This window comes from Perissodus microlepis, chromosome 3 (assembly GCF_051167445.1).
Source record: "Perissodus microlepis isolate ML-2025 ecotype Zambia chromosome 3, ASM5116744v1, whole genome shotgun sequence".
Classification (NCBI taxonomy): Eukaryota; Metazoa; Chordata; class Actinopteri; order Cichliformes; family Cichlidae; genus Perissodus; species Perissodus microlepis.
Genome location: NC_140463.1, coordinates 13,470,804 through 13,614,982, shown reverse-complemented (window position 1 = coordinate 13,614,982; position 144,179 = coordinate 13,470,804). Strand labels below are relative to the sequence as shown.

General features: G+C 39.1%; 3 protein-coding genes and 2 long non-coding RNA genes across 6 annotated transcripts; 2 read left to right on the top strand and 3 right to left on the bottom strand.

Annotated features, from left to right (window-relative positions):
- Nucleotides 1-62,090: 62,090 nt before the first annotated feature.
- Nucleotides 62,091-63,128, bottom strand: LOC146390036 (uncharacterized). Its single transcript, XR_014798990.1, has 3 exons — nucleotides 62,849-63,128; nucleotides 62,264-62,303; nucleotides 62,091-62,125 (listed from the first exon to the last, which is right to left on the bottom strand). It is a non-coding gene; the product is annotated as an uncharacterized LOC146390036 (long non-coding RNA).
- Nucleotides 63,129-81,639: 18,511 nt separating this feature from the next.
- LOC146390035 (protein NLRC3-like) lies at nucleotides 81,640-112,363 on the top strand. Of its 2 annotated transcripts, XM_084923100.1 has the most exons (16): nucleotides 81,640-81,913; nucleotides 87,735-87,815; nucleotides 91,329-91,466; nucleotides 91,551-91,649; nucleotides 91,752-91,859; nucleotides 91,974-92,120; nucleotides 99,853-99,931; nucleotides 100,094-100,313; nucleotides 100,448-102,215; nucleotides 102,946-103,119; nucleotides 104,354-104,527; nucleotides 105,225-105,398; nucleotides 105,990-106,163; nucleotides 106,675-106,848; nucleotides 110,630-110,676; nucleotides 110,852-112,363. In XM_084923100.1, exons 3-16 carry the CDS (start codon nucleotides 91,378-91,380, stop codon nucleotides 111,376-111,378), a joined length of 3,954 nt encoding a protein of 1,317 aa, XP_084779226.1. In that variant the 5' UTR covers nucleotides 81,640-81,913; nucleotides 87,735-87,815; nucleotides 91,329-91,377; the 3' UTR covers nucleotides 111,379-112,363. The 2 variants fall into 2 exon arrangements, with proteins under 2 accessions (XP_084779226.1, XP_084779227.1); XM_084923101.1 differs by lacking the exons at nucleotides 110,630-110,676; nucleotides 110,852-112,363 and having other exon boundaries at nucleotides 106,648-106,757.
- Nucleotides 112,364-117,260: 4,897 nt separating this feature from the next.
- On the bottom strand, nucleotides 117,261-123,394 carry LOC146390034 (uncharacterized). The gene is made up of 6 exons (XM_084923109.1): nucleotides 123,070-123,394; nucleotides 122,087-122,189; nucleotides 121,871-121,986; nucleotides 120,259-120,497; nucleotides 120,044-120,147; nucleotides 117,261-118,874 (listed from the first exon to the last, which is right to left on the bottom strand). Exons 1-6 carry the CDS (start codon nucleotides 123,290-123,292, stop codon nucleotides 117,554-117,556), a joined length of 2,106 nt encoding a protein of 701 aa, XP_084779235.1. The 5' UTR covers nucleotides 123,293-123,394; the 3' UTR covers nucleotides 117,261-117,553.
- Nucleotides 123,395-123,834: 440 nt separating this feature from the next.
- On the bottom strand, nucleotides 123,835-127,916 carry LOC146390033 (Fc receptor-like protein 5). The gene is made up of 6 exons (XM_084920290.1): nucleotides 127,889-127,916; nucleotides 127,560-127,595; nucleotides 126,779-127,042; nucleotides 124,849-125,094; nucleotides 124,615-124,773; nucleotides 123,835-124,467 (listed from the first exon to the last, which is right to left on the bottom strand). The coding sequence occupies exons 1-6, from the start codon at nucleotides 127,914-127,916 to the stop codon at nucleotides 124,373-124,375; spliced, it is 828 nt and encodes a 275-aa protein (XP_084776416.1). The 3' UTR covers nucleotides 123,835-124,372.
- A 4,208-nt stretch (nucleotides 127,917-132,124) lies between these two features.
- LOC146390032 (uncharacterized) lies at nucleotides 132,125-143,167 on the top strand. The gene is made up of 2 exons (XR_014799785.1): nucleotides 132,125-132,229; nucleotides 135,299-143,167. It is a non-coding gene; the product is annotated as an uncharacterized LOC146390032 (long non-coding RNA).
- The last annotated feature ends 1,012 nt before the right edge of the window (nucleotides 143,168-144,179 follow it).

Genomic DNA, 144,179 nt, shown 5'->3' with positions numbered 1-144,179 from the left:
AGTTAAACATAACATGACCGAAACAAAAATAACAAAAAAATCACGCAAATTATATGTTAACCTCGTTTATTTTTAGTTAAGTAAACTCTAAAAATTCTAACAGATACCTGGTGCTTAGAATAAAGTTGAATAACTATTTAACAACTGATGATGTAATATTTCTGTCCAGGTTGCAGTCTTCATGATGAACATGCTGTTGCAAACTCTGCTCCTCTCGTTGGAAATGCGCCTTCTCTTTCCTCTTTGTATAAAAACATTTTAAAAGTCAGTTTAATCCCAAAACTCACCAGACAAAGAAAAGCGAATTGGCTCAGTCTAACACATGTGCCAGTGAACACTTCAGTAAAACTATGCAGTTCTAAAATGTAACTTTCACCTCAGCTAAACCGATTTGCTCAGTTGTAAATGAAACAGCGAAGTAAACGTGACCCGACAAAAAAACCTGAGTGAATTAAGTCCAGCTTTTAACCACTGAGAGCTAAAACTCAGCTGAGGTTTCAAAGCTGTGTGCAGGTGATTGGACATCAGCCGCTGATAAAGTGAGTTCGCCTATAAAATGCTCTGTTGGGAAACAAGCTGCAGCAGCTCTGCGCTCAGGAAAAAAACTATATTTACTTATCTTGTGCAGAAAAATGCACCGACATTGCGTTATATTGAGCACCAGCTGCCCAGTTAAACTGTGACTATCACCAGGTAACGTGGGCGTGTTTCTTGAATTAGCAGCAGGTGTTAAACGGCTGACAGGCGAGGAGGAGGATGCATGCAGGTAAACTGAGGGCCTGTTGAGCTGATAGCTGGTGTCGTGAGAAAAATATCAGCTCGTTCTTTATGTTACAGAAGCACAGAGACACAAGACCAGGCGTAAAGAGATGATCGTTCTGTCAAAACGAGAATCTGCGAATGCAACATGTGGAACACGGAGAGTGGAATATGTAAACCGCTGCCTCCGTCTATGTGTTTGTTTACTTTATATGTTATGCAAGTGTTCTTGCTACAGTTTTGTCCGGTGTCATCTCCCTTCGGATTTATGATCGCCATGCGTTACTGGCGATCAAATCTGCTATGGATAACTTTCAGAGTCAACGATACGACGTTGTTTTCCCACCGCCGCTTGAGCGCGACGCAGCACCCGGTTCACCTCCACTCTTGCCGGTCAGCTCAATTTTGCTTCAGAGGCCTCGTCGGAGGAAGCGGGGGAAGAGAGCCGGCTTTCTTGTCCTGCTCCGCCGTCTTCGGAAAGAGGCAGATCTTCGGGGGCTTTATTCCTGGGCTGCTAGCGGTAAGATCCGCCTGAGACTTGTCGGAGCTGGATTAATCCCCACAACCCACTGTGTTTACCACCCAAGCTTCCACCTAAAAGCATGGAAAGCAATGCCTCATCGCGGCAGGAACCCTGTTTTGCTGCGCAGCTTACCGCATAGTACGAACTCTGTTCCTGGAAACTCTACCCCTGTCCCGGTGGGTCGCAGCGTTAAATGGATGTTAATTAATGCGCGCTCAATTGCCAACAAGTCTTATATCTTAAATGACTTGTTCTGTATGGAGAAGCTTGATTTTATGTTTATCTCTGAGACGTGGCAGCGTGAGAATGAAGTCTCACATCTTTTAGAGCTGTGTCCCGCTGACTGTTCATTTCTCTGTGCGCCTCGGATGACTGGACGAGGGGGTAGAACAGCGGTAATTTTCAAAAAGACATTCTTATGCCAGATGATCTCCTCAAGCTGTTACAACTCTTTTGAGATGATTATGATAAAAATTGGACGAGAACAGCCCATATACGGCATTTTAATTTACCGTCCACCTGGGTCTGCTGCAGCTTTTCTGTCAGACCTACAAGAATTTTTAACTTCCACGATTAAACTGGGCAAGGTCATCATTGTTGGTGACTTCAACATTCATGCAGAGGACTCATCAAATAGTACCACTAAGGAGTTCCTGAGCATTATGGACTCTTTCAACTTTGTTCAACATGTATCAGGTCCTACTCACACAGCTGGGCATACTCTGGACTTGGTCTTCACCTGTGGTGTTTCCCTTGACCACATGAACTTAAATGATGTTTCTTTTAGCGATCATAAGTCAGTCTTTTTTAATGTATTGTTCAATTCAGAGTCTCTTCCTCAAAGTTTTATTAGGCGCAGGTGCTTTATTGATGACTCTGTCATTTTAAAGTTTTCTTCTCTTTTTAATTAAGGTTGACATCCTTATTAATTCTTTTAATGAACACTGTCTTGCCATTCTTAATCAGGTTGCTCCTTTCAAAACTAGTCATTGCACTGTTAGTTCCTGCACACCATGGTTAAATAATCAAACCCGTGGTCTTCGACGCTCCTGTCGAAAAGCAGAGCGTCTCTGGAAGTCCACTGGGCTGGTTGTCCATCGGGAACACTTCAAAGAACTTCTTCACTTATATAATGAGTCAGTTAAAGAGGCCAGATCCTCTTACTTCAATAATCTCATAAATCGTCATAAAAATAACCCAAGAATTCTATTTGATACTATCAATAGTATTGTTTCTCCTCCAACTCAGCATGCTGTGTTACTTTCTGACGAAGACTGTAGCACTTTCCTCAATTACTTTGTAAATAAGGTGATGGACTTGAGATCCAAAATCTTTTCAAGTGCCTCCCCTTATGAAGATGCCCCTTGTTGTCCCGGGTCATTTACTTCTTTTTCTCCAATCACACTCAGTGACTTAATTGCAGTAATAGGTAAAATGAAATCCTCATCATGCTCCTTAGATATATTACCTTCCTCTGTCCTGTCTGGGACTCTCACCAGCATTGGTCCCACATTACTATCCATCATCAACAATTCACTGAGGCAAGGCTGTGTTCCGTCCTATTTTAAACATGCTGAGGTAACCCCTCTGTTAAAAAAACAGAATTTAGATCCTACCTCCCCTAGTAGTTATCGTCCTATTTCAAGATTGCCATTTATAAGTAAATTATTAGAAAAGATTGTAGAAAATCAGTTCAGGTCCTTACTATGCCGATTGCAGATTTTTGACCCTTTTCAGTCTGGCTTTCAAAAGCAGCACTCTACGGAGACTGCTCTCTTAAGGGTCTATAATGATCTACTAATGGCATCTGATGCAGGAAATTGTTCCGTGATCATTTTGCTTGATCTTAGCGCTGCCTTTGACACCATCGACCACAAAATCCTACTCAACAGGCTGAAGGTTCTGGCTGGTGTATCTGGAACTGCCTTAGACTGGTTTTCTTCCTACTTATCAGACAGGACTTTTTCTGTTAGGACTGATAGGTTCTCCTCTAACACTGCTGCCCTAACCTGCGGGGTTCCACAGGGTTCAGTATTGGGTCCATTATTATTTTCTTTTTATATGCTTCCTCTAGCTGGCATTATTCAGTCTTTTAGTGACCTGTCTTATCATTTCTATGCCGATGACATTCAGCTGTATATGTCCTTTAAGCCTCATCAGCTGGATAGGCTGTCCACCCTAGTCCAGTGCTTAACTCAGGTTTCTGACTGGCTTTCTAACAATTACCTTGTTTTAAACATGAACAAGACAGAGACCATGATCATAGCTCCTCCTGATCTATATTCTAAAATCAGTCAGGTTCTTGTCCCTTTCTGTTCTTCTGCTAAGCCAAATATTCGAAATCTTGGAGTAATACTTGACTCTTCTCTGGGCCTTGACTCACACGTAAAATCTCTGTCTCGTTCCTGTTTCTTTCATTTAAGGAATATTTCTAAATTGCGACATATGGTCTCCTTAGCTGAACTGGAAAAAATTGTCCATGCATTTGTGTCATCGCGTTTAGATTATTGTAATTCCCTGTTTACCAGCTTGGATAAATCATCTCTTTCTCGCCTCCAAGCTATACAAAACGCAGCAGCCAGACTACTAACTCGCTCTAGCAAGCGAGCTCACATCACTCCTATTTTATGTTCTTTACATTGGCTCCCAATAGATTTTAGAATTCGTTTTAAAATTATTGTTTTGACGTACAGAGCACTAAATGGCCAAGCCCCAGATTATTTATCCAAGCTTCTCACAAAATACACTACTGCTCGCTGTCTCCGCTCACAGACTCAGAGTTTGTTGGTTGCTCCCAGAACACGTCTGAAGAGCCTTTCAGTCTGTGGCACCAAGGCTGTGGAACAGTCTACCTCTACAACTACGTTTGGTTGACTCTGTGGAATCCTTTAAAAAACAGTTAAAAACTTTACTGTTTAAACAAGCTTTCTGTTGACCAATGCTTTTTACATTTTTATATTTTTAATTTACATTTAAACTCTATATTGTGTATATTGTGCATTTTGCTATTTATCGTACTGTTTATTTTAATCTCTGTGTGCAGCGCTTTGTGACTACCTGTCTATGAAAAGCGCTTAATAAATAAACTTACTTACTTACTTACTTACTAAACAAACCAGTTAACGTAACCCCCACACCCCTAAAAACAAACAAACTAATAAAAAAGTGGGAAGTGGGAGCCCACCATCACCTCCGTCATAAAGAAAGTCCAGCAGAGGATGTACTTCCTGAGGCAGCTGAAGAAATTCAACCTGCCAACACGGACGATGATGCAATTCTACACTGCAATCATCGAGTCCATCCTCACCTCCTCCATCACCGTGTGGTACGCTGGAGCCACTATCAGGGACAAACAGAGACTGCAGCGAGAAGGTGATTGGCTGCAGACTCCCATCTCTGCAGGACCTGTCCACCTCCAGGACACTGGGGCGTGCAGCTCGGATCACAGCTGATGTGACTAAATGCCATAGTACCCTGAAACATAAACTGCAATTGCAATGAAGAAATGATGGTCCTCTGAAAATACAAAAAACATCTCTGCACCTGTGTTGAGAAGTGTACATGATGTTAATGTATACTTTTGCATTTCTATGTAAAAGCATAACACATTTGTTTAATTTTTTTTAAAACTGCTCCAACTGTCAGTTATTGTTTCTTTTTTTAAAATTACATATTTAAAATGTAGCACAAGTTTTGTTGAAATTGCTAGAACATTTCCACAACAACATAACATCAATATAAAGCAACCAGAGAAACTTTGATAATGGAAACGTGATGTGTAGCAGCAGGCTGTCAATCTGCGAGACCAGCACCCCAACACAAGATGTCTGGATCGTCCTCCGCTTAAAAAGTCCTAGGCCCTTTCTCAATTCTCAAGTACGCAAGTCCGTACTCGCGTTCTCGGCGAGTACGATTTGTACAACTGGAACACCAGCGTACTTGATGATCTCACAGGTCCGGAATTTTTACGTCCCTTCTTAATTTAACATAATATGTTATGAAGCTTAACTTTAATCTCAGCCAAACTGATTTACTCAGGAACAAATAAAACACTGAAATAAACCAAACATTAATATTTAGAAGTGATCTAAGTGACTTATATATCATGTTTAACCTCAGTAGCGAAATCTCTATTAATAAAAGTAGTGTAAATATATGTCTTAATAAAAACGAGCAGGTGAGATGGTAGAACGCTTTTATTTTTATTGTAGTGGACACTCAAAATTAAAATAAACAGCTGCTGGGGTTTGGAAGAGAACTGAACAAATATTTAAATTATAATATGATCACTGTTGGAGCAGCCTTTAGAATCTCCACGTATTAACATGCTGGTTTTGTTCCCGGTGAAAATGTTTCCTCCCGAATTTAAATATATCTCAGCCAAAACGAGTTACTCAGGAACAAATAAAAAACTGAAATAAACCAAACATTAACATTTTGAAGTTACCTAAGAGACTTAGAAAACTTACAAAAAGTTGTAATAAAATGCAAACAATATGATTAAATAATTATTCAAAGACAGAGTTTATAGTCTACTCAATGATAAGAAAAGCTGCTTTAGTGCTCCCACCAATGAAATAGCAACTTCAAATTAATAATACACACCAGCAGTCATTTCTAAGTAGCAAACAGTAATATTAAAACACCTACAACAAGTCAGACCATAGAGAATACTATAGATAACTCTATTTCTTTTTCCAATAAATCATTGGTTCTCAAACTGTGATCTGGCATTCCTTGGTGGAGCATAAACTGAATGGCATGGTGGTTTGGACAAATTATGTCGAATGAAAACAATTTATACGGGAGAAAAACGGAGTTTGCGGATGCTTCTCACTTGACCTTTGGATCACTAATATTAAACTTGGTTCTTTTTCTATTGTTAATAACTGATAAAAATCTAGTTTTGGTCTTGCCTTTTTTATGCAGGTGTGCATGCCAGAAAAAAGTCTAAACGCCAAACAGCTATGAAATTCTGATATAACAAAAGGTCTTCAAGTCAATTTTCCAGTGAATGGTGCTTTCAAAATAAAATCCAGCTATCTTTACCCACTGTTTTAATGACATGGCAGATTTCCTGTCCTCCGCAGGTACAGCAGAGGTAACACCAAACAACTGGGAATATTCAACCAGTACCCAGCAACAACTGCTACACATTTGAAACTAATGCTTACCAGTGTTGACTGGGTCAGAGAGCTGGTAATAATGGACCCTAGAAACAACAAGCACAGTGCTCCCAATATGGCCATAATAGTAAAGAACGCCCTTTGCTTTGACTGGTCAACCTGTTCCCGGTCTCTGCTACCTTCCCAGAGAGCATAGAGAACACAAAGGCAGCAGTAAGAGGTGACAGCTAAAGACGAGACCAAAATGCAGAACAATGGGATTATAGGTGTAGCAGGATAATGGGCAAGTGCTAAAGAGCTCCACACAAAGCAGAACATCCAAACGAAAGCAATGCAGATGTTTCTGATTTTGATACCTCTGGTGTTTTTTAGCACTCTGTATGTGATGGGGTGAACAACAGCCAAGTAGCACTCCACACAGGTCAGGATATGAAAATTGCTCTCACCACAGAAAATCATAGTAGAAAGAAAATACCCCACTGCCACAATATTTGGGAACTTTAAGTAGGAGCCACAATAGACTAAAGCTGTCCCCAAAATCCAGATAAGCTCCATGGCAGCCAGGTGGTATGCGAAGATGTCACTGTGGCTTACTGCTTGGAAGGAGCGATGTTGTTGCCATTGTTGGTAGCCCTGGTAGAGGATGAAGATGGAAAGGGGAAGGAGTAAGAAGAGTCTGCTGACACTGAAGAAGGCGGTATTTAATGAAATAACTGAGGAGTCCTTGCATATATTGTCTTCTGAATGATGGGAATAGTTGGAGTGGGAAGAAGTCATGACTAATTTGCTTGTTGTATGTAGTGCAGCTCGATGTCATGTCTGAAAATGAAAAAGAAGTAAGATGCCAAACAAGTGCAAAAAGGTATTTCAATTTGTGAAGGTTAGTTTTCACTTTGGGACCTTTTTAAATGTTAATCAACTAAACTGAAGGCAGTTGCCACAATAGGGAGATCCACCTGCAAAATCAAAATCTTCACAAATGCAAACTAAACTGAAATCAGAAGAAAATGAGGAGACATTGCCTGTTGTCAAGAAAGTACCCGAAATCATAATTATTAAATTATTTATCCAGGAAACATTCCCCTAAACAATTCTGGAGACAGGGAAGTCTTCTCAGATGAGTGTTATCCAAGAAAATGCAAAAAAGTCTAAAATATACTTTTTCATTAATATACTTTAAACAAGATGGTCCACCCACCTTGTTTAAACTCTTAGTATGCAATCTACTTTTTCCTGCGTTGCCGATCTCTCTGACTGATCTTCATCAGTGTCGGATCCACGTTTACGTGAATCTGTAATGGGTAGTAAAACCATCTGTGTGTCAGGATGAGAGATGAAAGACGTTTTGCATGTTACGACCATTAATCCAAACACATTTAGGAGAATTCTGTGCTATTAATCACTGCAAGCAGACCTAATGTACTTTTAACATCATCCACCCACATCTAGGCCTTAAATTAAATGTTTGCAAAGGTTCACTCATGGTGTTAAAGGAACACTGGAAATAGTTATCATATAATACATGAAATCTATATGTCTCTGTTTGTCTGGCTGTCTGTGAACTACTCCTTTATTATGAGCAGTTGAGCACCCTAACATGGCACACAGGAGCGGGCAGCATTTATTTTTAAAACATTGTAATAAAGCTTTGTGTCATTTTAGTATCACAGTAGCATCTAAATAAGAAAATATTAAATATTTATTTTTGATACCTCCAGGTTATGATGTTTACAGTATCCGTGTTACATCATTTGACACATTAAAGACATGTTCATTTAGGGATACATGATTGTATTTAAGGCAGTGTGATTTTTAATAATGTTGTTGAAATGCAAGGGTAAACCATAAAGAATATAAATGTTTAACTGTAATGAAAGTTAACCTATGAAGTCCTATCATAAGGGTTTATATTCAATTCAACAAATTCTTGCATGGTTTCTGGCTGATGATTATAATAGTATACTTATTTTCTTGGATGATGAACTGGTCTCCTTTTCATCCATATATGTAAATACATTTTGCACTATATAAATATGCAGTGAGTTTTGATATTTATCCTCTGTTTACTGAAACACTGTCTGTTGTTTTGGATGGTTGATCTCAAGTATTTCAACTCATCTGCCTTCACTACCTGTCCTCCTTGGATGTTCACCTTTCCGCCTGTTACCCTCTTATTCACATTAATATTTCCTGTTTTGCTCCTACTGACTCGCATTCGTCTTCTCTCCAATGCATACCTTCATCTCGCCAGAGTCTCTCTCACCTGCTCTCTTATCTCACTAGTGATCACAATATTGTTTGTGGGACTCAGTCAGGACTGATGGGTTTAAGGTGGAGGCTACATTTTGGGGGTCTAAGTTTCCTCCATCTGTCTCCCTTTCTCTCATGTTCATAAATCATCATAGGGATGTACCAGTTTAATTTAACATGTAACAGTTTAATTTAACTCCTTTATTGAGTCAACACATCAATAAACATGTTTAAAAAAATCCACATTACATATCTAAATTAAGGATTTATACAATAGCCACAGCCAAAGTCTAGAGTTGGACTAGTGTAGTTTGAAGCAGCTGACGTTTAATCAGTCCACCAAAATTGATGGTTTATAGGCTCTAAATGACCTGTCAGCTATTCAGATTAGATGGTATCGTGTGACATGACTTCCCTCAGTCTGCTGATGAAAAAAAGAAAATCCAGTCAAGGTAGCAACTTCAGCGTTTTATAAGGTTTATATGAAACACAGAAAAGTACAGGTATTCAGTGAACCACACATTAATTTATTATTTCCGTCTGTGAAAGATTAGAGATATATTTCTGAGAGCAATGTCTTCTATAGATGAGAATTGAAAATATAAAGTTGAAAAAGTAATGGGTGATGTTAAAGTGCAGTCTACCAATCAACTCAAACTACAAAATATAACATATGAACTGCCCCAAAACAAGCACACAACAGCCTGAGATCAGAAAAACCCCACTAGTGACCAACAAACAAAAGTAAAAAAACAAAAGAAAAACATGAAATCTAACAAAAAAATATATGGTTCATATATAATAACCTAATTATCTTGGTCACATTACAAGATAACTATTGGTTATGCTTCCCCCATAACCCTGAACTGGATTAGATCAACTTAAAAAATAAATAAAATAAAAGGCACCTAATATGGAGGACAAAAAGTCATGGCAGGTATCTTATGGAATGATATATGTTATGACATGATGTGTTGTATTATTGTAGGACTTTATCTTACAGTTTAATGCGCCTTGAGGTGACTGTTGATGTGATTTGGTGCTTTATTGATTGCCTGAATGGCAACTTTATCAAGGAATTACTAATCAGAACATTACTCCTGAAGACCGTCCAGAAATGATAAGAAAGTGTGTCTAATAAATTCGGGCTCCATAAAATAATTTACTTTGTAAATATTCAGTTATTATCTTTGCCCATTATCACTATGCCAGCATGAGAGTTTTCCTATCTTGCGTAGATACAACAGAGGTAACACCAAAGTAACACACTCGACACTTCGGCTCAGCTGTAGTAATTGGAATATAGCACATGTCACAAGATTCCCGAGAAACCATAAACACAATGTTGCAAAAATAGCCATAATAGTAAAGAATGCAGTTTGCTTTAATTTATCAGTCAGTTCCCTGTCTCTGCCTTCTTCCCTCGGTCCTGGATAAGTGAGAGAGCAGAGCACACAGAGGCTGCAGTAGGAGACAATAGCTAAGGAAAAGGCCAAAAGACAAAAAAATGGGATATTAAGTATGCTAAAATTATACAGATTTGTTACTGTGGTCCACATGAAGCATAACAGCCAAACACAACCAATGCAGATGTTCCTAATTTTGATGCCTCTTGTGTGTCTTAGAGCCCGGTATATGAGGGGGTGAACAACAGCCAAGTAGCGATCCACACAGGCTAGAAGATGAAAACACGTCTGTCCACTGAAATTGATACCTGTAAACCAATACCCCACTGTCATTACATGTGGTGCCTTTAAGAAGTAGCCACAGTAGTACACGACTGTTCCCAAACACCAAAGCAGCTCCACCATTGTGATGTGGTAGGTGAAGATGTCGGAGTGACTCATCATTCGGAAGGAGCGCTGAATTCGCCATTGTTGGTAGCCCAGGTAGAGGATGAAGATGGAGAGAGGGACGTGAGTACAGACTCTGGTGATACAGATGGTTGCAGAAGAAACTGGGGAGCAGTCAGAGTTTACTGCATTGAGCGCGGAGTTGGAGGGTGAAGATGAATTTACTGACATACCTGCTGTGTGGAGCACTGAGAGAAGCCTGAGGAGGAGAAGATAAAAAGTAAGTGTGCTGTTGAAATACATCTAAAATATTACTGTGTACCAAAGTAAGACTAAAAAAAGGTTCAAACCCTGCAACATCCACGTGGTTCCACGTAACTGTGTGTAACTGTAAGTAGCTTCTAACAAACATGTCAACTGTGTTAGTTTAATAAATTACTGCATTTTGCCTGGTTAATAAAGTTGCTTTTGTTGTGTAATTTCAAAACTTTAGAGTAAACAACTGTCAGTTTCTTTGGTATTACTAAACCCAGTGGGTGCAAATATTTTTCTTTAATTGGATTTACAGATTTTTTTTTTTAAATTTAGAGGAATCTTTGTTTTTTCAGCAAAACACTGTGAACTCAGAAAAGTGTTTTTAGATTTACTTACTAAAGTTGCTCCCAACTGCGTTCTGTATGACATTTGTGCAACATTAATTCCATCATTTTACAAAGAAATTAAAAAGAGACTGAAAATTATGAAATTATAAAGCTGTCTGAGAACCTACCTCGTCCCTTGTGTTTGTGATTGTCCGCCCTCTGCATCACTGAACTCACTTAATAGAACTATATATGAATTATTCATTTTTGCAACAGTAGTTATTTGATATAATTAGCATTTGTTGTGACAAGAGATGGAAGCAGGAGTTGCTTTAATGTTATATAAACATATGATTGTTCTTAACCACGGTGATCAAATGTTTAAAAATCACGAGACAGATTCAATTGTCTGATCAGGGAACACCGTGCATTTTGAAAAATCAAATTGCGTGATTTGTTCATTGCTTAAAAACAACACAATCTTTTCAAAAATAGAAATATTAAAAACTGTTTGTGGCAATACAAAATAGTGCACGAGCCTGTGTAGCAGCCAATCCAGTTCATCAGTCCACGGGATTTAAAGGACCTGCCAACTACTCAAATCAGATGGTTTCATGTGACCCAAAACACCTGTGACTTCCTTTGGTCTGATGTTTTGAGCATGCTCATGTTGTTTTAGCTTCTGTTTTGTCATCTTGTCTTTTAGCCCAAATGTATGACTAACATTACTAGAAAATTACAAAGACAATCCCTTTTTCCAACATCCATTTTTTAAGTAAGTTTTTTTTTGAGAATAGGGAGCAGATGGGAACATTTCCCATCCTATACACTCAAAAATATGAACTGCCAATAAAGTTGGTACATTTTTTTGTTGGATTTACTGAACAGCTTTTGTTTTTCTTAAATGTCCTTGAGTAATTTGTAATATTTAATCAAAAACAACAAAATAACTTAAGCAAACTGTAGTAAACTTTTTCTTTGCAGTTACTTCACACAGCTGGAATCATTCGATACTCATTTTTTAAGTAAGTTAAAAACACCTTTTTTGTCGACCATTAATCCAAGGCTTTTCTCTCATTGTCCTAAAACATTCAAAGAAAAAGAACTCAAAAACAAGTGCATGCTGTACAGTAAAAGCCTCTAGAAGCTCTGAAACATTTTCCAAGCTGGTTATCATTTCTTAAATAGTGTGGCTCCAATAGCGTAGTGGTGAACATATTAACTCGATATGTGAAAGGCCACTGGTTTAATTCTAGCCAGAGACACAGATCTTTTGTAGGGTTGCATCAGAAAGCATATCTGATGTGAAACTCTGCCCAAACAATGATATTATGTTAGTCACTGTGGGAAATCTTTGTGACAGAGGAGCTCATAAAAGTAGCTTTTAATTATTACCTAAAAGTTTCTCCAACTACACCCAATTTATTCTTCTCCAGCAAAGCAATAATAAAAATGGAGAATGCTGAGAATGAAACACTGACGATACTAAATTTAAAGGGTTCCGGCACTGAAAAGAAAATCAACCAAACACAGTGGAAATGGGTGGCTTGTTTACATACCCAGGTACTTAATACAGTGGACCACACCCAGGTAGCACAAGATGTACACAAGATGTACACCCCCACATTCTTTAAATGTTGTTGAGTAGTATGACTGCCAAAACAACAAAAGCAAGTACCCATGATTCTAATCAATAGGTGAACATGTCTGTGTGGCTCATCATCAGCCATCATCACACAGGAGAACCGCCAGCACTGATAACCCACACAAAGGACAAGGATGAAGAAGGAAAGCAGAAAGGTGTAGGCGACAAAAAGGCCTGTTACGGTGAATCTTCTTTTGTGGATGAAGCATTCCTGAAAGTAATGCTTGGATGGAGCATGGAAAGGAAATTCATCAGTTGATGGCAGTCAGCTGCTCACACACACACAATAAAAGAAAAACACTCACTTTGAAAAAAAGAGAATAAATGAAAAAATGAGTTAATATAATATAAAGACACCTAAGCTCAGTTTGAGTGTCTTGACAAAAGGTGTGTATAATTATGCCCATGTAATATCTATCTATTTATCATGTACACATGATGTTAGTAGACTATCACATATCATGCTCTTTAAGATATCAGGTATAGAGCCTATCATGTAAACTAGTCTGAAGAATGGTGCGATCTCCAAACTAAAACAAAGTAAGTAAGTAAAGTAAGTAAAACTTTATTTATATAGCACCTTTCAAGATAAAAATCACAAAGTGCTTCACAGAAGCTAAAACCTAAAAATAAAAACAAACAAACAAACAAAAAAAACACCTGTTCAACTGTGTGATCTCAAAACTCTGTAGAGTGTTTTACCAAGAATTTGAGACCAGGCAGAAAGAGTCCAGTATTATGGATTGAAGATTTTTTAATTTTATTTCACTTTTTGTTTAAGGGTTAAAGGTAGATCTAAGCAATAAAACTATATAATAAAAAATTATTAAATATATTTTATATCTGGTCAATCTAACTGCATTGCAGAAATAATGTATGCTTAATCAGATCTTAGCTAAAGATATTTGCCTGAGAAAAGATTTAAGAGAGGAGGTAGAAATCATTACTATTAAATTGCTCTGTGTTTAACCCTTAACAAATGTAACACTAGATTTCTTTTTCAAGAGTGTAATGATGGGTTGTTGTCACAATTTTTATCTTCTAAAACTCAAACATGAATAAAAAGGTTGATGACTGATCATGTCTACACGCACAAAATTTAGACAGAATAGACATTTTCACTACTTAGATGTATATTAACATATTGATTAGACTTTTATCTTTGATTTAGCTTTACTTAAGAATTAACATGATATACTTAACTAGCAGACAAGGGAAAGCCCTGTTTTAGCACTCTGGCAATTTTCTACATATTTTTAGCACATAAGCTGTAGTACTATTCACCATATGAATAGTACTTGATTGAGCTGCCTTCTGGCTTTAAAGTTAAAATATCAGTAGTGACCAAGGGTGGGCAAAATTCTATTAAGTCCAGAAATAAGCACCTGAATGTTACGGCCAGGCGGTCGGTGTGTTTTTGCAAAGCAGACCCAAAAGCAGAATAAGGAAAGCTAAGTGTAACACTAAGGGAGCTGTTTATTAGGCTGAATACAAGAACACAAATCAAGGCAAGGCAAACGGGGGCATAACCAAAACTAAACTAAACTGGGGACAGCTAAACCAAACATGAAAACTAGAAACTGAAAACGAGAACATGAAACTGAGCAGGTACCTGCAAAACTTTAGCGTGAAGGAATCTAAACATGAACCTGAACAGAAGCTTTGAAAATCCTGAGACCTGGAATGAAGTGAGTTGGACAGATGAACCGACACTCAACAGAGGGCGACAGAGGACTTAAATACACAGGAGGGTAATGAGGGAAGTGGAAACGCCTGGGGAAACACAGCTGACACAAACGAACCTGAACACCACAGGGAAAGTAAAACTAAACATGGACACACCAGAGTGTTCAAAATAAAACAGGAACATAATGGGACGTAGACAAGACAACACAAGCTTGACGACATGGATCACACAGACATGAAACACATGACAGACTGGGGAGACACATGAGAACAGATATGGGAGATGCAAGCACGAGTAAAACTAAAAGTTAAACACAGACGTCAGGAAAAGACTCATGAACAAGAAGACAGATAAAACACAAACTAGACTAAAACTCAACTAAACTCCAACTAATAATAATAACACACAGACCACACCCCCTGACACTGTGAAGAAGAGAAAGGGGGAGAGGGGACAAAATTCAACACAAATCTCTTGTGCATAAATAAGAATAAGAATACAAATTCTAAACTATTCTAAATAAAAACTAGAACGCAAGTAGAGCATGTTTATAAGTGTGAAATCACTCTAGACTCAACAAGCCATCCATCGCTTTTGGCCAAATGGCTGGTGTATAATTGTATTATTTACTTTTGTGCTCAAAAGACCTGAGTGTGTAATTGTCTTTTCAATGGGCTGTGACATCCTGTGTTAGATACTGTTTTTGTACAGCACTAGGTAGGCAAATAAATAAGCATGAATTCAGCCTCATGACAAAGTATGTGTCACACTGCTTTGTGAGATGTGATGGAAAAAACAAAGCTATGCAAACGCAGGCTGCAGCAGCCTTTCATTTGAATGAACAGCAGCCTGCGGTCAGCAGTCTTTTGAATCCTGTCAAATGTAATGGACAAAGCTTGGCTCCTGGTTTGGACCTCTACTGGATGCATACACTTTGGTTTTTTTTCTTAATCCTGTCCTGTTGGCAGCATTTGCATTTCAGAATTATGATCTGAACGCACTGTTGTGGCAAGCACATTTTGCTTTTCAAAGATGAACTTTATTAATTCTCTACAGGCTCCTCTTGTTCATGTGTTTCTTTTTTCTGTTTATTTATTAATTTCTATGTGTGGTATGACAGTGACTATGCTGACAGGTAGGGAAAGAAAGGGGAAATAAAGTAAATACAAGAAGCTATAATGAAAGGATAGAGCATAAATTGAAAAGCATGATATATCACCATCTGTTGCACCTATAAAAACAAAGGAAAAAACAAACATACCCACATACTTGCAGCACCTGGAACACAAAAGTATGACCAGATACACAAATCAATCTTCTTGATGTTTGTGTGTGTGTGTGTGTGTGTGTGTGTGTGTGTGAGAAAGAGAGAGAGAGAGAGAGGGAGTCTGTATATGTGCCTCTGTCATGAAATATACTTGATAATGAGGGTGGGAAACCACAGATATAATTTTAGACATGAACAGAATATTTATTGTAATAAACTAAACTTTGTAACTGCTTTAAAAAAAATTTTTAATTCCACTTGAGATTTCTGTTATTTCATTTGCTGAAATAACAGAAATCTGCTGAATTTCCATTACAAACCATATTGGGTAATTTAATAGTTTCATATCTTATTAAGACATTTTAAAATAGTTTATAAATAATTATAATCATATCTTAATAATTATTTTACTATTGTTTTTAAGTTCGATGTTATTATTATTATTATTATTATCATTGTCGTTGGTGTTCTTGTTATTAGTGGTGCTTCTGAGCATGTGACTCTGCACTCAGTGAAAGAAGAAGCTGAGAAGAGAATTTGCATGCTGCAGCTTACAGTATAGTCATACAATTATTTGTTTATTTTGCAAATTGGAAAAAGAAAACCTCCACACTCCTCCGTCACTGATACATGAGCAACATAACCTATATATTTAGCTCAGTGAACACTGATCAGCAACATCTCACAAGAGACAGAAGAAAGAATCTAACATAAATAATCAGGTGGGTATCTCTTAACCCTTTAAAGCCGGTCGGAGTGGCCACGCTCTGTTTTGCTTAACTATTTTTAAATCCCTGTAGAACCAGAACCACGTAAGCTATAATTTTTATAAGATTTTTTTTGCATATGAAACCGGAGGAGTTGTACGTACATCTTATGCCATCAGCTTGTCCTAGGTCACGGTTTCCTTCCACATATAGCTTTGCAAAGATTGCTTAAAAAGCGCTTGCAGGAACAAAAACATAATATTCCAGAAACACACTTTGCTGATCCAATCAGCTGTTCATAACACTTCCCACATTGAAACAGACATCAGCACGAACGATTGCATGTCCGCCATTACCTGTCCAAAACCGGAAGTGACGTCATTTTCGTGGAAAAATGTAGTTTTTTACTTGTAGGCCTTGAAAGCCTATACTGGTGTTTTTATAAGTCATGTTTGACTTTATGCTTTTCTGAATATAGTTTCTGGGATGCTTAGAACTCAAATTGCACAGCTGGAAATAGTTTATTTTGATGCATATGCTGTTTTTTTTGCAAATTTTCATTATAGGATTGTTTTTTGTTTGTTTGTTTTGCAACTTTTTTGTATTTAAAGTTTTGAGGGATAAACCTCTTAAATTTATCTAATTAGAAATATATGTAAAAAAAAACCAAAAACGATTTTCAATTTTTCTGTAGTTTATTGCACTTTTTTGCAATTGATGTGGTTACTATGGATTTAATGCATAAATATTATTAAAATTTGGGCTATAACAGTTGTATTGATGTATAGCAACTTGAAATTCTCCCAAAAATGGCACTACAGCATGTAAAAATATAAAGTAAGCTCTGGCGGACTTGGTTCTATGGTAGGTCTTAAAGGGTTAATACTTGGGTCAGCATTTTAATATGAAATCATGTTGCGTGTAATGTTGTAGTAATAGTTCTATAAAACATTTTAGAAAAATCAAGATTCTGAAAGAATTTTCATAAAAAATTTGATTTTGAGCTTAAATTAAGTTTGTTCCAATAAAGGTAATTTAATATTTCCATTAACATTGTGGTGATTTTCTTGTATTAAAATCCATAATTACAAAACTTCAAAATGACTTCATGATCTGGCTGCCTGCCATATTGCTCATATCATATATTTGTTTTGGTGGAGATTATGTTCCCACATGTATAACTTATTAATCATTGCATTGAATGAAAAAAAAATTTCTCTAAATATTTTTCTGTCTCTGCTGTATACAGAAATGGAAAAGCTTACAACAGAAAACCAGGAAAAGGGTAATTACATCACAGCTCATCTTTTAAATGTGGGACTTTTCACAGATTTCTTTGAAAATGTTTGCAGGGGAAAAATTTACATCCTAGTGTCAGTACCTGACTGTCATTTGTTTAAAGGAAAGCATTTTTTTTCCTAATGTGCTTTTTACAGAGGCCTTTTGTTGATACATATCCAAAGTTGATCATACCAGAAATTTTGATACCTGGAATGAGTGTAAAATTGATTTGGTTGCAGCTTTTAAGAGTGCTTAAATGTATTTTCAGCCCAGAAAATGTCACGTACTTATCTCCTGCTTATTAAATTATGAAGGCTTAGGAGAAAGTTATGAGAAAAAAGAATCTACAATCTACTTCAGAGGCTTTTAAGTTGGAGATTTTTATAGTGTTAAATCTTTCAGTCCTTCATTAACCTTACTAAATTAAAATTAATTATACCTAAAGGTAATTATCTAAAAATGTAACATTATTTCCAAAGGGGTTTCCACAATTCATGTGGTGGTTGGTTGCATCAGCAAGTGTGATGAGAGAGAGTATCGGGCTGTGGTTGACTCCTTTGTCACGTGGTGTGAGCAGAATCATCTGCAGCTCAACGTGGCAAAGACCAAGGAACTGATCGTGGACTTCAGGAAGACCAGGAAACACTTGACCCCTGTTCCAATCCAGGGGGTAAACATGGACATTGTGGAGGACTATAAATACCTTGGAGTACACATAGACAACTGGACTGGGTTAAAAACACTACTGCACTTTACAGGAAGGGCCAGAGCCATATCAATTTCTGAGGCAGCTGAGGTCTTTCAACATCTGTCGGACAATGCTCAGGATTTTCTATGAGCCTGTTGTGGTCAGTGCGATCCTCTATGCTGATGCATGCTCGGCAGCAGGTTGAGGGTCACAGATGCCAACAGACTTAATAAACTGATCAGTAAGGCCAGTAATGTTGTGGGGATGGAACTGGACTCAGCTGGTGTCTGAGAGGCAGATGTTCTCCAAGATAAAGACAATGTTGGATAACACCTCCCACCCACTCCATGACATGCTGGCTAGTCACAGGAGCTCGTTCAGTGAGAGACTGAGATTACCAAAAAGCACCACTGAACGACACAGGAAATCATTCCTGCCCGTGGCCATATCCATGTTTTCGTAATTTTCTTGATATTTATTTATAATCACCACTGTTGATTCTTGATATTTATACTCGAGTGATCTGTGTATATTAGTGTTATTTCTTAAATCTGTAAAATCTGTAACATAATGTATTGATTAAATAGTTTAGTCTGTTACTAGTGATGGTAAATTTGATTCTTTTTACTGAATCGAGTTTTAATGAGTCACTCACCAAAGTGAATCGGGTTTTTTGAGTCATTTGATTCACTGAGTCAGTTGACCAGAGAGTGCAAAAAAATTTACATTTTCACTCAAACTTAATTTGTTTCTCTTTTCATGTAAATCCCACTGCTAAGATGAATGATTCTAAAAAAACCCAACTATTTTATAGAGCAAAAAAGAGCAAAAACATTTCTAAAATTAAGCAATTTCCTATCAAAATTGCTTAATAAACATTTATTTTGTTTATTTTTATTTTATTAGTATTTTCCTTAAATGTGTTAAATATATATTTTCTCATCTAAATGTCCACTGAGCAGTGAGCCAGGGGGCGGTAATGCGCCTTAACATTGGTTGCCAACCAAGAAGAAGAAGAAGCTGTGAGCCAGGAGGGAGGGGGTTAGTGAGTCCTGAGTGATTCGCTTACGATCAGTGTTGGGACTAACGCGTTATTAAGTAACGCGTTACAGTAACTACGTTATTATTGTGGTAACGAGCACGGTAACTAGTTATTATGCCAAAACCAGGAACGCGTTACTCGTTACTGGGATTTAGATAGGCTCGTTATTCGTTACTTCGTGTAGTGGCTATCGCGGAGCTTCCACAGATTCAATAACATTAGCAAGTGGTTGAGGCCAGCAGGTGGATGAAGGAAAAGGGAGGCAAGAGGAGAGACCCGAAGCAGCCGCTGGTCCGAGAGTGTCAGGTGAACTGAACTTCAGGTAAGAAGTTATGACCTGCAGTCCATCTGGGTCAGATATGAACCAAGTTTAGGTGGAGTTTATTTTCGTTATGCTGACTTTTTCGTACTGCGTGCTAGCTAGCATGACGGAGTTTCTATACAGCTGGGTGGGTGCTATGTTACTGATGTTGAACTTTATTTTGTTCATAAGGTTAATTATTAGAGTTGCCAACCGTCCCGTAAAAAACGGAATCGTCTCGTATTCAGAGAAAATATTACGGGTTTCGTATTGAGGTGAAAAGGAACACAGTTTGTCCCGGACTTCAGCTACAATGAAAAAGACACAAAGCTGGAGTTATTCTGTGTTTACGCTGCACAGCTGCCTCTTCTTCTCTCATCCTCTCACCCTCCCTCTCCTGTTTCTACTTCAATCATGAAACTGATCAATGATCAGCTGATCGGCTTTTCTCTCTTGTTTATTTATCGCCCACTTTGCGCCAGAAAGACGAAACCAGCGGATGTCGCGGTAAATAACAGCAGCACGTTTAAGCTTGATCAGCTGTTGTTAGAATTTATTTAATATTAATTTCTAGTATCAGCTGATGTTTGCTGGAGCCACAGCTGTAAAGCTGCTGGTCATGATGTCGGTTTGGTTATGTGATGAGAGGGAAACATGAAGATGAAACCAGGAGATGTCCTTACTGAATCATCAGAGCTGTGATGGAGAAACAGGTTTACCTTTTAGTTAACATGAATGAGTTGAAGAGAAGTTATGAACTGTTTCTGAGAGACAAATAACACCAGGATCCTTTTCTAAGTAGCTGACAGCTGGTAACTGTGCAGGGGCGGGTCTAGCAAAGTGTTGCCAGGGGTCCATGTAGGGCATTAAAAGGGAAAGGCGGGCACAAGGAAATACTTTCTTATTCTCATTTAAAATGTCTCACTTTTAAAAAAATAATTATCTGAGTCTTACAACAAACAATTGATAGATTGATACATATATACCATCAGAACAGTGTACATCACTGTCACAACAGTGTTTATTTTCATTCAAAGGCTTTATGATTTTTCCTATAATGGTCTAGTCAAAATGCCCGGGACGATTTTTTTGTCCCAGTCCAGCTCTGTATGCAGCTCATCTGCAGTCTGGTGTTACCTACATCTTCCTATTCAGAAGGCAGAATTTCCGAGTTCTGAGTACAATCGAAAGCACCACGACTGCAGTTTTTGTGTTGGATGTAAAAAGCAGGCTAGGATAGAATCAGGCGTGGGATTTCTCTCGTGGAAATGTGCACATTATTTTTTCCTTTCTATTGGTAGGTGGCACAGTGCACTTGTGGCAAGTAAGCAAGCTAGAAGACTGGCAATCTTGCTGGGTATCCAGTTACGGAAGCAACACATTAACAAGAGAATTCTGAGTAAAACCAAAGTTACTTTCCCTAGTAACTAGTTACTCTGAAAGTAACGAGTAACATGAAGTAACTGAGTTACTTTTGATAGAAGTAACTAGTAATGTAACTAAGTTACTAATTTAAAGTAACTTACCCAACACTGCTTACGATTCAGCACAGGAGGGAGGGGGTTAGTGAGTGAGTGAGTGAGTGAGTGATTCGTTCGCTCTATGATTCAGCACAGGAGGGAGGGGGTGAGTGAGTCCTGAGTGATTTGCTTACGCTTACGATTCAACACAGGAAGGGAGGGGGTGAGTAGCTCAAATGTGCTGTTAGCATGTTAGCAGAGCGATGCTACTGTGAACCGAGGAGCTATTTTCTTGATGTGAGCTTCTACTCAGGGTTTTTTCTTCCAGTACAGAGCAGAAATGCTTTTCTTAAGAAGCTGGCTGTTGTTTCCCCCCCCCACACACAATTTTAATTATAAGCTAGATATATTTCTACTAAGCGAATTAGTTTGCTAACAAAAACAGGGATGAGTCAGTGAGTCAGCTGGGCTTGTGAATCATGATTCACGAGTCAGTAAAGTGATTCTCGAGTATTGAACGATTCGTTCACGAATCGAACATCACTATCTGTTACTGTAACTGTCTTGGAGCAACTGTAAACCACATAATTTCCTTAGGGATTGATGAAGTATTTTGATTCTGATTTACCAAGCTTAGGACTGGCATTAGCAGTACACAAACTTGTGGTACCTTGGGGCTGAGTTTGTATTTCCTCTGGGAGTAGAACTCTTTCAATTTAAGCTGAAAATGTTAATAACTACACCACGGAACCACCTATAAATGGATTGTTACTGATTAGTAGTTTTGCTATTGATTTTGAAGTGTCATGTTTGTACCAATCAGGGGCGATTCTAGAATCAGAGCTTTGGGGGTGCTGAGCACCCAGAGAGCTGCCCAGCCAGGCAAGATAAACCTGTCTCTGTCAGTCCCTGCATCCTTAAATGTTGTCCCGAGTTCTCTCTGACTGTCACTTTGGTGCATTTAAACCCCTGTTCCTCCCTGTCCTCATCGTCTCTTGTCTTCATCTCCGTTATCAGTCATCATAATTTTACCATCTCTGTGCAAGTCTGCAAATTTCTTTATTAAATCATAAGATTCTTAAATTCATCAAGTCTCTCTGTGCCTGGGTCCTCGTCATAAAACATGACATCACTGTTTTGTACATTTTGACACAATTTAATCCCCACATTTGTGAAAGAAAAGCAAAACACTTTTTTGAAAAGTCTGTAACAAAACCATCAAATCTGATAAAGGTTATTTAATACTGCAAAAGAAGAATGGATTGGAATAGAAAAATACATATCCTAACCTTAATTACTGGGGGAGAATAATGAATGATGCTCATAGTGAGTAAAAAGTAAACTGAGTGCATTTTTTGGACAGAGATTCACTTTTAATGTGTATGTATAATATAATACAGATACATAAAAAAACACTCCCAAAACAGAATAAATTATTACAAATAAATTATTACATAATATTAATAAAAACTATAAAAATGGAGGCAACTTTGCCTGTGGTAGAATGTATACAATGCATGAAAACATCTTTACTGCGGATACTAATTTTACTAATTTAATAATAATAATTTTGTGTTGTAAGATTTATGAGTTTCATGCTTTCATAGTGGTACTTGGGAGAGCTTGACCTTTTTATCAGGTGGTACACACTGTAAAAAGTTTGAGAAACACTGATAAGTGTATGTGTGTTTTTGGAAAACATTTAAAGCTGCTGTACAGAATCTTTGAAACAAGCTTAAAACATTTGTAGAATATAAACAGAGTATCTGCTTCTCTTTACAGCTCCTCACTCCACCAGGGCTGTTTGGCACTTTCTGATGTGCAAATGTGATGTATGTACTGCGGCAGTCATACAGGCAACTGGACGGTCCAAAAGTTGGCCTACCTATTACTGGCTGAGGTTTTAGTAGAGTTGTGGCTGAACCACATAAAAATATATCATTAATTTTAATCTCCCCAATCAATGATAATGTTATGTTGGAATGTTGTTAAAGAGGGTCAAAAATGTTTCAACCCACTTTGTTTAGCAGATTCTGTATAGCAGCTTTAATATTGGGAGAACTCAACTTCCAGATTGTGTGAGTAAAATCAGGTTTTTTTTCCTCTTTGTCAGTTTAACAGTTTCTGTTGTGCCTGTCACTGTTCCCTGTCTGTTTTCTTACCTGGTTCTTCCTGACCTTGTACTTTCTCCTCACGTTCCCCTCTTTCCTCTCTCCCTCTTTGGACTGACAATTATACACAAATAGATTGTATTTTTTTTATATTTTGATGAAAAATTACATTAATATGAAAAAAATTCTATTAAGATTGCTCACTAACTAATTGATCACTAACAAAAAGTCCTCTCTCAGTGTACTTTCAACCATAAGGCAAATAACCAAACCGCATGAACATCTAATAAAAGATAAACATTGAAACACTGATCCAACATTATTCTTGATTGACGGATCATTTGATTTTACACTTTTACCTGAATGTGGCTCCTTTTTTTGAAAAAACTTCCTTATATCCATTATGAACCTGGCTGTCTCTCTGTACACAAACAAACACACACACACACACCAGGAGTTATAAGGTTAATGGGCATCCAGTCAGTTAGCTAGTTAGTATCCATTTCAAACAGGACAGTGGTAACAACAGTAGGCTGCGGACAATTTTAAGTTTTAGATTTTAAATAGGCTGTATACATTTCAATGTGAGCAACAGGACGGTCAAATGTCGCTGATTTTACTACAGAGCAGGACGGATTGTAGGGTAGCAAACATCGTCGGAAAACACGTTTTCAACACTGCAGGTTACCTGGTGTAATGTTTTTCAGCTAAAAAGAAACATGGTCTGACTCCTACCTAACTATATAAAGAGTAACTGAAGGTTAAATGCAGCTAATATGTCCTGTTTTAAGCCAGGCACTTACACCTCCACTCTGCTGCGTCTCAGTCACCATCGCTCTGGCAGCAAGGGTGCTAGAGCCAGAGCAGGGGAGAGGCGAGCTGGAACAAACCATTTTGGGAGGGGGGGTTATCTATACTTTTGTTGTTAAAATGTTACGTCTCAAACAAGTACAGTACTGTATGCTTTTTATATTTTTAGTAGTGTGTCACACAAACAGCAAATATTGTCAAAAAAAAGTAAGAAATCTTTGGGGGTGCTTTGCTGAAGCACCCCCAAAAATGGGCTAAAATCGCCCCTGGTACCAATCCATACCTGCATTTCTATCAAGTACATTAAGGATGTCTTACAACACCTCATTACAGAAGTTTAGCACAGTGAGTGGTGTGCCATAACTAACCTAACCTCCAAACAAAATTATTGAACAAAATAATCTAATAGTCAGTTTATGAAATTTAAGGAACAATTAATTTTATAACAATTAAAGCTATAGCCTATATAAGCTCTCCAAGGTCAAAACAACAAATGAAAACTTTGTCTTTTGTAAAAGAGATTAAATATTAAGCTATGTGTTAAAAAAACAACCCAAAAAACAAAAAAGAAAGGAAACAATACTGAAACTCTCTGGCTGGCCATGAAACAGGAGAAATATATTTTTAAAAAGAACAGTGAACCCATATACACATCAACTTGTGGGATCATAGAAAATCATAAAATGTTTGTGAAGAGTTTTTTTCTCATTTTACAAAAGTGCTGTCTGAATGCTTTAGATACCAACTCACAACCTCTCACACTCACACTTTTAACACAGCCTCATATATGATTCTATGTTTGGTTCCTAGCTGCATAGGCCTCTTGTGCCTTGCCAACCAGCTTGCCCCCCAGAAAATGGGAGGTCACATCCATGGGCCAGTGCAAGGCAACTGCATTGTACATGCTTTGCAAAAGCATTAAAAGCATCATATCTCCATTTTAGTAAGCCAAAATAAAGGAACCTGGCTTTATTGAGATGGCACAGAAAAGGGCTCAGTGGATTTTAACTCCAGCTGGTGAAACCTATAAGCAGTCAAGCTCATCCTTAACACCTCTCTCTTTTCCTTAATTTCAAACTTGGCTAGGTGCATCTTTAAATGTGCATCAACATCATTCAAATAGGAAAAATGATGAGAAAATGGCTCAACCCATGGCAGAGAAAAGTGTTTTGTCTTTACTCGGTTCAATGCAGGGTACTCAACATATCCCCTTAAGAGGGTTCAGGATGAGGAGCTTCAGAAACATCAGCGGTGACCTCCCTCGGCTCATCCTTACCCAAGGGAGGAAAAAATGAACTTAAAACAGACAATAAGCTGTTCTTCCTCTAGTCTCCTGCGATGGAGACTAGAGGAACATTACTTGTTGTTCCTAGATGTCTGTGAAGGTTCTCAGTCATCCAGGTCATCGTAGTCTAAGGAGCTTGGAAAGAAAAGCTTCTGGACTTCTTTAAGTTGCTTGAAGATGTTTCACCTCTCATCCGAGAAGCTTCTTCAGTTCTAGGGTCCAATGGTGGAGAGTCCCAGATTTAAACCCTGTGGGAGTATCCCACCAAGGAGGGACAAAAGAACCCCCTGATGATCCTCTACCTAATCACATGGGCCAAGGTGTGAAAATAGGTGTAGGTCACAATCAGCCAAGGTTTCGGGTGAGCTCATTGTGAAACTTTGCCCCACCTTGTCATGTGATTTCCTGAGGTCAGATGGCCCAGGACGTGAGTGGGCGTTAAGGCGTCTGGGAAGGGATCTCAAAACTGGATTACAGATGGCAGACAGTTGGTGTCGTAAGCCTCCGCCTCTGTTCAAAGATGGTCGCTCACAGTGGACATAAAAGAGACATACCCTAAAAGACTGGCAGCTGTAATTGCAGCAGAAGGTGGTTCTACAAAGTATTGACTCAGGGGGCTGAATAATCACGCACACCCCACTATTCAGTTATTTATTTGTAAAAAATGTTTGGAATCATGTATGATTTTCGTTCCACTTCTCACGTGTACACCGCTTTGTATTGGTCTTTCACATGGAATTCCAATAAAATAGATTCATGTTTGTGGCTGTAATGTGACAAAATGTGGAAAAGTTCAAGGGGGCCAAATACTTTTGCAAGCCACTGTAACGTTTTCAGTGGGAGAAACATTTTGTTACTTATCCAAGTGACTCCTTCAGTCTCAGCTGACTGCAGGTTTCCCCAACCTTATAAACAGTACATTTGCTCAATAACTGAAACCAGCCCACCGAATGAACAATGAGCTGCGAGGTCAGTTCCGTGATCATTAATATGAAAATTGTCATGACCATTGGTCAACAACCTCTGTTCATAGCCCACTGTGAATGGTACTCAGGGCCCTTGATCAGAGAGTTTTGGAATGGCTGCAATCACAGCATTGTAATTATGTTTTATCCTTTACTGCACACAGGACTCAACCTGTCCTCTAATTTGTGCCTTTCTATTGTGTGTCTTCCTTGTTTTTCTATATATCCCTCCTTGTTTGTATACATATTATGTATGTTATTTACAGAGATGGGCAGTAACGCGTAATCTGATTACTTTTTTCAAGTAACGAGTAAAGTAAGGGATTACTATTGCAAAAATGGTAATTAGATTACTGTTACTTTCCCGTAAGCACGCTGCGTTACTGCGTTACTAAAACCGTGATTTTTTTGCGAGAGTCTCTCATGACAATGACGTAAGCGAGTGCGACGTACGTGGCAACAGCTGTGTGCAGATCAACAATGGATAATATATCGAGGGCGGGAGAGAGTATGACCGTGCAGCGTTTAAAGTGTGGAAGTACTGACCTTTGAGTTTGATTCCATAAAAAGTGACAAAAACATTAGCGTCAGCTGCTCACTGCGTCGGAAGAAAACTTCTTTTTTCAGCGAAAAAAACCCTTAGCTTCGACAGTACGCTACCAGGGAATGGGAAATTCACAGACAAACTCGCGGATTCTTCCACTGACCGCTGCGGCACACCTGCACCAGGGCAAACATCCGCCTGCTATACAGGTGAAAATAGAGCAACAGGACCGCTGAGTCTTTGATTTTATTTATTTTCTGCTGTGTTTCACTTGCATTTATTTGAAAGACTGAGTGTAAACACAAAAAGATATTTTATTTTATGTGCTGGAATGTGCAGAAAATAGGTTTAAATGTTAACTTTCTTCCAGACAGAGAATGTTGCATATAATTTAATTTTTGCTTGATGCATAAAGTTAAAAGATTAAAACTAATAAAACAAGTTTTAAAAAGAGACTTTTCCATTTGATTACATTTTGTATGATGGATTATGCAGAAAAAGTAGAATTGGGCTGAAAGATCTATCGCTTTATTACCTATTCAGGTTGTAAATCGTGTTTGTAAAAAGTAACTAAGTACTTAATTACTTTTGAAAATAAGTAATCAGTAAAGTAATGGGATTACTTTTTGGGGAAATAATCAGTAATTAGTTACTGATTACTTTTTTCAAGTAACTTGACCAACACTGGTTATTTATTCCTGCACAGTCGATGTGAAGAACCACAATTTCAATGTACATGTACAATGGCAATAAAGGGCTACTCTATTGTATTCTGCTCTCATAATTCATGTGCATTTGGCATTTGAAGAGACATCCTTCCTCAAAATTCTAACAAACTGATTTATCACACAAACACTCTGACACCAGAAAACTGTGCACATTATTAAGTAAGTAAAACTAGTTCCAACTTGACTAAATGTAACATAAAATGACTTCTTAAAGACAGATTCCTTAATATTCATGCTAATGCACTATATTAGTTGTGCATTACCTATTACATTTTATAGTACAAGTACTGCTATTTTTTCCCCTTTGAATACATTATTAAAGATACTTGTGGACTTTTTCCAAGTAGCATTTTGAGTACTCATAGTGGGGGATTAAAAAGTGTGGTATTATAGAGTATTTCTTGAAAAGATCTGAATGCCTTCTCCCCTCTGGCTCTTGTGTTCCATTTGTCTGGATACCTCTCAGTTAAGAAGACAGTACCTATTGTTTTATCATTATTATTATTATTATTATTATTATCTCAGGGACCTGCCTCATAGGCAAATGTCCAATTATAAAAGGAGAGCTAAGGTAATTTGCCTGATGAAATTTATCTCATAATGTACAATAAAGTCTGCATTGTTTTTATTAGAAACATGCAAAACATCACGGCCCTGCCCTGAAAGCTGCCAAAAGCAAACATGATAAGTTACATGTAGTTTATTTGGCCACCATATCTGTGAACTGCAGTCAGTCAGGGTTCAGACGCTTCAGAATAAGGATCAAAAACAACCTTCTCAGGTAAGTATTTAATAAGATGCAGGATTTCAGTTAAGACTCATTTGTGTCACCTTGAAAACTGAATGATTTACTTATTTATTTACTTCTTTTTTATGTGGTTTATGTTTATACCAGAAAGAGGAAAATTTGGGAAAAGGAATGTGCACTGAATGTATTAAGATAGACTGGAGAAGTCTATCTTAATGCGTCATTTTAACAGGTTGATTGTGTTATTTATATTTTATAGTGAGAAATTAATATCAGGTTTCAACATTTTTATATATAGTTATTAATTTGATATTAAAAGGTCCTATCTGTACCAAGACTAATACATAGAGACAGACAACCAGTCACACTCACATTAATGGCAGTTTAGAATCACCGATTATCTCCAGAGTGTTGGGGATGTTTTCCTTATTTGGTAAACATAATTTTGTCTGCCTCTGTGGTCAAAAAGGGTTGCCACAGCTGCCACTGATGGGTTTTTATGCCAGATGGCCTTCCTGACATGATGATGATGAATGATGTGCATGAAAAAAAATTTGCAACCTCAAATTATCAACAAGGCCGCAACTACAAGTACAAGTTGCAAGTACTAATTTAACATTTTAGTAGACTTCCATTTTCAGTTGTTACCAGGAGAATTAGATGTGAGACCATAGATCTTCCTTATTAAAGCTATGCATATGCTTAATTTATATTCACTTACCATGACTTAGTCGCCTGACTCACAGTCACTGAATTCATTGTGCAGGAACTTTATTGATTATCTTGTTATTTTCAATAATAGCATATATTTTAACAATTAAATAATTTGTAATAATTAACATATTCTTTGGTGCCATTTCTTATCTATGCCAACGATTTTCAGCTTTATGTCTTTTAAGTCTCACAAGCTGGGTAGGTTGTCCACCCTAGTCCACTGTTTGTCATGATCCTGGGCCATGTTGGCCCAGCAGTCTTAGTATTCATGTCTTTTTGTATTTTGTTCCTTATTTGATTTCCCCTTGTGACTTTTATCCCCTGTGTGCCCCTCTATGTATCTGTGAGCCCTCGTCTCCCCTCCTTGTGTTTCATTCCATGTTTCCCCAGCCCACTATGCCCGTGCTCTCTCTCTCCTCCTGTCTGCACCTCTGTGTACTTCCTGTTTTACTTTGACAGTCTCCCGTCAGTGTTGTTTACTCCTGCCATGTCTCGTTATGTTTATCTGTGTCAGCTGTGTTCCCCGTGTGCTTCCACTTCCCTCGTTAACCCTCTGTGTATTTATGTGTATGTCTCCCTCAGTTCGGTGTCGTGTCGTCAATGTCTCCTCACCGAACCTGTGTGTCTTTCTGTGTTCCCTCGGTCTTCTGTTAACATTCCCAGTTTAGTTCTGTTTCTTTGTGAAGCCTGCAATAAAGCAGTGATTTTGAGTTCAGCTTTTTGTGTCCGTGAGTTTTGCGTTTGGGTCCTCTTCTGCCTCCACACAGCCAGTTCATGACACTGTTGAACCCAGTATACTAATTGGCATCCTAGTAATTACTTGTTTTAAATACCAACAAAATTCAGGTCATGATCACAGCGCAGACTTTTGCTTCCTTTTGATCAGCTGCTTTGTCCAGTGTTCAAAATCTTGGCATAAATGTCCTTTAATTTCTAAAAAATTGTGATTGATGAAAGTCTTTCATACTTTCGTGTCATTGCACTTCGATTCGTGTACCGCCCTGTGTAAATGCTTGGATAAATAATTTCTTTCACAACTCCAAACTATGAAAAATGCTGCAAACCAGACTGTTAACACATTCTAGCAAGCTCACATCACAGTCATTTACTACCTTTTACACTGTTTTCTAGTAGATTTTAGCATATCTTTCAAAACTCTTGTCTTCACATGCAGAGCACAACACAGCCAGATTCCAGATTATTTATCACAGCTTCCTACAAATTACACAGTTGCTTGTAGCCACTGAAGTAATGCAATATCAGGGATTGTAACATCCTTTTATTGAATTATTTAGTTAACTATGGATGTTTTAAAAATCAGTTAACAACATTTTATTAAACATGATTTCTATTCAAAATTTAGATTTTATTTAAACCATCAGTCTTATTTATTTTATTATTTTCTCTTGTACAGAATAAAATTAATAAGTGCTGTACTGACCAATAGTACTGTTTGTCTGTGAAAAACACTTAATAAATAAACTTACTTTACTTTAGCACAGATTTTAAACTGGATGGACGTGCCTGACACAACCCTCCCATTTAAGTAAGCTTGGGAAGGGCACTAGGAGTACATAATCTAGCTGAGTTTTTGTCTTCGCCACCAATCAAACTGTGATTTTTTTGTAAAGTGAATACGTTAACCACTACACAATGGAGCCACTGTTAAATATTCAGTGGGCAAAATAACTATTGAACACATCACTAGTTTTCTAACTAACAGCATCTAGAACAAGAATAGATTCATATAACCAACAAAAGATAACAGTACAGTAACAGCAAAGCAAAGCAACCCTGGGATGCAGAGCCTTGTGCAAATGTACAAGCAGCAGACAAAGACAGACAAATCCCAAACAATAGATTTAAGTAAAACACAGCAGAAAACAAATAAAATCAAAGACTCAGCGGCACTAAGTCCTGTTGCTTTTAAATCTATTTTCCCCTGTTTAGCAGGAGTGGAGCAGTGGGAGATTTGCCCGGTGACGCAGCGGTCATGTCAGTGGGGGGATCGCTCTGTGAATTTCACATTCCCGTGTCAGCGTACTCGGTGCTTGCTCAGATCTGAAGTTCAATTTTTTTGCTGCAGAACGAGGCTTTCTTCCGATGTGGGGAACAGCAGACGCTAATGTTTTTGTCACTTTTTCGGAGTCAAACTCAAATCAAATGTCACAGGCTCATACATCATTGTCATGAGACACTCTCACAAAGAGAGACTTTACTTGTTAAATGGAAAAGTAATCAGATTACAAAACAGAATAAAACTTTAAAAAACATAAAATGACTGAATTTCAATCATAGAGACAAGTTTGCTCAAACATGACTGAACAGGAAAGGTCTGCAGTTCACATTCTAGGAAGGCTTTAAGTTAAACTGAACAGCATTAATACATAAACTCCACATCTTAGAGCCCAGTAGCCAAATGGCAAGGGGCATTCATTATCAACATGTAGTTTCACAAATAAGCAGAATGATCTTGAGGCAATCAGGTGTAACAGACCTGGAACACACTTTGAAATTGCACGTGTTGCTTTGGTAGAAAATCATGAGATATGTATTCTGTATATCCATTGTCCTGAAAATTGTCATGTATGATATTTGTTGCCTAACCATAGAACAATTTACTGTTTAGAAGTATAAGCAAATACAAAAATGATGATAATGACACTAAGCTCCTTCTCAGGTCCTCTTCTTTCTCCTCCCCAGGCTTCACCTTCTTCAGGTTGTCCACCAACATACAACATGTCTCTTAACTCATCTTCCTCCTCCAATTTCTCCTTTGAGCCAGCGTTTTACCATTGTTCCAACTGCAATGCTGACAACATTTTATTTGCTTTTATTGTCACAAAAGGTATCCTATTAATCCCTCTTGCTGTCCTGATCATTTACTTGGGATATCAGCAATGGCGTCAACAGCACTCATTCAAAGCCATGAGCCACTCTGACATCTTCACTTACCACCTGACTGTCATGCAGCTGGTTGGGATTTCTGGTGCTTCCTTCTACATGTTTGGATTTGCTCTTCGTTATATGGTTACAGTGGGAGCGTCTATTTCAGGAGCCTCTTTATTTGGGGAGGTCATGTTTCACCTGCTAACCTGTGTGGAGCGCTACTTGGCTATTCTTCATCCCATTACTTACTTGAAGCTAAAAGAAACAGGTGGTGTGAGAATAAGAAATAAATGCATTGGGTGTGTTTGGCTCTTTTACTTGGCGTGGATTGGTGTAATGTTTTACTATAGCCCTAATATTCCCATTATCGAATATTTCTGCTTTATATCTATCTCCTTTTTTGTTGCCTCTTTCTGCAGCATCTCTGTTCTCCATGCTTTACTTCGTCCAGGGCCAGGGGAGGTTAGTGGGGACAGGGGGCAGGTTGACCAGTCAAAAAAGAGGGCTTTCCTCACCATCATGGCTATAACGGGAGTGCTATGGTTAATGTTTGTTGGCGAAGTTATTTGTCTTGCCCTGGGCTCTTCAAACCTGCTGAGCTACAGTAGTGGATGTTTCCTGTTTGTATGTGGAATATGGGTCACTTTGCCTAGCAGTTTTGTGTTACCCCTGCTCTTCCTGCACAGAGGAGGAAGACTAAAATGCAGTAGCTCCAAAAATTTTGCTATACTCTGATTATTCTTATTATTAAAAGCTACTAGCTACACCCTGAATGAATACCACTTAAAGTCAGGCAAAATTAGATTTTCAGCTGGTGTTACATAGGAATTAATATGAGGTTCGTTTAATATAACATATATAAACACATTAAACATTGCAAAATATTTAAAACAGATAAAGGTAGCTTGTGGCGTTTGCTTTTATAGCAATAGTAGCTTATGGTGTGGGTGTAATTCTTTGTAATTACTTTATGATAATGTAGTGAAGTAGATTCTGGGGTAGGATTTTACATGATGTCCACAAACGCACCACTAACATCCACACCTTCCCAGTTGATAATTAGCAGGCTTATAAGAAACAGCTGCGCTTCACTACCAGAAGGAGGCATTTGGCAGTCTTGTCCATCCAAGGTGGCTGAGAGCATTAGGCAGTTAAGCGCTGCAGATCTCTCCAGGAAAGCTACTCAGTTTAGTATTGCCCTTTAGAGTGGTAAGTGGGACTCTTGTGTTCATCATAACGTGGCATATAGTAGGGTGGACTTTGACAACTGTTTCCCTCTTTTGTTGCAGGTTTGCACTATACTGCTGCTGTCTTGTCATATGCTGTTTTATTTGTTATGTGATGCTTTTATAACGAACAGTACTTTGGGGTGTATTTGTTTTATGTAGATCTTTTATTAATGTGTGTAACATTTTATGCTTTGTTTTATTGCTTTAGTGGAGGTGCGGCCGCTTGCTGAGGGGCTAGGCACGTGAGGTGGAATCCCCTTCCCGATGCATGCGAGTGTACACACTGGGCATAGGTAGATTGCACCATTTAGAGTTTAGTGTGAGTGACAGTGAGGTCTGCAGTGAGGTTACACGGGGGAGTAATTGGTGGCACCCTTGGGCACTCCTCCCTGTAGGTTGCCTCAGCAAGTGGCCGGTCTCCACTATTTTGTTTGGTTATTCTTTTATCATGCTGTGATTGTTTTAGGGTAGCATCGTGGTAGGGAGTCTGGTCATTTTAACCCTTTAAAGCCGGTCAGAGCGGGCACGCTCTGTTTTGCGTAACTATTTTTAAATCCCGGTAGCTCTGCAACCACGTAAGCTAGCGCAATAATTTTTTTTGCATATGAAACCGGAGGAGTTGTACTTACATCTTATGTCATCAGCTTGTCCTAGCTCACAGTTTCCTTCCACATATAGCTTTGCAAAAACTGCATAAAAAGCACTTGTAGCAACAAAAACATAATATTCCAGAAACACGCTTTGCCGATCCGATCAGCTGTTCATAACACTTCCTAAGTTGGAATAGAAGTCAGCACGAACTTTTGCATGTCCGCCATTACCTGCCCGAAACCGGAAGTGACGTCATTTTCACAGAAATGTAGTTTTTTTTTTTTTTTTACCATCAGGGCCTCATGAGCCTATACTGGTGTTTTTAAAAGTTATCTTTGACTTTATGACTTTCTGTGTCGTTTCTGGGATGCTTAGGACTCATATTGCACTGCTGGAAATGGTTTATTTTGATGCATATGCTGCTTTTTTGCAAATTTGCCTTATAATATTTATTTTCGTTTTTCCTGCAGTATATAAAAATTGGTGTATTTCAAAAATAAAACTATGAAGACACTCAAAATAAATTTCCCGTGGTAGAAAACTATTTTGTGCAACTTTTTTGTATTTACAGTTTTGAGGCATAAGCCTCTTAAATTTCACTAACTAGAAATATATGTTAAAAAAGCAAAAACGATTTTCAATTATTTTGTAGTTTATTGCACTTTTTTGCAATTTATGTAATTAATATGCACTTAATGCATACATATTATTAAAATCTGGGCTATAATGGTTGTATAGCAACTTGAAATGCTCCCAAAAATGGCACTACAACATGTAAAAATATAATATAAGCTCTGGCGGACTTGGTTCTATGGTAGGTCTTAAAGGGTTAATCATCGTTTGTTAATAAAGTGTTTTTAATTAACTATTTTGCCGTCTCAACCCTGCTACCCTAGGTGCCTTCCTGATTTTATAGTTATGTTTTTAGTAGTTCCTCTTAATAAATTTTGATTTGTAAACTTCCTTTGTCTCACCTCTGCCGTTAATAACGAGTCTGTGGGCTTTGGTAGCCAGTGCAATACGTACATTGGCTAGAGAAATCTTTCCTGGGGTGTAACGCCCTCCCCCAGGTGGCGTTGTCAATATCTTAGTTACCGTCCCCGGTTATTCCTCATCACGACACCACAATAAGCTTTTGTGGATGACTATTTATGAGCCTCTGGGATTGCTGAAATGTTTGCTCACGATTCCATGAAAATTTCTTTCAGTTTCAAGCTCTTGCAGAGACTACTTGTTTCAAATTCATAAATAACATTTGAATCCATTCAAGTCAATGCTTTAACTCAGCATGCCAGTGCTAGTGTCTTTTCTATCCTGTTTTCTTCTTTTTATCTTACTGGCTGTAAAGATTACCTATTCATTACCTACAGTGCATTCAATTCAATTCAGTTTAATTCAATTCAATTCAATTTATATAGCGCCAAATCACAACAACAGTTGCCTCAGTGCTTTATATTAAAAGGTAGACCCTACAATAATACATTCAGAGAAAAAACCCAACAATCATATGACCCCCCTATGGGAAAGCACATCGGCGACAGTGGGAAGGAAAAACTCCCTTTTAACAGGAAGAAACCTTTGGCAGAACCAGGCTCAGGGAGGGGCGGGGCCATCTGCTGCGACCGGTTGAGGTGAGAGAAGGAAAACAGGATAAAGACAGAGATTAATAACAAGTATAATTCAATGCAGAAAGGTTTTCCAAAAGGAAAGTTTTAATCCTAATCTTAAAAGCAGAGATAGTGTCTGTCTCCCGAATCCAAACTGCAAGCTGGTTCCATAGAAGAGGGGCCTGAAGATATTCACAGCACTTCACTTGTTCCAAATGTTACAGCATTATTCCAAAATGACAGTTACAGCTTCAACAACACCTATTTTTGGGCAGTTTCTCCTTTCTTTGCAGAACCTCTCAAGCTCATAAGGTTAGATGGAAAGTGTTGGTGCACAGACAATTTAGGTCTTTCTAGAGATCGTCAATTCAAGTCTCAGCTCCAGCTGGGCCACTGAAGGACATTCACAGAGTGGTCCTGAAGCCACTGCTTTGTTACTTTGGCTGTTTGCTAAGGGTTGTTGTCCTGTTGGAAGATAAACCTTCACCCCAGTCCAAGGTCCAGATCTCTCTGGGCCAGGTTATCATCAAGGATGTCTCTGTACATTGCTGCACTTATCTTTCCCTCTACCCCCGACTACTCTCCCGGTTCCTGCTGCTGAAAAACGTCCCCACAGTGTGATGCTGCCACCACCATGCTTGATTATAGGGTCGGTATTGACCAGGTGATGAGGGTTGCCTGGTTTCCTCCAGACATAATGGCCAGCATCATGTCTGGAGGAAAAAGTAAATCTTTCATTCATCATAGGAGAGAATATTCTCATTATCTCAGTGTCCTTCAGGTGCCTTTTGGCAAATGCCAGGCAGACTGTCATATGCCTGTTACTGAGGAGTGGCTTTCATTTGGCCGCTCCACATACAGGCCTCGTTGGTGGAGTGCTGCAGAAATGGTATTCCTTCTAGAAGGTTCTCCCGTCTCCAAAAACAAAACGTATTAGGTTCTTGGTCATCTCCTGGACTAAGGTCCTTCTGTCCTGATAACTGAGTAGTGGTGGTTCCAAACAGAGGCCTCTTCGCTCATTGGGACTCATACTGTACCCTTCCACAGATCTGTCCCTCAATACAATTCTGTCTTAAAGGTCTACAGACAATTTCTTGGGCTTCATGGCTTGGTTGTACTCTGACATGTCACATATCACCTATAGGACCTCATACAGACAGATGTGTGCCTTTTCCAAATTATCTTTAACCGCAGGTGGACTCAAATCAAGTTGTAGAGACACCTGAAAGACGATCAGTGGCAACTGAATAGGCCCAAACTTAATTTTGAGTGTAATGGCAAAGCCTATGAATATTTATGTTTACGTTATATTTTTGTTTCTTATTTTAATATATTTGCAAGAATTTCAAGCAAAGCTTTTGTTTCACTGCCTCACTGTATATAGAATTTTGAGTAAAAAAGAGAAAGATTATGGCTAAGGCTGCAATAAGATGAAATGAAGACCAAGTGAATGCTTTTTCTTAACTAATTTCTGAATAGTTTTTTTGTGGTATTGAAGGAGGTGTTGACAAGTGTTGTTACCACTGGAGGGTTTGCTTGGTGTCCACCAATGTTTAGCATCTCCAGCTTAAAAAAACAAAACAAAACAGCAAAATCATAATTTTATCAACTGATTTTTTTTTTTTTTCAAGAATAAACAGTTGCTGTCATATTAAATATGTGTCTGTGTTTTGGGCATTTGTAAAACTTTAACTCAAAAGAATCAAAGAATGCAAAATGATCATAACATTGCTCCCTCAGCTGGTTTGACCTGAATCAGGTACTTAGTATTCATGTTAATGCATTAAATTTTATAACAACTATCTGTGCCACTTTAAATACATCAGTCCAAGGATACTTTTGGAGTTTTAAAAGTAGGATTTGAATTGGAGACTTGCTATGGGGAATTTTAAATTGTAGTACTATCATTCATATTTCTAAACGAGACAACAATATTTCCTTTCCATGGAGTGAAGTGCATTTTAGTTCAGTATACAATACTTAATAAGGTGTTTGTTTTGTTTTATCTCAAGGACCTCCCTCATATGCAAATGTCTATTTAGGTGATTTGCCTGATGAAATCGATCTCATAATGTACGAGGTCTTGTGTGTATGAGGTCTTCATTGTTTTTACAAGAAACATGCAAAACATTACAGCCCTGCCTTTACAACTTTAACACGCAAATGTTAACAATTATGTGTCATGTATTTGGCCACCTTACCTTTGAACTGCAGTTAACAAACAGATGCTGTAGAATAAGGATCGAACCCCAGTTCCACAGGTAGGAGTTTAATGATTAGATTCCAAATTTAATACTGAACAATTTATAGTAAGAGCTTTTTTAGGTGACCTTGTAAGTGAATGGTAATTATTTTTATTACCAATGTTATTTTCATGTGGTTGATGTCTATAGACAGGAATAAAGTTAGGAAAAGGAGCGCAGGCTACATATGCAGTACATATGTTTCTTTTGAGATCAGCTGGTTCAATGAGATGGATTCAAGGTTCGGGATGTTTGAAGCCCACCATGAAAACTGCACAAACTGTAGAATAAATTAACACTGAGGCTGCATGCATCTTATATATTATTTGCTATAAGCATATTGAGGAAACATGTAGTTATAAAAGTTACATAATATTACATGTGACTGTTTTTCTTTGTTTTTTGGGGTGTTTGTTAACCAAAGTCCCTTCCTTCACCTGGGGACTTATTTGACACTTGCATCTAGTCCCAATTTGCATGATCAATCTTAGTGTTATTTTTATGTCTTACCAATTGCTTTGTTTCCATAATACTTATATTTTGAGAATATTTCTCTTATGTGGTAAAGGTAGTTTAGGCTGCTTCTTATTTCCCAAGATGGATCAATGTGATTTGCCACAGACTTTACACAACTCTTCTTTACATCTAGGCTCGGGATGAGCACAATAACTCTGTTTTGTTCCTCCCAGTGTTCAATCTTTCATGTGTGAGAATTATTTGTTAATGACACCACATATTTACTATTTTATTATTATAAGCCGCTATATAAAATATCTTATTTTATACAGCCAATTCAAAACCAGAAAACAAGAATGAAACAAACTGGTCACTGGAACAGATCTTAACCTGAAACAAAGAGTTCTTAACAAAATTTCAAAATGGTGATATACATCTGATTCACATGTCCCTTATTTTCCCTCTCTTTTATCCTCCTCAGCTGTTATCCTCTACAGGCTTCCACTAGCATACAGAAGACATGTCCATCAACTCATCATCTTCCTCCATCTTATCCACCAATCCTGTATTCCACCATTGCCCCACTTTCAAAGCTAACATTACTTTCTCTGCCTTCATCATTACTAAATCTGTCACAGTTTTTCTTCTTACTGCATTGGTCCTTCATCTGGGACACCAACAATGGCGGCAGCATCACTCATTCAAACACATGAGCCACTCTGATATCTTCACCTATCACCTGGCTGTAATGGAGCTCATTGGGACCTTTTCGTGTCCTCTGTATCTTTGTGGATTTGCTGTCCCTTATTTGTTTACATTGGGTGCCTGTGTTATACCGTCCTTCCTCTGTGGAGAGATTATGTTTCACCTGCTAACATGTGTGGAGCTCTACCTAGCGGTTGTTCATCCCTTAATCTACCTGGGATTAAAAAAGGAGAGTGGGGTTAGGATCAGAAAAATCTGTATTGGATGTGTTTGGCCAATTACTTCTGGATGGATTGGTTTGATGGTTTGGTACAGTCCTGATTTTCCCTTTATCCATTTTTTCTGTTTTTTGGCATTCTCCTTTGTTGTTGTCTCATCCTGCAGCATCTCTGTTTCATATATTCTGCTTCGTCCAGGGCCAGGGGAAGGGAATGTTGACAGGGTTGACCAGTCAAAAAAGAGGGCTTTCCACACCATCATGGCCATAACACTAGTCTTATTGTTAATGTTTGTTGGAGAACTGATTTTTGTTACCCTGTATGCTTTAAATCTACTGGACTACGAAAGTATGTGTTTGCTGATGCCATTTGGAATGTGGCTCAGTCTTCCCAGTAGTTTGATGTTACCCTTGCTTTTTCTACAGAGAGCAGGAAAGCTACAACTTTGTTAAATAAAAAAAAAAAAAACACGCTCACCTCTTATTGTTAAAAAGGTGACCCTCTGACCACTCCTATCAATGATGCTAGGGTGCACTGATGATACCCTGAGGACATTTCCATATCACACCAAGAACTTCACTAAACTGAGCTAAAGGCTGGCAAAAACAACAACAATTTCCAGTTGTTGTTGTTGTTGTGGCTCAGTTACACTAAAGCCAATGTAGGATGGCAACTTCCTTGTTACTAGAAAAAAAATAACATAGATGAATGTGCAGCACAGTTAACTCTAGCTGACCACTTGTAATGGTAATGGTTTCCTAGGAGGAAATATTTCTGCAAAGAAATCGAGGTTCAACTCCCAGTTTAGCGAAAGTATGTTAAACTACTGTTTAATTCCCCAAACAATTATAATCAGTCTGTACTTATGAGCATCAATCGTCTGCAACACGTCACTTTGCAAAAGAAGTCAGTTAAGCCTCTGGTACTTATACATGCGGTCACAAAAAGTTTGGTCATGCCATGATCTCCAAATACTATTTTCCCTGGTGTGACTGTAGCATTAAAGAAAAATAAATATTTTGAAATACTTTGAAAAAGACCTTAGACATGAATGTGGCATACTGAAACAACACTGCAGTTAATTTAATCAAGTAAATATATTAATATATAACCTTCAGAAATAACTTTCTGTAGATTTAATGAAAGTAAATCAAAACTAATGAAAGGAGAAAAAATTGATAGAGAAAAATCTTCAGACGCATCTCAGACCTCAGGGTGGACTGAGCTAAATGCAAGTCAAAATTAAGGTCAAGGGCAAAAGACCATCTTTGAAGATAAACACACAACAAATGAACTGTAGTACACAGAATCCAGATGCTGAATTTGACCTAGTCATCCTTTACTGTCCTGAAATCTAAAATAATTAATAATAACTATATTTCAAGAGTGGTATGGCCAGAAAAAACATCAGGAAGATCAGATGGACGTTAGATTAAAAGGTAGTTATGAATGAATAAAACTGAAAAATGTATATGCTACATTGAATCCGTTTATAAACATGGAATGCATGATTTGTCTTCTAGCATCAACATTCTGGAATTACACCAAATTTTCTCTGTATATTTACTGTACAATTTATTTGAAACCAAATAATAAAGATGTCAATGATTTACAGACGTTCTCGCTTTATTGAAATCACAATGGGGACCTCATTGCTTTGGCTGGATGTTGAACTAACCCAACTGGATGACTGATCTCATGAGCTGTCAAACTGCTTGATGTGATGGGTAAATAAAATGCAAGATAATACAAGATTTCTATCACAGTGGTATAAATACACTGAAGGTTGAGAAGGTGTGGATTCACTGACTGCATACAGACTCTTCGACCAGTGAACCTAAACAATGGCAAGGCTCTTAGCTTAGTCCAAGAAGACTGACTCGTGAAAAATTGCCATTTAGAGCCTGTGGCCTTGAGAAAACCAAATGAGCTGTTGACTACCGCTTAGAGCTCAGACGGTCTTTGAGTTTAGATTTGGTGCTAACAGTTAATATCTACAATGAGCATCAGTTATTAATCCCTAAGGAAATTTTGTGGTTACAGTTGCTCCAAGATAATAAGAATAGTAACAGACTAAACTCAATTATATAACATAATATTTCCATCCCCTCAACATCAATGGCCTGGCGGATCAGTTTACTGAGTCTGTTGGCTTCTGTGACCCCCAACCTGCTGCTGCAGCACGCAACAGCACAGAGGATAGCACTGGCCACAACAGACTTGTAAAAAATCCTGAGCATTAATAGATGTTAAGAGAACACAACAGGATAAACTGAACTAAGAGCTGAAGTCAAAACAAAACACACCTCGAACATGATGAACTAACCATGAACCTAAGAATCACGATTAATATTCAAAAACAAACAGCATAATGTCCAGAACCAGACAACTGAGAGGATGAGTGCGTCAAATCCTTAATTTAAAGTTTTTCTTATATGTTGTGTTTCAAAATATGTTTTCACACTTTTAGTCACTGTATCAATGTCCCAGACCCTTTGGGAGTTCTGTTTTTTTCAACAATATTGTGCACAGGTCACTTTATTTCACATTTGTATGAGTTGTGAACATTTTTTTTGTAACATTGGGAAGATGCACCTTTGATCCCGTCTTTCAACTTTACCATATGATCCAGATTATTCTGTAGTATCCAGACCAACTGGAACAGAATAAGCACCCAACTGAATACTTTATGGAGTAGATAGAACTAGTTTCAGCTTGACTAGCTGCAGTATTAGATCAATGTATGCACGTGGATCAAACATATTACATACTGTAGTAATGCTTTTCTCTCCCAGAGACCTTCTACCAGAGACAAAAACAGCAATTCGTCTGCTGCAATTTACCACAAAAAGCAACACATCTTTTTTTTTTTACAGGAAGCATCCAACTCTCAACACAGTCCTGCTCTCACAAGTTCATTATGCAAACATTATAAATGGCACGTATTGTATTTGATCACTTTATCTGCGAGCAGTGAGGGTTCAGGTGCTCCAGAAGAACAAGAAAAAAACAACTTCTCAGGTGGGTGTTAATAAAACAATGATGAATTCATTTATTTTTTGGGTCAAAGCTTGAATGTTTTTCTAACTAAATGACAATTAGGTTATGATTCTTTTCATGCCAAGCATAACATTAAAAGCATATACATTTGTAGCTTATTTGTTTTTATTATTATCTACACAAATAAGTGAATTCTGTATTATTTCACAGGCCTTTATCTAGAGAGATTAAAATCTTTAAAGCAATTAGAAAGAATGTAGGCTTGAGGCACTCACACAGGCTTCACTTTTCACACCTTACAAGCTGAGAGTTTTTTCTATTGATGGCACACATCCTCAGATACCAAAGAACAAAATATGTTGTTTTGTAATGACTTCCAAGACAATACACATGTAATGAGTTTTTTCATGTTTGCACTTCTAGCACCTCTAAAGACAAAATTCACATTTGGACTACTAGACGGCAAGCTTAAAGGGATGCAGACCGCCCATACTTGAAATACAAATGTAATATTCTGGCATTAAATGTATGCATGCTATTTTATGTAATATAGCATATTTGCAGTGTCTGGATTTGGGAAGTTTATCTGCTAATATGATTTAAAAGATAAGTATTTGTTGAAAAAATACATTAATGATGAAGCACATCTGATTCTAATGGCCCTCTTCTTCCATCCTGTTCAGGCTTCCAAAGTCAGACAAACGATGCTGACCAACTACTCTTCTTTCTCCAACTTATCCGTCAATTCTGAGTCCTACCAATGTCCTGCCGTCAAATTTATCATTCTTATCTCTGCTTTCATTATCACCAAATCAGTCCTTATTTTTCCTTTTGCTGTATTGGTCCTTTATCAGGGATATCAGCGATGGCAGCAGCGCTCCATCAAAAACGTGAGCAATGCTGACATCTTCACCTACCACCTGACTCTAATGGAACTCATTGGGACCTTTTGGTGTCCCTTGTATCTTTGTGGATTTGCTGTCCCTTATTTGTTTACAGTGGGTATCTATGTTGTATCATCCTTTGTGTGTGGAGAGGTTGTATTTTACCTACTAACTTGTGTGGAGTGCTACATAGCTGTTGTCCATCCCATAACCTACTTGGCAATAAAAACTACAGGTTGGACAAGGATCAGAAATATTTGCATTGGGTGTGTTTGGCTATTTAGCTTTGGGTGGGTTGGTTTAATGTTTTTATATGCCCCAGATACTCCCACAATCCATTTCTTCTGCTTTTTGACGTTCTGTTTTATTGTTGTCTCTTTCTGCAGCATCTCTGTTCTCTGTGTTTTGATTCGTCCAGGTCCAGGAGAGGTGGGTGGGGATAGGAAACGGGTTGACCAGTCAAAAAGAAAGTCTTTCCATACTGTGATGGCCATAACAGCAGTGCTGTGGTTTATTTTTGTTGGGGACATTATTTGTGCTGCCCTGAAATCTTCTGCACCACAAGGCTACTATAAGTGCCTGCTACTGCCCATTGGATTGTGGCTGACTCTGCCAAGTAGTTTTGTGTTACCCCTGCTGTTTTTGTACAGGGCAGGAAAACTAACTTGTTGATGACTTTTTCATTTTTATTTTTTTTTTTGTTTTTGTTTTACAGAATTTCATCAAAATCCATTTAAATATTACTGACATTTATAAAGACCAATTAGCCATAATGGAATAATTATCATAACCATTATTGAATATGCAAGTAAAAAAGAAAGAAAGAAAGACTTTTTAATCTGATTAAAGCATTATGACAAATATACTGCCAATTCTGGTATTCCACCAATGCCTATCAGGCATTTGCCATGGATTCATTTATTCTTCTATTTTTTTTCCCTATTTAGATTGTCAGGGTTCCTGGGTCGTTGACCCAGTGTTTTCAGTTTGTTCATGTTCACTGTTTATTTTCCATATGTTTCCTGTCATAGTGTGTTAGCCATGTGTCTATATGCATTGTACCTAGTTCTACTTCCTGTGTTATTAGTTAGATTAAGTTTATCTGTGTACTTACCAGTCTATTATCATCATCATTAGCCCATGTATTTAAGTCCTCAGTTTCCCTCAGTTCCTTGTCTTGTCATCATCAGTCCCGCGTGTGCGTTTTCCAGTTCAGTTAGTCAGCCATTCAGTCTTTCAGTCAGTTTAAGTCCATCTGTTATGTTCTGTTAATCCTGCCTTTACAATAAAACTGTCCACATCCTTCACCAACCTGTGAGTCCTGCATTTGGGTCCTCTCTTCCTTCTCTCCACACCGCGACACCCTGACATAGATCTGTTGTGTTCTCAGTGTGTTCTTTAAATATTTCTTAAGCGGTAATATATATATATGGTATCTTTTGAAAGGAAAGGAAATGTTTGGATCGAATTTTATTTTTCTGTTATATTTCTGATTTGCTGTGATTTGCTTATGAAAATATTTTATCCACAAGTAGAGTTACAAATGAAAACACATGACGTGTGCACAAGCCGGGAGGTGACCTACATGTAGGGTTTAATTTGAATGCATGCCTCTGTGCCTATGAGTTTTTGAATGCTTTCAAATGTTCATCTTAATGGGTTAACTAAATGATCCTTAACACTGCTATGATAGTGTCAGCAATGCAAATTGTTGAGTGAATGAGTCATGCAAATAGGAAATTTATTTTGTGTGAAATTAAAATAAGATATTCAAAATTATGTGTGTATTATGTAATAGCATAATATATGTTATGATACAATCGCTATAATTATGCCATAAATGTTCTGATAATTTACTGTTTGTGTTTTCTTTTACAACTTGAGAGATGATTTATTCTGGTTTATTCAAACGCCCATGCTCCCTTAAATGCAATCTAACCTCCAACCTTAAAATGTGTCCTCCCCCCAATATATAGCCACAATTTATATAAAAATAAAATAGATATAAATATATCTATTTTATTTTATATATATATAAAATACATGACAAATACCTGGCTTGATCACCCCAAAACCAACATCCTGAGACTTTATGCTAAGTGGTGGAAAGATGGCTGAGGACTCGTGAGTGTCAGAACCACTGTCCAAGATGAAAAAACAAAGATCCATGAATACATAAGGAAGATAGCCACAACTGATCATGTGGTTAGCAAATACCTGGGCAGCAGAAACCTGTGCAAGAAGAGGATCCATCATGGAAGGACAGGCCCCTGCATGGTATGTACCTCCGGAAGATAGAGGAAGTGGCTGACATCTAGAAATCCTACCAATGCCTGGACAAAGCTGGACTGAAAGACAAAGGCACTAATCATGGCAGCAGAGGAACAAGCTCTAAGTACAAGATCCATAGAGGCTGGAGTCTATCAGACCAGACAAGACCCCAGGTGCAGGCTGTGTAAAGATGCTCCTGAGACAATGGATTGTCGGAGCAGTACGGCTACCGTATTCAGAAGCCTCGCGGAGTAATCCAGGTCCAAAACTCCACTTCAGGTCCCAAAGTCAAACAAACACTACGGCATTACTGAGTGTTAAAAACTGTCTAAATTCCTTCATCTTTAATAAAATGATCAGTGTTGCTGCTTTATCAGGTGTAACAATTAAGTTTAACATTCAGGCATCCATGAAAACAGAAGCTGGAGGATGAATACTAACTTTTTTCCACTTGATAAAAGTTAACGTGAGGGTTCCCGATGGTTAGGGACAAATGCAATGGCATGGCAGGATGCTGTAAACGGACCAAACTTGAGTCAGGTCAACTGAGATAATCCATCCACAATACGAGGTTAGTCATTAATATACTGCAACAACATGGGAATAGAGCAGCTGCGAGACATTAATGAATCAATGGTAAGGAAGTGGAGGAAGCAAGAAGAATGAGTTGAGTAAAGTTTGACTTATCTGACTGTTTTGTTTTGCTTAACGCGCCTTATAACCCGAAAAATACGGTCTATAAAAATCAAAATCTTGGGCCCATAAAAGAGGTTGAAGTAAGAGAACTCTATTCAAAGACTGGCAACAAATCAACTCTAACTCAAATAAACAGACTTACCTAAATAAGGCAGAAATGAAAATAGTTGCTGATCAGCCTACAGTGACACAAAAACATGTGGCAAAGATATTGAGTAATATCTCATTTATTCTGTTTAAAAATTGTTCTATCAACTCAAATTCTTACTCTCAGGAGTTAAACACAGTCATTCCAATTGACACATATCAAAAACTATTCACATTATCAATAATGATAAATGTAACTGTTAAACTGATTGTAAAAAAAAAAGTCATCCGTGCTTTGAATGTAAATTTGTAGTAGGAAAGCAGCCACACCTGTGTGCTGGCCAATGTGATAGGAGTTAATTTTAATACATTCATCTTTACCCTTGTTCATTTGAATCCTTTTATATATCCTGTCAGTCATTGGAGCGACTTAATGAACCATGCAATTTCTACATTATTATTTACAGTGTAAAATCTAAAAGCTGGTTATAAATCAGTTAGATCAGAGTTACTGAAATACTGCATTTTTTCATGAAAGTTTAAGCTGTTTAAAATTATTTTAAAAAGTTGCAAGATTGTGTATTAAAGTGTCAACAGGGGTGATTGCGGTTTTATTCAAAACACAATCGCACTCCACAATCAAAGCACATTTCTCAGCTGTACTTTAAACACACATGCACACACACACACACACACACAGCTAAACCACAGATTCACATTGAGGTATATCTAGATCGGATATCCATAAACAACATTCAGACACTTCAGAGACGCGGGACAAGAACAATTTCTGCTGAGGTACCTTTTTAAAAAAAACAAACATTTTAACGTTTTCTTTGGGGAACGCTGTAGATTAAAGATCATGTTAATCCTTGTGCTAATTAACTATGTTTAATACTGTTGGAATTTCATGCTTCGCAAAGACATAATAGTGTTAGTATGAAAAAAAAATGTTGCTACATGGGTTTTTCAAATGTTATCATATTTAAAGGAAAATCATGCACACAAAGCATACTAAATTATACTAAAGCAACATAGATGGATTAAAAGCAGTACATAAAAAGTGCCCAAATTTGATTTTGGGGATAAAGATTTTTTTCAGCCTCCTATGTCTTTTTCTTAATGGAAGAAGATGTGGATGGAACACTTTGTTCTATAAACTTCAACAAAGTGTTTAAGTTTATAGAACAGGCGACTGTTGTGTTTTGGTGCTGTATAAATAAATTTGAATTGAATTGAATGTTAGCAACATATTTGCATTACCTCTCTTGTGACATTAATTTGTACAAGACTCTCTAAATTTCATTAGGGATTCCACTTTGAGATCCGTGGTTACAAAAATAACCTTTAATTCCACTACTTCCAGTGATTCAGCTACCTCAGCAGCAGCATGAGAGAGAATATATATCACAGCTATTTTCTGTTGTATGTTGCCATTTTAGCTGCACCCCTGGTGAAAAACTGAAAACTGCTGTTGAGGTACTTTTATGTATTTCAGTTAGAATCATTATTTTCTTGGTTATCCGATTCCAAGACTTGGGCAACCAGTTTACAAATTAGCTAAATTATATGAGTCCAAAGGTAATTAAACTATTTTCTCTTTTTAACATCCTAATTGTTTTCTGTACTTCCTTTTCCCCTTCAGCCCGACATGTATTTAGATATGACCATCAATTCTTCATCGTTCGCTGCAGTCCCCTTCATTCCTACAAAGCTCACAAACTCCAATTCCACCGTGATTCAGTGTTACCGATCCAAAGTGACCATTTTAGTCTTCATTGCATCTTACATCGCCTTCTTCCTCCTCCTTCCTCTATGCGTCCTTGTTCTCTTTCTGGGATACCAACAATGGAAAAAACAGCACTCTACTTCCAGGGCTGCAGTCAGTCACTCTGATGCCTTCCTCCATCACTCCTTAGCCATGGAGTTGGCTTCATTCCTGGCAGTCACTCTTTCATTTTGTGGTGGCTATTTAAACTTTGAAGAGATGAGGTTTCTGGGGCTCAATGTTTGGTATGTCACTTGGCTAGGACAGGCTCTGTTCCAATTCCTCACATGTGTGGACAGATACCTTGCTGTTGTTAAACCCATCACCTATCGAAGACTGAAGCAGGCAGATTGTGTCAGGATGAGAAATATGATCATTGGCTGTGTCTGGTTACTGAGCTTTGGATGGCTGTCTGTGTTTTATCTAACTGTCTTTAGTGTCCGATTAATTTTGCACTTCTGTGTTATGACTTTCTTTATAATTAGCTTTTCTTTTTGTAGCATTTCTGTTCTCTATGCCCTCAAGCGCCCAGGCCCAGGGGAAGTAGGCGGGAGCAGAGAGCGAGTTGACCAGTCAAAGCTGAAGGCTTGGTACACCATCATAGCTATAATGGGGACACTACTGTTCAGGATCGGAGGCAATCTGATAAGCACTATCATCTACAATTTAAGGCTGTTGGGGCCAAGTGAAAATTGTGTGATGTATATGTGCGATATCTGGTTTTCAGTGCCCAGCAATCTGGTGCTACCTTTGCTGTTTTTGCACCGAACAGGAAAGCTGCAATGCTATAAAAAAACAACTAAATCAAAGTAAGAAGAAAACGAAATTCAAAAATGTAAAAACAAGTAGAGGAATCTTTGGCAGTAAACTGAAGAGTTAAGATGGACACATATAAAACGGAATGATCTGCATACAAATACACCACAACAGCCTGCATGCCACTGAGTGGCCAATCAATGGTGTCAGTTGAAGAGTCATGCGAATTACTTCTTTCCAAAAAAACAAAACAAAAAAACAAACCATTTTTGGAAACTGGCAATGAGGGCAATGGGTACACAAAAACCAAGACCATGGTTTCTGAGTCTGACAAAGAGCCATAGAGCAGGGGTCTCAAACCTAAACAGCTGTGGGCCACTGCGGGCACTGTCAACTCACTGGGGAGTGTTCAAGTAGTACAGAAAAAAAAACAACCAAACATGAAAACACCCACAAATATTTCTGCAAATGTAGTGTTTTTTTTTTTTGTTTTGTTTTTTTTAATATTTCAAGTATTTTGTAATAAGACAAAACTGCAAATGGCAGTGCTAATCTTTTTTTCCTCACTCTTTACTAACTGAAGCCTTTCAGTGAACTAACAAATAAACAAATTGGTACTGTCTCCCTGGCCAGACACCTGGCAGCACTTCAGGGATTAATAATTCATAGGATTAATTCATTTTAACTTGGAAGTATGTGTATTTAAATTTATTTATGGAGTAGTTTAGACATACCTGGTCTGTAAAATATGTTCATCTGGAAGGAAAATCTTTGCAGAAATTTAGTCTAAAACTTTAATCTCAACTGTGCTGGTTGACATATCAGGAATACATTTTAATACAAACTTCTTAGATTATGGATGAACTGAAATATTCACTGAGTGGCAAGCAGTCTGCTGTGGTGTATTTGTAATTGCTAAACAGGTAACAATATTGTAAATTCTTAATGAGTGGTTTCATCAGACTTATTTAAATAGTGGTTAAATATTTAAATAGATTCAGTTTGAAGAAAAGGCATTTGAAATTATGTGCTACGTGAAGATCTATTATAATGTATATTGTAAGATACTGTAATTCAACAAAACAAATTTCTGGTAAAATGATTGGATTTCAATAAAGTAAAACACGTGTGATCATTCATTTTATGTGTTTTTCCTTTCTTTCTATTTCTTTGAATCCCAACAGAGCTAATTGGTGATTTGTTCAAACATTCTCCATTTTTTGGTGCACCTTACACTGTTCAAACTCTACTGAGGGACTCATGGAGTGGTTCTTATGTAGCGCTTTTCTACTCTACCTGAGCACTCAACTTGCCTCATTCACACAAGAACTTTTTTCTGTGCTCTTTCTATGTAAGTGCTTTCTCTCTAACATTCGCACATATTCAGACTCTGTTGGATGCATCGGAGAGCAACCTCCCCAAGGATACTTGGCATGCAGACTGGATCAGACCACCAACTTTCTGATTAGTAGGTGACCTGCTCTACTTCCTGAGCAATAGCCACCCCATTAATTATTAATGTATTTTCTCTCTTAAACAGACTTGTTATAATTCTGAAAGTAATAATATTAATTAATTTGGCATTTTCAAAGTGATAAAGTATGTTTTGACAAAAGTATTAAAGACTTAGACCTAAATGCTTTTACAGATTCAAATGCATGGAGTCTTTTATGCTGATATTTGTTATTTGGTGAACTGATAAGCCATAATCTAAGAAGAAAAGAAAAGGAAAATTTTAGTTGAACATGTGGATACTGTTTTTAAACACAATGTCTTTTCTGGTGTTGTGGTAACACTACATTTCTTTATGAGTCCTATATATGCATTTAAGCACTTTGAGGTGACGGTTGTTGTGATTTGGTGCTATAGAAATGAAATGAAATAACTTCTCCAAGTTAGTGCTACTTCAGTCAGAGCTGAAGGCACTATTGTGGATGGCAAGGTGATGCACTGGTTAGCACTGCTGACTAACTGCAAATGGATGCTGGGATCCTGTCGGGTGATGCCTTCTTGTGTGGAGTTTTCAGGTTCTCCACTTGCCAGCATGGATTTTCTCTGGGTATTCCAGCTTCCGATGGAGAGTCTCTGGCACCCGCATCTGATGATGTTCTTCTTTTTAGTAGCATTTTCAATCTCCCAGTCATGATGTTGGTTTTTTGAATTTTGCCTCCTGTGGACAAGCTTTGCTTCACCTCCTCACCTGTGTGGACCTTAATGTTGTTAAACCAATAACGTGCCTTAGATTTAAACAGGCAGGGGGGGCAGGATCAGAAATTTCAGCATTGGATGTCTCTGGTTAGTGACACATCACTCTATGATTAACAAATTAGATTTTTTTGTAATAGTTTGGCTTTATGGAGAAAATGCACACCTGCAAACGGAGAACCTGAAAACTCCTCACAGGAGGACATCAGCTGGCAGGATCCCAGCATCCACTTTCTGTACTATTTAATGTCAGCCTCTAGTTTGGATCAAAACTTTAACTCAGTCTGTAAAATCTTGCCATCTTTTAGAAAAGACTGCAATTTGGTAAACCTGTCCATGGCCACAGAGCATATAACACCTGATGACTTTGCTAATCTCCTGACTTCTCCTCTAGCACCATGCAGGAATAAACTAAGGAAGTGATGTAAAAAATTATCAAAGTAAAATGTTTTCTTTTCTTTTTCTTTGTAATTAACAAGTGTTGCAGTTAAGATTTGCATAAACTGCTAAATATTTAACAAACTGGGGCAGAGGTTCACAACCTTGTACCTGGTTGATGTTGGACTGTAGCAGGGCTGCCCTTTGTTGCCAGTTTTATTCACCTTTTTTGGACACAATGGAATGATTCATATTTCCACCCTCACCTGTTGTCCTGAGCTGTGGGTACAAGGTTGTGAACCTTCAAAGATGCAAGGAGAAAGTCAACCTCTCAACTTTTAATGTGAGGCTTAAAGCTTTCCTTTTTGATAAAGCATCTTCAATATTTACGGCTGGATCAGGTGACCCTGAGTCATTCCTTTGTTTTGCTGTAATAGGCCTAGGCTGCTGAAGGCTTCACATGATGCATTGTGAAAATGTGAAAAGTGTTTTTACATTTTCTTTGTACAATGCCAGTGGAGGTAATTGCTGTTTCATTCAAATATTAGTGCTCCTGGAAATGTAACCTGACCTCCTTCAATAACCCCTGCAATAATTTGAAGATTTGCCTGTTGTAATATGACCAGCGTAGACAAGAGTCATGCACATACAAATATAATGAGCAACACATACCTAAATCAGTGATTTACATGGAGATGTATTTGGATCACATCCAAGTGATCAGCAGTCAAAGAGTCGACAATCAGAGAGAAGCCTACTGCGGTATTTCTAATTTTGTTGTTAATGTTTTTCTTTGTTTATTAAAATGTTGATAATTTATATGTTTTTAATTTATAGGAAAAAATATGCAACATTTTTCCCGTATATTTGCTGCATTATTTGGTAATAATGTGAAACCCCCCCTTGTAAGATAAATATTGTTTCAGAAACCTGTTGTTTCTGTTTTGTTTTTTTAACTGTTATAGATCTTTCTCACCACTGCACTGTTCTACGAGTGTCACTTGCTTATCGATTATTTTGTTAACTTGACACTAAAATCCTCAAATTCAGTGAAAAACAGTTCTACAGTTCTTTACATGAAAATAACAGTCAGATCAAGATTTCAAAACTTCTGCATTTTTGGCGCCAATAAGAGAAAAAGTAATTTCAGTACAACCAGGAGGTTAAACTGGACCGGAGCTTTACAAACCAGGTTTCTAGACCCAATAAATAAGTGACTTTACTTTTCATTTCTCTCATACCTTATCATGCGTACATATGTGCAAAGGTGCAACTGGCATATTTATTTTTAGCATTCAGCCATCTGATACTGTAAGGCACAGTTACTCCAAGAAAAACATCAAAAACAAAAAAGTAAGAGACCCTGAAAGAAAGATGAGAAATTGTTTTTAAAGTTAAAGACTGTACGTCAAGTAAAAGTTGATTAACCAAAAATGTAAAGCTTATTGTTTTTATGTTTAGTGAATCCAACAACAAAAACAGGTGCTGTCGAAGTGTTTTTTCCACTTCCTTTTCTTTTCTTAATTTTTTTACAAACTGATCAAAACATTTTTTGTGTAATTGAAAAAGTTACACTGAACACAGATACACCTGAAACTAGTCAGTTTTGCACTATTGTTGTACAGTTCAATGGATGCAGAGCAGTATGTCACATTTTATAGTCACAAGTAGTTAGTTGTTAATTTAAATGCTTATATATCGCAAAAAACAGTTGGCTAAATCTCCAAAAGCTCGCGTGATCACAGCTTGTCGTGCATACATGAAAATCTACTAAAAATCCTAATACAAATAATTGTGTGACTTGATGCTTCTGCATCACTACAGTGAATCTACCAACCCACACTTTAAACCCAACTTATTGCAATTAGTCAGACTCTGGTGCCATCAAAGCTGTTCTAAAAATACTCAACCAAACTGAGACTAAACCAAATATACAAAAAGAAACACTGAAGAATCCATTTTATTCACTGTGGTACCACCAAGAGAATCTAAAATGATCTAAACATCAAACTCACTGTGTATAACTTTAAACAACAGTGAGTTGTCTCAGATTGATGGCATGGTCATTTAACATAATAGATATACATAACCTGTGAGTCTGACAAGTCAGGCTAACGGAAAATAATCTAAACCTTTTCTTTCTTTCTTTCTTTCTTTCTTTTTTTATTAGACAGCAGAGGGGCAACCTCTCAGTTCAAATGTATGTGATATCAGATTCTCAACTCTCTTCATCAACAATCTAAACAAATATTTTTCTTACGAGTTTATAAGATTTGTTTACTCATATCAAATGCAACGAAAAATTAAACACAAGCAGATCGGCTGACAGAGACCGTCTGACCATGACAACAGGATGTGAATTATGGTGTCTGTTAAAGTCCAAAAGGACATTGAAGAAGTTAAGTTTTTACTAATGACTGAACTGGCTGTCTCCTCTCCTGTCACATTTGTTATAAAGCATCAGAAAGCATCCAGACTGCAGTTTCTCAATGTTATTTCACTGATCAGTAAGAAACGTTGTTGGCTATCTACAATCTTTACCATTGATGTCTAAAATAAAAACTAATTGGCTCAGTGGGTTACTGTGATTATTATTAGTTTTAGTGGTTTAAAATATTCTTTCCAAGACCTACCATAATATTTGTTTACCCTCCTTCCCATCTCTTCACAGGTCTCTGTGAATTTGAATATGTCATCCAACTCCTCATCTTTTCCCCGCATCTCCATTCCTCATCATCTCACATCCATTAACACCTCAATCAATCCTATTGTGACTCCATGTTTCACATCCAAAGAAAGTATTGCTGTTTTTGTTGCTGTCTCCATCACCTACCTCCTCCTCTTCCTTCCCCTCTTCATCCTTGTTCTCTACTTTGGATATCAACAATTCAGGCAACAACACTCCACTTCCACATCAACGACCCAGTCTGACGCCTTCCTCTATAACTCATTTGCCATGGACCTGATTACATGTGTGGGGTACAACATCTTATTTTTTGGCAGCTATTTCAATCTCCCAGACATGATGTTGGTGGGGTCATGCTTTGAGACTGTTGCCTCCTGCGGACAGGATTTCTTCCACCTCCTTAGCTGTGTGGAGCGCTACCTTGCTGTTGTTAAACCCATCACCTACCGGAGACTGAGACATGCAAGAGGGGTCAATATCAAATATATCAGCATTGGATGTGTTTGGTTTCTGAGTTTTCTTTATCTCACTCAGACTTTTCTGGGCAACGAAAAACTCAATATGATATTGTATTTCTGTTTTGTGGGTTTCTTTTTAATTGCCACCTTTTTTTTTGCAGCATTTCTGTTCTGTGTGTTCTCAAACACCCAAGCCCAGGGGAACTGGGTGGGAAGAGAGAGCAGGCTAACCAATCAAAGCAGAGGTCTTTTTACACCATTATGGCAATAATGGGGACACTACTGTTCAGGTTTGGAGGTCATCTGATAACCTATATCATACAGACTGTGATAATCATTGGGGCCACTGAAGCATGTGTGATAATGTTTTCTGAGTCCTTGTTTAATCTGCCCAGCACTCTGGTGTTACCTCTGTTGTTTTTACACCGAGTAGGAAATCTGCAATAGGGTAATACAAATAGTAAGGTGATTAGACCATAAACATGGATGTAAAAACTGTATCATCTGCACAAAAACTGATTTGAATATTGCACATTTCAATGTAAAACCACAGAATTTTCATTCATTTCATTATCAACTGCTTCTTAGATATATTAAAAAAGATCATCCGAGTCATCAAAATGCTGACTAAAAAGGTTCTAACTGTAAAATAAGTCTTTAGAGTGCTTCACGTCTATAAACATGACTACACAAGACAAATAGAGTGCTGTTTTTCCTAAACAGGTTACATGGACCAGTTATTTGTTGTTTATACAGATTAGAAAGTAAAAAGCATTTGCTGTGTGCCTAATGTAAATGACTGATCCACTCTTGAGTTATCTTGTCACGACCTGCGGGATCGGCAAGGCGCTGATCAGCATCTCTCCACTCCTAGCCCCCCTTCTCTTCTCTTTTTCCTCTCTCTCTCCCTCTCCCCTGTTTTGCCGGGGCGGAACTCATGGCGGGTTCACGCCCTCGGTCCACGCCTTCCCGGATCGTGCACACCTGGGCATCATCAGACCAGCTGGTATATTAGAAGGAGGAGATCAGCTGTTCAACGCTGGATTGTTGTGAAGGCTCTTGTCAGTACACACCTAGCTCAAGTTGTCTCAGAGACTTAACGTGTTCCTTTGTTCCTAGATTCCCCGGACCCGTCCCCGTGTTTCCCCGTGTTTCCCCGTGTGGAGTGTGGAAGGAGTGACAGGTCGCTAGCGGAGTGGAGAGAGGCTGTTCTGAGCGCGTGTGTGATTTCCCCGTTTTCCCTGGAGCCCTGGACCCCTGCCCCTCACGTCTTGTATACAGCACTAACCTCGCACTGTCTGTACATACACTTGGTGAAGATCTGTAATAAACAATCTCTGTTTGAACGCTACCCAGGAGTCCTGCGAGTGGATCCTCTAAGCAACCCGTGACATATCTTCTCATACTCTAGACTCTCTGCTTGTTTCAACTATATTTTCTCCTTGTTTTGCACTGCATTGAACCGAGCCAAATATCCAGACAATGATATATCTAGGCTCAATATGACATTTTCTTGTCCTATTCACTAACATGAATCTTTCAGCTCAAAGCTACTTCTGGTTCATGGTATAGCAGCCAGCTTATCAATCTATGTATAAACAAAGAGCACTGCTAAGCACCCAGATGTGCTGTAAGTGTTGAATGGGATTTTTTATGTGATCATACTCATACTCATAATCATCTCACAGATGTAACATTATGCATAGCTACTTTCAATACCATTGATATTTATTTAGACTCTTTTTTTCAATTCATTTTTTGAGTTAACTTCAGTACTTCCTCTAAACCATTTAGTTTCTTTTAGACCCCATTCTTACAAAACGTCTCAAAGAAGTCCTACCATCATATGTGCTAACCCTAACTCTACCATGGACTTTGGGAGACCAACACCAAACACTGCCAGCAAATGACATGTTGCAATATCGAATTAAAACAAATAACTGAACCCCAAATGTCCATTTAGTTTATGTATTGTATGTATTATTTTACACAGATTAACAGTATCATTATCACATCAGCAAACATCTACAAAGCTTCTGTGGTATTTCAATTAAGATGTGTTATTTTGTTGGCTTCAATGTATTTTGTGGTTTAGGACTGCATGGAACTGTCAATAAAACCCACATAACTGCATATAACACCTGTTTTCACTCAGTGTGTTTTTATACAACAATCTGCATTTAACCACGTGTTATTACTAATCTCTGGCTTTTTTCCACAACATGTCTTTGTCATGTCTCCATCCCATCAACTGAAACCAGTCATGGTAGATGCCTGCACCTCCCTGAGTTTGGTTCTGCTGATGGTTTCTTCATGTAAATGGAGGTTTTCCTTCCCACTCTTGCCAAGTGCTCATAGGGGGTTATTGGGTTTTAGGAGTTTTCTCTGTATTATTGTAGGGTCTATATCTTACAATATAAAACATCTTGAGGTGAGTTTTAATGATGCTTATGGAATACGGGAAGCAGTGCTTTATCCTCTTGAGCATATTTGACTGCGCATGTGTAACTGTAGTAGGAGCTTGGTCCATATAACTCAGACTCTTGGCTGGTGTTTGCCTTTGTAACTGATGGTGGTGTTCTGGTTCCTTCCACGAGGTAGACCCAGCCGAGAGATTGTGTCTCTCGGCTGAGAGATTGTTTCTCTCGGCTGGCCAAAAAAAAGAGGTCCACCTCTGTCTTTCCCTGGATGAGCTAGGGAAAGCGGATTATTAGGGGGAAGCCTGGACTTCAAAGGCTGTTGCACTATGATAGATGGATGACTGGATACTGGTTGTTTTGTACTATTCTTGAATACTTTAGAGTAAAAAAGACATGGGCTAAGTGGTAGGGAGCTGGAAGTAGGTTGACCAATCAAAGCACAGGGTTTTCTGTACCATTGTAGTTTTAATGACAACACGATCTTTTAACTTTTTAGTATTTACTTAAATATTGGTTACACAGAGTTATTATATTTTTATACTATATTATCAGAGTTATTATATTTTCTAAATTGTCCAATTAGTTATAATTTTTTATTTCATTTGGATATTTTTAATTCAAATCACCAGTTTAGCTTTTGTCTAAAAATATTACATTTAGTCCAATTCTTAATTTTCAGTGTTGATTGTCATTTTCATTTGTAATTGTTTGGACGGTATGTCAGAGATTCAAGATTTAAGGAAATAATTACAGGTATTACAATAAAATCACATAACTTTTTAAAAAATAGTCGACTAACATTTTTCTCTCAATATAAACATCCATCAATGCCTCATGAGCCAAGCTGTTATAAGGTTTTTACCAAACTAACACATATTAAACTAAGCATATTTTGTCTTAGTTTTTCTATTTTAGTTTCTTAAATTACAAAAAAATATTAGTGAGTTTTGTTTTTCGAAAGTCCATTTTTTTTTTATTTTAGAAAGAATGTTTTTCACATTAACAATTATAACTTCATCCAATGGAACGCCTTTGTTATCGTTTGTCTCCATCCTGGTTTGATCTGCTTTGGTGTTACCTTTGTTGTTTGTTCACCATGCAGAAAAACAAGACACGTTGATGAAGACTTTTGAATGTTTTTTTTTAAGTACCTCTAAGTCATAATGAAAATTTCAAACAGTGAAACATTTGTATATATTTTTGCATAAAAACTCCTAACACTGCATCTCCGGACATGCTAGGCAGTAATGCAAAGGTATTGTAAGAGTAGTGAAACAGATGACTTAATTCAAGAAGAAATTTAGTAGTATATTAGCCCATGTCCAGTATAGCTTTTACTTTTTATGACTTATTTTACCTACATATTTTGTTTAAAAACATAATTTCTGGTGGAAAATCTTGGTGGATGGTGGAAATGTAGTACAAATCATCAGTCGCATGGAAAAATACAGCCATGGGCACATGTGCGCTGGGCTGTGACTACATCCACACCTTTTCACTTATGAGCCATTTGAATACTTTCAAATTTTCAGAATAATCGACTGACCAAATGATCCACACAAATTCAGCATTATTCACAATGATGGAAATTGTTAATGACTGATGATGTGAGACTTATTCAATAATTTTGGGAAATTATTTTATTGATACAAGTCCTGATATGCATGTTTTATTCATACATTCAACATTCTTATTATAGTTTACACCGTGTGTTTGTAATTCACTTTCATGATGCTTTGTTTTTGTAAATGCTCAGTAGAGGTGATTGATGTTTTATTCAAACAGTGGTTCTCCTGACCCTGCAATTTGAATCCGTAGGCATGAAAGAATACATCTGACTGTCTGATCTGCCAAAAAAAACAACAAATACCAGCCAAAAAAGGAACCAAAAAGCAACACACACCTATCTTAGAGATTAATATTTGATCAGACATCAGTGAACAGGCATCTGGTTGTTTGCAGACACTGAAACAGGATGACTGGGAAGACATTTTGGTGAGGTACTTGATTAGGTAGATGATTTATTTAGTTCTTAATTAAGTTTTTTAATTGAGTTGTGCACTTAATTTAGGTTGTTTCTTATATGGTTGAGCTTTATGTTAAGTTTTATTCTACAGTAGATTTACTATTTAGATTTAATATTTAATATTTAGAAACCGTTAATCTTGCAAAAAAATTCTATCTTCTGGGTTAAAACTTTCTAAACTGTCTAGTTCTATAAACTGGGTTGTTATACATTAGGACTATGTAGGATGTAGTCTTAACACATTGGATAATATTTTATAAGACAGGCAAATGGGATCAGGATCAGAAACATCAGCACTGGAAACGTTTGCATCCTATACTTACTTAATTTTATTGTATATTATCTGGTTAGCTCTGAAATGATTATGTTCTTCTGTATTATAGGCTTCACCCTAACTGTCATGTCTTTCTACAGCATTTCAGTTCTCTGTGCCCTCCCAGGGCCAGAGGAATTGAGTAGAAACAGGGAGCGGGTTGACCAATCAAAACAGAGGGCTTTTTACCCCATATGGTAAAAAAATATATTTTAAAATACATTTTGAAATATATTTCAAAATATACAAAAAATGGCCAAAAAATATATGTGCTAAAATACATTTTAAAATATATTTATATATTTTGAAATATTTATAATATTTATTTTTATTTATAATATTTATTTATTTATTTATATATTTTAAAAAATATATAAATTTAACCTTTCATATATTTCTAAGAAAACACATTCACATGTAACAGCTGAAAGAAATCTTTATTTGATGTTTAAAACATACATATAGCACATCAATCAAGCAAGGAATATTCATTTTATAATTTTATTCTCATTACATACTTAAACATTCTAAAAGAAACACACACACACATATGTGTGTGTGTGTGTGTATATATATATATATATATATATATATATATATATATATATATACACATACACACACATATGTGTATATATATATATATATATATATATACACACACACACACACACATATGTGTGTGTATGTGTATATGTGTGTATGATTGTATGATTGTATGAACATAAGTCAACATACTTAAAATGTAATTTCTTTTCCTTTTCCAGCAGTCTCAGTTCCCCCAGCTTTCACTGCAATCCTCAAAGCCCTTCTGGACACATTGGGAAACCTCTTCCTTACTGCCACTGTAACAAACAAAAGTCACAGTTCTATTACTTTTATAAGTTAAAAGTTAAAATAAAAATATGATTTTTGTTAGCTGGCTTCATTTAGCAAACAGATATTTCTGTTTATATAGATACAGATATTAATACAGATATATTTTATGCATAATTTTACCTCTTTTTTTTTCCTAGATGGAAAGTCTATCCAGTTCACATTACAGTAATGCTAACACCCCTTTTGGTCGTCTCTCCTTACCCTCCAGCATTCATAAATCTGTTGACCTTCTTTGTCTGAGACCAACCACTACAATGCATCATCACCTATTTGTATTGGTAACTTACTTTACAACCTATTTTAATGGTTGCAAAGTAAGTTACTTGTGCTGTATGCAATTTTAGATACACAGAAAGTCTTCACTTACTATATGTGGCTGTCATAGTGTCCTTATCAAGGGCAGTTCTTCACTCTGCGCCGATGTCCGTTTTGCTCTGTCATCCTATAGAAAGCATGAACATTTGAGTATTTGACTAGTTTTAGATTTCCAAAAATCTGATATTTGTACAACTAAACATTTGAACTACAATGATATGCTATTGAGAGATACTTTTATGGGTACTTTTTGGTAAAGAAACTGGTGACAGAGTTGTAGGCTTTTTAGAGTACTATTAGCTAACCATTTGAACTGACTTTCAAAGCTGTTTACCTTTTAAATTGCTGTGGATCAAAACCTCCAGTGGGAAGGCGGCCATTAGAAGAACACGCACCATTGAACCTGAAAATAACAAAAACAAACAAAAAACAGAACAATATATAAGAGTCAGGTAGGGTAATAAATCTCTTCTGAAGCAATATAGTTCATTTTGGGTGAAAAACAAAACATTCCTCTAAAATATATATACTGACATCAGCAATCAACATCATGATTGTAATTATTTCCTTTTTAGTACATCTACTGCTGTGTGCATGTGTCAAGCACTACGACTGTATCTATGCATATAAATTCACCATATATATCCTGCAAAAATGTTTTGTTATAGTCAAAAAAGGAGAACAAACAAAGGCATTCAATCATTATTTATTATAAATAATAATAAAAATAACATGATGTAATTAAAATGCACAACTTACATTAAGGAAATCTGCATTTGTATCCACAGGCTAAAAGTAAAACAGTAAATGTGTTAGTAATAGTCCAGGTATTTGTAAAAAAATAAATAAATAAAAAAAAAAGAGGCAGTAACTGTGACTCTTCTAGTAGGATGCTAAATGCAGAGATTTATATTTACAGTATAATACTGCATGTACAGGTAGCTGTGTTGTGAACTGTAACTGAATATTAGAGAATCTCAGAGAAATTAAATGTATTTATTTTTTGAATTTATCAATCATAAAACCGTCTGTTTTGAAGGCCTGTTACAATAACGACTTTTTGTTGGTCGGTATATTACCCCATAAACAATTGCGACAAGTTATGTCATTGTCATTTTAAGACCATTTTATGTCTTTGAATGTATAATCATAATATAACACCATAATAATGCAAGATCTACACACTTTCAATTGACAAACCAACATCTAATTCTTAAAGTATTTAGATCATTGAAATTAGGAATCAAAATATTAGATACCTTAAAAACTTGAATAAATAGTAAATTTTCTAACAAATAGAAAACAATGTTATTTAATGTTATTGTTTTGTTATCATTATATTTTATTTTTGTAAATATAATGGCAGATAAATTACATCATTAACAATTATTGAGGTCATGTACATGTATTGTGTGTTAAGTCGATATATCGATTATTGTGATAGGCCTACTGTTTTGGTATCATAACGAGCTTGTCAAACATGCATGACCACTAAGCAATGTCTAAGCAGTAGTATTGGTCTGAATGACAACAAACATAACTAGTGTTTTGGAAAATCTGTTAGAAAACAGTTATTTCAATAATTATGATTAGCATGTGACACAGACACTGCATAAAAAACTACAACAACAAATACTTACTTTAGGAGGATGGGGGAGGGCAGCATGAGGTTGAGACTTTGACATCTGTAAGAAACAAATTCATGTATTACAAACAAGTCACTTAAAAATACATTAATGTGGCAGACTGTTCCCTGTTCAGATGCAGTGTATAAGTACAATCAGGGCTGTCACAACAATGGGGTGGGGCCAAGTGGCTGCAACCCTAGGTACAATGTGCAGGTATATATAATTACATATAATATATGTGAATAACGCAAGAATCTGTTTAGGTTAGTCACTGTGCTGACTGATGCTTGCTAGGTTTATATGATTGCAAACTGCACAAAAACAACAACAGCAACAACATTAATGACAATGACAAACAAAATTACTTCTCACATCAGGAAGATCTGCATTCGATTTCGTGGGCTGAAATAAATAGGCAGAAACATTACTGCTAAAAAAACAAAAACTCTAAAAAGCCTAAAAATGACTTAAAAAGCAAGGAAATGTGGAACATTGTAATTAGCGAACATTAATAAAGCATAACTGTGCTTTGTTTCTAACCTTGGTAAGTACTCTGTAGCCAGAAGGAGAGGTGGGATTTCTGTGAAAGCCAAATTAAATGTGAATAGGTTTTGATAGTTATTGTATATAACAAGTGTAAACAGTTTTATTTGTATTTTTTCCCTTTCTGAGAAGGCAGAATAATAAGAAAAGGCAAAAGTACGTCACAATATAATTAATTAAGTTACATATTTTGATTACCAAATTATGGAAGCGTGGAGCTGCCACCCAGGCAAAAGAAAAATAGAGCTATATCACGTTATAACGTGAAATATTTATTGTTCTAACATTATGCTTTTCATGTTTGTATAATATAATATCACGTTATTACAATATACATAATTATCACGTTCGCACAATATTGTACGGACGTGATAATTATGTACATTTTTCGTACAATGTTGTTCAAAACATGTTGTTCAAACATGAAAAGTATATTGTATAAACATGATAGTATATTGTTAGAACGATAAACTTTTCACGTTATAACGTGATATACTTATATTTCTCTTTTGCCTGGGTGGCAGCTCTACGCTTCCGTGCCAAATAAGCGAGAATAAAGTAATATTATATGAGAAAAGGCACCTGCTAGCTTGATGATGGAGGCTTCTTAGACTGGCCACCCGCCTTTTGGCTTCTTGTCGCCACTCCACCAAATAAAGGTCCGTTTCCTCCATGCCGGCTAATTATTCATCCTCATTAAAATCTCGTATATGTTCAGTTGGCAGAATTGAGAATTTTACATCTTCCAACCACTTAATTAACGCGAACATAATCGGCTTGTTTCTTCCCGTCTCCTGTATCCGGCCGTTCCTCTCACTGTCGGAATTCGCGCCTCAGAGACGTCGTTATTTTTCAAAAAAAAAAGAAAGAAAGAAAGAAAGAGCAACAACTACTAAAGAGAGTTTTTGCACGTTCATTGCACATTTGTGGGAATGTTTAAATATTAAATTTTTATTAATTACTTTTCATTATATCTTTATTTTTTAAACCACCGTGGCAATGCGCATGCGCATACTCTCCTGCACGCAAAGGGCTTTGGAGTTGACGTAATGTCGCAATGCATTGTGGGAGCGCAGCACCATCTTGGCAGGCCACGAATCAAAACAAGATTGCTACGAACCATTCTGAAACGTAGCTCAAAAGAAAATGACGGTATAGAGACAGATTGTGTCCAGATGCAAAGAGACGGTACTTGATTGTTGAAATGTGGACCCGTATGAAATATAGCCGTGGAGTAGAAACCCTGAAGACCAAACCGCTATTGACTTAGCATGATCTACTCTCATACCTTGTCTGTGGAGTCAGAGCATACACGGCGCACCAATTTCGCAATTATAAATCTCTGGAGGCGCACATCCAATTCACCAAGGACTGGGTACAAGATTTTGCTATTTTTAAGCCTCCACGTTGTGAGTACGCCGTCATTCAAGCAAAGGTAAGTCAGCTTGAGTACTGCGAGTAAAATGCGTTTGATTCCCCCCAAACATTCAAATTAGTGCTAGCAAAAATTCATTCATGAGGGGGAAATTACAGTGAGAACATGTAGAGGCTCTGTTAGAGGGATAACATAGTGAGTTCAGTGCATTGATGTGACATTGTCCTGAAGGATTTAGTTATTCTTTATGGTTAAAGAAATTGCCCTAATTAATTCATATTTATTATAAATAATCCTACTTACACATCTTGCTTCCTTGTTTGTGTCCTGTGTCACTAAAAATACATTCTGTTTTAGTTTTATACATTGATTAATGACCTGCAGAATCTCCTTATCATATTAGGTGTCCATAATTGTCACTTAAAGTCGAACTTTATGTTTTCTCCCTCTTGAAAGTGATTACATCCTTGCATTACATATTTTAGGTTCATTTTTTGCTGATAGGTTTCTAAAAAGAAACATGCAGATTTAGAATATAACATGCAGCGTTCTATAGATGGATACATAAAAACACTTTATTTGTTACATTTATGATAAATGGATTTGAAAGTAAAAAAAAAAAAGATATTTGTGTCGGCCTTGGCTTATTAAAGTTCTTGTCTTTAAATGAACTTTGTCTGTGTGTGTTTTAGGTCCTGCACTGTTAAAGACTGAATTGCAGAATTGCAGCCACAGGTCATTGTGAGCATCACAGGGAAGGTTGAAGCCGCCACCGGCAGCTGTATGGCCGGAGTCGTGGAGACCTGCAGCCATGTCACTGCTCTTCTGTTTAATGTAGAAGCAACAGTGAGGATCTGTGGCACAAGGACTGTTACAGATGAACCTGCATACTGGGTTTTGCCTGGTAATATGACCAAGATACAGCCAGAGGTTGGCCATAAGATAGACTTCTCCTCTTCAGCTGCCCAAAAAAAGGTTCTTGATCAAAACATAAACAGACCATTCGTTGTGACAGGTAAAAGAAGCCATCCTCAAAAAGAAAAGTTCCACCTGCTACTGTGGAGGAGTTGGATCAACTGATGGGACAATATTTTTCCAAGCATAGTTCTGTTCTGAATAACCCATAATGTTTTAATTTAGGGGGCCATGTAAATGCTTTGCATTTACTGAATATGTACTTACTAATTACCACTGTTCAAAAGTTGAATAAAGAAACAAAGAAATGTTTGCCTCTTTTTAATTAAAAGCACTTTGTAGAACATCACATCAGTTACAATGTAGAATCAATGTTATGTATAGTTTACAAATGACAAAATGTTCACATAAAATCATGACAGCATTTAAATAATATCACCCACTGCTAGCATTCTGTAATTTACTGTCTCTTTTGAAAACTTATCACTACATAAACAGCACAAGACTTAAGAGTATTTAACAAGAGCATTTTTCCCCTGGTTTTACTAACACACTGGGGCACATGTTCACCAAAACGCAGCAAACCTTTGCCATCTTATCCAGGAGGGTCACCTTTTTACCCACACATGGAAGAAGTAATCTGATTGGCATGGTGGTATGTAGCATGTAGTTTGAAGCAGGGATTTCGTAGTGCCCCATGTGTAGTGTTGGAACCCAGTCAGGATTTGTTTCATTCATTTCATAGGCTGGTTTGTTGCAATAATGCCAAATAATTAGCAACTCTATAAATAGAAGGTAGTTCTGCATGTTTGTTCTAAGTTTGTGCTATGATCTCAGAGCGCATTGAAAATAAAATTAACAGGCTATAAAGAATAATATGAACTTATTTAGAACTTACCTGAATGAAAATACTGGAGCACACCAACAGATATCTGTGGCTGGTAGAGAACTGAATATCAGCTCGTCTCGCAGCTGCTATCCAGGCTAGACGCCTTCTTTTGGTAACATCCAACACATAAGCTCCCTCGTGATGCTTCCAGGTGAGGAAACAATGAAAAGAGAGCCTGTTTTCAAGCTTATTCCTTTGCCGGTAGTGCAATCTAACATTACAACCGACCACACAGCAAGCATTTGTTTGGCCTGCTAATATGGCGCCTCGACCAAAAATCCTGGCTACGCCCCATCCCGTAAGATCACGCTCCAGAGTCCTATTAACGTACGGATCTAGAAAGAAGACGCTGCATTTTTAACTCTGAGGGAGATGGAGAATGAGCCTATTTCCAAAAAAGTGGAGTGGCTTCCTTTAAGTACTAAATTGTATATATTGTCAAAAACTAAAGTGTACATAGCAGTTGTTGTATCTTGTTTACTGTATCACTGACAGATAATTTCAAAGTCAATGAACACTACATTATAGTGAGATATTGTGTAATGTGAAATACTGTAAGCAAATGAATAAACAACCTAATTCGTGATAGACCTTTGACTCTGTTTTGTTTGAATCCAACTGTTTTTTGCAGATGTGCATAAAACATGTTACTTTTAGTATTATTATCATTATCATCATTATTGCACTAAATATATTTTAAATAAAGGATACTTTGATATACATTCTACTGTAAAGTTGGAAATGTATTTTCTTCACCCTAAAATATGTTTTGAAATGTATTTTGGTTTGAAAGAAATATATTTTCAATTTCAAAAATATATTTTTTTGGAGCATCACAAATACAAAATATATTTACCATATATTTGAAATATATTTTAGCCAGGAAAAATGTATTTTTTTACCGTATGGGACACCATCATCGCTATATCGGCAGTGCTGTTGATAAGGTTTGGGTGCTATATGATTGGCACTTTTACATATAATTCAGTTGTAGGTGACCCCTACAGTGCTGACCCCAACTAAAGCGTGTGTGGTGATGGTCGAATGGTTCGATCTGCCCAGCAGTCTTTTCTTAGCTGTGTAATTTCTTCACTGAGCTGTATTGTTGAACTATATTGTTGTAAACAAAGCCGAAAAAAGAACCACTTTTGGAGAACCACCTTATTATCCTTATAATAGGAAAACAAAATAACCCACATGGTAAGAGGTCATAGTTTATTTTCTTATTTTAAAAAAGAAGTGTCATTACATTGAGAATTGTTTTATGCAGCCTGAGTTTAATACTGGGCATTTGACTCTAGGGAATTTTGTTAAGAGGGAAACTGGTTGCTTATATTTTGCACTGTTCTAAACACTCTGTAAACACCTCGTTGAATTGCATTGTGTTGTGTTGCTTGCTGTTATTTTGTGCACTGTAAACTTTGTTTGTAGGGTCTGGTTTTAGGCTCGGTTCTTTGTATAGTGGCTGGCAAAACACCATTTTTTTTGATCATTTGGGCGTGTAATATGTGGGACAGAGATTTTGCACTATAAAAGGCAAATCAATACAATGTAGACAACTTTTTGGTATCTGTATATAAAGTAAGAGGGATAATACATATCTGGAGACTAAAGCATAGTGGAAGGTGGAAGCAGGTAAAACGTTGTGTAATCCACATTTTGAACACAATAGAGTTTCCCGTCTACAAACATGTAGAGATAATTCAGATGCAAAACAGAAGTAATGTTGCATTTCACAGAGCATTAAGTTTTCCATGTGCAAGCTACTGTCTATTCAAATTAGAAAATAAAATACATTGTGTGTGTTTAATGCAAATGTGTGTCCATGATGTAAGATATGATGGGCTCATATCTGCAGACTTAATTTAAGATGTTGGACAGTTCTGAACAAAAACTTCAGATTTGAGCCAGGCGTGAATAATGTACAGTGCCAACGGTACAATATATCCACAATCATTCTTTAAAAACCTCTTAGCTTTAGCAATCACAATCTTGATAAATGAATCGTTGTGACAAACATATTAGCTTTTCCAAGAACAGCTCAATAAACACTCTAAAGCAGGGGTCAGCAACCCTTTTTTTGTAACGGTATAAACAATGAAAGGTGGTGGATTGGCCAGATGCTGGCTGGTGTGTAAAAATAACTCAGTTGTTTGGTGGTGGCTATGGCGCAGCATCCACAGATTCTGTAACATTATCAAGTGGTGGAGGCCAGCAGGTGGATGAGAGAAAGGGGAGGCAGGAGGAGCAGAGACCCGAGGCATCACTGGTCCGAGTGTCAGGTGAAATGAACTTCAGGTAAGAAGTTATGACCTGCAGTCTATCTGGGTCAGATATAAACAAAGTTTAGGTGTAGTTTATTTTTGTTGTGCTGACTTTTTACAGTCAGTTACAATAACTTGTACTGCGTACTAGCTAGCATGACTGAGTTTTCATCAGCATTGTTGTAGCTAACTTTATTTTATTTATAAAGTTAGTTAGTAGAGTTGCCAACTGTGCCGTAAAAGACGGAATCGTATTGAGAGAAACTATTACGTGTTTCGTATTGAGGTGAAAAGGAACACAGTTTGTCCCGGACTTAAGCTACAATGAAAAAGACACAAAGCTGGAGTTATTCTGTCGTTACGCTGCAGCTGCCTCTTCTTCTCTCATTCTCTCCCCCTCCCTCTCCCGTTGCTACACTGTAAAAAAAAAAAAAAAGTAATATAAAAGTATCTTACTGTATATTTTACAGTTTTGTACTGTTTTTCCAAAATATCATTAAATTTACATAAATAGACTGTGATTTTACATGTCAAATGTAAAACAACATAACATCACTGTAAATGTAATAAAGCACAATTTTCTTGTTTTTTGAATATATTTTTTGAATATATAAAAAAAAAAAAAACACCCATCTCGCCCCTGCGGGCGGTTTATCCTTCAAGCTCGGGTCCTCTACCAGAGGCCTGGGAGCTTGAGGGTCCTGCGCAGTATCTTAGCTGTTCCTAGGACTGCGCTCTTCTGGACAGAGATCTCCGATGTTGTTCCCGGGATCTGCTGGAGCCACTCGCCTAGCTTGGGAGTCACCGCACCTAGTGCTCCGATTACCACGGGGACCACCGTCACCTTCACCCTCCACATCCTCTCGAGCTCTTCTCTGAGCCCTTGGTATTTCTCCAGCTTCTCGTGTTCCTTCTTCCTGATATTGCTGTCATTGGGAACCGCTACGTCGATCACTACGGCCGTCTTCTTCTGTTTGTCTACCACCACTATGTCCGGTTGGTTAGCCACCACCATTTTGTCCGTCTGTATCTGGAAGTCCCACAGGATCTTAGCTCGGTCATTCTCCACCACCCTTGGGGGCATCTCCCATTTTGACCTCGGGACTTCCAGGTTATACTCGGCACAGATGTTCCTGTACACTATGCCGGCCACTTGGTTATGGCGTTCCATGTATGCCTTGCCTGCTAGCATCTTGCACCCTGCTGTTATGTGCTGGATTGTCTCTGGAGCATCTTTACACAGCCTGCACCTGGGGTCTTGCCTGGTGTGATAGACCCCAGCCTCTATGGATCTTGTACTCAGAGCTTGTTCTTGTGCTGCCATGATTAGTGCCTCTGTGCTGTCTTTCAGTCCAGCTTTGTCCAGCCACTGGTAGGATTTCTGGATGTCAGCCACCTCCTCTATCTGCCGGTGGTACATACCGTGCAGGGCCCTGTCCTTCCATGATGGTTCCTCGTCTCCCTCCTCTTTCTTGGGTTTCTGCTGCCTGAGGTATTCACTGAGCACTTGGTCAGTTGAGGCCATCTTCCCAATGTATTCTTGGATGTTCGTTGTCTCATCCTGGACTGTGGTGCTGACACTCACCAGTCCCCGGCCCCCTTCCTTCCGCTTAGCGTACAGCCTCAGGGTGCTGGACTTGGGGTGAAACCCTCCATGCATGGTAAGGAGCTTTCTTGTCTTTATGTCAGTGGCTTCTATCTCCTCCTTTGGCCAGCCTATTACCCCAGCAGGGTACCTGATCACGGGCAGGGCGTAGGTGTTGATGGCCCGGATCTTGTTCTTACCGTTCAGCTGACTCCTCAGGACTTGCCTGACCCTCTGCAGGTACTTGGTGGTTGCAGCCTTTCTAGCGGCCTCTTCATGGTTCCCATTCGCCTGCGGGATCCCCAGGTACTTGTAACTGTCCTCTATGTCTGCAATGTTGCCTTCTGGTAGTTCAATCCCCTCAGTTCTGACTACCTTTCCTCTCTTCGTTACCATTCGACTACACTTCTCCAGTCCGAACGACATTCCAATGTCATTGCTGTATAGCCTGGTAGTGTGGATCAGTGAATCGATGTCTCGTTCACTCTTGGCATACAGCTTGATGTCATCCATGTACAGGAGGTGGCTGACAACTGCTCCGTTCCGTAGTCGGTATCCGTAGCCAGTCTTGTTAATGATCTCACTGAGGGGGTTCAGGCCTATGCAGAACAGCAGTGGGGACAGAGCATCTCCTTGGTAGATCCCGCACTTGATGGTGACTTGTGCTATGGGCTTGGAGTTGGCCTCTAGTGTTGTACGCCACATCCCCATTGAGTTCCTGATGAAGGCTCTTAGGGTCCTGTTGATCTTGTACAATTCTAAGCATTCCAGGATCCAGCTGTGGGGCATTGAGTCATAGGCCTTCTTGTAATCAATCCAGGCAGTGCACAGGTTGGTCAGTCTGGTCTTGCAGTCTCGGCTGACTGTTCTGTCTACCAGTAGCTGGTGTTTTGCACCTCTGGTATTCTTGCCAATCCCTTTCTGTGCCCCACTCATGTATTGACCCATGTGCCTGTTCATCTTAGCCGATATGATGCCTGACAGGAGCTTCCATGTAGTACTGAGGCAGGTTATTGGTCGGTAGTTGGATGGGACTGGTCCCTTCTTGGGGTCCTTGGGGATCAGGACCGTTCGACCTTCGGTTAGCCATTCCGGGTGTCTCTCGTTAACTAGCAGCTGGTTCATTTGTGCTGCCAGACGCTCGTGGAGTGCAGTCAGCTTCTTCAGCCAGTAGGCGTGAACCATGTCGGGCCCTGGTGCTGTCCAACTCTTCATACTGGAGACCCTTTCTTGGATATCTGCCACTGTGATGGTTACTGGTCCCTGTTCAGGGAGGTCGCTATGGTCTGCCCTCAGATCCACTAGCCACTGAGCATTGCCGTTATGGGTTGCGTCCTTCTCCCATATGCTCTTCCAGTATTGCTCCGTCTCCAGCCTTGGTGGTGCTGTTCTCTTATTGTTCCCTTGCCACTGAGAGTACACCTTTGCTGGTTCTGTGGAGAACAGCTGGTTTATTCTCCTGCCTTCTATCTCTCTGGTGTACCTCCTCAAGCGGCTGGCCAAGGCTGTGAGTCTTTGCTTGGCAGTTTCCAAGGCCTCAGGTATGGACAGTTTTCTGTATTTCTTATGCACCTTCTTTGCCGCATCTTTCTGCAACTCCGTTAGTTGGCTAACCTCCCTCCGTGCTGCTTTGATCTTGCTCTCTAGCCTCCTTCTCCATGGAGGGTACTGCCCCTTGTGGCTGTTCAACTTGTAGCCAAGCATCTCACTGATCACTGCTGCCGTATTGTAGATCAGTTTGTTAGTGTCGGTAATCGTGGTTGTAGGTATCGTCCATAGTGCTGCATTAACATCATCTAGCAGACCTTCTGAGTGTACTTCACGTAATCTTGGTAACCGGCTACGGGGGATCCAGGTTTCAAGCTTGGCCATGATCCTATTTCTCAGGTCAGTTCCTCTCGCACTCAACGATCCTTCCCCTATCGCACTTGGGGCTATGTACCCAATCTCGGGTGGGGGTGATGATATCTCCCCCCTGACCTGGCGTCCTGACTCCTACTTGCCGTAGCATTTATGTTGTACCTCGTCAATCTCTAGCTGTGATAGCAGTCCCTTCTTTCGAATGTTGGAACACTGAGCTACTAGTTGTTTCGCCGTCATTGTGGATGTTGGGTATCGAAGAATCCATAGGTCCCTCATCCTATTCATGTAGCCCCTTCCGCCAGGGTTACTTGTGTAGTAGCATTCCAACAACGCCCTGTTTTCGTCTCTTGCCCACCGATGCCTTCTTGTTCCAGTAGCCCACTTGTCGTCAGGGTGCCCTGGTTCCTCAACACCTGACGCGGACCTTGTTGATCCGGGCGACGTCCGAGCCAGCATATATATATATATAAGTCATGAACAACATGTAGAGGCAGTAAACAGGAGCTGAAGCATCACTTTCACCCCTGTTATGACGCTATCTCGTCAATATTTCTGCCTTTGGATTTGATGAGGACCCTAAAGTCCCCAAGAGACGCTCTTCGTTCAGGCTGAGCAAAAATCAGCCTGGAACTGAAACTAAAGCTTTTATCCTTTTATTTTATTTTAATGTTATTTGATCACTGTGTTTTTACTTATTTACACTGTTTTGCACATGCGAACACACGCATATATATATTTATATATATATATACGTGGTAATCTCAGTTTCTCACTGAACATGCTCCTGTGACTAGCCAGCATATTATGGAGTGGATGGGAGGTATTATCCAACATTTTCTGTATCTTGGACAACATCCGCCTCTCCAACACCACCTCAAGGGAGTCCAGCTCCATCCCCACAGCATTACTGGTCTTATGGATCAGTTTATTGAGTCTGTTGGCATCTGCCACCCTCAGCCTGCTCCCCCAGCATGCAATGGCGTAGAGGATAGCACTGGCCACAACAGACTAATAGAAAATCCTGAGCATTGTCCGGCAGATGTTGAAGGACCTCAGTCACCTCAGAAAATAGTGGCAACTCTGGCCCTTTCTGTAAAGTGCTGTGGTGTTTGTAGCCCAGTCCAGTTTATTGCCAATGTATAATGTATTTATAGTCATTATTAATCTCTCTGTTTCAGTTTCAATTTTATTTTTATAGCACATTTAAAAGTCCCAGGTACATCAAAGGCCTTCACAGATGAGCCGCATTTACAGGGTTACAGCAGTAAAGGAGCAGGAAAATCCAATTATCAGCAAAAGAAAATACAGTTATAAGATGGTGACGTGGCTACAAGCATGAACCGGGGAAAAGTTAAAAACTAAGTTGTTTAGAAGGCAAGCTTAAACAGGTGGGTTTTTAAACGTGATTTAAAGGATTGGATGGATTCCGACGCACGGACATCAATCGGCAAGCTGTTCCAGAGTTTTGGTGCGGCCAAAGCAAAAGCACGATCCCCCCTAGTCTTCCGTTGAGACATTGGTTGCATTAGGAGCCCCTGGTTAGAGGATCTGAGTGCTCTTGTGGGGATGTATAGGTCAAGGAGGTCGATTAAGTAGCTGGGTGCCAGGTTATTTAAAATTTTAAAAGTGTATAAAAGGATTTTAAAAACGGTATTTGACGGGGAGCCAATGAAGGATGGAGAGGGTGGGTGAGGCCTAAATAAAGAGAATTACAGTAGTCAAATCTCGAAGTAACAAGAGCATGATTGAGCTTTTCAAGGTCATTATGTCGTAAGTAGGGCATTGCCTTAGAAATTTGGCGTAGTTGGTAGAAGCTAGTTTTCACCACTGCAGCCACTTGCTTGTCTAATTTGAGAGAACTATCCAGCACTACTCCAAGGCTTCTGACAGTAAACGAAAGATGACTGGCATAGGATCCAAAGGTATCCAGTAGCTGTTTCAAGGGCATGTGACTGTCAAGATGATAATTTCTGTTTTATTTTCGGGAATGTAGTTTGTTACCGTCAGGGCCCCATCAGCCTATACTGGTGTTTTTAAGTTATGTTTGACTTTATGACTTTCTGTATTGTTTCTGGGATGCATATGCTGTTTTTTTTGCAAATTTGCATTATAATATTTATTTTTGTTTTTCCTGTAGTAAATAAAAATTGGTGTATTTCAAAAATAAAACTATGAAGACACTCAAAATAAATTTCCTGTGGTGGGAAACTATTTTGTGCAACTTTTTTGTATTTACAGTTTTGAGGCATAAGCCTCTTAAATTTCTCTAACTAGATATATTTAAAAAAAAAAAAAAAAAACGATTTTCAATTTTTTTGTAGTTTATTGCACTTTGTTGCAATTTATGTAATTACTATGCACTTAGAAGGCAGAGTTGGTCAGGGCCATAGAGAACTGGGCAATAGTCTCCGAATTGATCATACGCACATTTTGCACAGGACTAGGGCTGCCACGATTAGTCGACTAGTCACGATTACGTCGACTATTAAAATCGTCGATGACTAATTTAATAGTCGACGCGTCGTTTGAAGCTTTGTAAGATCACAAAAGACGCAGGAATAAGTAGTAGTATTTAAGAGTGTAATAACGGACTGAAACAGAAGATGGCAGCACTGCATGTACAAGGATGCCAGCTGCCGTTAAACCCCAAAAAAGAAGAAGCTATGTCCCAGAATTCATAGCACGGCCCAGCGCAGTTGCCAACAATGGCGGCAGCTAGTTAGTTTTAATATTACTCTTATTATTCTTTTTGGGTCACAAAATAAACGTTTAACATGTTTTCAGGCGAGAATGTAGCTGTGTAAACCTCAAATATCTGCTCAGTTTATCAAGACACTACATATTCTCAAAAGTGCTCCGACGTTTTCGGAGATGTCTGTTATCCACTAGCTCAATAGTTAGCCGGGGTTCAAGGCTCATTAGAGCCGGTGAGAACACCGGACTCCCGGCAAATCGTTTTCAAAGCCACCGCTGTCTTTCGCTACTCAGGTTAAACATGTAATATAAGTCACTTAGATAAAAATTTTATTGTTTGGCTTTTTTTAGTATTTTATTTGTTCCTGAGTAAATCGGTTCGGCTGAGAAATAAAGTTATAGTTTTTACACAGCTGAATAAACGTCAAGCAGACAACTAATTATCAGAAGTGTGAGATGCTCAAGTGTCCTGTTATATTTTAGATAGCAAGGAGCAGATGAGACTGAGTTTATTAAACTCCACCGAAACAATCTGCAGATTTCATTAAACTTTAATAAACTATGATCTTGTCTTTATTTTTAGTTAGCACATACCTTAAACACTTCAAGCTGTAAGCTAATGATATTTATATAAAAGCAGATGCATGCTGGTGCAATAAGCTGTTCGTTTTACGTCCAATAGATGCATGATCTGATTAGTCGACTAATTGCAAAAATAATCGGTGACTAGTCGACTATCAAAATAATCGTTTGTGGCAGCCCTACACAGGACCCTCACATTTCAGCTCCATATTACACGTTTTGACATTGAACGAAACTGGAAATGGTCAGAAATCCCAGGGTTGTAAATGTCCGTGATGCAAATGTCCAGGCCGTAGGACAGTACCAAGTCAAGCGTGTGGCCCTTAATATGAGTTGGTTTGCTGACCCACTGAGTAAGGTTAAAAGAGTCTATAAAGGCAAGAAAGTCCTTGACCAGTGGGTCCAACTCACAACAAACATGGATATTAAAATCACCAGTGATGAGAATACAGTCAGTTGATTACTCCATGTAATTTTAAGTAGGCTTTGATGCGAGTCCGGACGCCGCTCCGTTTTCCCTGTTGTCTAGGGCGTTTCTTAGCGGGGAGGAAAAAAGGCAAGCGGCGTAGGCACGCAGTCGTGTCTGTGGGAAACGGGGTGTAATTTCCCGGTTTCCAGTACGGGTTTGCTGATTGATGTTTCAGAGTTCGGAGATCGAACAGCGTTTGACGATCATAAACGATTAGTGTGGTAACATCCAGGAAACATATAGAAAATAAAATAGCCAACAACAGAAAGAACTCGGAACTCGGATAGGAAGCGGAGACGGCTTGCCGTGCACACTGGCGTCATCTTGTCTTAGCAAAGAAAGTTGAGCCCCTCCCTGAGCCTGGTTCTGCCACGGGTTTCTTCCTGTTAAAAGGGAGTTTTTCCTTCCCACTAAACATCTTCTGCAGTGTCCTCAACCACATAGTGGACCAGGTTAAACACAGATGCTAAAAAGGCTGCTGTGGTAGCACATGTGGGGGCTTTAAAACAGAAGTTGGAAACTGATAGAGAAGAAGCCGTACTTAAGGCATCCGATAATAATAAAAACCTACATCAAAAGAAGCTGATCTTTAGACATCATGGATGTTTCTTCTGTTTAACACTTAAAGCCATCTCCAGTCCATTTTTTCAAAGCACCCTGCTGTTCCCCACTTGTCCTGTAGGTGGCCTCAGTGTGTTTCCCATTGCTCCCAGTCAGCTGATGTCCTCCTCCAGCAGAGTGGCCGTTGCAATCTTTCATGGCTTCCTGTGAAGTTTGTAAAGTGTCCATAAAAAGCAGACAAAGCAGTGATTTGCAGTCAGTTGTGTTCATATTAAAGGTAAAATCCTACAGAGATGACAGATCAAACTCTGAAACTGGAAACTTTCCAGCTTTTAAACAAACGTTTGAAGTTTGATGTCAGTGAGACATTTGAAACGAGCAGGGAAGCTGGTGCAGATGCTGAAGTGTCACAAACAGCTCACAGCCAGTGAGCTCTTCTCTTTCTAGCCTCCTTCAGGCAGTCTTCCCGATCAGTGATTGGACGGATGATTTCAGCTCTGGGCAGAATTAAAGAGCTTTTTATACTTTTCACTTTTCATCTGATCTGTCAAATCAAAAAGTTCACAAAGTCAAATTTCTTTTTTCAAAACAAAGAAATCCCAAATTTACATCTTAATACAGTCTTTAATACAGTCAATCAGCTGTTTTCTGCTTTAATGTCTTACTTGTTGTGTTAAAGGGTGTAGCTTAATCTCTCTGACGGATGCCTCCGTTTTCATGGAGAACCACGAGACCAGGCTCTGCCCAGCGACAGCATGGACGGCATCCTCGCAGCCCGATGTAGAGACGTTTCTTCATTCAATTTTGATACATTTTAAAAGATTTAGAAAAAAAGTAAATAAAAGTGTTTTTATAGAAATACAGATAATGAACTTTATTAAACCAACAACAAAGGAAGCATTTAACATTCATTTAATAACATTACATCACTGGCTGTGATTTTCAAAATAAAACAAGAAATTAAAGTTATTTTAAAACTTTATAGAAAAAGTAGTAAAAATTTAAAAATTTGAGATGAAAAAGTGTCAGTGAAATAAATTTACTAAACACACGTGAATCTAATATTTTATGTACACAATAAACATTATAAATGGGCTCATCTCATCGAGGAAGACTCTGAGGAAGGAGGGAAGGACAAGGGAGGAGGAGACAAGGGACTGATGGAAGAAAGCAGGATTGAAGGAGGAGGTGAGATAGAGGGAGTGAGGAAAGGAGAGAAAAGGAAGTAAAAAGGAAAAAGGGAGGACAGAGGAGAGATGATGAAGGAGTAAAGGAAAGAGGAGAAAGTAAAGGTGTAAGGAGGTAGGAAGCCCTCACCATGAAAGCATGGTGAGGGCTTTCACACGTTCCTGTCCTGCATCTCACACGAACCTCTGATTCTCTTTAAGGTGGAGAAACACCTCTGAGCTTCAGTCGCTCTCATGGGAGTGATGATGAGGATGTTCAACAGTCCCAGTCTCAGAGGAAGTCTCCTGGAGGTGCCAGTTCAAGGGCTGCTCGCAGCAGCCCTTGAACTGGCAACTCTCATAGAGGAGCACTGGCTGAACATGATCCTCAGCCTTCCTCAGCTACTACACTGCTGTCAGACAGGAAACCCGATGTTGCTGATATCTGACTTTTTTAGGAGAACTGATTGATCTAGATTAGATTAGATTAGATTAGATTAGATTAGATTAGATGAAAGTTTATTAATCCCTTGAGTGGGTTCCTCTGGGAAATTCAGTTTCCAGTAGCACAGCACCGACAGAAGTTGCATGTTACAGATACAATAAGAGGAATGAGAGTAAGGATATAAGCATAAATACACCATATATACACATATACACATATATAAATATAGAATATATAATATGGATAAATAGGATTTCTCATTTGAGTGAGTAGGAAGGAACTGCAGGAAAAGTTACTGTGGCAATATCCCAGTTAAGAAGTGATCAAAACTTCACAGCGTAGAAAAGCCAGATTATTCCTGAATTCATCTGGATAACATGAAGTCCTGCATCATTACAACACCTGGTCAGAATCCTTTAACGCTGACATTCTATGGATGGTAAACATGGTGTAAAACCCTTTATTTATTTGCAGTCTGAGTCTCTGTGCTCTATGTTTCTTTGTGTTTGCTATAAGGCAGAAAATATGAAGAACTTTTCTATCGTCAGGGACTCAAAAATCACTTCACTTTCAGGAGGAGAGGAGTTAAATGATTCACACAAATGTAAACTACACACTGCAGAAGTATATGACACACAATTTACTGCATACTGTATGAAATCTGAACATGAAGAAATCAGTCTTCTTCCTGTTGTGGTCGTGATAGAAAGAGGAACAGAAAAACTGATTATGGCCTCACTTCTCATTTCAGCACCAACACAGACATTTGTCATGGTCCTGTGTCATGCGACCCAGTATTTCTGAGTTCGTGTTATCCTGTTATTTCATCTATATTCTAGTTTTTTCTTCAATCTAGATAAATTCGGTCATGCCTAGTTTACAGTTTTAGTTCATGGTTTATCAGGTTCCCCTTGTGTGATCACGCCTGTGTCAAAGTTCCCCTGGTTGTTACGTGTGTCTTATCTGTCATGTTTTAGGTCTGTGTGATTCTCATTGTCAAGTTTGTGTCATGTTTACATCTCCATGTTTCCTGTTTTACTTTGAAAGAGTCCGGTGTTTTTTGGTTCATCATATTTAGTTTCATTTCCCCTATCCTGTCATTATGTTCATTGTTGTCAGGTGTTTTCCCATGTGATTGCACTTCCCTTGATCACTCCTTATGTGTATTTAGTCTGTGTGTTTCCGTTCAGTTAGTGTCAGGTTATCATCATCATTGTTACAGTCATTGTGTTTTACAGTTTACTCAGTGTTCATAGTTTCTTCATGGTGTTTTCACTAAGTGTCGTAGTCTTTTACTCAGTCTGAGTGTTTTCAGTCTTCTTCGTTTTCTTAGGTTCATTTTTGCTATTGCTTACAGCCAAATAAAGGTTCACCTTTTGTTAACACCTGCAAGCCCTCTCTCTGCGTCTGCTTCTGGGTCATATAAACGAACACACTTGCGCACCACGCCGTGACAACATTTACACTTGGTTTGTCTGGTAAGGGAAACTCACTGCGCCTTGTGTTTTATCTATATGCAACTTTTAAAGTGGAATATTTTCTCCATGTTACATGGCGAACAATTTAAATGTCAGTGTGACCATCAGTATATTTTCACTGGCTTAAAAAACTGCTTGAGTTTTCCTGATCTTCAACAAAGTGAACTCATTTAAGATTTGAGAACAACAGTGCAGCGAAAACAAATCAAACTACATCAAATGCCTCTAACATTTTATAGATATCTCTAAAGATAAAATAGAAAATACTCTCCTAATCGACCAGTTCCTGATTAGCTGATTCTGAAATTTCTCAAAAACATGTCTGGGAGTGTTTCACTTCTCTTTCCTGAAATCGGTGTCAGATGATCGTCTCCGTGTGAAGCTGCATGTGAAGGTAATGTTTTTCAGTCTGTAATATTTTCATGGTTAACATCAGCTGTGTGCAACGTAGTTCGAGCACAAACAGCATAAATATTCCCCTCTATAGTTCACGCTAACAAACTCACAGCTGGACCAACGAGTGTTAAACCTTCTTCCATCTGTTAGTGTGTGAGTATAATTCTGGAATCAGCAGAGCTGTTTTTGAATTCATGTTTTCATGAAATGTTAGAAACAGGTTGTTTTGAAAGGTTTGACCTGCTTTTGTAACTTAAAGCACTAAAAGTTGCTTTTCTTCTCTGCTCTCTTGAAGCACGTCTGCTTTATTGAAATATTTCCCTTTTTCCTTACACACTCGAAGTATTGCATCACATATTTATGAGCTGAACATGACAGTAAACCAGAAACAGCTGACGTTATTAATGAAGAGCATTTTTATTTTTATATTTTATTAATATTTTATTAATTAATGAGATGATCACATGCTCTATTGTTTTGTGTTGTTTTCTATATGTACTCTCATGAAACAGTGATTGCTAAGATGTTAGTATCTGAAGAGGAACTTAATCAAGGGACTTTCTGGTCATCTGATATCCATAACACTATTTATTACATATTTTCTTCTTCTTCTTCTTCTTCTTCTTCTTCTTCTTCTTCTTCTTCTTCTTCTTCTTCTTCTTTTTTTTTTTTTTTTTTTTTTTTTTTTTTTTACACCAGTTTGTATATTTGTACATTTTATATATTGTTCTCTGTTAATGCTGTTCATATGTATATTGTGCTGCAGAACTGAGAGCCAGGGGAGGATGGTTGGAAATTTGTGATCATTGTTTGGTCATGCCTCCCCTGTTTAAGCAGCACAGGATTGTTTTTATAGCAGAGGGACATATAACTGTGTGTCATCTAACTGTGAAGGAATTATGTAAATCAAAAATAAAAGAGGCATTGGCTGCCAGAGAAGTAAGCATTCAGTATGGCCACAGAGAAAGTTTTGTTTGTTTGATGAATCGAAGAGATGAAAACAAGATCATGAATCCTAATAAAAGGTCTGTAGACAGTGCAGGAGAAAAGAGAAGTTGACTGGCTGCATTCTTAAATACTTTTAAAAAATCTAAACACACAGAACTGAGCAGTCATATCTATCAGCTGTTAGTCATGATGACCTTGATGAGGACACTTTCTGTGTTATGGCGAGCTCTAACACCTGGGTGAAAACTATCAAATATATTATTCACACAATAGTTTAACTGAAATGACAGTTTAGAAATGTTTAAGGCTTTTTCTTTTATAATTCACTGATTGAGTCGGTGCAACATTTAAAGGGAAAAAAGGAACTTCATCTTAACCAGTTTGGAAACTGAAACCTAATTACTGACTCAATGCAACTCCTGACTATTGGTGGCACTGTCACTTGGTGTTTGCTCTCTCTGCGGTAGAGTATCACGTCCTGTTCCTGCTCAAACACAGTGGTGTTTTTGAGTCGCTTATCTGCTTAGCAATTTAATTAAAAACTGTTTTCATAAACAGTTCAAAACTTTTTTCATAGTATAATCTTCTTGTGCTTCATCCAAAGTACACTTTCTGTGTACTCACTACCTAACTTATAGCCAAAGTATTCACTCACTGTGTCTGTACTGTTTCGCTAGCTTAGCTTAGCTCGTAGCCGACTCGTTAGCACCATGGCTACTTCACCTGTCCCTCCTGCACTTTCCTGCTCATTGTGTCAGATGTTTAGTTACTCCTTGGCCTCCTTTAGCAGTAATGATATCTGTAACAAATGTAGCATATTTGCAGCTCTGGAGGCCAGGATTACTGAATTAAAGACTCGGCTTCGCACCCTTGATTTATCCGTAGCTAGCCAGGCCCCTGTAGCTGGTGCAGCCGAAGATAGTGTAGGCCCCGCTAGCTGTTCCCCAGCAAACCCCAAGCAGCTGGGGAAAGAGGGCGGCTGGGTGACGGTGAGGAGGAAGCATAGTCTTAAACAGAAGCCCCAGGTACACCACCAACCTGTTCATGTGTCTAACCGTTTTTCCCCACTCTGCGATACACCGACCACTCTGTGACACTCTGCTAATTGGTGATTCTGTTCTCAGACATGTGAAGCTAGAGACACTGGCAACAATAGTCAATTGTCTTCCAGGGGCCAGAGCAGGCGACATTGAGGGAAATTTAAAACTGCTGGCTAAGGGTAAACGTAGATTCAGTAAAATCATAATTCACGTCGCAGTAATGACACCTGGTTACACCAATCAGAGGTCACTAAAATCAATATTGAATCAGTGTGTAACTTTGCCAAAACAATGTCAGACTCTGTAGTTTTCTCTGGTCCCCTCCCCAATCAGACTAGGAGTGACATGTTTAGCCGCATGTTCTCCTTAAATTGCTGGCTGTCTGAGTGGTATCCAAAAAACAGTGTGGACTTCAAAGATAATTGGCAAACCTTCTGGAGGAAACCTGGTCTTGTTAGGAGAGACGGCATCCATCCCACTTTGGATGGAGCAGCTCTCATTATTGTACGATCTGCTGTACAATATAAAGCGCCTTGAGGCAACTGCTGTTGTGATTTGGCGCTATATAAATAAAATTGAATTGAATTTAAAAGAATATTTTACTTGTTTTTTAAATGAAAATATTTTGTGTAATATTCTCATCTTTATTTTGGTCTTAAGTATGGGCTGTAAAATAATCAAATTCAACTCAATTTTATTTATATAGCATCAAATCACAGCAAGAGTCGCCTCAAGGTGCTTTATATTGTAAGGTAGACCCTACAACAATACATACAGAGAAAAACCCAACAATCAAATGACCCCCTATGAGCAAACACTTCGGTGACAGTAGGAAGGAAAATCTCCCTTTTAACAGGAAGAAACCTCCGGCAGAACCAGGCTCAGGGAGGGACAGCCATCTGCTGCGACCGGTTGGGGTGAGATAAGGAAGACGGGATAAAGACATGCTGTGGAAGAGAGACAGAGATTAATAACAGGTATGATCCAATGCAATGTCTATTAACACATAGTGAGTGAGAAAAGGGACTAAAAAGGAAAAACTCAATGCATCATGGGAATCCCCCGGCAGCCTACGCCCATTGCAACATAACTAAGGGAGGATTCAGGGTCACCTGATCCAGTCCTAACTATATGCTTTAGCAAATGCAACATTTTCAATTTTGTCCACATGATGGACAGAATGTAACTGTGTGCTTTTTGCAGATGTACTTCTTGCATTTCTCACAAAAAGTGCTTGTTTTAATGTCTTCTCGTGAGGGACAGACCTGGCATCTTTTCCATTTCTTTACACCCGTATCCACTGGATCCACTGCAGATTGGTTGGATGGTGCACACTTAACCTTTTCAATGACAGCTGATGCTGCTGGGGATCGAGCTGGTCTGACTCGCATCTGGATCTTGGGAGTGACAAGACTTTTTCCCAGTTCTTCCAGGAAAAGCCGACGTCAGTACAATTTACCCGCATTCCAATATTGGTTGATTTCACTCCACAGGACATAGGCATTGTAAGCAGACACATCCAAAATGTAGAAAATTACCAAGGGCCAACGACCTGTCTTGCGCTGGCAGCTGTATGTCGCTGTGACTTTGTCAAGATTGTCTACTCCTCCTTTGGTGGAGTTGTAGTCTAGGATCATTTCTGTTTTTTTGTCTTCTCTTGTGCTCAGACATGCATCTGTGTGCATTGTGCTCATGACAAGAACATTGTTGTTTATCTTTGGGCAGTATGAAACAACTGTTGCTTTCTCAGTGAAAACAAATATTGAGGAATGCAGAGATCTTCCCTGCATCTTCAAAATTTCACTGGGAAGTTCTGGCTTTTTTCTTCTGATTTTTCCCAACATAGTCAGCTTTCTCTTCAGAAGTTCCTCTCCAAGCCAGTAGGATGTAAAGAAATTGTCACAGGTGATGTTATCCCCTTGCAGCCCTTCACTCATCTGCAGCACCACACACATCCCCTGATTCTTCTCAGATGCTCCTCCAGGTAGCTTTCCAGTGTACACTTTCATATTCCATGCATAGCTAGATTTTGCATCACAAGGCTACCCATATTTTGATGCAATACTTGGCCGGCTTGTTAGGCATATACTGTCAGAAAGGACAGCGACCCCTGAATGGGACAAGGCGCTCATCAACAGCAACGTGGGAACCAGGGTTGTACAACAAAGGTAGAATTTCCACCCATTTATCCCATACATCTCTGATTGCAGCAAGTTTGTCTCTTACACGTCAACCAGCTCTGGTTTCGCGGTTGTCAAATCTGATCACACGAGATATCTTGAGAAATTACATTTGTTGCTTGAAAGATTGGCCTTCCATTCTCTTCATTCCATAGACTTGCAGTTGCTTGGACCTGTATACTCCAGCTAATATCAGAATTCCAATATAAGCATGCAAGTCAGTCTGATCTAGTGGCTTCCATTTCTCTTGAAATACATGCCTCCCCTCCAAGTTAGTCGTGCCCAGTATAATTCTCTCTATTGGAGGGGATATGAAGAGTTGAAATGCTGATTGAATATCATCAACTCGTGTGATGGCAAATCTTGTAGGACCAGGAGTCATTTTGATGACATTAGAAGATGACAGCCTACATTGACTTCGGTGTGGTGATAATGACCATTTTATATTACCATCTTTAGATGTCCATGTCTCCTCTGTGGATGATGATTGCTGCATTCCTTGGTTTTCATTTGATGTAGAGATGGCGGTACACTCCGTCTCAGAATCATCCTCCTCGTCTGAAAACTGGCAGTCTGGACCATCAATAACATTGTCCTCGTCCTCTGAAAGATCCTCAGTCTCTGAAACATCTTCTTCTTCATCACTAACCCAGTTGAAGAGCAGTGATAAAGCTTCTTCAGCCTTCAACCTTCTGGAGCTCATTTTTGGTGTGTTGAAATGACATGAGAACAGTGACAGGAATAGGCGAGAAAGGGCAGGAATTTCTTGCATACACACCTGCGTCTGAATGTATATTCAGAGGCAGTGAAAACAAAGTACATCAAAGAGAAATGTTTATTTTCGATCTAAACAACTTTTCACTTACATAAAAGTGTGCGGGTCAATTTGACCCGCAACATCATCTTTGTATACAAACATTGCAGAGACATTCCAGGACACATCACAGTGTCCATATTTTACACACCAGTTCATGACCCCAGATGAGAAAAGGTCATAAACTTTCATGAAGAAAAAGAAAGGATGACCAGTACTTTGGTCAACACAAAAACTGGAATGGGTCAAATTGACCCTTAACATAATAAAAAGGTTAAACATCCTTTCTCACGTTTTTACTGAAAATTGCTTATTTACTCCTGACTGAAAGTCATTTGTTCCTCTAATCACTCCATCAGTTTTTTGTTAATCTACAATATTTCCTGATGAGTGTTGTCACATTATCAGGAATCAACAGTCTCAGGCTGCAGTCGCACACACTAAACCCAGTCCTAATTAGGACTCACTGACTGCTCTTGACTGGACTTGTTGGTATGACGCTGAAGTTAAGTGAGGAGCTCAGATTTGTGAGAACAAGAGGACTCACTTGTAGAACTTTACTTCTCAATGCACTCTGGGTAGTGACGTCACACGGTTGCACCACATCAAGTTCACAGTTAGCAGCAGCTTCTGTTCAACCTTTCCAGTTTGAACCACAGCAATCCGAGAGAGAGAATGAAAATAGTCAACCAGTACTTAGTTTAGATGAAGACGAAAGCAATCCGTCACACGAGGACGCGAGAGTGAGGGAAAACTACTGGTGTCCATGCGGTTACTGCTTGCCAGTGGCGTGCCAGATTATGTCTCCCCGACAGAATTTGTTCACCCTGCACTGGGACCTTGGTACAACATCGGATGGGATCATTTAAATAAACCAATGACATTTTGACTGATCATTATTTGTATCCTTCTGTAACTGTACAGAACTGTACTGAGATAAAACCTCCAAAATTTCAGGAGCAATACGTCTTTGGACAGGGGGAACAAATTGTGGTAGAATCACCCTGATATTATTTGTATCCCACTGTAACTTTACTGTATAAAGAGTTAACATCTCCAAAATTTCTGGAGTAGTTAGTAATTATAAGAAGTGTTTATGAACTAAAAATCACGAACGTGGGATACTGTTAGTCCATGATTTCAAAAGGCCAGTGTATGCTCCTGACGCAGGGGAAACAAATTCTATTAGGGATACCTAGTTTGGCACGTCGGCTTCAAAGTTTTGGTGCACTGGTGTTGCATGGAGAATCTGTAAAAATAACGATATCGTAATTTCACTGTATAATAAAAATTAGAATTCTATTAATGTTTTTATCTTGCGGTTATGCAATACCATGGATAGCTGCTGCCATAAAACTGAGCTCTTTACAACAAACACTCTCAGTCGCCGCTGCCATTGGCAAGCAGTAGCCACATAGACACCAGTAGTTTTCCCTCACTCTCGCATCCTGGTGTGACGGATTGTTTTCATCTTCATCTAAACTAAGTACTGGTTGACTGTTTTCATTCTCTCTCCCGGATTGTTCTTGTTCAAACTGGAAAGGTTGAACAGAAACCATTTCCAGTGCCGAGCAGCATCTGCTGGGTTCATTTCGTGTCAAGTCGTTCACCGGGGTTCACCAGTGTGCTATTATTTCAGGATCCAGATGCTGACAGAGGAGTGCAGTTTGAACAAAAAGCGATCCTTTATTTGCATGATTTCAGGAGTTAAACATAAAACACTAAGCAAACTAAGAAACACTGTGAAACAAACACTATGAAATTCTATGACAATGACTATGACTTTGACTAAGACTAAGACTACGGTGGAAACAACAGAAGACCTGACAATGACATTCAGAAAACAGAGGACTTAAATACACCAGAGGTAATCGGGTGAAGTGGAAACACAAGGGGAAACAGCTGACACACATGAACCCAATGACAGGACAGGGGAAGTGAAACTAATTACAATGAACAGAGAACACAAGACTCTTTCAAAATAAAACAGGAAACATGGAGGAAAAAGTACAACAATCAGTGAAATAAAACTAAAATGCACACAACACTGGGTCGCAGACCCAGTACCATGACAGGTGCTCCAGCACAGTATAGGTGACAGCGCTGATACCTTTTCACAATTTCACCAGTGTTAATAAACTGTTGGCTTAATGTTCTTGATGTGTTAAAAAAGTTTTACATTTTTTTTAAAAAAAACAGCTGCCATGTCTCTCTGCTTGCTCAGGAGTCACAAACAAACAAAGAGCCCCACACCCGAACAATAAAATCTTCTTGTTATGTGGGATAAACCAGATACTTAGGTGATTGGTCAAAACAGTTTAGGGTGGCTCATGTTTATTCTGTAACTTTCTGGGCTTCTCCTATTTGGAGATGATCCTTCTGCTGGCAATGCTCCCATTACCATGACAACCATCTCTTGTCCTTCAGTGTAGGGTTAAAATGGGGGTATAGTGCATAGTATGAATGAGGCCACATTGCTGTGAAGGGCCTTAGTTTTTTGTGTGTTAATATCAGAGTACTACTTCCAAAACTTCTCTAAAACACACTTTGTGCAGTAAACAATAAAACACAAATATGTGATTCCAATTATTGGAGATTATGTATTGGAATTTCAGGAGTGGAACCACGCCTCCAAACACGCTCCTTCCGGTTTTCATCTATATAGGTTCCCCCAGGTCTACAAGCTGTTCATTCTCATTTACATGCTCCACCCTCCCTTCCTCCTTCCATGTTTTCAATTCTTTAACTTCTTCACTTCTATTTAGTGCATGGGGATAGGCCAGGCCCGCGAGCCATCGCCAGTCCCCTTCGAGGCCTTCCGCAAACCACAGCTCAGTTCATGTCCAAGCACTCACCATTAGCTACTAAAACTCAGTCAATCCTAAAATGACGATGTGGGCCCACCTAGTGTTTTATGTGTTTTATTTATTTATTTTGCTGTTTTCTGTTATTCTATTGTTTTAACTTATTTTCTGTACAGCACTTTGTTCCTGTGCTTGGTATTTTAAAGTGCTTTATAAATAAAATTGGATTGGATTGATTGGATTAGTGAATGACATATTAGCCGTACAGATAAACATAAATAGAAAAACAACATAAACTGTTGTCAGGTGAGAGTAGCAGATAATAAGGATTGAATATAATGCTGAATAATTAAATGCGGCTAATCTGTGACGTACCTCCCAGCAGCATCACATCATTTCTTTACTTTGAAATTTAACAGTAGTTAGCTTAGCTAGCAGAGCAGCTAGCAGTTAAAGTGTGAACTGTATAAGCAGTCAGCTTGGTCCTAGTGGTTAACTGGATTTTATGTTGATTGGTCTAGATTTGTTTACATATCCCAGTCTCTGTGTTCCAGATGTTGCAGATTCATTAATTTCTGTGAGACTCTGACATAATTTGATCAGAGGAAAGACTTTACAGATAAACAACAACAGCAGCCGTCTAGCTTGACTTGAACATGTGTGTTTGCTGTGATTTAAATCACAAGCTGACATCTTCCTTCTGAAAGTACCGAGCAGCTAAATGGATGTTTGAGTTTACCTGCCTATATGGTGTTAACCTGTTCACCTGTTTAACACCTGCCTGCTCAGTTACATGGTCTCAAACAGAGAAACAAAGAACAGGTTTATTTGTGAGATGGCTGTCGTGGAGTTACCAGTTTATTTCTGAATGACTGAAACACTTTTATTCTCAGTCAGCTCATTTATTGAGTTAAAGAGATAAACCCACACAACACTGACAGACTGTGTGTGTTCTCCATAACACCTTATTCATCCATTCGCTTCCGCTTATCCTTTCCAGGGTCGCGGGGGGCGCTCGAGCCTATCCCAGCTGTCATACGGCGAGAGACACACTGGTACAGCACATGGGAGTGAAATTCATGTGAGTGAACTCTGTGTCAAATTCTGAGGTTCAGTAAAGATTCAAGTTGCATTTATTTATATGTCCTATCACCTTAAATTTTCACTCAAAGACAAGTATCTTTGACAGTGTATATATAGATTTATTATATATAAGAGACAAATATTGTTCTTTCAATATGTTGGTATTACTAAATTTGGCTCAATGCTTACATATATGTGTAAAAAGAAAATGTACGAGCTGTGATAACTGTTTCTGATAGAATGAAGAGTAGACTGATATATTAAATATTCCTTTATTGGGTGAGAAAATCAGACCATGTCATAACTGCTTCAAGTCATACAGAATAGATATCAGAGCCTTAAACAGGCTGACTTCTGCTAAATGGGTCAAACTGGGCAGAAAGTATACAAACACATAACATCCTTATAGAATATGATGTAACACTATAGATCAACTTACCTTAGAATATATAAAGCATATCAACAATTACAGCAATATGATGCAACAAACACAGCAGTGCTACTAATCCAAAATACTCAAAGCTTCATAGAACTGAAACAAACATTTATTTTTAGGTCTATTCTGCTGCTGATACATACTTTAGGTTTCTGAATATTAAACTTGTTGCTGCCTTTCATAGTGTTTAACTTGAAGGCCCTGAGTACTTTCTCCCACACTGAAAACACTGGAATGATAAAATTATTCGAACATTACCTAATAAGACTTATTCAGGACAGACAGTTAATTATTTTAAACTTTCCTATCAGTCCTTCACAAACAGGGAACAGTCTGTCTATTCTCTCCATCTGTCAGCTGCTGCTGGCTCTTCCTCCTCCTCTTCCTCACACACTGCTGAGTTTGTCCTGGTGGATCATCAGGGGTGCAAAGCCTCACAGATGATGTGCAGCAGTGGGTCCCTCAGTCTGTCCTCACACTTGCAGTTGTCACACATGGAAATCAAATGTGTGATAAGCTGCAGGATTCAAACACAAGTGTAACTTATAAATACATGTTCATACTTTTATTCCACAATCAGAGAGAAAGAAACAGAGAGAGAGTGCAGGACAGACAGACAGGTGACAGTCTCAGGTGTACACACTGCTACAAAACAGCACAAGAGAAGGAGGATTTAGTGTTTGTGTTATTACTAAACAAAAAGAGTTCCCAGATGGTACAGTGGACACATGTGTGACTGCTGTGATTAAAGCATCTTTCTTTCAGCTTAACGAGTGAACCGTCAACTCGTTCAAACACACGTTAAAGTCCGTTTGGCTCGACACCACCGAACAGAGGCAGCAATATAACATAGCTAACATTAACAGTGCAGTGAATCCTGCTTGTGCCGTGATATTCAGGACTGCTAACCGAGCAGCATCACTGACTTTCAGCCTGTTGTGTTTGTGGATATATGACTGACTTTAATTATCCATAAAATCATCAGATTCTCGGTAAGATTAAGGTCGACTATTGTATTATTATATTTTAAAGGCTTTAAAACCAAGTAAACGCTGAAAGTACAAACATCGCTAATGGCACATAACTTTGCCGACATGTGGCCAACAGTAATGTTTTAATGTTCCTCATTATTAAACATTTGCACATAAATAAGTGACATAATATTCAGTACTTACTTTTAACAGTTTACTCTTCGGCCGCCCCGCTTCTGTCGTCTGCAGCAAAATTATCCACACCGACTGCCACGCTATGAATTGTGGGATATGTTGGGCCATGAAGTCTACACCGCCACAGCCTTAAAATTCAGGGAAATGAAGGACGCATTTGAGGGCCGCATTTCGAGCAGCCTTTGAATTGGGACAGCCTTCGTTGCGCCACTGTGATGTAATCGGCCTCAAAATGCGGCCTTTAAGGCTGCAGACCCTGAATTGGGATACAGCCCATGTTTGCCGGTATACTCAAAGCTCAGGTGATCTGCTTGATGGTGTCAGACGGAAAAAGCCAACTTGTAAATTTATGTCACAGAGACTCAAAGGTTTTAGTCCAGCCAGAGGGCTGCTTTACTATTTTAATTAATGTAAAAATAAATTTAATCCAAAAAAATTTGGTTATTGAAGGATAATACTGACAGTTATGCACATATACATGTTAACCGGAGAGAGCTTTTTTTTCTGTGAGGTCTTTAATCTGGTTAAATCATGTAACATAATCAGTTTCGGGAAGGTTACTTTTAAAATGTATTCCACTACAGATTACAGAATACATGCTCCAAAATGTATTTTGTAACGTATTCCATTACGTTACTCAATGAGAGTAACATATTCTGAATACTTTGGATTACTTAATATATTATCAAGCTTTTTACAACTACATGAATGTACTATTGGTGTGATTTATTGCTATTACGGAAGGTCACCTGCCATACCAACACCAACTATATTTTTAAATCTTAATATAAAATGACTAACAGTAGGGTGAACATTAGATAAGGCTGCACTTTTTGCAGTGATCTCGTATAGAAAACTATCCCGCGCATATATAAAACAGGTCTGCGGCTCCGAACCGTAGTAAAGGGACCTCTGACTAATACGTCGGGTTCCGTGTCTGGCTCCGTGTCGGGCTCGTAGTCGAGGAAAACACAAACAAAGTGTACAGTCAAGTTTTAATATCTTACTTACAACTGGGCTTATCAGGTACTCTTTTTGACTGCAGTGGTTATTATTATATTTACATGCTTCCAGCTCCCGTTTCTGGTCGGTGACAACTTGTAGTTTTCCCTTTTCTCCCTCCCTGGCACTCACAGACACATAAGGGGTATATGCATCCATTCTCCCTGCAGCATGGACTAAACTGCCCATGAGGCTACATTCTTTAGAGCGATGCCTGTAACACTCTGCCTATTACCTTCATATTAAATAATTTTTCTAAATATTTCTTCACATCATAATGTATTATGCAAGTAGAGGTGACATGGACCACGAGATTAAGACATACAGGCATTAGAGCCTCTTAATGCGTGTTTTGTTTGGGTTTCCACAGGCATGAAATTACCAAAAATAGAAAGAGCATAGCCTAATACATAAAACAGGAAAAGACCACTGTGTAATCCATTTATTTCAACGAAGTAACTGTATTCTGAACACCACCTTTTAAAATGTTAACTGTAACAGAATACAGTTCATATTTTGTATTTTAAATACGTAACACCGGTAAATGTATTCCATTACTCCCCAACACTGACCATAATCTACTCTGAGAAACAGACAAATCTGTAGATGCAACATCTGGAACACATTACAGGATCTAACAAGTTTACATTAAAACCAGTTAACCTGGAAAACTGGGCAGTGTTGCTGAAATAAGGCTGCTCGCTGCCATTTCTACAGCCATGTTTGTTCTGCTGCTTTGTAGGACTACAGTAATGGAGGGATTTGTAGGCTGAACTGGGCTCTGTGACACTTTTTGTGGTAAACTGATGAAAGCTGTGTCTCAGATGGATGTTAGTCCAACACATCAGACATAACCTCTGCAGCTCTCAGTTGATTTGCACATGAATGATTTGTGTTTCCTCTGCAGGTGAAGTTAGAAAGTGTGTGTGAGCTCATGTGGATGTGAGTTCAGCAGCATGGATCAGTGTGAGGACAGAGAGGAGGGAGTCCCTCCCTCTAAAACCACTCTGTGTGGGAAACATGAGAGCCAGGCCAAAGCTCAGAGGTGAGATGACCATCCCTAACTCTCCATGACTCTTCTCCATGTCACAGCTCAGCACTCACATCACTGCTCCATCATTGTTCACAGGAACCAACCTGGACCTCCACCCAGCTCTGTATCCTTAAAGAGCAACCGGGTGAAGGATTTCTTTCATAACTCAGGGGGGGCAAGGACATCTGAGAGAAGGTAGGTTCTTGTCAATATTAGAATGTCTAAAATTATATCTGCTTTTTATATACAGTGAGGCACATTGTATATTATACATGTTTAATGTTCACTTATTTTTAGGATCCCCCAGAGACTCAAACCTGAACCAAGCTGTGTGTCATTAAAGAGTGCCTGGTCTAAAGATGACCCCATTAATTTTACAATCCAGTCTCTGTCTGCTGCAGAGAGGTGAGCTGTTAGCAAAATGAACTCTCTGATGTCAGTTTGGGGTCTGACTTAAATGATGGTGATGCTTCATTAATTGTTTTTATGTTTCATGGTTTCTAATATGTATCTCCATAGGAGACAAATGGCTCAAAGGACATACAGGAAAAAACAAGGAACTAAACATAAACATGAACCTGAACCCAGCTGTGTGTCCTTAAAGAGTGACTGGTCTAAAGATGACCCCATTAATTTTAAAACCCAGTGTCTGTCTGCTGCAGAGAGGTGAGCTGTTAGTAACATGAACTCTTTGATTAACTGCTTGATGTTGTTAGAAATCCACTTCAGCAAACAGGAAGTGATGCTCATGCTCATGTTTTCTTCCATCAGTCACGTTGTGCTGTATGTTGGAGGAAGTTAGAGGAGGTAACACTAACTTTGCTGCACAGATTTCACTTTTACTCATAAAACTCAGAGCATAAAAAATGACTCAAATACTGCCCCCAAAGTTTGATTCTGTCTGTCTGGACGTAGCGTTTTCAGTGGGAGAAACATTTCGTCGCTCATCCAATTAACTTCTTCAGTCTCAGCTGACTGCAGGTTTCCTCAATCTTATAAACAGTACATTTGCAAAAATTGTGCAAATGTACTGTTTGCATCAAGAGACTTCAACACTGATTATTATTTTTAACTTCTAAAAACAAAAGTCACTTTCATGAAAATCCATCAAATAAAAATCTAACTCTATTCTGCTAAAATGTAGAAAAGAAAGTTCACTCTCTAACTTTGTGCCTTTTGGAAATCACTTCATCTTCCGCTCATTGAACTGTTGACAGAAAAGAAATAAAGCTTTCCCATGCAAATGTGTGCCAAGAAATTTAAAAATTAAAGCAAAAGGAATTCGAATATTTTCTAAATCAGCACCTGACCATGAGTTTGCATGTACCTATTACAGCTGCACCATACAGCTTGACATTCCCTGGCTTAGTCTTTTAAAGTAAAACTACATTAAACACAAACAGACAACAGAAAGGCAGAAGGTGAAGAGATTGTCCCTTGAGCTGGATCATTATCTGTTCTTGGAAGTACTTTGGATTTAGGATAAGTGGTGTTAACCATAAAGAAATCAAATGGGACATGAATTATTTGCCTGCAAAGCAAAGAAACATGACTAACTTATTGAATCACCTAAAGACACATCACAAACTATAGGATAATTAATAAATAGGGGCCAAGAAATGACAAGCGAATCAACTGAAACACAAATACAGCTCTCATACACACACTGAAATCGCCAATGCGTTTCATTCCATCTGGCCAAAAACTAAACACAGAAAGTAAAAAAGAGTTCAGAAAAAAAAAAAATTCTATTCATCACAGATATTAATCAAACTTTACGGTCAGTTTAACCATTCAGACATTTTAGCTCTGTAAAATGTAATGTAAATCAAACTATTCCCACCAATCATCCCTTTATTGATTTCAGTCTAATCAAATAAATATAAATAAATAAAGATGAATAACTTAAGAAAATAAATACTCAAGAGGCAGCATTGTTGCATAGCGGTTAGCACTGTTCTGTGCTAAAGTTCACCATCTGGCCTTTCTGTGTGGAGTTTGCATGTTCATCCAGTGTTTGCATTGGTTCTGGCAAGGTAATTTAGTTAATCATTAATTAGTCAATAATTTTTAATTCAGTCCAGTTGTTGCTGGTCATTTTCTGAGAAATTTTTCAGCTAGTTTATTTGTTAAGCTGCATTACACTGTGCTATGAATCATTGCACCATAAAAAGGCTCAGGTAAAAATCAATAGTGTGTATGGAGGAGGTCCAGGGGAGGTACAACAGTCCACCTATCTGTCAAAAATGGCTGAGGTGTTCTGGTTTGGGGCTGCATTTCAGCCAGTGGTGTCGGAGATCTTGTCAAATATGATGAATTATGGACACAGAGTTTGATCCACAATGCAATAGCACAAGGAAAAGCATCTGACTGACAACAGCTTCATTTTTCAATGATTCCAAACATACCTGGACATGCCTGGACGGAAAAAGTGTGCAGCAGAAGACATTAATAATAATAATAATAATAAACTTTATTTATAAAGCACACTAAAAAACCAAGGGTATACCAAGGTGCTTGACAAAAATAAAATAGGAAAAGGGAGATGGGAGGGAAAAGAGAAAGGACCTGGCACGTATCAATTATAAAAACCTTGACAATCATAAGATATAAAAGTAGTTCACAAGCATAACGGATAAAAATGTACAACGCACACCAAGTGTTAACTAGGTGGAAAGGCAAGATTAAACAAATAAGTCTTCAGCCGTGATTTAAACAGTGGCATAGAGTCAGACGTCCGGATAGCAACAGGAAGGTTGTTCCATAAGACCGGGGCAGCTACAGCAAATGCACGGTCACCACGAGACTTCAGCCGAGAACGAGGTTGCTCCAGAAGAATTTGGGTAGCAGATCTAAGTGCTCTGACAGGAGTGTGTAACCTGAGAAGCTCATTGAGGTAGCTCGGCGCCAAGTTATTAATGGTTTTGTAGGTGAAAAGTAATATTTTAAATTGAATACGGTATTTAATTGGAAGCCAGTGCAAGCCAGCAAGAACAGGAGTGATGGAAGAAAACTTCCTGCTACCTGTCAAAAGGCGTGCCGCTGCATTCTGGACAGTCTGCAATCTAACGAGAAGGGTGGAGGAAAGACCAATGTAAAGAGAGTTGCAGTAGTCCAACCTGGAAGTCACGAATGCGTGAATGAGTTTTTCCAGGTCAATGTGCGGAATATAGCGCTTAGCCTTAGAAATGAGGCACAGCTGATTAAAACTAGACCTCACAACAGCAGACACTTGCTTGTCAAATTTAAGCGAGCTATCCAGTAGTATGCCCAAATTACTGGCATAATCAGAAGGAGAGCTAGCAAAAGGCATCAGAGCAGCACACAGTTGGTCGCGGGGGATTTTACTATCAAACACCACAATCTCCGTTTTCTTTTCGTTCAGGACAAGAGAATTACTCTTGAACCAACCTTTAACCTCACGCATGCATTCACGAAAATAGTGAAAAGACATAGCAAGATCGTCAGTAATCTCAAAATAAATCTGTATATCATCAGCATAGCAATGAAAGGCAATATTATACTTCTCAAAAATTGCCCCAAGAGGGAGCAGATATAGCGAAAAGAGAATAGGGCCTAATACAGATCCTTGAGGCACACCACAGCGTATAGGTACCGAGGAAGATGAGAAGTTGCCCAAATTAACCGAAAAAGACCTGTCAGCAAGATAAGATTTAAACCAGTTGAGGGCAGTGCCTCTTATACCCACAGTATGCTCAAGTCTTAGTAGAAGAATGTTATGATCGACCATATCAAAAGCAGAGGAAAGGTCCAATAAGACCAGGACCACAGAGCGTCCAGAGTCAGTGCTTACAAATAGGTCATTGAGAACTCTAAGCAAGGCCGTTTCAGTGCTGTGCCGTGGCTTAAAGGCAGACTGAAATTTCTCTGCAATGTTGTTTGCGTCTAAGTACGCCTGAAGCTGAGAGAGAACTAGTCGCTCCAGGATCTTGGACAGAAACGGAAGCTTAGAGATCGGTCGATAGTTCAAAAGATCATAACAATCAAGATTCTTCTTTTTCAGAATAGGCTGGACTACAGCATGCTTAAAGGCCAGTGGGACAGATCCAGAGAGTAGAGAAAAATTCATTAAGAATAAAATGCTCGGTCCAATTACATCAAAGCAGCCCTTAACAATGCGTGATGGGAGAATATCAAACACAGCATTGGTGTTTTTCAGTTGATCAACCAGCTGCTTCAGAGTCGAAAGCGACACGGGCTCAAATTGATGAAAAGTTGAATTACACTCAGAGGAAAAGACAGGACAAGAGGCAGACGAAGAGGAAAGCTTAAGGGATGAAACCTTATCTAAAAAAAGAATTTGAAAACGCTCACAAAGAGCTTGTGAATACAGTAAAGGCATATCAGGACAGGGATTAACAACAGAATTAAAAATTTTAAATAGCATACGGGGGTTGTGACCATTAGCCACAATGACTTTGGAAAGAAAAGATGCCTTAGCCATTCTAGCAGCAGTTTGAAACTGTGAGCGGCTGGTCCATAACATATCATAAGAAACCTGAAGTTTATCTTTTTTCCACCTCCTCTCATCACGGTGACAGACACGTCGTAAGGCACGTGTAGTATCATTTAGCCAGCAATGAGAGTAGGTTCTAGGGCGCTTCATTTTGATGGGAGCAACAGAATCAAGAATAAAAGAACAAACAGATAACAGGATATTAGCACAACCATCAACCGAACAGAGAGAACAGTCATCAGGTACAGCCAAATCAGAGGTAGATGAGAATAATGATAGCAAAGTATCAGCATAACCATCAGATGAGCGAACTGAGCAGCAGTCAGGAATTATAGGCGCCAAATCTAAAAAAGACACAGCAAACTTTGACACAGCTTCAGAGCTGAGTATGCGTAGCGGACGAGAAAGAGCTCCAGGCTGCAGTCCAGCGGCAGATGAGCCAATATCAAAGGAAATTAGAAAATGATCTGAAATCCCAGCGTCATTTATATCCTTAATACAAATATCCAGGCCATACGTAAAGACCAAGTCCAAAATATGGCCTTTAACGTGGGTTGGTTCATTTACCCTTTGAAGGAGGTTAAAAGAGTCCATTAAAGCAAGAAAGTCTTTAGCAAGCAGGTCATCCTTACAACAGATGTGTATGTTAAAATCAACAAGAATAAGAACAGAATCATATTTAAAAAGAACGGAACCCAAGAAGTCGGCAAAGTCCGAGATAAAACACTTGTTATATTTGGGCGGTCGATAGACCAACACACACAAAGTGGTCGTGGAAGCAGTCATCTCCAATAACTGGACTTCAAAACTAGCAAAGTTAGGTGAGGAAAGTTGCCGAACATTATATACGTTTTTAAAAACCGAGGCTAAACCACCTCCCCTACCAGAAAGCCTCGGTGAACTAAAAAAGGCACAGTCCAAAGGAAGAAGTTCAGAGAAAGGAATGAGCTCACCAGGGCGAATCCAGGTTTCTGTAAGGAATAAAACATCAAGGCCACTAGTAGAGAATAAGTCATTTAAAACAAAGGTCTTATTTACCAGCGACCTGACATTAAGCAGTGCCATCCGTGGCCAGGGTACTAAGTCACCTCTAGAAGCACGAGGCAGAGTGCATAGATTGCTTCGACAAACTCCCCGTCGGCGCGATGTTATCCAAATCCGAGTAGGAAAGCGTGTCGCAGAGCGGGCAGATGCTTGGTGATCAGCCGGGTAAATCCAGCGACAAGTAAGCAGTTTAGTGTCCGGGCAATCCAGGGAGGAGGGAAAAAATGATGGCGTGTCCAGATTAACATGTACATGGTCCGTAATTCTGGCTCTGAGAAAGGCCCTGAGACGGACGCGACGGCCGCTCCGTCTTCCCCGCTTCCTGTAGCGTTTCTTGTGGAGACTAGGAAGCGGTAGGTAGGAGAAGCCGCAGGACGAATCCAGTTGTGGTAAGTTAGCGCTGCCCACACTCCAGCAGGGGTCGGCCCGAAACGAATGAAAAGAACGAAGATTTAAAAGTGTTTGCCTGTCATATGTAATCAGTCCACAACCACTAGATAAACATAAGACTAGAAAAATAAAGATAAAAAACACAGTGCCGAGGTCCATAAGGGAAGGTAAGGGAAAAAGGGAGGGGAAAAAGCGGCGAGACGGACGGCAAGCCAAGTACACCGGCGCCATCTTACTGAGCAGAAAGTTTATTTGTTTAGTCACGTATTTCCATTTATGTTTGCACCTACTTCCCATTTTCCATATATGTGGTTGTTTGTGCATGTCCATGGGTATATGAATCAATTGTGTTAAGATTTATTACTAATTAGTTATTACTACTTACTAATTGCTTTAATAATTTCTTGATTACTATTATTATTTGATTTTTTTAATTCTAATTGTTTTTTAATTCATTAGGTTATCCCAAGAAGGTATGCAACAAGTCTAGCTTATGACTTCCTTTCAGAACACATAAATATAGTTATGACTACCAATTAGAAAGGCTCCCTCCCCGGTGTCTGCAGACTGGTTTTTCATGGTGGTTATGCTCCAAGTTGGCCCCTGACCTCTGATAAGGTCAGAAGGGAACTCAGAGCTAGCTGATCGCAGTCTAAAAAAAATAAAGATGGTGTCTGTAAAGACGGACACCACACACTGTTATAGTGTTCGTGTTTATGTCCTGGTCCTGAGTCTGACGAGTCAGTGTTTTGTATTTCTTTATAATATTTTATGTTCGTGTTTGTTCTGGTTATTTCTTCTGTTAAGATTTGCCATTTGTTAGATTTCTGTTCTGTGCCTGCCCTGGTCATCAACAGTGCCTGTAACAGTCTTTACTCATAACCCCACACGTCTGCCGTCACAGCTGTGACAGTTTATGAGCTTTTATTGGAGTTTTTCACAGACAGTGACTCTCGCAACTGGGCTCAGCGCACACAGATCTCACTCCGGTCTCTGGCTTCTCTATAGGAAAGGAGATCCTTTTTTACCAGATGGTGACAGTGGCAGAGAAGAGGACATTAAAGAAACTACTGGACATTATGGACAATGCTGGGCATCCTCTGCACACGGTCATAAACAACCTGAGGAGTCTGTTCAGTGACAGGTTGCTTTTCCCAAAGTCAAGAACCAACAGACTTAAAAATTATTTTGTCCCACACGCCAGCAAACTGTTTAACCCTTTAAAACCGGTCGGAGTGGGCATGCTCTGCTTTGCGTAACTATTTTTAAATCTCTGTTGAACCGGAACCACGTAAGCTAGTGCAATAACTTTTTTGCATCTGAAACCAGAGGAGTTGTACTTACATCTTATGCCATTAGCTTGTCCTAGGTCACAGTGTCCTTCCAGATATAGCGTTGCAAAAACTGCATAAAAAGCACTTGCAGCAACAAAAATATAATATTCCAGAAACACGCTTTGCCGATCCGATCAGCTGTTCGCAACACTTCCTAGGTTGGAATAGACATCAGCGTAAACAATCGCATGTCCACCATTACCTGGCCGAAACCAGAAGTAACGTCATTTTCGCGAAAAATTTAGTTTTTTACCTTCAGGGCCTTATAAGCCTATACTGGTGTTTTTTAAAAGTCATGTAATAAATAAATAAAGATAAGCTTTGGCAGACTTGGTTCTATGGTAGGTCTTAAAGCGTTAACTCCTCATTGGAGGGGAGAGGGAGGAGAAACAGGGGGACAAAGGAGGGCGGGAACAACTGAACAGTAGTGCTTTCTTTAACTGTGCAATATTTGCTATTTATTTTTTTTTTATTTGACTGTGCAATAGACTCACTCAAATGTGCAATCCACTGGTATTCCTATTTATCTCTATTATATATTCTGTATTTATATATGTGTATATGTGTATATATGGTATATTTATGCTCATAGCCTTACTCTTATTCCCCTTTTTTTGGTATTCCAACTCTGTAACATGCAACTTCTGTCCGTGCTGTGTGGAAACTGAATTCCCCGGAGCCACCTGAGGGATTAATAAAGTTTAATCTAATATAATCTAAACACTCCCCTGAGCTGGAGAGGAAATCAGGCACAGCCATCTGTCCCCCTGGCCTATGGACCACCTTGAATTTAAACTACTGTAAAGCCAGATACCACTGGGTGATCCGGGCATTGGCATCTTAACCATGGCATCCCAAAGTTAACAAGTTGGCCAGACAGATTCCAGACAGGATGCACTCCAAGGGCACACTTATCAGCGTAGATGGCAGGCCAATAAAATCGGGCAAATTATTTGCTCCAGAGTCTTGCCAGTCTGCCATGGAGTTAAAGTGAGTCACCTGGAAAATAATTTCCTGTCATCTTTGCGGTCCCAACAACTGGGTGTCTTTCTCCTCTGTGCCAGTGTCACGACTAACTCAATATAACCAATCTTTTAATAATTTTGGATCTTTAATTCTGTGCTTGAACTAATTCTTCATTGTTCCTCCACAGAGTGGACCAGGAGAGCTCAGAGGTTCCCAGTGGTCAGTCTGTCCAGCAGCATCAAACACACCTGGACTCCATATTTATGGTCTGTATATGTACAACAACTACTTTTAAATCTATTCTGTTCACAGTCATCTCCATGCTGCTCATTGTAGACCAGTGGATTGTCAGTGTGTCCAACATGGATCTGATGTTTGGCTCTGTCATTTCAGTCTGATTGGGTCATTCTTAAAGTATTGTGTTCCAGCTCCTGGAGGACAACATCATCACTTTTGTGAAGAATGAGCTGAAGAAGATCCAAAAGTTTATGAGTTCAAATTACCCAGAAGATAGTCAGAGAGAGGTTGGGGAGCTATTGGAGAGTGAAGATGAAGAGCAGAGGAGCAGCAGAGAGGCATTTGAAAAGATCACAGTGTACTTCCTGAGGAGAATGAAGCAGGAGGAGCTGGCTGACCGTCTGTATTACAGTAAGAGGATGTCTATAAAAAAAATCCTATTGTCTTAAGAGATGGACCAACATGTAGCCAAATATCCATATTTTGGGGAGATGTTTGCGAAACATAATGTTCTGCATTCTTTTTTGCATAAAAATTTCATGCAGTTTGTCAACGCAAGCTTAAATCTGCACTGAAGAAGAAGTTCCAGTGTGTGTTTGAGGGGATTGCTAAAGCAGGAAACCCAACCCTTCTGAATCAGATCTACACAGAGCTCTACATCACAGAGGGAGGGACTGCAGAGGTCAATGATGAACATGAGGTCAGGCAGATTGAAGCATCATCCAGGAAACCACACAGACCAGAAAAAATAATCAGACAAGAAGACATCTTTAAACCTTTACCTGGAAGAGATCAACCAATCAGAACAATGCTGACAAAGGGAGTGGCTGGCATTGGGAAAACAGTCTTAACGCAGAAATACACCCTCGACTGGGCTGAAGACAAAGCCAACCAGGACATCCAGTTCATATTTCCATTCACTTTCAGAGAACTGAATGTACTGAAAGAGGAAAAGTTCAGCTTGGTGGAACTTGTTCATCACTTCTTTACTGGAACCAGAGAAGCAGGAATCTGCAGCTTTGAAGACTTCCAGGTTGTGCTCATCTTTGATGGTCTGGATGAGTGTCGACTTCCTCTGGATTTCCACAAAACTACAATCCTAACTGACCCTAGAAAGTCCACCTCAGTGTATGTCCTGGTGATAAACCTCATCAGGGGGTACCTGCTTCCCTCTGCTCACGTCTGGATAACAACACGACCTGCAGCAGCCAATCAAATTCCTCCTTGGTGTGTTGATATTGAGACAGAGATCAGAGGGTTCACTGACCCACAGAAGGAGGAGTATTTCAGGAAGAGATTCAGAGATGAGGAGCAGGCCAGCAAGATCATCTCCCACATCAAGACATCACGAAGCTTCCACATCATGTGCCACATCCCAGTCTTCTGCTGGATCACTGCAACAGTTCTGGAGGATGTGTTGAAAACCAGAGACGGAGGAGAGCTCCCCAAGACCCTGACTGAGATGTACATCCACTTCCTGGTGGTTCAGGCCAGTGAAGTGAAGAAGGTCAAGTATGATGGAGGAGCTAGGACAGATCCACACTGGAGTCCAGAGAGCAGGAGGATGATTGAGTCTCTGGGAAAACTGGCTTTTGATCAGCTGCAGAAAGGAAACCTGATCTTCTATGAATCAGAGCTGACAGAGTGTGGCATCGATATCAAAGCCGCCTCAGTGTACTCAGGAGTGTTCACACAGATCTTTAAAGAGGAGAGAGGACTGTACCAGGACAAGGTGTTCTGCTTCATCCATCTGAGTGTTCAGGAGTTTCTGGCTGCTCTTCATGTCCATCTGACCTTCATCAACTCTGGACTCAATCTGCTGCAAGAACAAGAAGCAATGTCCTGGTGGTTTAAACCATCTCTCCACCAGAGCGCTGTGGACAAGGCCTTACAGAGTCCAAATGGACACTTAGACTTGTTCCTCCGCTTTCTCCTGGGTCTTTCACTGCAGACCAATCAGACTCTCCTTCGAGGCCTGCTGATACAGACAGGAAAAAGTTCTCAGACCAATCAGGAAACAGTCCAGTACATCCAGAAGAAGCTCAATGAGAATCTTTCTGCAGAGAAAAGCATCAATCTACTCCACTGTCTAAATGAACTGAATGATCGTTCTCTAGTGGAGGAGATCCACCTGTCCCTGAGATCAGGAAAGCTCTCCACAGATAAGCTGTCTCCTGCTCAGTGGTCAGCTCTGGTCTTCATCTTACTGTCATCAGAAAAAGATCTGGCTGTGTTTGACCTGAAGAAATACTCTGCTTCAGAGGAGGCTCTTCTGAGGCTGCTGCCAGTGGTCAAAGCCTCCAGCAAAGCTCTGTAAGTAAATTGTGGTGATATCATCATGCTTAACCCTGGAGAACCCATGGGGTCAGAAAACCAATGGGGTCAGCTCTGACCCCATGGGTTCTCCAGGGTTAAAATGTTGATTCTACTTAACAAAAAAGCAGGAATGAAAAAAACAAACAAACTGTGTAGCAGGAAATCTGAATTCAGTATCCTTAGCTAAAAAAATATTTAAGAAACACACAAAAAAGTAATCTGAGAAATTAGCAATTTATAGTTTATAGCAGGTTTACAGTTTTTTTTCACAAGTTCTACATTAGAAGCCAGAGGAGATGAAGCAGTGAAGCTTTAATGCTTCAAAATAAAGTTATATTTCTGGGAAAGGATAAACTGAAGGGGAAAAGAGGTGAAATTACTTATTTCTGATGTAGAATGAAGGGCCTACAAACAAGGTCCAGAAAGGGATTATTTGAACTGTACGTGATCACAGACATTAGAATATGGAAAGTGACCAACAGTACTTTACGCCTGTGTCAGCAGGTACAGAGGTAGTACAACTAATTTTCTTCTTCACAGGTTTCCATTTACATTAAGAGGTATAATTATTTTTCCAAAGCAAATTCCACATTTAAATTCTGTTTAAAATGAATTTAATTGTAATTTGTTTATTTTAAATGAATACTATTGTAAACCAACATTTTTCTTTTGCCTGTCTTCCTTCAACACAGAAAGTGATTTCATGTGAGTGTAAATTATTTTTCAGACTGAGTGACTGTAACCTCTCAAAGAGAAGCTATGAATCTCTGTCCTCAGTTCTCAGCTCCAATTATTCTAGTCTCAGAGAGCTGGACCTGAGTAACAATGACCTGGATGGTTCAGGAGTTAATCATCTATCTTCAGGACTGAATACTACACACTGTACACTGGAAACTCTGAGGTAATCCCCCCCTCCCCGTTGGACAGCTGTGCTAAAGGTCTTTACAAAACGCATCAGAAGAGTACAAAGAATGTTTTACTGGGTAGTTACCATAAACAACACCTTTTTATAGCTACTCTGTTTTATATGGTCACTGTTTGAAAGACTGTTTCAAATCAAGCAGATTATGAGTGTAATATTCAACAGATAGTGATGTCCTGCTTTAATCTTTGTTGAGATTATGTTCCAAGTCATAAGGCAGAAATTATGTTTATAGTAACATAGTTTGTTTTCACAACCTTGACATCAGAAGATAGAGGAGGTGGAGCAGCATGGTTCCTGAAACTGGCCAATGAAAAATAAAGTAGTCTTTCTGAGGAAAGATAAACTGAAAGCGAAAGGAAGTAAGAAGACTTATTTCAGATGCAGAATTGGGGGACTACATACAGGGTTCAGAATGTAAAAAATAGGGTTAATTTGAAATGTATTTAATCAAAGCCATTAAAATTAGGAAAGTGACCCGTAGTACTTTATGCCTCTGCCAACAGGTATGGAGGTATAACCACTAACAGCTTCTCATAGGCTTCTAATTACATAAATGTACAATTGTTTTTACTATGCAAATTCCACATATTAATTCTTTTTTAACCCTTTGTGGTCCGTCGGAGCGGGCACGCTACCTTTCGGGTAACTATTTTTAAAGCCTGGTAGAATTACATCCAAGCTAGTGCAATTTTTTTTTTCATATGAATGAGTGACTGAGTACAACTCACATTCAGCTTCTCCTAGGTCACAGTTTCTTTCCGCATATGGCTTTACAAATATTGCATAAAAAGCATTTGCAGAAACAAAAACATAATATTCCAGAAACACGCTTTGCCAATCTGATCAGCTGTTTATAGCACTCCTGTGTTGAAATAAACATCAGCATGATCTATCTGATGTCCGCCATTACCTGCCCGAAACCGGAGGTGACATAGTTTTCACAGAAAATTATTTTTTTTCCTATAGGGCATTTACAAAGATATGCTGGTGTTTTTAAAATTGATGTTTGAGCTTGTGCCTTTCTGTATAAATTCTGGGATTCTTAGAACTCATATTCCACTGTTGGAAATAGTTTGTTTTGATGCACATTCTGTTGTTGTTATTTTTTTTAAAAAATTGCATTATATTATATTTAATATATTTATATATTATATTATATTATATGTGCAACATGCAAAGTGTTTTCATGAGAGTACAAATTGTTTTTTAGACTGAGTGGCTGTAACCTCTCAAAGAGAAGCTGTGAGGCTCTGTCTTCAGTTCTCAGCTCCCAGTCCTCTAGTCTGAGAGAGCTGGACTTGAAGAACAATGACCTGAAGGATCAAGGAGTAAAGCTTCTGTTCTCAGGTCTGACAAATCCACATTGTACACTGGAAACTCTGAGGTAATTTTTTTCCCTGTTGAGACAGCTGGGCCAAAAGTTGTTTGAAACTGCAGCAGAGTAGTAAGAAAGAATATTTTACTGGGATGTTGCCATAAACAACACCTTTTAATAGCCACTCTGTTTTATATGGCCACTGTTTGATAGACTATTCAAAACTAGATTTTGAGTGTAATATTTACCACACAGTGATGTCCTGCTGTCATGTTTTTTGAGATTATGTTTAAAGTGATCAGCAAGAAATTGTGTTTATAGTAGCTTTAAAGTTAATTTTCACAACCTCTACCTCACAAACTGGCCAATCAAAATAAAGCAATCTTTCCAAGGAAGGATAAACTGAAAGTGAAAGGAGGTAAAATGACTTATTTCAGTTGAAGAATAAAGGGACTACAAGAAAGGTCCAACATGTGATAAATAAGTATAAATTTGAAATTTATGAAAACACTGACACTAGAATTAGGAAAAGGATCAGCAGTATTTTATGCCCGTGCAGAGGTACCACTGACTCTAGCTCCTCACCTGTTTACCCTCACACACAAATATTATTTTTACCAAGCACATTCAATGTTTGAATTCTTTTTTTATAAAATACATTAATTATGATTTATTTAATTATTGTAATTGAATAATATTGCACACCAACATATTTTTTGTTGTCTTGGTTGAGCGTAGCATTTGATTTCATTTGATTGTTTTTCAGACTGAATTGCTGCAAACTCTCAGAAAGAAGTTGTGAAACTCTGTCCTCAGTTCTCAGCTACCAGTCCTCTCATCTGAGAGATCTGGACTTGAGTAACAATGACCTGAAGGATAGAGGAGTTAAGCTTTTGTCGGAAGAACTGAAGACTCCACATTGTACACTGGAAACTCTGAAGTGAGATTTTTTTTCTACTCTTTTTTTTCCCTGCTTTGGACAGCTGGGCTAAAAGTTGTCAGAAAGTTTAGCAGAGCAGTACACAGCCTGTTCTAATGGAAGGTCGCCATGAACAACACTGAATGGGGTTTTATATACTATATATGGTCAATTTAGGGTTTTTCTTTGTGCCTTTGGGCCAGGGAATGGGTCTCTACTGCTTTTGGTCACTGTACTGAGAGATGAGCATAAAAGTGAGGCTTAGCACTAAAAGCTGATTTACTGGTCAGTTTACCTTTCTAATTGCTTGGTGTTACACCCGGATATGGAGTAGAAATAGATCCATGGATGAATTATTTAATTAACAATTTTAGCTTAAAAAAAAGTTAACTGTATTTCTTTATTTGTTATTTCATTGTTGTTGATTTTTTTTCTTTCTTTCTTTTTTTTATAATTTAAATTGTGAATTTTCTAATCATAAATGTAATAAACTATTGCTAAATGTAGTAGCTCCAAACTAAGTAAACTATTGCTAAATGTAGTAGCTTCAAACTACACAATGATTACATTTTTAAAACAGTGTCCTTCTCTTGTTCTTCTTTTAACTTTAAGACTAAGCCTCTGTAACCTCTCAGAGATAAGCTGTGAAGCTTTGTCCTCAGTTATCAGCTCCCTGCCATCTAGTCTGAGAGGGCTGGACCTGAGTAACAATGACCTGTGGGATTCAGGAGTGAAACTTCTGTCTCTTGGAATGAAGAGTCCACACTGCAAACTGGAAGTTCTCTGGTAAGGATTCAGACTTTTCCTCTGATGACTTAAAATCTGATTCATATAACTGTGCAAAAAAAATCAAACATTTATACTGAGTTTTATTTACCTTTGGGAGAATTATTAAAAATTGAATTGCAGTCTAAAGATTTTTCATAGTACATTTTTTTAATTCAAATGTTCTAAGAAAATCACTTCATACACTGTTTAATTAAGTAATTTGTGATATTTTACATCGATATGAGATGTTTGGCAATAAAATGTGTCTATTGGGTATTAATGAAAATCATTGCATGAGAGCCTTGGAAGCCTAGTGTCATGGGCGAGTAAGGTATACTGAGCTTGAAGTCGGCATTTTCAGTGTCATTATAGTGGTGCTCTTTTTACCTGGCTAGATCACCACGGTGACTGATGCTGAACCTGTAATTTGATAGGCAGAATAAAATGAATGGGAATGAATAAATGTTATTGTTTGTGGTAAATAGAAAATTATTGTTCCTAGATGGATTGTTGTTTTGTGTGCCTGCAGTCTATCAGGCTGTCTGATCACAGAAGACGGCTGTCGTTCTCTGGCCTCAGATCTGAGCTCAAACCCCTCCCACCTGAGAGAGCTCGACCTGAGCTACAATCATCCAGGAGACTCAGGAAGAAAGCTGCTGTTGGCTGTAGTGAAGGATCCATGCTGGAGACTGGACACTCTCAGGTATGGAGAGAATGTCCGATAGAGGAGGAAGAGTTGGAAAAACTTCCCGTGTCCATCAGTCACTTCCTTTTTTTCATGCAGATATGAAATAAACTGATCAATAAAAATTGGTAGACATCTCAGTATATGCAAAAGAACAGATTAGATGAATCTGTGTATTGGGATGCCATTGACATATTTATCCTAAATTAAAACCAGTAGAAACTTTAAGCCTAACTTTGACATAAAATAAAAAAATCCTCATTTCAAAATTAGAGTTGTGGAAGAAGATGACAACTACAGGGAGATGTTTTCTATAGATATTGTCACAGGTAATGGGAAAATACGGACTCAGCCGCGGAGCTCTGGATGCGAAGCAAACAGTGCGTTTATTTACAGTGCCCAAAAACAGTCTCAAAACACAAAGCGAAGTGCAAAATCCAACAGTGAGCCTCTCCAAACTCCCAGTGGTGCGCAGGTGAGTTTCCAAAGTGATTATCCGAGTGTGTGTTCTCCTCCGAGAGCTTAATTCCGCGGGTTCCTCCTCTCCAACCTCCTGCTCCATGTCTCTTCCTCCTATAAACGAGCGACAACAACAGGTGAGAAGGCTAGCCGGCTAAAGCTAAGTTGCAAGTAACAAACACTTTTAACTACCGAGCTTCAAGTACAATCCAGCGTCGACTGCCGTCTGGACACACAGTTAAATGCCTTAGCCCACGACGAAGGATGATTAGTGACAGCTGGGTGGCAAATTAGGTGCAGGTGTGTCAGCCGCTGCATGGAGACAACAAGGGTGGGGAGGAGGAGAGAGAGAGAAACACACACACAGGCAGGTCGCCCGGGAAGGACCGTCCGACCATGACAGATATAAACTCAAGCAGCACTGCAGAAATGCATTTATTAAGTGTGCCTATGCCAAGAGGCACACTTATTGCTATTCCTCAGATTTATTATTCTTATTCCGCAGTTTCCGCCTGAAATTTTGCGGCGTAACTCACCCCGCAGTTTTGAGACAAGCTTCATATATGTTATATCATTTTGTGCGGCTGGATCAAGAATGGTGTGCTATGACTTTTGGTGTTTATTACTTTCTATTTTTTTAAATATTAATATTTTAATACAGGTTTTTGCCCATTGAAATGAATGGGAAAGTTTTTGCCCACTTCATTTGTGGTGTGTTGGCGCTCTCTAGTGGTATGCCGGGAGTGGTACGGCCTGTCTACCCTTATTTGGATTACCGTAATGACGAAAATATCAACGGCGCGCACAGCGTCGCTGCTTTCAGGAACCATTGGAATTTTTAAGGTTGCACGAACCATTGAATAGTTAGGGTAACCATAGCACACGAGTCAAACAATGGCGGCCACCTCTTCGTTTTATATATTGCTTTTATTAGTGTTTCTAGGTCACAAAATAAACTTTTAAGATATTTTCAGGCGAGAATGTAGCTGTGTAAACTTCAAATATCTGCTCGTTTTATCAAGACATCCCATATTAGCAACAGTTCTCTTACGATGTTGCTGCCGCGTGGCATGCCGCATGGCATGGCTAGTATTAACCCCGATTCTTTTGTCCCCGTGATAGAACAGAGAAAACCGACTCATAGTGTGTTAAAAGATTTATATTTCTTTTTATTCAATCATCTTCCGGAAGAGAGAGACCCCTGCACAGCTCAAACGCCAGTTGCAAGAGCTCTAACATTTTTAGCTCAACATGTGTCTTATATGGTGTTATTCCTGTTTTTCTTCTCTCACCCCAACTGGTCGCAGCAGATGGCCGCCCCTCCCTGAGCCTGGTTCTGCCGGAGGTTTCTTCCTGTTAAAAGGGAGTTTTTCCTTCCCACTGTCGCCAAAGTGCTTGCGCATAGGGGGTCATATGACTGTTGGGTTTTTCTCTGTATCTATTATTGTACGATCTACTGTACAATATAAAGCGCCTCGAGGCGACTGTTGTTGTGATTTGGCGCTATGTAAATAAAATTGAATTTAATTGAAATTGAATTGAAAAGTAAATGTTAGCGCACCGCAGATGTATGTACACTTTCTCACAGTGACCTCTGCATTGTGAGCAATACAAAGTCATGAATAACACACCGCTGATAAATTCACAGACACAGAAAGTGGCTATTAAGAGGTTAAGTCGGCATGGCCCAAAGCTCATGCAACCTAGGATGTTGCTGTCATCTTTCTGCTCCTGTAAAAACAGAGAAACACACATAGATACCTCCATCCACCCCTTTGTCATTTCTGGGTGGAGGCATATGCATTACATGTTGGTGTCAAGTCAGTCAACTCCTATCAGTCCAGTCCCATTTTTTATGATTTATTCATGGCTCATAGTGAAAACTGTCATTGCATTGAGTTTCTCACTGTCAGCAATATGACGAAATTTCAAAAAGAAAAAGAATTTAGATCAGATTACCACGGTGAATCCTTTAAGACCGGGAGACGCTTTCTGATTGTGTCCCAAATAAGTGGCTTCCTCCAGAACCCATTTCAATATGGAAAAGCTCAATTGCAACCATTTCCCGACAACATATCGTATAGTGCTTACCTTTCTAATCGTGCAGATCTGCTCAAATGACAGAGATTATCAAACAAAACTTTCACGACACTGTGAAAGTAACAAAATAAGAAATAAAAAGGCCTAGTTAAGTCATGACACATGCTCCTCATCTCCGGAGGGTAAATCATACCAAACCTAATTGACAGGTTCAACTTTGCAACAAAAGAAAAATCATCAGCTAGATTAATCCCAAAACATTCATCCATCAGCCACACACCTCACACCGCACACATTCAGAAACAAACAAACAACACACGCACGTAACACGCCCCACCATAAGAATTAAACAATTCCTTGTTTGTTTAATTCCTGTCCGGTTACACTGCTCTGGATAGGGCATCAGCAATGACATTATCGAGGCCCTTTTTATGACTAATTTGTAAGTTGAAGTCTTGTAAAAGGAGGGACCAACGCAAGCCTCGCTGATTGGAGTTTTGCATCCGCGAAAGAAACACAAGCGGGTTATGATCTGTGTTACGTGTCTGTGTTGTTTGTTTTTTTTTCTGAATGTGTGTATGCCAGTTCACCTGTGCAGGGGCTCGGCTGTGATTGGTGGACGGAAGGAACAGCCTGATGTAACTGGCTCCCCCTGTGGACGTAATCTATAAAAGGAGGACGGAAGAGCCGCGGTGTGTGGGGTGTGGAAATCTTCCCGTGCACTTGTCTTAGATCCAGATGGAGCAGCCGCAGCTATAGCTACTTAGTTAAATTCGGGCATGTGTGTGAAGTGCAGAGCAAGTAGGGGTGAGCTGCCGATTATTTTGGGAAGCTTTGTTTTCTCCTGTGTTGTTAGACCAGGGAGGTCAGACTGTTTCATTTATTTTGTTTCTTTTCTTGAAGAGGTCAAAGGGGAACCAAAGTCTAGGTTGGGTTTTGTTTGTTGTGTTGGCCTTAGCTGAAATCATGATTTGGGGGCTCGTCCGTTTTGTCTCATATGGATTTTAGGCCATATTACCCAGCCCTAGCAGGGAGGTGTCATTTCCAGCTAAACAGAAGAGGAATATAAATGTAATTATGGTGACAGTTTGAATCAGTCATATTTCATTCAATACAGTGGTGTACTGACGGATCCAGGATCAGTCCAAATCATCAGCAGTTTGATTCACAAATGGATTGAAGTGTATTTGTGAAAATGTTGGACTGTTCCGTTGTCAGTGTCTAACAGTATGTGTATGAGAGCCATGTAATGTCCATGTGAAAGAGACTGTGCTGGTCTGACCCCCCCTCCTCCTTTCAGGGTGGAGCCTGCTGGAGTCCGATGGTTGAGACCAGGTCTGAGGAAGTGTAAGTGTGTTTTTAATGTGATTCATGAAAACAAAGCAGCACACATTCAACCATCTTCAATCTGTCACATCACTCATTCACATCTCTGATGTCAGGAGTCATCATCAAAGTGTTAATCAATGAACAGGTGATGGATCAATAACTGCTGTTGGATTGTGTTTGTTCTCTCCATCAGATTCCTGTCAACTCACAATCGACACAAACACAGTACACACAAACCTCCAACTGTCTGACAACAACAAGAAAGTGACACATGTGAAGGAAGTTCAGTCATATCCTGATCATCCAGACAGATTTGATGTTTATCCTCAGCTGCTGTGTAGAAATGGTCTGTCTGGTCGCTGGTACTGGGAGGTTGAGTGGAGAGGATACATTTATATATCAGTGAGTTACAGAAGAATCAGAAGGAAAGGAGAGGGCAAAGACTGTTGGTTTGGATGGAACGATCAGTCGTGGAGTCTGTACTGCTCTGGTGATGGTCCTCGTCATGTCAAGCACAATAAAAGAGAAATATCCATCTACCCTTCCTCCTCTGTCTCTAACAGAGTAGCAGTGTATGTGGATTGTCCTGCTGGCACTCTGTCCTTCTACAGAGTCTCCTCTGACACTCTGATCCACCTCCACACCTTCAACACCACATTCACTGAAACTCTTTATGCTGGGTTTTGGGTCTGGTCTGGTTCCTCAGTCACTCTGTGCTGAGTTGAGTGTAGAGTGTCCTCCTGTTAGAGAAACACTCTGACCGTTGAACAGATAGTTCAGTCTGTACACATCTGTTTCTTTCACTCAGAAACATGTTTTCAAATTCTTGGATTCAATCAGTTGATGTTTGAAACTGTTCTAAATGATTCCTTGTAAACTTCTTCCTCTTCAATCCTTTAAAGCTCCCATTATTCCAGGATACACATGTCTGTATTTTTCCACTCAAAGCTTCACAGTGAATATCAGTATGTTGTGTTTCTCTGAAGCTCAGCTCACAACCAGCTTTTAAGGTATAACTACAGTATTTAGGGCTATTCTTTCTCCCCACCATACCTTTCTGACTTGGTTCATATCACCATCCATTCCCAGTGCCTCAGATCATCATCCTCCCTTTCTCTTTCTGTTCCTTCCTCTCGTCTTGTTACTATGGGCAGGGCTTTTAGCCGCTCTGCACCCCAACTTTGGAATTCCTTACCCCCAGACCTCAGAAACATTACCTAATTTCCTCTTTTTAAGTCCAACCTCAAAACCCACCTGTTTAAAATTGCCTACTCCTTATAACCTATCCCTAATGTTAAACTTTCCATCTGCTACTCTTTTTATTGTGTTTATTTCATGTTTTTTATGCCCGTTTCATGTTTTTAATGCCTGTTTTTATTTTCTGTACAGTGTCCTTGGGTGTTTTGAAAGGTGCTTTTAAATAAATAAAATGTATTATTATTATGAGCTCCTCTGCATTTTCAACAAGTCTGAGCTCATTAAAATGAATCCAAATGTTTGATTTCTCTTTCTTAATGGGATTTTCCCAAACTCTCCACAAGATCTTACGGTTTCACTCATTGTTGGAAGCTCATGATTTGAAAAAATTTCAGCCATATAAGCTGAAAATATTGACTCAATAGTTTTGAATGCAGTTCTAACCAGAATATGATTGTATTGAGGTATCATAATGCATGTGGTTTATCTAATAAACAGCAAATCCTCATTTGAAACTAGTCTTGTGTTTTTCCCATGTTGAACAAGAGCATGGTGCAGGATGTTGGTAACAGCTTGGTTATCAAACTCTTAGAAACATGAAAATATGTGTGTATAGCACTGCATATGTTGTGTATCACTTTAGTTTATATGAAACATGAAAACTATCACAAAGGGTCCTGGTGAAGAACCTGCTGGAATTTGGTGACAGAGATTTGCTTTGATCTCAAACTTTTAGAAGCTGTTTCATTGTTTTTCATGCAACTCTAATTTGATAAAACGCTGCATCAAAAACAAAGAGGAAGTGATGTCTATTTTTGTGTTTATTTCCACAAAGCAGAATGAGCTCTATTGCTGACAATAAGTGATATACAAGCAGAGTGAGCATTTCTGAGGCCCAAAATAAATTGAGTAGTAGTTCACTGAATAAACAATGGACTGTGAGCTCAGTTCCTTCATCATTAGTATGTATTATACATGTATATATGTATATGTATTATATTAGTATAATGAGCGATGTATTCTTCCAAAAGAACTGACTGAAAAAAAAACATGCAAAATTGCACTACAAGAAATCTGTGAAATGACGAGGCCGCGAAAGGTGAAGCACGTTATAGCAAGGGACCACTGTATACATAAAAATATGCATTACATGATACTGCTGATTTCATTTGAAGCAACTAAATGATTGAGATCAAACACAGCATAATATCTACAGACTGTTCTTGCTTCAGCTGTTCATCTGGATTACACAGCAGTTGACTGATTTCTTATGGCTCACACATTACGATATTTAAAGCATGACCAGCTGCAATAAACATCAAAAAAGGAAAAGAGCACATGCTGCACACAGTCACAGTAAAGAGAAGCTATAACGTTCTTAAATTAAAGGCTGGAAAACAACTTTTACATCCTTTCATTATAAATCAATTATACTTAATTATAAATCACTACAAAAGTAATGTAGAGCACTCTGCATCTGTGCCCCATTCAGTACAGTTGACTTACTATATAAGATGGAGAAATATTGTTTTTCCACTAAATATTACTGACACTGTACTTAAAACTATTTCCACATGACTGAAATGTACTTAAAGAATACTTATTTTTGGTTTCATGTAAATATCTAACTTTTCCCTAATTCTATTGTAGCCAACTTTAAGTACTTGTACATACAATTATATTGTTGTATATTTTTATTGTTATATTGTTGTTGAGCTAAACATACATATCATGTATGTTTAGCATTTATGGATGGCTGTTTGATCCTCTACATGTCTAAAGGTGTCCAGTACTGAGACACTGGGGGTGGAAACAGCTGTGATGTCATTCGACTGTCACAAAGACAGAAGTGCATGAAGTGAGCAGCAAGGAGCCGCTGATGTTTTGGATTCAACAGTTCAGCATTTTAAAGGTTGACACAGACACATTTACACATATAAAGCTGAATTTGTCATATGCCACAGTTAACTCACTGTTCAGTGGTTTTTAGGAAGCTTCTTAACTGCCTCTGCTGCCAAACAACCAGCTTGAGAAGAAGCTGAAAAAGTCTTCAACAACAAATACAGTAAGTGCACTTTAAAATACTAGATTCACTTTAGACTCACACAAGAAATTACTAAAGTTGTTGTGTTTCATTGACTACGTTTACTATATGAAAGGTAAGTTCAGTGTGTGTCTCTGCACAGACTGTTATGTTGTACTATTATTCAGTTGTCTGCTGTGTGTTGAACTGTGAATGTTTTTATGTTGAAATGTCTGCATCTCAGTGTAGATGAGGCTGGGGGTCATGGGGGGCAGTTTCATGTCTTTACAGCTTCTCCAAAAGGTTCCTGTATGTTTGTCTTTATTAGTTTGATTGATTATTCAGTCACAGCCTGTTGTCATCTAATGAACAAAATGATGTTTATATTAGTCAAAAAAATTCAAAAAGAAAAAAAAAGCTTACTAACTTAAACACAAAGTGTTTGGAGCCAAAATGTTAACAAGCCGCCCTTTTTTAAATGGCAGAGGTACAGTGGTGTCTAACAGCACATTGTGGAAGGCAAATATGTTATTCTTTGATGAAAATTCTTGAATACTTTGTAGATTTGACGTTACTTTTCTCTTCAGGTGTACAGAGTGCTGAGGAGGCAGGTGAAACAGGTGGCACTGTTGTAATGCAGGCAGGGGGTGTGTCTTAGTCATTCTGTTTGGTATAACTGGATACAACATTGTGGATGTGTTGATGTTAGAGCCATTAAGATTCTCTGCCCACACTGTAGGATTTCCCTTTTATTCACTGCGAGGGCATTTTTGAGTCTGTCAATGAAACACTTCATATTTGTGTTTTACATATGTGTAATACAGAGGGCTCTGGCATTACAATATGTGTTATATATATTTGTTCATTGGTTGAACTTTTTGTAAGGAGAGATATTGAAAACCATGTTAATAAGATATTGTTGTTTTGTGTTTCATGTGGCTTAGACACAGAGAGTGGACGAAGGAAGTTTCTGTATGTTTGCTGATTAGTATCTTACATGTGGAAAATCAACACGCGATATTTTTTTAAGTTATAATTGTTCTAACAGCATTTTGAGTGGGAAAAGTTCAAAATGAGAGTAATTTATTGATTTAAACAAGCTGAGTGTTTCTGTGCACGATGAAGAAGATCATCATCACCAGCTCAGCTGATGAATTTATATGTATCAGTCATTTCATGAGATGAAGTCATCAGTAGACATTTGTTATAACTTTGTGATAAATGTCATAACGTTAGGGCTCTGGTTTTGCTCACTACTTAACGAGATGATTATTGGCTCATTGTTGAATACAGTGGCCCAGGTGGAGTCTGACCTCTGACCCTTTCTGTGTTCTCTCTCTCCACTTTCATGTCTGATCTTCTGCTGTATTGTCCAAAAAAAAAATATGAATCATTTCATCATTTAAAACACTTAAGCAGATCTTTAGTTTGGGCAGTACAGTACAAAATAACACATATTGTACTATACTGCCCACTTCCTTATCTTATTGGATCTCTGTGTTAGGTTGGTGAAGGAAACACAACACTAGTTGTAGTTGTGTTAGGAACTAGTTTTTCATATCACAACCTAGAAACTTAGTGATCAAAGTCCCAGTTATACTCAAGGGTTTTACTGCAACTCTCAAAAGGGGATCTATTTTTACGGAAGCACTGTCTGCTTTACTTTTGATGCCTGTGGATGAAATTTCAATTTTGATTAATTTAATGGTGGAAACGTGACGATCGCAAGTTTGAGTGGCTGCATCCTAGTGGTGCAACGGATCAAAAATCTCACGGTTCGGATCGGATCACAGTTTTAAGTCACGGATCAGATCAATTTTCGGATCAGCAAAAATAGAAAAAAAAGACAAAAATTCGACTCGCCATTTACTTATTTAAGTATTTTTTGCCTATTAAAAAACATTCAACTGAAGACTCATTCCATGCACTTATATAAAAACAAATTAAGGTGCAATATGGACATTATGAACAATGCTGGGCATCCTCTGCACACGGCCATAAACAACCAGATGAGTCTGTTCAGTGACAGGTTGCTTCTCCCAAAGACAAGAACCAGCAGACTTAAAAACTCCTTTGTCTCACACGCCATCAAACTGTTTAACTCCTCGCTGGAGGGGAGAGGGAGGGGAAACGGGGACAAAGGAGGGGGGGAACAAGTAAGCTGTAGTGCCTTTTCACTGTGCAATAGTTTTTGTTAATAACCAACGGTGTAATAGACTCACAATACTTGAAATGTGCCGTTCCCTTGTATTCTTATTCCTATTTATCTCTTTTGTATTCTCTGTATTTATATATGTGTATATGTGGTATATTTCTGCTCACATTCTGCAACTTCTGTCGGTGCTGTGCTATTGGAAACTGAATTTCCCGGAGGAACCCACCCGACAGATAAATAAAGTTTCATCTAATCTAATGTAATCTATAGGGCAGTACAGGGCTTTGTATCTACCACTCCACTCTGATATAACGAGCGGTCACAGTCACGTGGTTTTCCGTTGCCCTGGAGGTCCACCCATTTGTAGTTAGAGCAACAGAAGATGCCTGGGATAGTTCAGCCATAACTTTAAACTTCTCCTGCTTATACATGCTTGGAACGATCTTGTCACACTGAAGTGGACGCGCAACGGGATATCATAGCGTGGATCAAGCACGTTCATCATAGTTTAAACCCCTTGTTTTGCACAACGGAATACGGCCTCCAGTCTGCAGCTAAACACCCCAATAGCTTTTGTAATAGCTTTAGCCTGGACGGATTGGGCAGCAAAGGGCTGCTTAAATGCCGCAAACTCCTCTGCTCCTCCACTTGGACTGCTAGCGCTGTCCATAACTACCGCTTGACAGACTGACCACGCGCACCATACACATACCTTTTTTTTCTTTTTCGAATCTTCGGATCACGTGCGTACCGAACCGTGGAGTGGGATCGGTTCGGATTTCGGATCAACCGTGATCTGTTGCACCACTACTGCAGTGCATCCTATACAAAGCTACTTTAGGTCACAGCCTTATCACAGTCGGGAGCTCTGCTTGATTTGGCAGTTTTACTTCCTGACAAAACCCCAAAGGAGATTCATAGAATTGAACCAGCAAGTGTTTAAACCACTACACTCTGGAGCCACATGGCTGCTGCCTGCTCAAATCTAAAAAATATCCAGAGGTCAGTACACAAAGTAAAGGAATTTCTAAGAAGCTAGGTTAAACACCTAAAGGAGCTCTGTGACATAGGCTAATAAAGTCTAAAAAGTGGCTGTCATTTTATAAATCTTACTAGCATTACTATACAAATTTATTTTATGTCACAGGGTGACAGCCTTAAAAGGTTTGACTGCACATGCTCTGTTGTAAGTGCAGCAACACTGAAAGTTACACAATACACGACAGATTATAGCAAAGGTTTTATTAGAGATGTCTCATAGGGGTAATACGTGTACAGGTTTATTACTGTAAAAAGTAAAACAACAATAAATAAAGCTAAAGGCAAATAAGTTAATTTTCACTGTTCTGTTTAAACAGCCTGTGATAGGCTAATGAGCTGTCCAGGATGTACCCTTCCTCTCACTCTACGGTAGCTGGGATTGGCTCCAGCCCCCTTGCGACCCCTGAATTTGATAAGCTGAAGAGAGAATGGACGTGTGGATGTTTAAAAACAAAAAAACAAACCAGAACTTTTAAGTGTTACGTTGCAGATCCTGGTGCCTGGTGGCTCTTCATGTGTGTTTTTAGACAATGGCTCTGAGTAAAAGCTTTGTCACAGAGGGTACACTTGTATGGTCTCTCTCCATTGTGGGTCCTCATGTGAACAGTCAAGTATTCTTTTCGTGCGCAAGCTTTCCCACAAATCCCACACACAAATGGCTTGATGCCCGAGTGAAGCACTAAGTGGTTGTCTAGGTTGGTCTTGCGTTTGAAGGACCAGCCGCAGTCTGGGCAGTGGTAGGGCGTCTCCCCGCTGTGGACCCGCTTGTGAATGGTCAACGGGCCCTTGGTGCTGAATCCCTTGCCACAGTCGCTGCAGTGATACGGCTTTTCGTTGGTGTGAATCCTCATGTGGATCTCCAGCTGTGCACTAGTCAGGAACATTTTGCAGCAAATGTCACAGAGGTATGACCTCTCTCTGTTTGTGTGAATCTTCTCGTGTTGCCTCAAAGTCCCAGGAAGTTTAAAACGCCTCCCGCAAATCTTACAGCCGTGGGGTCTTTCCCCAGAATGGGTCATTTTGTGGCGGGATAACGATCTGTAGTCGCAAAGGGATTTACCGCACACACCGCAGAGGTGTGTCTTCCTGTTGGTGTGAGTCGTGTGATGAGCCTTTAACTGCTCTTTGACTTCAAACACTTTATGACAGGTGTGACATTTGTGGCGCTTCCCCTCCTCGTGAAGTTTTCGATGATCCTCCAGGGAAGCCTTTAGTGCAAATTCATTATGGCAAACATCACATTTGTATGGTTTCTCCCCTGAGTGGCAGGCTACGTGCTCGTCGAGGCTGAGAGCACTAAGGAAAGACTCTCCACAGATGTGACAGTCATCAGTTTTGTGTCGACTTTGAAGATGATCCTTTAAGACCTCCACAGACTCTGAGCGCTCTCCGCATGCTCCACAAACATTTCCTGGATCGTTTCCGTGACTCCAGGCATGTTTAACAAGCATAACTTCTGACATGTGCAGAGCTCCACAGACCAAGCAGGAAAGATTAGCAACACTTTTCTCAGTCTTAGTCCGAGTGACGCCAGGATGTCTGATCTTTTGCTTTTTTGACACCCTGGACTGCATTTTAGAATCACATCTCTTCAGTTCATTTTTGGACTTATCATTCCTTTCTACTTTTTCTTCTTTCCTTTTGTTGCAGTTCCTGAAAGTTTCTTTCCCCTCAGCTGCAGAGCCGGCTACAAGATCTGCAGCCGGTTCTTCACTATCAGCTTCTCCCATTTCTATCTCATTTTCTTCTCTGCCAGACGCAATCTCTGATTTGCTGCCGTCAACCTCTTGGGCAAGGCTGCTGCAGAAACCAGAAGCAAAAATTAACCGGGTTTAAAGTCTACATTACAATAGAGTACAGTATGATAAGACAGTGCTACACTGCCAAACGTGAAACCTGAAGATGTTTTGAAATTTTTAAGTACAAAATCTAATTTTGCTGGGAACAAATATTTAAAGCCAAGTAAAAGCCTTTCTTCACTGTTCTTGCACTCCTTGGCACTCTAGGCTGAGGCATATTCTGCCCACTCCTCTCGAAGCAGACACACTAAACAATCTGCTAACCGAGGCACTGAAAAACTCACGAGAGTCACAACAAGCTGGATATATGCCATTACCCATGCATTTTCTTCAAGATTGTGGTCGAGTTTGCAGTCCGAGTGGGGCGAGAGGCAAAGTTCACTGTGGAGAGTTCACCAATCTTATCTCAAGTCTAATACCGCGCTTAACCAAAGTTAGAAAGAGTTTAAGGCACAAAAGCTCCAGAACTTTAAGTGGCTGCCAAGTCCACTTTTTGACTGACAGAATGAAAGATGTTCGCTTTAAGTACCTTGCCTTTTCTGCACTTACATGGACTAATTTGAGGCAAGCTTAATTTGTAACTTGGCTACAGTTAAAAGACATGCTGCTGTCAGCTGAGCCTAAATTTTGATTGGACTACATAATCACTGGACACAAAGGGTCACCAAAAGCCCCTAATGGTCATTAGCTGACAATGACTTTGTACTTGTAAAGGCTGGCTGGTGTACAAAACAGGAAGCCCTAGCTTGGATATCTGCCGGCTATTCAATGATACCCCCAAAAATTGACACTTGCACCAGTGACTAAGTCAGCATACTAGAAAATGGGTTCCAAATGACTGGATTTTAGCATCCAAGAAACCTTCAAATTCACCAATTTGTTACTCCATTCGCATTTCTTTGGTTATATTTCATGCCTCATAACGCCTCACTGACACATGTTTGGGACGTCTCACTTTCCAGATTGAAACATGATAATCTCCAAATTAACAAAACCAGAACCTTAATAAAATATTTTTCCAGTTCGGTGTGGCTGTGTCATAAACTCAACCTAATCCAACACGAATGGGATGAACTGGAGCAACAATCACGAGCCGATCCGTAACATCCAAAACATGTGTTGACTGTCCAGATATTTTACATCACTAGGCGATGCTTTTTTGTGAGTTACCTCGTCTGTTGTCTGGTCTCATCATTAGTTAAGACAACAGAGTTCATGTTTTCAGTTTGAAGACGATGAAGGTCTTCTTCTCTGGGCTGATGCACCTCTTGAGTCTGAAAAAAACAAACAAAAAAGACAAACACTCAGCACTAACAACGTAAAAGAAATACTGCTTAATAAAAAAAAATGCTGTTTCATCTCAAAGGTTACAGAGTCTAAACTACCTTCAGTCGAATGTAGACCGTAGACCGCCCCCATCCCGTAATGCTTCTGTGGATCTCCTCTGGCGTCAGCGTCTCTAGTTTCAGAGGTTGTAATTTACGCTTCTTGTCCAACGTTAAGATGTCAAAAGGTTTGTTGTCTCCGGCCAGCTGCGGGCAGGTGGATCTTAGCAGGTTCAGGAAGTCCGCCTCTTGCTGTCCCCGCGGACACTTCAGCTTCAGGACTGGACATTTCTTCAGGACTAACAGAGAGAGGAGCATAGAAACAGCTGCTTAGCTTTTTACACTTAACACTTTAACATTTTCAAAATAGAAAACATTTACAGTAAATAGTGACGACATAGTTAGTAAAAAAAGTAAAAAAAAGAAAAGAAAAAAGAAGAGATTGTGACATTAATATTTCCAGTGAATTTAAACTCTCCTTTAGGGATGTCAGCATGTAGATCACTGGTCCTGCCAAAGGTCCTTAAAGTTTTCAGAGTTGCATCTTCATTTTGCACTTAGCTCCTCCAGTGGAAAACTGGACTCGCTGTTTCGCAGATTTTTTTTTGTGCAGTTTTGCATGCTGTTTTTTTTTTTTTTACAGCACGCTCTGTTCTGCTTCCTGATTGATTGACACTGATCCACAGCCAATCTCGTGCATTATCTCCTGTACAGCACAGAATGTGTTCAGTTTACATAAATCTTCGATCGCTAGCAGTGTGACTCTGAAGTGCTGTACTGCATGTTTGTAAGTTTTTTCCCCAACAAACACAACAATGCCGATGGATGTTGTTTTGCACCGTCAAAGGAATCTTTGGTTTCATTCTATAACACTGGACCTTTTTTTCTACAAAGGTTTGAACTTTGAGAGTGTTTAACCAAGAGAGAAAAGTGTGAAAATGTTCATGCCTGTCTGAGAAAAGAGTATAAAGTGTGTAGTGACGGGTTTTACAGCCTTAAAACATCTATAATAACTGTAAAAAATAAAGCTGGCTACTACACAGATTTCACCTATCGCAGGTTATTTTTGGAACGTAATTCCCCAGATAAACGAGGAACCAGTGTATTTCCAACTTTATGTGAGGAACTTGAAACGGAGCGTAACACCTCATTGCTCCCATGTGGAGGTTTGATAGCTGCTGTGCAGCACAGCACTGCAGTGAAACTACTTACACTGAGACAAGACCATGGTTTAAAGCTTTGTATTGTACCAGCCTCCCCCACCAGGAGGCTGGTATAGACACTCAAGTATGTGAATGCATTAACTACTGCCTACTAAGAGTAACCCTGGGCTTTTCAAGCATGGCTGCCATAAAAACTAAAAATAGAGAGAGACTGTGAGTACACTGAGTATAAATAAAGTGAGAAACTAAATTGCCACTGCAATCTGTCGTGTGTAACATTTTTGGGTGGCGATGTGCTGCAGGATACTTTTAATCCTACAAAAACGTGCTGTGGCTCAAGAAAGGGTGGAGGGGCTAGTTAATTAACTTGTTACCATTTTTTAACTTTTTTATATATATATATATATATATATATATATATATATATATATATATATATATATATATATATATATATATATATATATATATTCTTTTTATACTTTTTATTACATTGAAATAGTTATTACCATTTTTCAAGAGCAGGCTGGTCTGAGAGCGCTCCAGGATGCTGATCTTGAGGTCTATGTGGTTCTGAGCTCTGGCAAGATTTCTTCTTTCTGTCTCACACTGGTGTGGTGAAGACCTTAAAGACAGAGATCATCCACAGGCTAATTACAGTGTGAAATGGCCAATATTAAAATGGAAATCATCCAATATACAGGTAATGATGGTTCATTTTCTACCTTGATGGACCGGTTATGTCCGCCGTCTGCAGATTCTCATGAGACTCTTCTTTCTCACCCCCCTCTTCCTCAACAGGACTGAAGCTCCTGCTGCACTTTGATCCTGAAGAAAACAAGAACAAAGTAGAAGAGCCTCTTTGAAAGCAGAATTGTTTTATTCTTATCTTAATAATAATAATAATAATAATAATAATAATAATAATAATGGACTGCATTTATATAGCGCTTTTCGGGGCCCTCAAAGCACTTTACAATACCACTATTCATTCACTCTCACATTCACACACTGGTGGAGGCTACAGTTGTAGCCACAGCTGCCCTGGGGCAGACTGACAGAAGCGAGGCTTATTCCGTTGTTTTTCTTAATTTTTGCTACTTGCGCTGTCCACTTTCTGCTGTGACACAACACATGTGGGACTAATGAAGGTTTATCTTATCTTAGCTTGTATTAATATTATTGTCTACGATGCTCTGCTTTTAATGTTATAGACCACACATGCCAGACTTCAATGACAAAATCTACTATTCTGCCATTCACAATCAATTTTAAAAGTGTAAAGGACATGATTGTACACAGTTAACACAAACACGGCTGCCGAGCTGTTAATACTGCGAATATAAAATGTGTGAAATAAAGAAAGAAATGAAAAATGAAAATGAAATTAAAACAAATGGTATAAAGACAAACACGGCTGGGAAAAAAACACATACTTCAGAAGACTTTATTTATCCCCAAGGGGCAACTAAGAGACTGACCTTGCCAACCGTACATACAATACACAAACATCACATTGGGGAGATAGGTCGGGATAGGTAGCTGGCCGGTCAGCCGCACGAGCAGCGACCCGGAAACGAACAATGGAAAAATGTACAACATGAGGAAAGACGAGGAGAACTCCCCCAGACTGAGCTCCAACAGGGAGATCAGTTTGAGAACAGGCTTGCTAAATTCTCGTTTATATGCTACAAAGAAAATGACCCACCCGCTTTGTTTAGCGTGGCTTCATGCGGTAGAAGCTCCAGCTGTCTCTTCTGCCGGTCGATCTCCTGTCTGAAGCCCGAAGCCTCCTCCTCGTACCCGGCCACCAGTCTGTCCACAGCCGCTAAGATCTCCCGGGAGGCGGCGGCGAGCTTCTCTGTAACAAACTCCCGCAGTGCCTCGGCTTTAGACATGTCAGCCAAACGGTCCGCTGTGTTTCTGCTCATCACCTCAACCACTGCTTTAATGTTTATATCAAATACTTAGTCACTCGCAGCATTGTTTACAATCTGAGAGCGTTTCCGGTTTTGGTGCCCGTTTCATTTAATCCCACTAGAAACAGAGACCGTCACAAACGTTCCGGGTCACCTCAGCCGTCCTCTTTTGTGCGTCGATGTTTTTACAGAAGCCGTAATAAGCTTTAATCAGTGAGAACGTAAAAAAAACGAGATATCATTATATGAAAATGACGTAAAATAATCTTTAAAGTTTTTTTTTAAATCAATGTATTACAATTCCTTTATCACTTTCAATTTTAGCTGCATAAAACTGTAAAATTAAAAAAAAAATCGAATAAAAATGTGGGATAAATACATATTGTAAAGACACACTAACTAGTCCGAAGAAAATTTATTAAGAGAAAAAAAGAATTGAAATAGTGAATAAAGTAATGACAATAACTACAGAAACATACAAATATATATTTTTATTTCACATTTGCTGTGCAGATGCACTTAATGGTGTAATAAAAAATGTATTTAGAGCTGAAACTACAACAATGATATGAAAGAACAACAAAATGACCAATACAGGATTCAAAAGACTACAAAAGGTTGAAAAAAAGATAGAAAAAGAAGAAAAACACCCTTAAAGCGGCATAAAAACTAATACAAATACAATGCACAAAGTAAAAGCTTTCATTTAAAGGTACTGCAGTGGTTAGCACTGTTCCCTCACAGCAAGAAGGTCGTGGGTTCAAATATGCCATCTGTGTTGTGGTTGGGTTTTTTTTGTAGTTTCTCTCCAGGTACTCCCGCTCCTCCCACAGTCCAAAGACATGCAGTTAGTGGGGTTAGGTTAACTAGTAATTCTAAATTCCATTTGTAAATGGTTGTCTGTTTCTCATTGTTAGCCCTGCAAAAGATTGGCAAACTGTTCAGGGTGTACTCCACCTCTTACTCTGTGGCAGCTGGGATAGGCTCTAGTAACCCTTAGCTGGACTAAAATGTGACTCTAAAAAGAGACTTGATCTTTAGCTCTATCTAAAGGTCAAGTCTCTTTTTAGAACCACATTTTAGTGCAGAAGATCAAAAGTGATGCTCTGTGGTGACAGCATGGATGCCATCATCATAATTGTTGTCAAATCCATGCTTAGGCTGGGCATGAGACTTTAGCATCTGACCTGCAGTCAGAAAAGGTAGAATATAAATAATATAATATATATGTTTTTATAAATAAAATAAAAACAGAATACACACATGAAGAGTTCAGAGAGAGATGAGTTAACTGTCAGCATATTGATTGATCAATGAACGATTCAGAGTGTTACCTGTGGTTCTGTGTCGATATAAAGAAACCAAGAGGAGAGTGGAGATGAAGTACGGACAGAACACCATGAGGTACCATATCAGTATGAACACAAGTTGGGGGGAGGTGGGCTCAGGTGAAAGAGGTGAGTCAGGAGCAGATGTAGTTATTTTAAGTTCACCTGCAGAGAGAATCCCACCTGTTACACTAAATATGTGGATAAAATAAGAGTGATAATCAGAGTGAAGTTCCTCACCTGTGACAGTGATCCAGCTGGATGGAGACTGTCCATGACCGCTGATGTTACACTTGTAGAGGCCTTCATCAGACCTGGAAACATGCTGGATGGTCATGTGACCTGTAGGCTGCTTCCTGATGAGGGAGCCATCTTTATAGAAAGCAGCTGGGAGGTTGGAGGGAGTGGTCTTTGTTTTACAGAGCAGAGTGACGTCATCTCCCTCCATCACAGGGAGGACAGGACTCTGCAGGATCACTGATCCACCTCAACACAGAGACAAACTAGCATTTCATCCATTTACACACAGCTTCATCAACACTAACTCCACACTCTGATCCACAGGTACCAACTTTAAGGGCTAAAGCGTGACACACACTTCCCCCCATATCTAAGTACACAATAAGAGCATTAAAGTAGCAGAGGGCTAACTTAGAAGAATGGCTGTGGGATCATTCCATAAGTCAAATCTGAAAAAAGTTCCACCTCACAACTTCAGGATCAGCTGATTAAAAAAACAAAAATAACCAATAACTTTAACAGTAACTATTTGAAGCCATTGCAATGTTTGAACCTCATACTATGAAGTTTATATATTTCAGAGTCACAGACCCCCAGAATAGTATAAGAGTGGGCTGAAATTCACTTGGAGCATGTGCAGTTTTAACAGAATTCAAAGATTTTTTTTTATCCCCAAAAGATCTTAAGATTGTCTTCTTTACTTAAATGTTATGGAGACTCAAACATTCTGTAAAGATAAGGTGACTCAAAAAGTGCCAATTTCCCGCTCAGCTCAATGTCCTTCAAAGACCCGTAACTCTGATAATAATGATGGAAATCCTAATAATATAATAAGTAAATAAATAAAAAATATATGTACAATGGCTTGAAAAAGTGTTTACTGCCTTCCTGAGTTCATATATTTTGTCACACTTTCAGATCATCAAACAAATTTAAATATTAGACAAAGACAACACAAGTAAAGAGAAAATACAGTTTCTAAATGAAGGTGTTTATTATTAAGATGATAAAAAATCAAAACCTACATGGTCCGTGTGAAAAGTTAATTGTGGTGTATCATATCTTTGGAAACCCTGATTACCGCCACACCTTTTTTAGATAAAGAAATAATTTAAGTAGCACCTGCCTGACAAAATGGAGTAGATCACAAGATCCTCAAAAGCCAGAAATTATGCCAGGATCCAAGGAAATTCAGGAGCAAATGAAAAACAAAGCAATTGAAATCTCTCAGTTTGGAAAAGGTTATAAAGCAATTTCTGAAGCTGTGGGACTCCAGTGAACCAGAGAGAAAGCTATTATCTGCAAATGCCAAAAACATGGAACCTTGGTGAAGCTCCCCAGGAGTGGCCAAAATTACCCTAAGAGTGCTGCAACTCATCGAAGAGGTCACGAAAGACATCAGAAAAACATCCACAGAACTGCAGACTTCATGTGCCTCAGATAAAGTCAGAGTTCACGGCTCTACCATAAGGAAGCAACTAGTCAAAGTTCCAACACAAAAACCACTGCTGAGCAAAAGGTACATCTCAGTTTTACCAGAAAACATCTTGATGAGAAATATGGAAAATACTCTGTGGACTGATGAGACAAAAGCTGACCTTTTTTGGAAGATGTGTGCTCTGTTACATCTGGCATAAAATTAACAGCATCTAAGAAAAGGAACATTGTACCAACAGTAAAGTACGGTGGTGCTAGTGTGATTAGTGTTAGATTAGTGTTTAGGGGGCAATAACTTTTTCCTACAGGGCCATGTAGGTTTGGATATTTTTTCCCTTCATTTAGAAACTGCATTTTGTGTTTTAGTTGTGTTATTTTTGTCTAATATTTAAATTAGTTTGATTTGAAACATTTAACTGTGACAAACATACAGAAAAAATGAAATCAGGAAGGGAGCAAACACTTTTCACACCAACTAATGTGCTGAGCTTACCACTGACTGTCAGGTGGATGCTCTTGCTTGTTGCTTTCTCTCTGGACTCACACCAGTAAACCCCGCTGTCCAGCGGGTCAATGTAGCTGATGTTACAGGACGAGCCAGCTGGTTTTCCCCACCCAGCTCCACACTGAGTCCCGGTTTCAAAGGTTGTGTTTCTCCTCAGAGTCCATCCAGCAGAGCTGTCGTCCTCTTCACAGCTCAGAGACACAAAGTCTCCGTAGAACAGCTGAGAGCTGCTGGGACTCACAGTCAGACGAGCTGAGAAACATGAGCGAGTCTGGGTTTTAAATAAATATCAGGGACTTTGATTTTGGTCTATTTGAGGTGCAGAAGAAAAAAACACTACAAGAGTGTAGCAATAGATTAATGAGTTGGAAGGTTTATCAGATGGCAAAACACCACCCAGTTAACATTTATTTAAGCCTCACAGATGCTTGCAGGTTGAAGTTGGCTCTTTAGTTAACCAGCTTCTGGTTGTGCAGATATAATTCTGAAGGTCTGTCTTAATGAAACTAAAGAGGATTTTTTGTTTCTTTTTTTAAACTTTTACCATAATTCTTGGGTATTTCTGTTGAAATCAGGGTGCTGATTATGAAGAAGTGTTGATAAATGTATTAAACATTTCATTCTGCAGGTTATTCTGCTCATTGTTGGATCCACTTCATTCTGTTGTGACTTGATTTTGTTTTAGAACAGCACAATATTCAGCACCAAAAACTTCCCGTTTCACCTTTAACCTTTCAACGTTAGTTTGTCCTATAACAGGTTCACTAACCTTGGTTTGTTGTGCAGCAGATCAGTGAGGTCAGAACTGCAAAGAGAGGCAAAGTTTCAGTGAGCTTCAGTGAAGTTTTGCTTCAAACTCCAAATGTCAAGGGAAAAAAGTGCAGCAGTGACAAACAGAAAGTGTTTTTCAGGGACAGGATGTAGGTTATAGATGTAGGTGAGAAAGTAATTCAACACTGATCGCTAAACCTTATTTTTAAACCGTTTAATGAAGCAAAAGTTTAATTTAGAAACTTTCTGTGAGTCAAATTTTATTTAATTGTGCCGCTCTTTTTCATCAAGCTGTAAATGTAGGTAAATAAGGCTTTTCGTACTTACAGAGGAGACGTAGAGACATTTGACCCATTGTGCCGTGCAGAGATGTGAGCAGTCACACCTACCACCTTCCTCGGGTCTAGCTGCTTTGTGGGTTTTTTTAAAAGCAGTGACAGGAAACCTGACCTCCTTACTGTAATTCTTCAGAAGAGTTATGAAACATCCAGTGAATTTAGGCCACAAACACACTCAGATTTTTATTTGACCATTTTAAAATCACTCACTCATCACATTTCATGCTGGCATGACAGACATCACATATGAATACAAACAAAGTCCAGAGCAGATGGGCTGATGTGAGTTAGAGAGATTTCCCTCACGTCACTGCGACTAAAAAGCGATCATTCACAAGCTTGTGCAGTTATCTTTAAGGGATGATGTCACTAGAAAATAGCAAAATAAATGAAGACGTCCTCAAGAAATTCTGTAGTCACAGAGTTTGTCTCATAATGTAGTAATTAGGGCTAAATTTATCTTTGCAAACAATTATGCATGTTGCTTTGGATTGAAAGAGATGGTTTAGCACAAAATTAGTTGCATAGCCTGTAAAGTTGGCCCAATTTAAGGTTATCAATTATTATATGGCATCTTGCAGTCAGTGTTCTCAGGTGTAAGTTTAACAGGTTCCCTCCACTAAGCCTTAATGAATAACGTTAGGTTTTCAGATGTACAAAATGTGGGCTCATATCTGATGGCATGAATATAAACCTCTGTTTCCTTTGTGAAACAGCAAAGTAGGAGGAGCCGAACAACCAAATGTTAAAGCTGGTTACCTGTTCAAGTGTTCTCTTATCTGTGGTGCACAAATCCGGGGATGGTTAGTTCATAAAGCTAACTTACAAAGAAATGTGAAATTGTCCAACTCGGGTACCAAATAAGTGAGTTTAGATAAATTTGTTGATTTTATCTCCTCAAGATACACCTCATAATCTTTTAAATCCTCAGATATTTCAGTCCCATCTAAAGATATCCTCAGGAGTATGTCTGTGAAGGTTCTCAGTCATCCAGGCCATCGTAGTCAAAGGAGATTGGAAAGATCATTTGACCATCAGTCAGAAGTAATTGATTCAGAATTAACTGATTAGCACATTTCACATGCGTATGCCATTAATCAGATTTTAAAAATACACCAATTTGGCTTCTCATATGCAAACTCAGCATGCACCAAGAGGTCTCTCAAATATTTGCCCACATTTACAGACAATAAAAGTGAATATTCAAAAATATCCTATACTGGGGAATTTGATTTCAATAAGTGTCAGTACTTCAAAAAAACTGATGTCACAATATGTCACTGAATCCATCTATTGTGCAAACTTCTTTACATTATACATTAAGTTTTTGGGAATAATATAATTATGTATTGACCAAATGCCGGACAAATGGGAGTATTTGGACAGACCAATATTTTTTCAGTCACTAGGGTCTGCGGATGAGTTTCAATTGGAGCTTGCAATTTGTTCCTTACCAATTAGCATGGATTACCTGCCTTATTTAAGAATGTTAAAATCACTCTTGTCTTGAAGAATATTGAATTTGAATGCAGAGAGCACTTTGACCACACAAATATGTACACAGTGTGGATATTTGTGTTTTTAAAGTTTTTGTTTTCTTATTGAAAAGGTTTAAGAAATATTACAGTGTTTGTGCTGATTTTGTATTTGGAGATTTTTCCCTAACCTGTAAAATGCTTTACATTGTTTGACCCATCGGACCCAGTTATTCCCAGCGCCAACATTTGTACCACTAGCCACCACTGGTCACAGCGTTAAAGATGTGTTGCCAGCTTTTTATGTGATGTCATCTGCTTCCCTATTCACAATGGGTCGCCACAGCAAGTAAATTTGCGTGTTTGAGTTTGGAAGATTTGCCAGATACCTTTCCTGACATGACTCCAAAGGATTAGGATTTGAATGATTCCAATCATTTACATTTCTTTAAATTCTTTAAATCCTTGGTAAATGCAGAGGTGCCACCAAGTAAGGCAGGAAACTACTAGGTGCCCCATGGCAGTAGGGCCAGCAGAGGGCGCCTGAGGACTGACAAACTGCAGCAGAAGCCATGTGCAAAGTCTGCAGTGACATTGGCTGTGTCGCAATCCAGCGACCGCATGCTTCGGAGTACACGCAGTTCACATGCTATGTACAGCGCGTACTAGGAAGTACGAGAAGTGCGGAAGTGAGACGCTTGTGAAATGGGACAGTCTAGCCTTCGTCGCGCTGCTCAGGTTGCATTTTTTGGATCTAACTGCGAGAAACGTTTCATACAGCATTGTTTGACAGAAATGAAGGAGAAAAAAATGTTTCTTTGTTCATTCATTTGTTTTATGACATCACTTTGATTAGTTGAGTATCTGAGGCTGAGACCACGGGACTGTAAAACATGATTGTTGGGCTTCACTTCTGTACTGAACAGTCATTTAAGATTAGTTAGTAAATAACAATTAGCTAACGTTGGTCATGAGACTAAAATCATCTCACTGTGGTAATGTAAATATAATACAGTCAATATTAAAGTTAGTATTATATAAATCATGATTAGTTATTACAGCAGTGAACTTGAACTCTGTGTCAAATGAGCTTCAGTAAAGATTCAAGTTGCAGTTATTTATATTTCCAATCACCTTAAATCTTCACTCAAAGACAAGTATCTTTGACAGTGTATATATAGATGTATTATACATAAGAGACAAATATTGTTCGTTTAATATGTTGGCATTATTACATTTGGCTCAATGCTTACATATATGTGTAAAAAGAAAATGTACGAGCTGTGATAACTTGAAGGCCCTGAGTACTTTCTCCCACACTGAAAACACTGGAATGATAAAATTATTCGAACATTACCTAATAAGACTGATTCAGGACAGACAATTAATTATTTTAAACTTTCCTAGCAGTCCTTCAAAAACAGGGAACAGTCTGTCTATTCTCTCCATCTGTCAGCTGCTGCTGGCTCTTCCTCCTCCTCTTCCTCACACACTGCTGAGTTTGTCCTGGTGGATCATCAGGGGTGCAAAGCCTCACAGATGATGTGCAGCAGTGGGTCCCTCAGTCTGTCCTCACTCTGGACACTTGCAGTTGTCACACATGGAAATCAAATGTGTGATAAGCTGCAGGATTCAAACACAAGTGTAACTTATAAATACATGTTCATACTTTTATTCCACAATCAGAGAGAAAGAAACAGAGAGAGAGTGCAGGACAGACAGACAGGTGACAGTCTCAGGTGTACACACTGCTACAAAACAGCACCAGAGAAGGAGGATTTAGTGTTTGTGTTATTACGAGTGCTAAACAAGAAGAGTTCCCAGATGGTCCAGTGGACACATGTGTGACTCCTGTGATTAAAGCATCTTTCTTTCAGCTTAACGAGTGAACCGTCAGCTCGTTCAAACACACGTTAAAGTCCGTTTGGCTCGACACCACCGAACAGAGGCAGCAATATAACATAGCTAACATTAACAGTGCAGTGAATCCTGCTTGTGCCGTGATATTCAGGACTGCAAACCGAGCAGCATCACTGACTTTCAGCTTGTTGTGTTTGTGGATATATGACTGACTTTAATTATCCATGAAATCATCACATTCTCTGTAAGATTAAGGTCGACTATTGAACGGCGTATATTTTAGAGTAAAGGCTTTAAAACCAAGTTAGTACAAACATTGCTAATGTTTGTAACTTTGCCGGCATGTGGCCAACAGTAATGTTTTAATGTTCTTCGTTATTAAACATTCGCACATAAATAAGTGACATAATATTCAGTACTTACTTTTGAAAGTTTACTCTTTGGCCGACCCGCTTCAGCCGTCTGCCGCTTTTTTCAGCAAAATTATCTACACCCACTGCCGCGCTATGAATTGTGGGATATATGGGACCACGAAGTGTACACCGGACCACAATTCAAATCTGGGGAAATCGACTGCGCATTTGGAGTACACTTCGGATTGGGACAGCCATCGTTGCGCCGCTGTGACGTGATAGGTCTCAAAATGCGTACTCCGAAGTGCGTGGTTGCTGGATTGGGACACAGCCATTCACAGAGACATGACCTCCTTAAGGGGCCCAATACTGTGGCCCTGAGAGGCCAAACAGACTGCAACTTAAGAAAACACCAGCAATAAGAAAAATGCTGCAAAAGCACACAAAACACAACGGAAATAGGAAAACCGACAACGGAAATAGGAAAAAACAGATTTCCAAACGCACAAGGGAAGTGTTTCTGGGGAGACAATAACCCGACGCACCAGTTGCAGGAACCAAAATATGCTAAGAACTGCGCTGGGAGACACTTAAAAGAAGTGGAGAATCTATCGGTTTTGTGAGGGAAAAAAAAGATGAGAGGTAAGTGTGTTAGCCTAACTATTAGTCTAAAAATCCATCATCAGTATTAAATGAATCACACCTAAATAAATAAAACACAGATAAAACACACCTAGCATGTTTTGGGTTCCTGTGCATGAGCACTGGGGACTGGAAAAATGTCTATGTGAAATCTAAAGAAGTGAATGGTATGAATCCATCCAGTTCGGACTTTCAGTAAACATTGAACTTCAGTAATCGCTTCTGTGGATTGTCAGAGGAGGAGACTGAGAGTGAAGAACAGCCTTTCTTCTGTTGTGAATCTGAGCAAAATCAGAGCAGCAAGAAAGATTGATTACATTTCCTCTCTATTAACAAATATCCTGATAATAACACCCAACACCTTTCTTTGGTCATCACTCTTAGATAGAGAGCTACAGTATATGGACAAAAGTACACTGTTCTAGTCATGAAATTCATTGCCTCCAAGATCAAGTCATCAGCTGGAAGTGGTTTTACTACAAAATGGAAACATTTAATAATGAGTAAACTGTCTGCATTTCCTAGCTTACTATGTTCTGGTACGATTCTGTATTATGGGTTAGGTTCTGATTATTTTGCTGTGGTGTGTTGATTATTATTACTGTCCTGTGTTTTTGAGCCCCCTCTGTTCTGTGCCTACCCTGGTCCCGCATCTCTGTTTCCTCTGTCATGTCTGCAATGTCATAGTGTCTGCTCGTGAGTCTGTGCCGTTTCTCAATTCTGAAGTACACGAGTCCGTACTCGCGTTCTCGATAAGTCCGCACAGGTTTGCACAGGAGTTCGGACTTGGCGAGAACGCAAGAATGCAACACGATTTTTCTACAATTGGAACGGCAGTGTACTTGATGACATCACAGCTCCGGAGTTTTTACTCCTGCTCCCCTTAATGTAACTGTGATAAATATGTTATGAAGCTTAACTTTAATCTCAGCCAAACCGATTTACCTCGGAACAAATAAAACACTGAAATAAACCAAATATTGACATTTATAAGTTATCTAAGTGACTTATATATCATGTTTGACCTGAGTAACGAAAGACTGCGGGGGATTTAAAAACGATGTGCCGGGAGTTCGCTGTTCTCGCCGGCTCTAGTGAGCCTTGATTTCCTGGTAAGCTATCGAGCTGGTGGGATAAGAGACGTCTCTGAAAACGTCGGAGCACTTTTGCAAACATGTGATGTCATGACAAATCAAGCAGATATTTGAAGTTTACACAGCTACATTCTCGCCTTAACGTAAAAGTTTATTTTGTGGCCCAGAAAGAATATTTTAATAATATTTTATTTTATATTTTAAGGAATAATAATTTTTAGCCGCGCTCCTCCGCCATTGCCACATTCAGAGGTTCCTAAGGTGGGGGGCTCGCCCCCTAGGGGGGCACGGTATGAATTAAAAAAAAAAAAGAAAAAAAAAAGAGCGCTTGGACACTGCTAGCATAATGGACAGGTTTTTGACAGGGCTCCTGCACAAACGCAAAGCACGAGATGAAGCATCGCTGAATATGTTTCCAAACCAACTTCATTCTAAGCCAAAGACTAGAAAATATGGTGAAGCATATCTTCCCTTTGGTTTCACCTGCACAAGTGCCGAGGTAGGTCTCCCTGCAGAACTGGTTTTCCCTTCGTTGGGAGCAGCGCTGGGCTCTTCAAATCACAGACAAACAGTATCCCACATTCTTGATTTTTAGTTCACAAACACTTGTTGTAATGACTAACTACTCCTGACATTTTGGAGATGTTAGCTCTTTATACAGTAAAGTTACAGCGGGATACAAATAATATCAGGCTCATCCTGCCAAGATTTGTTCCCCCGGTTCAAATCATGGACAAACAGTATCCCACAGCTGTTTATGTTTTTGAACCCATTTTGCACAGAGAGGCATTTTTTTAAAACTGTATTGATAGTAATGTTGTGTTACGGTTCTGGGTCGGTTCGACACAGCATTTTGAGTTCTTATGTTCTGGTTTATTTTTGAATAATGGACTGTCTTCCTTCTCTGGTGCTTTATTGATTATTATTATTATTATTATAAGCTATGTTTCGGTTATTCTTAAGGGATTAGATTTTATGTTTGTGGTATTTCTCGGGATTATGATTTATATGCTGTTTACTTTGTGATACTGGGTTTATTATTATATTAGTAGGTTTTGTTCAGTGTCAAGTCCGTCTCTCTGTCTCGTTAGTCTATTTCTCCCAGCTGTGTCTCCCTCCTGTTTTCCATTCCCTGATTACGTCCCTGTGTATATTAGCCCTGTGTTTGTCCTTGCTCATTGTCGCGTCGTACCATCAGACTTGCCTGTGTGTTTCAGTTTCTAGTGATTCAGTGTCAGTTCATGGTTTTTTTTTGTCACCAGCAATAAAGCTGAGGTTTTTGAGTTTCAATTTAGTGTCTGAGTCCTGCATTTGGATCCACCTCTCCATCCGCCTGCACACAGAGCCCTGACATGTTGAATATTATCACACAGGAAAAAAACAACTACACGTAAAATAATTACACTGTGACACCTCTGCCTTTCTAAATGGAGGGACAGTAAGTGCGTGTGTATATGTAAGCGTGTAAAAACTGAAGATAGTAAGATTAACAGGATTTTGTCTCTATCTGCCATTGTAGAAATTCATCTAATGTAAACAATAATGTGGTGCACAGCGTGACGTGAAAAAAGGCGCACACCTTTGAAGTTGCGTGCCGAACTCTGTATTCCTCTGTGGTCCTGTTCACCTCTTATATTTAGTTTCTCTGTCTTCCCCTGCTCGTCGTTGTGCCGTCCCTCATAGCTGTGTGTCTCCCCCTGTGTGCCGCTTTGTATTTGCAGTTTATATTCTCCCCAGTCTAGTTTTGTTTTTGTATCACCATATAGCAAATAAAGCTGGTTTTTGAGGTCATGTCCTGTTTCCGGGACTCTGCTTTTGATTTCTATTCCTGCCTGCCACAGCTAGCCATGATGTAAGGTCAAAGACAGAGTTTTTACAGATGATGAATCAGGTGATTTTGTAGAGATGATGATTCAGGTGTGATTTGATTTCATGTTCTCATTTTTTTTTTCTTTTTTTTTCTCTCTTTTTGCAGGTTTCTCAGTTGGAAGTTGGAACAAAGCAAGGTCATTTTGGCTATTGCTGTGACCACAAGCTGTGACTGCAGTTAAGGTCAGAGCTAAGGCTATGGTCATTATTGTGGTTCAGGCTTTGGCCAAGAAGTTTGGCTTGATGTGAAGGATAAGGAGAATTTTCAAAATCCTTCATAACACCCTCCAGCGCACTGCTTCTACTTCAGTAATATATCTATTAAGTATTAAAACCAATCATCCTGCACATTCTACAGAAGAATGTATTTGAGTGATAATTCGCTGCTGTTCACTTCTAATGAGGATGATCTTAAAAATGTAAGGGTAGTGCTCCATTGTGTGCTGGAGTAAATAAAGTGATAATTCTATGAATATCTCTGTATACCTTTGATTATTTATAAATGTTTTACCTTCTAAACATGACTGAAGTAATAATTCTTTAGTCATATTGCTTACTGGTACTTGGTAGCTGTGAGGATAAATTCCATGTAACCTAAACAAAACAGCTGATATATCAGTCCTGTGTTAGCTACTTTCTAAATTGTAGAACATACACTGTGTTTATCATGGTAAGAAGGTGGTCATACTATATAACATTAACAATATACTGAGAAAATCTTCTGTTTTGACTACATACTTAAAACGCTGACTGTGACAAATGAAGATGTGCTGTGACTAAAAGTCAAGTAGTAATCAGAATCAGAAAAGGGTTTATTGCCAGATGTTGAGCAGATTTACAACATTAGGAAATTGCTGCGGTACTTAGTGCAAAACATACTATAAGAGAAACAAAAAATAAATAAAACAAAAATAAGAAAAGCAGATTGATATATACATAAACGCAGGTGATCAGTGCGCAAAATGGAACAGGTGCAGAGAACAAAATATACAGTTCATATGTTTGTGGTGTCTTATGGTTATTGCTCACGAGTCCAACAGCAGAGGGGAAGAAACTGCTCTTGGCGAGAGGTTCTGGTCCGGAGCCTCCTGCCTGAGGGGAGCAGGTCAAACAGACTGTGTCCAGGGTGAGAAGGTCAGCTGTGATCGGAGCTGCACGCCACAGTGTCCTGGAGGTGTACAGGTACAGGATCAAGACATTCCTTTGTCTCTGACTACCTCTCCAGCCACTCTGTGCTGGGAGAGGTTTTATTGCAGATACATCCTATCTGAAAGATCTGTTTCTTGTGTGGTAAGCTCCCTGCCCTTTTGTGGCTTCACTGTGTTGTGCATGCTGAACCAATACAGGAATTGAACCATATATTGGGTGTGGGAGAGATTACCATTTTATGACTAAGGATGTTGTTAGAAACAGTTGGAAGTCACGCACACAGAGAGACACACATTCTCACACACTCACTCAAGCACACACACACATACACACACATTCTCACATGCATATACACACACACACACACACACACACACACACACACACACACACACACACACACGTTCTTACACATGCATATACGTGCTTACACATACACACACATAGTGCCTTGTCTTAGAACCATTGCGGGGTTTTACAGAGGGAGGTGCTTGTGCTGTCATGTGTATTGTAACAGTTTGTCAATAAATAGCTGCGAGGGAAGCTGCTCTTGGAAGGATTTTGGGCATGAGACAGGTTAGGAGCGTGAGCTCCAAGAGCTGGTTCTTGACCAAAAACTTCCCTCGTTAGCGAGTGAAAAACCGGTTGAAGATGTTCTGTTATGTCTTGTTTTCTTCATGATGAATAAGTCTCTAAACTAGCAGGGCTTGTGGAAACACAGACCCAACACATACAGTATGACATTCACCACTTAACAAGTGCTTATTAACACTGATGCTATTCTACCACTCTGACCTGAGAATAAATGAGCCGGGAGATGGAAGACGACAAGACATCTAATCAGTACAGCAGTGCAATTTTGAAATTAGAAAATATGCTATAACTGAACTGAAATCTCAACACTTGATATCCAGTGCAGATTGTTGTTCTGCCTAATTTGTTATAGGGCCTCACCTGGAAATGAAACTAGCTCAGCCAATTTACCAATTACTTTAAAGCCTCTGATAATGAGGTGCTAGAAATTACAGCCATAAAAATGTTTCATTTTAGATCATTGGGTTTCTGTTTATAAACGTGCCAGGTGTTTACCTTACAATGTAAATTCTTTATTGTTATTGTTGGGTCTGCGCTCGCAGGCCCGCTGGTTCAAAGACTTATTACCAATAAAAAAAGCAAGACAAACAGCTTAACCGCTTTTAACTTGCTAGCAAGGGGAGCCTGGTCGGCAGCACCGCTGCCCTCGACCTCCGACAACTCCAAAGAACCAGCCTGCCCTGCAGCCTTTTATTCTGTCACACACAGTTTCACAAACACCCATTGTAAAGCCCCCCTGTGGGGTGTCATAATACTGAGGCGCTGTGTGTGTATGCATGTGCGAGCATGTATGTGTGTGTGTGTGTACATGTGAGTGTGTGTGTGTGTGTGTGTATGCATGTGCGAGCACGTGTGTGTGTGTGTGTGTGTGAACCTTCACATAGGATTTGCCTGCAGTTAAACACTATAACTAATTACCTCCCCCAGCATCCTAGATGTGTAGGGGAGGAACAGAAGAATCTAAACATGCAGTTTAAGGCAAGGTTTACAAATTTAAGTACAATAACGGCAACATTTCACAATTCACTCTAACAGTTATGACCATATGACCTTTAACCATACCAATGGTTAAAGGAGTGATGACGGTATTTTCCTCTGTGGGACCTTGGTGCTAATGGTTAACAGATCATTTATCTGTGTTGTCTAGTTGTCAAGAAAATAATAGAAAATTATGTTTTCTTGTTTTTTTTTCTTCAAGTTCAGAGGGGACTGGAGAGAATGGCACTGTTCAGTCTTCACTACCCAGAGATAATAATCAGTGTTGGGTAAGTTACTTTAAATTAGTAACTTAGTTACATTACTAGTTACTTCCATCAAAAGTAACTCAGTTACTTCAAGTTACTCGTTACTTTCAAAGTAACTAGTTACTAGGGAAAGTAACTTTGGTTTTACTCAGACTTCTCTTGTTAATGTGTTGCTAACTGGATACCCAGCAAGAGTGCCAGTCTTCTAGCTTGCTTACTTGCCACAAGTGCACTGTGCCACCTACCAAAGGAAAAAATAATGTGCATATTTCCACAAGAGAAATCCCACGCCTGGACCGTCGTTGACCGCCGCCATGATTCTAGCCTACGTCACAGTGTCATGTGCGCTTTTTACATCCAACACAAAAACTGCAGTCGTGGTGCTTTTGATTGTACTCAGAACTGAGAAATTCTGCCTTCCGAATAGGAAGATGTAGGTAACACCAGACTGCAGATGAGCTGCATACAGGGCTGGACTGGGACAAAAAATCAGCCCGGGCATTTTGACTAGAGACCGGCCCGCCATTATAGCAAATATCATAAAGCCTTTGAATGAAAACATACACTGTTGTGACAGTGATGTACACTGTCTTGATGGTATATATGTATCAATCTATCAATCGTTTGTTGTAAGACTCAGATAATTATTTATTAAAAGCTAGACATTTGAAATGAGAATAAGAAAGTATTTCTTTGTGCCCCCCTTTCCCTGTTAATGCCCTACCTGGCCCCCTGGCAACACTTTGCTAGATCCGCCCCTGCACAGTTACCAGCTGTCAGCTACATAGAAAAGGATCCTGGTGTTATTTATCTCTCAGAAACAGTTCATAACTTCCCTTCAACTCATTCATGTCACCTAAAAGGTAAACCTGTTTCTCCATCACCTGTTCAGCTCTGATGATTCAGTAAGGACATCTCCTGGTTTCATCTGGTTTCCCACTCACCAGATATACAAACCGATATCATGACCAGCAGCTTTACAGCTGTGGCTCCAGCAAACATCAGCTGATAGTAGAAAGTAATATTAAATAAATTCTAACAACAGAATCAAACGTGCTGCTGTTGTTTAACGCGACATCCGGTGGTTTCCTCTTTCTGGCGCAAAGTGGGCGATAAATAAACAAGAGGGAAAAGCCGATCAGCTGATCATTGATCAGTTTCATGATTAAAGTAGAAACAGGAGAGGGAGGGGAGAGAATGAGAGAAGAAGAGGCAGCTGTGCAGCAAAGACACAGAATAACTCCAGCTTTGTGTCTTTTTCATTGTAGCTGAAGTCCGAGACAAACTGTTTCTTTTCACCTCAATACGAAACGCGTAATATTTTCTCTGAATACGAGACGATTCCGTTTTTTAGGGAACGGTTGGCAACTCTAATAATTAACCTTATGAACAAAATAAAGTTCAACATCAGTAACATCATAGCACCCACCCAGCTGTATAGAAACCCCGTCATGCTAGCTAGCACGCAGTACGAAAAAGTCAGCACAACGAAAATAAACTCCAACTAAACTTGGTTCATATCTGACCCAGATAGACTGCAGGTCATAACTTCTTACCTGAAGTTCAGTTCACCTGACACTGGGACGGCGGCCGCTTCGGGTCTCTCCTCCTCCTGCGTCCCCTTTCTCTCATCCACCTGCTGGCCTCCACCACTTGCTAATGTTACTGAATCTGTGGAAGCTCCGCGATAGCCACCACACGAAGTAACGAATAACGACCCTATCTAAATCCCAGTAATGAGTAACGCGTTCGTGATTTTGGCATAATAACTAGTTACCGTGCTCGTTACCACAATAATAACGTAGTTACTGTAACGCGTTACTTAATAACGCGTTAGTCCCAACACTGATAATAATAATATAATAAACTTTATTTATAAAGTACACTTAAAAACCAAGGGTATGCCAAGGTGCTTAACAAGTAAGATAGAGAATAGGAGGAGGATAATAGAAATAGGACCAAAGCAAGTGCTAAGTATGCCAGCAGGTAGCTGTCACTGATACATAGGAAAGCAACAGGTACAGAGCAAACAAGAATTTAAATGAGCATAAAAGTGCATAATATAAAATCATAAAAGAAATATTAACTAGAGGGAAAGGCAAGGTTGAATAAGTGGGTTTGTAGTCGTGATTTGAACAGTGCAATGGAATCAGATGCGCGGAGGTCGAGAGGAAGGGTATTCCACAGTACCGGGGCAGCCAGAGCAAACGCACGGTCACCCCGGGACTTCAGCCGAGATCTGGGTTGGGTCAGAAGTAGTTGAGTGGCAGATCTGAGTGTTCTAGCAGGAGTATGTGGTTTGAGAAGTTCACTAAGATAACTTGGCGCTAATTTATTAATAGTTTTGAATGTAAGGAGTAATATTTTAAATTGAATATGGTACTTTATGGGCAGCCAATGCAAGCTAGCTAGGACAGGAGTAATATGGCAAAATTTCCTGGTACCAGTCAAGAGGCGGGCTGCTGCATTTTGGACTGTTTGCAGTCTAAGAAGAAGAGAAGAGGGAAGACCGTAGTACAAAGAGTTACAATAATCCAACCTGGAGGTCACAAAAGCGTGAATAAGCTTCTCCAGGTCCTCATGTGGAACATAATGCCTAGCCTTAGAGATAAGGCGCAGTTGGTGGAAGCTAGATCTCACTACAGCAGACACTTGCTTATCGAGTTTGAGCGAGCTATCCAGCAGTACACCCAAGTTACTGACATAGTCACAGGAAGAGCTAGCAAAGGAACCCAGGGCAGCACAGAGTTGGGCACGAGGGATTTTACTGTTGAACACCACAATCTCAGTCTTCTTATCACTCAAAACAAGAGAATTACTCAGGAACCATTCTTTGACCTCCCGCATGCATTCTTGAAAGTAGTGCAGGGACACAGCAAGGTCGTCAGTAAGTTCAAAATAGATCTGTATGTCGTCGGCATAACAGTGGAAGGCGATATTGTATTTTTCAAAGATTGCGCCTAGAGGGAGCAAATACAACGAGAAAAGAATAGGGCCTAAAACTGATCCTTGAGGCACACCACAACAGACCGGAGGGGAGGAAGAGGAGAAGGTGCCTAGGATCTATCAGCGAGATATGATTTAAACCGGTCGAGGGCAGTGCCTCTAATACCCACAGTGTGCTCAAGTCTTAGTAATAAAATGTTATGGTCCACCATATCAAAGGCTGAAGAGAGGTCCAGTAAAACTAGGACCATAGAGCGTCCAGTATCAGTGATTACAAGAATATCATTAAGAACTCTAACCAACGCTGTTTCAGTGCTATGCAATGGCTTAAAGGCAGATTGAAATTTCTCAGCAATATTGTTCGTGTCCAAGTAAGCCTGGAGCTGGGAGAGAACTAGTCTCTCCAGGATCTTGGACAAGAACGAAAGCTTAGAGATCGGTCTGTAGTTTGAAAGGTCATAACAGTCGGAGTTTCTTTTTTTAAGAATCGGGTGGACTACAGCATGCTTAAAGGCCGAAGGAACACAGCCTGAGAGCAAGGAAAAGTTCATAAGAAATAGGATACTAGGTCCGATTACATCAAAACAGTCCCTAGCTAAACGAGATGGAAGAATGTCAAGCACAGTATTGGTGTTATTCATTTGAACAACTAGCCGCTTAAGAGTCAAAAGTGACACAGGCTCAAACTGGTGGAAAGTTGAAATGCACTCAGGAATGGGGAGAGGATATAAAACAGGGGGAAGGGAGGACTTAAGAGATGAGACCTTCTCTAAAAAGTGAATTTGAAATCGCTCACAAAGAGCCTGAGAATAAATTAAAGGCATGTCCGGGGAAGGGTTAACCACAGAGTTAAAAATTTTAAATAAGGTACGGGGGTTATGGTCATTGGCCAGGATGATTTTGGACAAGAAGGATGCTTTGGATGAGGCCATCATACAAGTGAATACTGAAAATCGGGATGTTGAGCACCCAGCCCACCATGATCAAGTGGAGCTGCAAGATCAGGAGATGATGGATAGAGATCCATCGACCAAAGGAGAAGCCATGAGGAAAGGTGAGAACAGGTGAGTTTACAGTCATGACGATTCAGGTGCAAATTCTAATTCTTAACATCTTTTTTCCCTACAGGCCTCCCAATTGGAAGCTGGATGAGCAGCACAAAGCAGTCGTGGCTATTGGTTGAGGCCAGGGGCAAGATGAAGGCTGCAGTAAGAGTTGGGGGTGGGATGGAGGCTGCAGTCAGGGCCGGGGACAAGATCAAGGTTGCAGTCAGGGCCCGGGGCGAGATAGAGGCTGCAATCATGGGTGGGGGCAACATGGAGGCTGTGGCCATGGGCGAGAATGAGGCTGCAGTCAGTGCCAGGGGCGAGATGGAGGCTGCAGTCAGGGCTGGGAGCGAGATAGAGGCTGCAGTGGTGGGCGGGGGCGAGATGGAGGCTACAGTCATGGGCGGGGGCGAGATGGAGTTTGCAGTCATGGGCGGAGGTGAGATTAAGGCTGCAGTTGCAGCCTCGAATGTAATCAGAGCTGTGAAGGAGGCTCTCGGTTTAATCTGAACACAGCCTAAAACTTATCCAGACTGGTCCCAGCCCACCTGGAGATTGAAGTTCATAAGTCAACCTCCAGTGGGAGTAGTTCAGCCTCCAGCCAAACACCAGCTCTTCTTCTTCTTACTCACCCATCACCCATCGCTTCAACCAAAATAAAATAAGATTTATTGTTGAACTTTTTTCAGCCCCTCTCAATATTATTTTGTTTACCAAGCCAACAATCCCCTCACATTATTCCACTTTAATTCCATGTGTTTCTCTAATTTGAGGATGATGAAGTGTACTTGTGACCAGAAAGCAAATCAATTTACCTGATGTATGTAATACAAAATGTAATGTTTCACTAACCATAAAAGAAGCATCAAACAACACTGTTCTTGTTCAGAAAAGTTCCCCCTTTGGAGGATATAGAACCTTTTGGCTCCAATCTGTATCCCAAAAGTAAGGTGAATAAAGACAAGTCTGGATATAAAAACCTCTGCCTACCTTTGATTCCTTTTTCATTTTTTACCTTCTAAATATCACAGAGAAAACACTTCTGCTACAAAATTAACCTGATTATAAAGAAACCAGTGTTTTACAGTGTGTGACTGGACAGTGTGTGACTGGAGCACAGTGGCTGTGGTTTCATGGTCAGAGTTGGGTTACATCAAGTGTAGCAGAGATTCATATAAATTTTAGTTGATGATGCCCAGATTTATTCACTGAATTCCACCTTTATATAAATTTAATACCATCTAGAAAACACAGCATAAACAGTCTACTGTCAGTGTTGGAAATCAGCCAGAACAACTCATAAAACATCTGCTTAGATCTTATGAATTCAGTTGTGTACATCCACAAAAAGCAGCAGCTCAGCTGCTAAGAAAATCTACTGGTGCTCTCAATAGAAATTATTGTCAGTTATGATTTTTTTTCCCCACACTGAGCCACTAAAACTGATTTTAGGGTTCCCCGCCTGTTGAATCCCACTGTTACCTAGTAATGAAAATTTCATTCATCTTATTGTATTGATCACATGTTTAGACAACAGTATACATAGGTATATTATGTATAACGGATAGCATCACATATGTGCTTTATACTTTATTACACACAGTTAAGTGTTAGATGTAGACTGACACACCCAGGCACCATTAGACATTAGCCACATTAGACAGATAGGGAGACCCCTCTCTGACTCTTAAGTCTGTTTGTCCTAGACTTTGGGAGAAGCAACCTGTCTCTGAGCAGACTCCTCTGGTTGTTTATGACCACATGCAGAGGATGTATGTATTTATTATTATGCTATACTGATGTGTCTTTGGGCAAGACACTTCACCCGTTGCCTACTGGTGGTGGTCAGAGGGCCCGGTGGCGCCAGTGTCCAGCAGCCTCGCCTCTGTCAGTGCGCCCCAGGGTGGCTGTGGCTACAATGTAGCTTGCCATCACCAGTGTGTGAATGTGTGGATGACTGAATGTAGTGTAAAGCGCTTTGGGGTCCATAGGGACTAAGTAAAAGCGC

What these genes read in the sequence shown, in the direction of transcription:
- LOC146390035 (XM_084923100.1), top strand. Translation starts at nt 91,378, where the DNA reads ATGGATCAGTGTGAGGACAGAGAGGAGGGAGTCCCTCCCTCTAAAACC. An exon ending in GGCTGACCGTCTGTATTACA is followed by an intron (nt 100,314 to 100,447) that starts GTAAGAGGATGT and finishes AATTTCATGCAG; the next exon opens with TTTGTCAACGCAAGCTTAAA. An exon ending in TGCAAACTGGAAGTTCTCTG is followed by an intron (nt 106,164 to 106,674) that starts GTAAGGATTCAG and finishes GTGTGCCTGCAG; the next exon opens with TCTATCAGGCTGTCTGATCA.
- LOC146390034 (XM_084923109.1), bottom strand. Translation starts at nt 123,292, where the DNA reads ATGAGCAGAAACACAGCGGACCGTTTGGCTGACATGTCTAAAGCCGAG. An exon ending in AGCCACGCTAAACAAAGCGG is followed by an intron (nt 122,190 to 123,069) that starts GTGGGTCATTTT and finishes TGTTTTCTTCAG; the next exon opens with GATCAAAGTGCAGCAGGAGC. An exon ending in GAGACCAGACAACAGACGAG is followed by an intron (nt 118,875 to 120,043) that starts GTAACTCACAAA and finishes TGGTTTCTGCAG; the next exon opens with CAGCCTTGCCCAAGAGGTTG.
- LOC146390033 (XM_084920290.1), bottom strand. Translation starts at nt 127,916, where the DNA reads ATGGGTCAAATGTCTCTACGTCTCCTCT. An exon ending in CATCCACCTGACAGTCAGTG is followed by an intron (nt 125,095 to 126,778) that starts GTAAGCTCAGCA and finishes CTCTGTGTTGAG; the next exon opens with GTGGATCAGTGATCCTGCAG. An exon ending in CAGCTGGATCACTGTCACAG is followed by an intron (nt 124,774 to 124,848) that starts GTGAGGAACTTC and finishes TTCTCTCTGCAG; the next exon opens with GTGAACTTAAAATAACTACA.